Source organism: Chelonia mydas, chromosome 4 (assembly GCF_015237465.2).
Source record: "Chelonia mydas isolate rCheMyd1 chromosome 4, rCheMyd1.pri.v2, whole genome shotgun sequence".
NCBI classification, from domain to species: Eukaryota; Metazoa; Chordata; order Testudines; family Cheloniidae; genus Chelonia; species Chelonia mydas.
This window is the reverse complement of record NC_057852.1, coordinates 105,787,816-105,931,994: the sequence shown is the minus strand read 5'-3', so window position 1 is coordinate 105,931,994 and position 144,179 is coordinate 105,787,816. Positions and strand designations below refer to the sequence as shown.

General features: G+C 41.5%; 1 protein-coding gene and 1 long non-coding RNA gene across 2 annotated transcripts in view; both read left to right on the top strand.

Moving 5' to 3' along the window:
- The window catches only part of LOC122465371, a 17,222-nt gene extending 4,990 nt beyond the window's left edge, over nucleotides 1-12,232 (top strand). Inside the window, exon 3 of the long non-coding RNA XR_006290165.1 lies at nucleotides 12,041-12,232. This is a non-coding gene — a long non-coding RNA (uncharacterized LOC122465371). The remainder of the gene's footprint in view (nucleotides 1-12,040) is intronic.
- A 75,998-nt stretch (nucleotides 12,233-88,230) lies between these two features.
- On the top strand, nucleotides 88,231-143,347 carry RBPJ (recombination signal binding protein for immunoglobulin kappa J region). The gene is given in 12 exon segments (XM_043544561.1): nucleotides 88,231-88,335; nucleotides 105,981-106,019; nucleotides 110,097-110,192; nucleotides 119,317-119,365; nucleotides 119,367-119,483; nucleotides 120,145-120,319; nucleotides 123,778-123,915; nucleotides 124,123-124,235; nucleotides 127,685-127,825; nucleotides 137,170-137,325; nucleotides 138,351-138,454; nucleotides 138,638-143,347. Coding segments are annotated over 12 exon segments (1,494 nt in total). The 5' UTR covers nucleotides 88,231-88,285; the 3' UTR covers nucleotides 138,954-143,347.
- Nucleotides 143,348-144,179: the final 832 nt, after the last annotated feature.

The following is a 144,179-nucleotide window of genomic DNA, read 5'->3' as shown; positions in this document are numbered from 1 at the left end:
CCTCCACCCTAGCCAGTAGAGTCAGCTGTCTATCCATGTCCTTACATGGCCTTCATTTGTGAGCTCTTTGACTAGGTATCAAGTGGAGCTCACGGTGTCACGTCTAAAGGGATGGTATGACAGATGAACTCCTCAGGAGTTTCAAGGTGCTACATTTCTCCCAGAATTCCCCATACTGGCTGGGCCTCACAACTGGGCCCTTGGTGTGTTCATTCTCATCTTTCACTTTGGCAAAAGGTTCATTTTTTAATATCTATGCTTAAAAAAATTCATTGAGGGTCTCTTCTCTGCACACTGAAATCTAACTCCCATTAACATGAATGACTTTAGAAGGTATTTTCATGATGAGACTTCCTCTATCCCCCACTAAAATGTATATTTTTTGTTTTTTCAGTGGTATCTGAATGAGCTGTATTTTCTATATGCATCAAACATAATAGTAATTTCTATCAAAGGAGAAAAACTTTGTATATGACAGGAGTATCCTGCGCATACTGGATCCATCTGTACCAAGTTTTGCAGGTTTTATATATATTTAATGTGCATCACTAGCACATTTCATTTGACAGTTCTTTGAGACAGAATAGAATTCCCATGATATACCGACTGGCCCTCTGCTTAATAGAATGGACAAAATTCATCTCTGGTGTAAGCCATAGACTTTAGTACTCAGGGATGCATTTGGCCCAATACATCTTGCAGGTGAACCAGATTAATCTATTTTATGCTATTTAGGCTATAAGACTTTTACTGGAAAGCAACACTCCCACTGAATAATATAAGCTCCTCAAGACAGGCATAATGTCTACATATGATTTTGTACAGAGTGTAGCACAATGTGGCCTGGATCCTGACTGAGGCCTCTGGATGCTACTATAATATATTTAATTTTCACCAGCGTTAATACATAGGAACGGCACACAAATCTGGCCAAATAAAATTTCTAGCTAGATACTTATATGGCCCTGTATTTATATGATTGATCCTAATAGTAGCTAAAATATACAGGAGATTTTTTTCAATATTCCAGCACTTACAGATTTGTTTGCATTGGGCATTTGTTAAATAATGTAGAATAGTGAACAAATGTGTAAAAATGAGTCTGTTTATGAACAAATGGCTAAGTTTGTCATATATTTGACTAAAATCCATCTCCCAGCTCTAATCATAATAAGCCCCCTTAAAATGCTCAACCTGTAGCCAGATCAGTGTGGTGCGTACCAAAGTAAAATACTCACAACACTCTTCCACCCCATCCCCTTCCAGGGAGTAAGCATTGCATTCTGCACCAGCTGGTTTCCAGATGCTCATCAAGGCACTAAGTAGATTGTATGGCAATAATCTAGCCTGAAAGCGTCCCAGGCATGTGTATGGTAGGGCCAGTCCTGTACCCTAGAGAAGGCATTCGAGTTGTCTAATGAAATAAAGAATCTTGTCCGTGTGAGAACTGTGAAGCAGTGATGGACTGGGTACAAACTAGAAGGCACACTTAACTTTGGAAGCACTTTGAGTCATCTATTACAGTAGCATTTTCTGTTTTGTCTATTTGTTTTTATTTGATCAAAAAAATTCTAATGGGTTTTATGGACATCCTGGATTAGCAATTGCTCTGAATGAGACTTTATACCAGTACATTGGAGTCACCGGTGCATCAGCCTTGGAGCCATTGATTCACAATTGCTTAAAGCTGTGTTTCCCAAACTTGGGACGCCGCTTGTTCAGGGAAAGGCCCTGGCGGGCCCGGCCAGTTTGTTTACCTGCTGCATCCACAGGTTCGGCTGATCACGGCTCCCACCGGCCATAGTTCGCCGCTGCAGGCCAATGGGGGCTGCAGGAAGCAGCGCGGGCCAACGGACGTACCGGCCGCCACTTCCCACAGCCCCCATTGGCCTGCAGCAGCGAACCGCGGCCGGTGGGAGCTGCGATAGGCCAAATCTGCGGACGCGGCAGGTAAACAAACCGGCCGGGCCCGCCAGGGGCTTTCCCTGAACAAGCGGTGTCCCAAGTTTGGGAAACAGTGGCTTAAAGGACTGTTCCTGTACTCCCAAAATTGAAATACCTTGTTTTCTTGCAGTCTTCGATTTCTTGCAAACTTCAAGATTTTTTTAAAATTAAAAGTGGGTGCGTCTTCAGATTTGTCTCTCCTCGGATCTAACAAAACATTCTGGAGTGGTTATTCTATTGTGTGATTTATTTCAATCTCCCTTCCAGGGAGAGATTTCACAATATTTGGAATAATAATCTATTGCCAGTAATACTCATTCTCGTCCCTGTGGAAAGTTTGTTCCCAGAGTTTGCCACAGGTGACATGGAAATTTGTGAATGATAAATGTTTCTTTTTGTTGCGATTTTCACATTTTCTTTTTGCTGTTGGCATTTAGACAATTTTTTCTGCTGACATTAGGTGACAATTTCTTCTCCGTGTCCAGACATTCCTGGACAAAACATAACTTTTTGTGCTTGCTTTTACATTGATCAGTTCCCAGTTTTCCTAGATGAATTCTTTGTTATTGATCTAATGATCACTAGTTTTAAATTATACTTGGTCAGTCTTTCACTCTTATGTCTTATTTCTGTAGTTCCAGCATTCTTGTGTGAGATGAATGAAATGTCACTTTTTTCGAAGGTCAGCTGTTTTGTTTTAGTAATTTTAATATGTTATTGTCTCAAAGAATCAGAGAAATATAGGGCTGGAAGGGACCTTGATAGGTCATCAAGTCCAGCCCCCTGCGCTGAGGCAGGACCAAGTAAACCTAGACCATCCCTGACAGGTGTTTGTCCAAGCTGTTCTTAAAAACCTCCAGCGATGCAGATTCCACAACCTCCCTTGGAAGCTTTTTCCAGAACTTAACTATCCTTATAATTACAAAGTTTTTCTAATATCTAATCTAAATCTCCCTTCCTATAGATTAAACCCATTACCCCTTGCCCCACCTTTAGTGGACGTGGAGAACAATTGATCATCATCCTCTTTATAACAACCCTTAACATATTTGAAGACTGGTATCATGGCCCCCCTTCAATCTTCTGTTCTCAGGACTAAACATACCCATTTTTTTTAACGTTTCTTTATGAGTCAGATTTTATAAACCTTATATCATTTTTGTTGCTCTCCTCTGGACTTTCTCCAATTTATCAACGTCTTTCCTAAGTGCAGTGCCCAAAATTGGACACAGTACTTCAACTGAGGCCTGACTAGCTGAGGAGAGTGGGACAGTTACCTCCTTGCATACAACACTCCTGTTAATATACCCCAAAATCATATTAGCCTTTTTTTGCAACTACTTCACATTGCTGACTTATATTCACTTTCTGATCCACTATTACCCCCAGATACTGCCTAGCCAATTATTTCCCATTTTGTGGCTTTTGATCTTTTTGTTCCTAAGTGAAGTACTTTGCACTTGTTATTACTGAATTTCATCTTGTGGATTTCAAACCAATTCTCTAATTTGTCAAAGTTGTTTTGAAATTAATTCTGTCCTCCAAAGAATTTGCAATCCCTTCCAAGTTGATGTCATCTGCAACTTGTATAAATGTACTCTGCCTTCTATTGTCAAAGTCATTCATGAAAATATTGGTCCAGGACTGATGCCTGTAGAACCCCACTAGATGTGTCCTCCCAGTTGACACTGAACAATTGGCAACTGCTCTTTGAGTAAGATCTCTCAATCAGTTGTGCACTCCTCTGATAGTAATTTCATCGACACCAATTTCCCTAGTTTTGAGAATGTCACGTGGGCTTGTCAAAAGCCTTAATAAAAACAAGATGTGTCACATATACTGGTTCCTCCCTTTCCATCAGGCCAGTAACCCTGTCAAAAGAGGAAATTAGGTTGGTCTGGCAAGATTTGTCCTAGATAAATACATGCTGGTTATCCCTTATAACCCTATTGTCCTATAGGTGCTTACAAATGGATTGTTTAATCACTTGTTCCAGTATCTTTCCAGGTATCAAAGTCAGGCTGACTGGTCTATCATTCCCTGGGTCCTCTTTGTCCCCTTTTAAAAAAAATCTTTAGTATAATGTAATATGATATTGGTTTAACTGGTTTTTGTTCACTCAGTGTCAGGTTGCTGCTGATTAACAATTTCCTTTTCCCTTTTGGAAATTGAATCTATAATATTTTTCATTCAGGTATGCTTGAAAGTGGATTTGCCCCATGCATTTGTTGCCATTGTTTACATGTTGTTCTGAGACAATAAATTTCATTAACAGATCATTGGTTTTTCTACTTTAGTGATCACTCTAGCTTTTTCTATTCTCCTCAGTTCTGGTTAGGTATCTCTCTTAACATCTCAGTCTGACAGAGTTTGACATCTCCTGTTTGTAGCCCTGACATGCTGAATATCTACAGGTTTGAAGGTGTCTTGCCTTCCATTAAGGCTCTGCCTGAGATAAAGTACAGAAAGCTGAAAGGATGTACAATATGTGGAAGCCACATAGGTAACAGAAGGATTGTGCTGTTGTGGAGGCAGAGGACACCTTCCAAAGGAATTTTGGCGCTCTCTGTGGAAAAAATAAGAGAGCTCGTTCCAAAAAATAGTCATCCAATGGGTCTAATTTTGCTGTCTGTTATGCCTCTGCAGCCCCTGATGAGGTCAATGGCGTTGCACAGGTGTAACTGAGAGCAGAACTGGTACAGTAGGGTTTGTGAAACACAATTTCTATATAAACTTGAAAATATGACACCTTCACATTAGGTAGCAAAGAGTGCTACATGAATAACAGGATGTTTCCTGCTGAGGCAGGAAACTATTTTAAAAAACTGTCAAAGCCCACTGCACAATTGTAATTACAAAATAGTGATGGTTTACTCTTTTTTTTTCTGGTGGTCTGGCATAGCATACTGACTACAGGGACTTCCTGTTTTTGAACTCCAGAGAGCCCAAGACTCAAAGATTCTAAAAATATATGTTTTTTTTTAAAATGCAAGGTGTCAGAAACACAAAGCAGCATTAACAAATACAAGCTTGATGAGAGGGCCAAATGTTAGCTTTGCAGAATCTGATATTTCTAAAACTACACTTGGGCTGCCTGGCATATTCTCAAGCTATAGAGTAATCCCTAACTCAGACAGGTACCAGTGGGAGCGTTCTTTCCTTCTCAACACAATTCTATATTGTTCAGCTATATAAGCACAGGAAGTTTAAGAATCAGGAAGCTGTGGATTTTTATTTTTGATTATAGATTAATAGGGTACTTATTGATGTAGCACTTAATTACACACCTAAAAAGCATATGACTACCCTCCCCCACCCCATGGATAGTATTAAAAATTACTGTGGCTGCCCCCAGAAATGTCTGCAACCATGTCACCATTTTGTCCATGAGAGAGGGCCAGGATCTGAGTGGTTGGAAAGAAAGCTGTGCTCTTTCACAGGAGGTCCTAGTTAAGCAGAAAAGTCTCTGAGTTTCCAGTTTATTTACAAGGTCCTTGTTCAGCTAAACGAACACAAACCAGCAAAGTCTCATGTAACTTAACTATCCGTAAACTTCAAACATTAAAAAAGTGGGAGTCTCTGGAGCGCTATGTTCTGACTTCTGGTCAGCAAACCTCTGTCTCTCATTCTATAAGAGGAACCCTTAGTTACAGCCCAGGGAGATGTCCTCAGCTGGGACTCTGAAACTCCTGTTGGGATTTTACTCAAGACCTATGCCACTCTTTGGCTTGATGGGCCTATTCCTAGGGGCACCACTGGGACAGGCTATATACCGGGACTATGGTGCCCTAGTTTGTACATCCCATCGCAATCAGGAATAAAAACACGCAGCCCGAATCAGACAAATAATACAGCTTACTTCCTGTCTTGAAGCTTACTAGGCTTTGGAATTTGCATCCCTCCATGGCCTTTCAGAGCAGGGAGCTCAACTATGAAAGCCCTGACATCAATCCTACTGACTCTAATCCCAGGAAGTGGAAGCGAAACCTGCCCAGTTGATCTTAATTGTCATTTTAGGGTAGAGATTGAGATGTCGTTGCTCAGATAATCCTGTCCCAGCACATGCAGAGCATTAACGCCAGTACCCTGAGCTGATAAAAAGAGACATGATATGACCAAACTCAGACTGTGCAAGGAGGTGTGAAATCCTGGCCTCACTGAAATCAAAGAGAGTTTTGCCACTGACTTCAGTGAGGACAGGATTTCACCTGAGGTAAAAATATGTTGATTTCAGTGAATAAGTGTCCAAATAAATCAGGACTGAATTTTGACCAAAGAGCTGAGCATCATCTGAATAATGACTAGATTGATCAGTGATACCAGCGAACTAGAGAAGACCTGAAGAAGAGCTCTGCATAAGCTCAAAGTTTATCTCTCAAACAAACAGAAGCTGGTCCAATAAAAGATATTACCTCACCCTCCTTGTTTCTCCAGCAAACTAGGCTGGCATGCAAGAAACATCTCAATTACTAAACTGAGGTAGTTGTACACATTGTGATTACTAAATGTTATAGCACAATAAACATTGTATGTAGGTATTATAATACTAGAACAGACTGGTTCAATTTAACACTATTTATTTATGAGCATTTTTGTAATGCTTATCTCTGTAGTATCTAAGTGCCAGGTCCATCTAGTCCAGTATCCTATCCCTGAAAGAAGTCAAAACCAGATTCTTTGATGGTATTGTCACTAAGTTTATATTGCTATAACATTAGAAGGAATTTTATCCCAACTCCAAAGCTAACAGGTAATCATTCTATTTCTGAAGCACACTGATCTTTTTTGGCTAGTGCAACTGCAGATTCAAATGTAAAGAATTTCAGAATTAAACATCCCTCACTTTAGTGAATCAACTCTGTCCCTTTGGTACTATATATGAATGTGGGGGGAAGAGCATGGGGCTGGCTGTGGAGCAGCAGAAGGGGTGTATGTGTGGAGCAGGGGGGGAGAGTGTGGGCTGGACACAGGTGCAGCATGAGAGAGCTTAAGACTGGGGAGCAGCAGGGGATGAGTTCAGGACAGGTTGTAGGGCAATGTGGGTGGGGAGCATGGGGCTGGGTGTGGGGCAAGGAGACTGCAGGGTTGGGTGCAGTGGGAGAACTCAAAGCTGGGTGCAGAGGCAGTGGGTGGGGTGCAGGCTGGGTGCAAGGCAAGAGTGAAGGAGAGAGAGCTTGGAGCTGGGAGTGGAGGGGAACTTTGGCCCCTTCCTTAGGAAAATTCTGTTTGCGGCCCTGGTGAGAGTCACGTGTGAAATGAAGGTCAGAGATGGCTTTTCTGAGAAATAATTAACTACACTGGTCCCATTTGCCTCCTCTCATAGGGTATGTCTACACTACGAAATTAGGTCAAATTTATAGAAGTCGGTTTTTTAGAAATCGTTTTTATATAGTCGATTGTGTGTGTCCCCACACAAAATGCTTTAAGTGCATTAACTCGGCAGAGTGCTTCCACAGTACCGAGGCTAGTGTCGACTTCTGGAGCGTTGCACTGTGGGTAGCTATCCCACAGTTCCCGCAGTCTCCGCCACCCATTGGAATTCTGGGTTGAGATCCTAATGCCTAGTGGGGCAAAAACATTGTCGCGGGTGGTTCTGGGTACATGTCATCAGGCCCTCCCTTCCTCCCTTTGTGAAAGCAACGGCAGACAATCGTTTCACACCTTTTTTCCTGAGTTACCTGTGCAGACGCCATGCCACGGCAAGCATGGAGCCCGCTCAGCTCACTGTCACTGTACGTCTTCTGGGTGCTGGCAGACGCGGTACTGCATTGCTACACAGCAGCAACCCATTGCCTTGTGGCAGCAGACGGTGCAATATGCCTGATAACCATCGTCATCATGTCCGAGGTGCTCCTGGCTGCCTCAGTAAGGTCGGTCAGGAGCGCCTGGGCAGACATGGGCACAGGGACTAAAATAGGAGTGACTCGACCAGGTCATTCTCTTTAGTCCTGCCGACAGTCCTGTTGTACCGTCTTCTGGAGAGCAGGCAGGAGATGAGGATGGCTAGCAGTCCTACTGCACCGTCTGCTGCCAGCCAAAGATGTAAAAATAGATGGAGTGGATCAAAACAAGAAATACACCAGATTTGCTCCCCCCTCCCTCCCTTCGTGAAATCAACGGCCGACAATCGTTTCGGTGAGGTCTGTCAGGGGCACCTTGAAAAGTTTAATGGAGATTCAGTCCTGCCTGAAATACCAGGGGGAGGGATAGCTCAGTGGGTTGCACACTGGGTTGAGCATTGGCCTGCTAAACCCAGGGTTTTGAGTTCAATCTTTGAGGGGGCCTTTCTGTGTGACAGTTGTTTTTGTTTCTCCTTGATGTAAAGCCACCCCCTTTGTTGATTTTAATTCCCTGTAAGCCAACACTGTAAGCCATGTTGTCAGTCGCCCCTCCCTCCGTCAGGGCAACAGCAGACAATCGTTCCACGCCTTTTTTCTGTGCAGACGCCATACCACGACAAGCATGGAGCCCGCTCAGATCATTTTGGCAATTAGGAGCACATTAAAATCACGCGCATTATCCAGCAGTATATGCAACACCAGAACCTGGCAAAGTGAAACGGAGTGAGTAGGCAACGTCAGCGTGGTGAAGAGAGTGATGAGGACATGGACACAGACTTCTCTCAAAGCATGGGCCCTGGCAATGTGGGCATCATGGTGCTAATGGGGCAGGTTCATGTGGTGGAACACTGATTCTGGGCCCGGGAAACAAGCACAGACTGGTGGGACCGCATAGTGTTACAGGTCTGGGATGATTCCCAGTGGCTGCGAAACTTTCGCATGCGTAAGGGCACTTTCATGGAACTTTATGACTTGCTTTCCCCTGCCCTGAAGCACAAGAATACCAAGATGAGAGCAGCCCTCACAGTTGAGAAGCGAGTGGCAATAGTCCTGTGGAAGCTTGCAATGCCAGAGAGCTACCAGTCAGTTGGGAATCAATTTGGAGTGGGCAAATCTACTGCGGGGGCAAATCTACTGCTGTGATGCAAGTAGCCAACACAATCAAAGATCTGCTGATATCAAGGGTAGTGACCCTGGGAAATGTGCAGGTCATAGTGGATGGCTTTGCTGCAATGGGATTCCCTAACTGTGGTGGGGCCATAGACGGAACCCATATCCCTATCTTGGCACCGGAGCACCAACTGGCGAGTACATAAACCGCAGGGGGTACTTTTCAATAGTGCTGCAAGCACTGGTGGATCACAAGGGACGTTTCACCAACATCAATGTGGGATGGCCGGGAAAGGTTCATGACGCTCACATCTTTAGGAACTCTGGTCTGTTTCAAAAGCTGCAGGAGGGGATTTTATTCCCAGACCAGAAAATAACCGCTGGGGATGTTGAAATGCCTATAGTTATCCTTGGGGACCCAGCCTACCTCTTAATGCCATGGCTCATGAAGCCATACACAGGCAGCCTGGGCAGTAGTCAGGAGCTGTTCAACTACAGGCTGAGCAAGTGCAGAATGGTGTGTGACGGGGCAAGGCCAGATGGCTATGGAAAAGTAGTGGGAGATAGATATATTAGCTCCAGGCTAAACAAATCCCTGGTACCAGGTTAAGTGAAATGGAAGCTGCTCCAGGTCAGTTAAGACACCTGGGGCCAATTAAGAACTTTCCAGAAGGCAGGGAGAATGCTAGGTAGATTGGGACACCTGAAGCCAATCAGGGACTGGCTGAAACTAGTTCAAAGCCTCCCAGTTGGTCAGGTGGGTGTGCATGTCTTGAGCTGTGGAAGGATGTTGTGCTGGTGGAGAGGCTGAATAGTACATACCATATCAGGCACAAGGAAGGAGGCCCTGAGGTAAGGGTGAAGTGGAGCTTGAGGAAGTGAGTGGGGCTGCTGTGGGGGAAGTAGCCCAGGGAATTGTACATGTCATGTTTCTAAAAGGTCATCTACCATTGCTGATGCTATTAGGGTCCCTGGGCTGGAGCCTGGAGTAGAGGGTGGGCCCAGGCTCCCCCCCACACACCTTTGCCCCCTGATTAATCACTGAGACTGGGAGACAACAGAGACTGTGCAAGGAAGGATAACTTCTCCTCACCTCCCTTGCTGGCTTATAATGAAAATGGCTCAGTAGACTGTGACCCTTGTCTCTAGAGAAAGAAGGGTTACATGGAGGGTAACAGTGAGCCTCTGAGGCTAGCGAAATCCACCAGGAAACGTGGGACCCAGGGAGGCAAGGACAGAGCTTTGTCACAGGTGGTAGAATGTGCATTTGGATGTTTAAAAGTGTGCTGGCGCAGTTTACTGACTCGGTGAGACCTCAGCAAAACCAATATTCCCACTGTTATTACTGCTTGCTGTGCACTCCACAGTATCTGTGAGAGTAAGGGGGAGAAGTTTATGGCGGGGTGGGAGGTTGAGGCAAATCGCCTGGCCGCTGGTTACGCACAGCCAGACACCAGGACGGTTAGGAGAGCACAGGAGGGCATGGTGCACATCAGAGAAGCTTTGAAAACCAGTTTCATGACTGGCCAGGCTACGGTGTGAGAGTTCTGTTTGTTTCTCCTTGATGAAACCCCTCGCCCTTGGTTCACTCTACTTCCCTGTAAGCTAACCACCCTCCCCTCCTCCCTTCGATCACTGCTTGCAGAGGCAATAAAGTCATTGTTGCTTCACATTCATGCATTCTTTATTAATTCATCACACAAATAGGGGGATGAGTGCCAAGGTAGCCCGGGAGTGGTGGTAGAGGAGAGAACGACAAGGCCACACAGCACTTTAAAAGTTTAAAACTTATTGAATGCCAGCCTTCTGTTGCTTGGGCAATCCTCTGGGGTGGAGTGGCTGGGTGGCTGGAGGCCCCCCCACCGCGTTCTTGGGCATCTGGGTGAGGAGGCTATGGAACTTGGGGAGGAGGGCGGTTGGTTACACATGGGCTGTAGCAGTGGTCTGTGCTCCTGCTGCCTTTCCTGCACCTCAACCATATGCTGGAGCATATTAGTTTGATCCTCCAGGAGCCTCAGCATTGAATCCTGCCTCCTCTCATCATGCTGCCTCCACCTTTCAACTTCAGCCCTCTCTTCAGCTCGCCACCTCTCCTCCTGGTCATTTTGTGCTTTCCTGCACTCTGATATTTTCTGCCTCCACGCATTTGTCTGTGCTCTGTCAGTGTGGGAGGACAGCATGAGCTCAGAGAACATTTCATCGCGAGTGCGTTTTTTTTCACCTTCTAATCTTCGCTAGTGTCTGGGAAGGAGAAGATCCTGTGATCCTTGAAACACATGCAGCTGGTGGAAGGAAAAAAAAGGGACAGTGGTATTTAAAAAGACACATTTTATAGAAAAATGGGTATACTCTTTCATGGTAAACCTTGCTGTTAACATTACATACGTAGCACATGTGCTTTTGTTACAAGGTCCCGTTTTGCCTCCCCCCACCATGTGGCTAACCCTTCCCCCCTCCCCGTGGCTAAGAGCGGGGAACATTTCTGTTCAGCCACAGGCAAACAGCCCAGCAGGAATGGCCACCTCTGAATGTCCCCTTAAGAAAAGCACCCTATTTCAACCAGGTGACCATGAATGATATCACTGTCCTGAGGATAACACAGAGATAAAGAATGGATGTTTGAACGCCAGCAAACATACACTGCAATGCTTTGTTCTGCAATGATTCCCGACTATGTGCTACTGGCCTGGCGCGGTAAAGTGTCCTACCGTGGTGGACGGAATAAGGCTGCCCTCCCCAGAAACCTTTTGCAAAGGCTTTGGGAGTACATCCAGGAGAGCCTTATGGAGATGTCCCTGGAGGATTTCCACTCCATACCCAGACACGTTAACAGATTTTTCCAGTAGCTGTACTGGCCGCGAATGCCAGGGCAAATTAATCATTAAACACGCTTGCTTTTAAACCATGTATACTATTTAAAAAGGTACACTCACCAGAGGTCTCTTCTCTGCCTGGAGGGTCCGGGAGGCAGTCTTGGGTGGGACTCGGGGGTACTGGCTCCACATCCAGGGTGAGAAACAGCTCCTGGCTGTCGGGAAAACTGGTTTCTCCGCTTGCTTGCTGTGAGCTATCTACAACCTCATCATCATCATCTTCCTCATCCCCAAAACCTGCTTCCGTGTTGACTCCTTCAGTGGAGATGGAAGCAAACAACATGGATGGGGCAGCGGTGGGCTGAACCCCCTAAAGTGGCATGCAGTTAATCATAGAAGCAGCATGTTTTGGGCTCTGACTCGGAGTGGCTGTTTGCCTCTCTGGTTTTCTGGTAGGCTTGCCTCAGCTCCTTAAGTTTCATGTGGCACTGCTTCGGGTCCCTGTTATGGTCTCTGTCCTTCATGCCCTGGGAGATTTTGATAAATGTTTTGGCATTTCAAAAACTGGAACAGAGTTCTGATAGCATGGATTCCTCTCCCCATACAGCAATCAGATCCCATACCTTCCGTTTGGTCCATGCTGGAGCTCTTTTGCGATTCTGGGACTCCATCATGGTCACCTCTGCTGATGAGCTCTGCATGGTCACCTCTGCTGATGAGCTCTGCACTCACCTGCAGCTTGCCACGCTGGCCAAACAGGAAATGAAATTCAAAAGTTCATGGGCCTTTTCCTGTCTACCTGGCCAGTGCATCTGAGTTGAGAGTGCTGTCCAGAGTGGTCACAATGGAGCACTCTGGGATAGCTCCCGGAGGCCAATGCCATCTAATTGCATCCACAATACCCCAAATTTGACTCAGCAAGGCCTATTTCAGCGCTAATCCCCTTGTCGGGGGTGGAGTAAGGAAATCGATTTTAAGAGCCCTTTAAGTCGAAAAAAAGGGCTTCGTCATGTGGACGGGTGCAAGGGTAAATCGATTTAACGCTGCTAAATTCGAACTCAACTCCTAGTGTAGACCAGGGCATAGAAATACCCTGGGAGGAGAGAGAACCTCAGATGTTCCTAATATCTTGCTGTGATAAATGACCAGGTAATGAGGACACCCCTCATCCAGTGTTAGCTCATCTGACACCCCTCATCCAGTGTTAGCTCATCTGACCCCTTACTTATATTCCTGGTTTGTAAACTCTTATGTCTTGGTGTCTCCATGGATCCAGGTGACCTGAATAGGTGCTGCCATCTGCAGCAGCTCAGATTTGATTAAACTTTCCTCTACTGGCAGTTGGGCACACTCTGAATCCATTTATCCAGACACTGTCTCTCATTTCAGATGCTCAGACACAGTATACTCCCTGGGAGCCCCAGATGCCATAACTGCAGGAAAAGCACATTCCGCCATTGTCATGTTCCATACAGTGTAGAATTTCTTTGTCGCTCTGACATCAAGGAAAACAGAATAGAAAAAGCCGGTTTCCCCCTCCCCATCATATTCTGTCTGAGCATCCTTATTCCTTTTGACTTCCCTTTGCAGTCTTTGAATCCCTTCCTTTGATTTTTCTTTGATCGTTCCTCTGTCTGTCGCATGGAATGTCCCTGGCTGTGGTGGCCTCTCTGGCAGCTCCGCCGTTAGGTATTCTCCTGCTTGTTGTCCAGCCTTGACCACTTTTGACAGCTAGTCCCAGCACACCCAAGTCTGCAGGCTCCTAGCCAGAGTTTCTAAATTGACTTCCAATACGATGATGTCCCTTAGTTTCCCTATTGTCCAGAATTTCAGAAGAGCTGGATTTTTAATTTTTAAGTTTGGAAAATGGCCTTTAAAAATTGTGCTTTTGTTTGTTAGTTTTATTGCTTTCTAAGATTATATGGACTCTGTTAAGTAAAGATCCATAATTCTTCTGTCTAAACTTCTGATTCTTGAAACACCAACAAAGTGAATTATCTTAAAAAACGGCTTTTCTTGTGCCCACAATGACAGAAGATAAATCTGTATTTTAGATTTTCATATGGAAACTGACATTGCAACAGAATTCAATGTGAAGTAAATTTGTCATAGCCCCATTTCTACTGTAGCATTACAACTGCTCTATTTGCACTTGCTGATGACTGTTTTGTTTAATGGAATGCTGATATTAATGTCTGTGACTGAGATTTTGCATCTGTTGTACTTTCTGGGACAGAGTTAATGTTGTGGTTGTTCTCAGACTGTCAGTCCTTGTCTCTGAGAATCTTAGATCCCAGTTCAGCAAGATGCTTAAGCACATGCATATTCTGAGACTTGAAGTCAATTTATGTATTCCAAATTGTATGTGTGCTTAAGTAATTTAGTGAGTCAGGGCTTTAGCTCTGTACATAGCTCGATTTCTAGCATTTGAGATTTTATGTAACTCCATCCTTGTACTCAGACCACTGATATGTGTCTGCAACTTCGCCTTAATGATTTGTTTGTGAGTGACAGAATAGATACTGTCTAGTTGATACAGCACAGACTTTACTATAACAGGTCTTGGTCACATGATACAATTTGGGCTGGATCCTGGCCCCTCCTATCACTTTGGCTTCAGTGATGCAAAACAGCCATAATGCTGACTTAATAGGCCAGTGGAGGATAACCCCTGCCAGGGGGAATTCCTGGGTGCTAGAGAACTGCTGTGATGACTCTACATTATCAGCTGTCTTAGTCCCAAAGCAGTGGACCTTACCTGGAAACAAGGGGCATCTCTACACCCCAGCAACACTCAGCTACTGGGAAAGCTCCTTGAGGTCATAGGTGTTACTGGATTAAATACTTAAAATCCTGGTTTCAAAATACTTAAATTCATAATCAGGGGAAAATGGGATGCGTGGGATAAAAACTGAAGAACATTCCTGCAGCCTGATTACAAAAAGGTGTTTCCAACACCATGTTATCTAGCAACCAAAGTACAAAATTCAGAGTCGTGATAAATGTATTCATAAAGGAAGAGATCTTTATTCAAGCTACAGACTCTATGCAAGTCTTAAGAAGCAAACTTTGGTTCCAGAAAAGACTTTTCTATTCAAACCCTAATTCCAGTTGGCCTTCATCACATTTTAAATAGACACTTCCCTTCTTATTTTGGGATTGGCTGCGGCTTGCATCACTAGTCCTCACATGTCATACTTGGTAAAGGGCTATTCCAATGCTGAACTGTCATTATAACCACATACAGTATCATTTACTTTACACTTGTACAAAGAACTCCACTCAGACACACTTCTTATGCCAAGCCACCCCTTCCATTTTCTGTCTGAAAGTGTGTCACAATATATCTCGCTTTGGTTCTAAGTTCAAGAGACATTACATACATTCCGCAGGAATGATTAATAGAGAAAAGTGACAATACCTCTAGCAAAATTGATTTCAACTTTCTAGAGTGTTCATTATGCAATTAAAAACAAAGCCTATTCACTGGAAATGATCATAATGTGACTCCTGCCTCTACCAGATGTCTTGGCTGTTGGGGCAACCTGCTTTTCCTTTCCTGGCTCTTTCTCTGGCAAGGTGTATAAACAATTAGTAGAACACTTCAGAAGGTCTCTCTCGTATGCTTAAGTAGGGCCACCAGCCTAGAGACAGGTACCATTTAGGATCACATGACTCTTTCTGCCTATCATATTGACTTGCATTTGTGTGGTGGTGAAGCTGATTGGCGATACACAGAACTAGTTGTAATAGAGGAGGAAGTAAGGTGCTGAGCACAGAGCTTGATTAAGGCAGTCTGGTGTCCTAGGCACACCATGACATGTGGGGCCATGTGGCTCCATCCTGTGATCCAACCCTCTGACATAGCTCCTTCAGCCTCCTTCCTCATCGTGTGGTTGAGGCAGCAGTGGCAGCAATGGGCCCCCAAAGACTACCTCACCAGCCAGGTTTATCTGGGTGGGCCAGGTCCTTTTCACTCTTCTGCTCTGGCCACATGGACTCCTCTGATGATGGTGTTGGTGGGACCTTCAGAGCAGTGGGACTAGGACTTCACACATCATTGACATGCACTGTACAGTTCACACCTCTCAGAGCTATTGTTTCAAGCTGTCTACTGACTCAGCAGGTATCACTGCTTCAGTTACACTGATCATGCTTCCAAACATCTCTTCACCAAGACTTACTTTTTATTTTTAAATGAAAACTGAGATGTGATGTAATCACATGACTCCAGGAGCCATAGTCTGCCTTAGGAGGTAATGGCTTCCAGTCTTGTGCTCAGTCCCTTAATAGAAGTGATGAGTAAGATGGCATGTTAGCCTCCTCCCCACCCTCCAACCTCCTTTCAGTATCATCCACGTGGTTAGACTCCCTTAGACCTTCTTGCCCTTGCCACTGTACCAATGTGTATAAGGGACCCTAATTTACATCACATCTGAATTTGGCCCAATAAGTAGAGGACAATATGGTCTACAGAGACAAAATAGGCATATGGAGATAGTAGAAACTACTGGTGAAAAACAGAAGAGTGCACAGTAAGAGACAGAAAATCCACTCCTTCTAAAATACCTCATCAACCACAGCACATTGTAACCTAAGGGATACAAGGTAATTACTATGCCTGCTAGTTGGTCAACTGTAAATGTATTAATTATTATTAATTAATTACTATTATTATGATTGTAAAGTATTATGTCCAAATATTTTATAGGCTTTGGACATTGAAAATGTTAATTGACAACAGGGGATGTTATACAATATAGTGTCTACCAGCTTTCTCTTTTCTCCAACAATGTCAGTGATGGAGAAATGTGTCTAATTTGCACATAGCCTGATTACTCACTGCACTGGACCTTGTATAAAGGAGAAGTTAATGCTTCCATTCTCATTTGGTAGAAGTTAATCTTTATCCAGAGAATGTTATCAAATGAGTAAATTAAACAGAAAGAAGTCCCTACTCTGAAATCTGTTGGGGTTTAAACAACATTTGTTTACCGTGTAAGTTGTTTGGAGGGTGGAGTGGATAAATGGCAGAAAGGCAATATTGCTTATCACCTCTGTATCTACAAAGCGCTGTTCAGCCATTCACTAATTCTTACATATTATTCCCTCTCCCTCTCCATATAACAGATGGGGAAGATGGGATATAGAAAGATGGACTGAGGTTTTTAAAACCGCCTAAGGCAGAGGTGGGCAAACTACGGTCCATGGGCCACATCCGGCCCGCGGCACTGTCCTGCCCGGCTCCTGAGTTCCTGGCCAAGGAGGCTAGCTCCAGGCACCTCCCCTTATGTTCCCCCTCCCCTGCAGCCTCAGTGCGACGTGACGCCAGCGCTCTGGCCTGCCGCTCCTGCTGGGCAGCGGGGTGGTGCGGCTGCAAGCTCCTGCTGCTCTGAGTGGCATGGTAAGGGGGCAGGGAGTGGGGGGGTTGGATAAGGGGCAGAGGGTCCCGGAGGGCAGTCAGGAGACAGGGAGCAGGGGGGATTGGATGGGGGTGGTGTCCCGGGGAGCCTGTAAGGGGGCGGTGGTGGGGAAAGGGGTTGGGGTAGTCCGGGGACAGGGAGCAGGGGCAGTTGGATGGGGTGGAGATCCTGGGAGGGGGACAGGGAGCAGAGGGGTTGGATGGGTTGGGGGTTCTGAGGGGGGCAGTCAGGGGGCAGGAAGTGGGAGGGGGTGGATACAGGGCAGAAGCCAGGCTGTTTTGGGAGGCACAGCCTTCCCTACTCGGCCCTCCATACAGTTTTGCAACCCCGATATGGCCCTCGGGCCAAAAAGTTTGCCCACCCCTGACCTAAGGGATATGGGTGTTGTGTTCATATCTTCTAGGCCAGTGGTTCTCAACCAGGGGTACATGTACCCCTGGAGGTACTCAGAGGTCTTCCAGGGGGTACATCAACTCATCTAGATATTTGCCTAGCTTTACAACAGGCTACATAAAAAGCACTAGTGAAGTCATTAAAAACTAAAATTTCATAGACAATTATTTGTTGCTCTGTATACTATACAATGAAAAGTAATTACAATATTTATATTCCAATTGATTTATTTATAATGATATGGTAAAAATGTGAAAGTAAGCGATTTTTCAGTAACAGTGTGCTGTGACCCTTGTGTATTTTTATGTCTGATTTTGTAAGTTTTTAAGTGAGGAGAAACTTGGGGGTACACAAGACAAATCAAACTCTTGAAAGGCTTACAGTAGTCTGGAAAGGTTGAGAGCCACTGTTCTAGGCAGCTTGGAAAAATATTTCATCCAAAGCCACATGGCACATCAGCCATGGACAGTATTTAAGACCTCCTGGCTCTCAGGCCCGGGCACATTCCACAGGTCATGCTGCCCCATGTACGGATGAGATTTTCCCATTTGCTGTCTCTTTACATAACCCTCATCACAAAACCATGCTTTTTACATGTGCACTTTTCACTTATTTTTAAAGCTAGCATGCTATAAGATGTTTCTGTAAAAGCCTTAAAACAGTCTGCTTTATTCCATAAGGTAAGAGTAGAGAAAAGTCAGTAAAGTTAGCCTGTTTTCATTTAATTTCTGCAGACTGACTCATACTCTCCAATCCCTTGCCCTTAGGGAAGATACAAGGAAATGATGTAATTCTTTTTGGATTTTTCATGCCTTGAACTTTTTCTTTTGGCATAAGCAGTACGGGGCCTGTTTTGTAATTAGTCTGTGCTAAACTAAAATTCAGTCCTTTCTCTCCCCCTCTGTACACACACACACACACAATGAAGCACACAATGTTTGTAATTAAAAAGCATTGATTTTAGTGACTTATTGGGTCACCCATTCATTGTATGCCCACTTTACAAATATAACTTTAATAAACTGGCTGAGGCCTACATGTGATATACGGCTATTGTAGGTCTTCCAATTGTGAAATGATTATTGCAGTTAGAAACATTTTACCCTTTTGTGTTTTGACTAGAGAGAAGCACAAATCAAACTACGGATCCAAACACTCACCCGGATTGCAGGTATTCCAAATCTGGATCTGAATTTTGCTAACAGCCCCCTTGTCTTTTATTGGGTTGAAGTGAAACTGCAGATCTGAACTGTGAACCATCTGAAATCCAGATCCAAAGTGTGGCTTGAGGCTGTATCTGGTGTTTGATTCTGGGTGCATGTCAGTGGGTATGAACTTTTCTCAATGTTTTTGGACTAGAAATTGGGCTGGGAATGTCAGAAGAACAGGTTTTGGCAGGGAAAGAAATATTCTTCTCTCCTGATACCTAGGTAATAATAATAGGTCATAAAAGCACATTGGTTCCAATCCTGCTCACAGTGGGGTACGTGGCCAAGCTCTCAGTGTCTTCAATCGGAGCATGTGACTGGGTGCTATCAGCAGCACCCTGATCACTGACATTGCTGCAGCCAGTCAAGGGCAATTATACGCTCTGTTGTGGGGTCTGGGATTGTGAGCATGTGGGTGACAATCACAGGGCTAACAAGGTTGTTGGAGAGAATATAAGGGGAGGAAACAAGAAGTAAGGGGGCTGTTCAAGAGGTGCTCACAGGGTGAGCTGTGAGTGAGGACTGCAGGGAAGCCAATCCTTGCTATAAGCCTGTGTTGTTATGTAAGAGAGAAACAAATGCACATCTTGGTGAAGGATAAACAGTCCAGTGTGCATTTGTGACTGTGAAACCATTTGAACTGGCCAGCAGTGAGGTCACCGAGTAGCGACGGAGGCGCATTGTGACATGTGGGGGCTTGTCCAGGATCAGTAAGTCCCTCAGCAGAAGAGGATACGTGATGGGGGACCTGCAACAATGAATACTGCAGGAATTCATCGAAGGGCAGACCCAGGTACAGCAACAGCTTCTGCAGGGGCTGGTGAATGCCAGTGAGGGGACTGGGAATCGAACAGTGGGCCTGGAACTATGTAAAACTATGTAAAATGTTGCCAGGGGATGACCCTGATGCCTTTTTATTAACTTTTGAGCAGCGGTGACTAGCACCAGATGGCACAAGGGTGCATAGGCACTTTGGCTGGCTCCTTATCTGGCCAGTGAGGCTCAGGCAGCCTATATGGCCCTGAGCAAACATCAGGCGAAAGACTATGATACACCAAAAGCTGCTATTTTGGGCAAGGGAAAGCTGAGAAAGCTGTCAGCTGAGAAATACCGCGAAAAGATCGGGTGGCCAGATGGGATGGCGGGATACGCCCCAGGGCCTCTGTGCAGAAATTGTTGGACTAGGCAACTCAATGGTTTCAGCCAAAAAGAGAGCACATTGAAGCCCTGATGGACTCCATTATTCTGGAGTAGTTTATACAGAGTATTCTGAAGACTACAAGGATCTGGGTTTGGAGGCAGCAGGCAGAATCACTTGGTGTGGCCATGAAATTAATGGAGTACGTGGAGGTGGACTTTCCACGAAAAGAGCTCTGTCCCCTGATGACTAAGTGTGGGGGGAGAGGGGTGAAGAATCGCAGACAGCAAAGCCCAGGAAGGAGATGCAGGGGGCAAAAGAGGGTGCCCCAGCTGCCCAAGTGGTACCAGGCAAAGGACACATAAGGCGGGACTGTCCCTGCCTAGACTGTGAGTTTGTGGAGTTCTGAGGGTGGACAGGTGTAAAAGGGGTGCTAGGGAGAAAAATGATTACGATCTTTAGGGACCCCGACTGGTGGGACTGCGTGAAGGATCCATGAGTACAGACAGAGCAGTATCAAACTCTTTAACTAATCCTTACATCGCCTTTGTGAGAACGTTAAGTATGAGTAGCTATAGGAGCTGAGGAAATATTGCAAAACTACTTTTTGTAAACTTGTTTGAATTTTTAAACAAATTCATTTTGGCTGAGTTTTTGCACCCTTTTTGTGTTTTCTGTGTGCAAACGTGGGCACTCGAGCTTTAAAACCACAAATACTTGTGGAAAGCAAATGTGATGGCCACACCCTTAAGTATTCACTGAAACTGAATTTTAAACTTCTTTCTATGAGCAATTGCACTAGAAACCTGTTTGAGTTATGGTCATCCAGCCAGGGAACTGAAATGGCACTTCCTGACTTGTGTGACCAATCACAATAAAGCCACTCAATTCAAAGAGTAAGCCATCGGGAAGATGAAATTCAGGACAAATTTTTAATAAATTAAAGAAAATCACAATTTATTGAAATACATTCCATGGACGGAAAGAGGCAAAATGAGTTAAATTGTTAATTATTCTCTCCCTTCCTGGAAGCATTAATATTCCTGTTTCTCAGATGTGGGGGACTGAGACATAGAAAATTGAAGTAACTTATGCAAGGCCACACAGCAAGCCATTGGCAAAGTGAGAATTGGCACTTGGGCGATCCTGATTTCTAGACCCATGGTCAATGACTGTACTTTCTCTGCCCTGTGCTGTGCTCTCACAGACTGTCACCTCAGTTTCACTCCTTATCAGCCCCTCTTCTCCCCAGCCCTGCCCTCCTTGCCTCTGCTTTACCCTTTTCTTTCCATTTTAATTAATCCTCTGCTTACTAAACCCAACCTCCCAATACGTAAATACATTTTAAAAAATTGTAGAACTAACATGATGTTTGCTTCCATACTACTGATTGCTCTGCTTCTGTGTTCTACCCTTCCACCCCACCTTGTGCCTGTCCTAGTTACATTGTAAGCTCTTCAGGGCAGTGATTGGCTGCTATTGTGTGTTTGTACAGTGCCTAGTACAATGGGGCCCTGCTTTTGGTTGGGCCTTAGGCACTACCATAATAAACATGTTAAAAAATAATTTTAGTGCACTCTTTCCCAAGCATATGGTACCTGCATTTCTAATAGTACCTGAAATTGCCACTGGTAGAGATGAGTAAAAAACAAATGAAGAGTTAACCACACTTTTTTTCCCCCTGACTTCAAATTCTGATTTTGAATGATGGCTCTGGCTAATTAATATTTTTCTGAACCCTTTTGTTGACACATGACACATTTTACACTGTTTAACTTATGTTCTTCATGATCTTTAGAATACCTCAACTTGCTTTTCAGAATCAAACACCAGGCTAAGCTGGTGTATTACAGGAAACGCCCTGTTTTGTTCAGCTTCTAAAATTTGTTTACATGGTGTTTTCATTACTTAAAACCATAAATAAAACCAGAAGCCTATGATAAAATCTAAGATGTGAAACAGAAACCTTGATCCACGCAACAAAAAGAGAACGCTTCATGCAGCTGAATTTTTAAATGTCAACCTCTTATAAAATCCAAGTATTATCATTTTTAGATCTACTTGTGCAGATTTTTTCTGAAATTGCCCTTAATATAGTATTAGGTGCAGATTTTCAGCTGATGCAAATTGTCATACCTTATTGATTTCAATGGAGTTAACTGTGGATCTCCACATAATCTTTTGCTTCTAAAACTGGCCAAATCAAATTCTATATTTCCCTGAAGAAATAAAGGAAACATCAGACTGAGAGGGGCAAGTGTGTGCTAATTACTTCATTTAACTATCCTTTACTTGAATACTGAAGGTTTTTCATGCAAATTGTTTTCATTAAGTTTTCTGTGACAGGGTCGGGCCAGATGGCTGTAGGAGAGTAATAGAAGGCAGATATATTAGCCCCAGACTAAGTAGGTCCCTTTCCCCTGGTTAAGGTAACAGAACAATCAAGAACCTTCTGGAGACAATTAAAACAGGCTGATTAGAACACCTGCAGCCAATCAAGAAGCTGCTAGAATCAATTAAGGCAGGCTAATCAGGGCACCTGGGTTTTAAAAAGGAGCTCACTTCAGTTTGTGGTGTGCATGTGAGGAGCTGGGAGCAAGAGGCACTAGGAGCTGAGAGTGAGAACGCGGACTGTTGGAGGACTGAGGTGTACAAGCATTATCAGACACCAGGAGGAAGGTCCTATGGTGAGGATAAAGAAGGTGTTGGGAGGAGGCCATGGGGAAGTAGCCCAGGGAGTTGTAACTGTCGCACAGCTGTTCCAGGAGGCACTCTAGACAGCTGCATTCCACAGGGCCCTGGGCTGGAACCCAGAGTAGAGGACGGGCCCGGGTTCCCCCCAAATCCTCCCAACACCTGGTCAGACACAGGAGGAGACGACCTGGACTGTGGGTTCAGGAAAAGGGCCAAGCTGAGGGCTGCCGTGAAGCTCCAAGGCCAGCAACTCCGACAATAAGCACAAGGCCCACCAAGGTAGAGCAGGAACTTTGTCACATTACATAATATTAGATTTTTTCTTCTCCTCTCCCTCTGTCTCTTTGAAATCTTTCTCTGATGAAAGACAGTTATTCACATTTCCTGATTGGCAAACCTTTTTTTTTTTTTTTTTTAATTCCTCAGTCAACACTGCAGTTTCCTCACCAAACAGCTTGATAGGAAAATAGCTTTTTATATTTAATGATATAAGGACCCCACTAGCTACCACTTTATAAAATACAAGCTACTTTTTAAAACTATCCATTAAAGTACATGTTTAGGACCTCCATGACTGTGTGATGATTCAGTGTAGATGGTCTAGTTGGGCCTTGGCAGTCATTAAGTATGAAGAACTTTCCAGAGTTTGCTGGCCGGTAAGGAATAAAAGTCAAAAAAATTCATGAAAAATTATTTTTGCAATTTGGAAAAATCAAGACACAAATGAGGATGACGACTGGGTCAGCACGGGCGGCCGCGAGGGATCATCCCCTGGGGGGGGAGGGAGAGGGTTTCAGGGATGCGTGCCTGCTCCTCTGCCCTGGCCTCTGAGTGCACCACATGCACTGAGTTCAGTGTCACCAGTGCTGTTGGTTGCTGCTCTGAGGTGGCAGCCAAGGAATGGACTGACTGAGACATCGGCATCACAGGCATGCCCGACGAGCTCCAGTAGGGCCATATCACCACAATGGCATTGTGGAATCGACATGGCTTCAGGTGCCCAATTGCCAGTGCTGTCGCAGTGAAGGGCTGAATTCTCTTTCCAAACTGGAGGAAACACCTTCTGGTGACCACGGGGGAGCCGTTGAAGCTTGCGTCTCATGGCTAACCACGGTGCCAGCGATGTAGGATTTCCCGCAGAAGACAGAGACCTGGGGTGTGGAGATGGAGAGTGCTGTCTCGTCTCTGGTGACTGGCATCATTCTCCCACCATCTGGGGGGTCTTTATGGCTGGCTTGCCCTCACCGGGAGCTTTTGCCATGATCTGCGATACACGCATTGCTGGTGGTGCTGGTAGAGGCCTCTGCTTTCTGGGTGCCAGGAGAGCCTGGGAAGGCATTGGCACTGCCACCAGTCTGGGACCCCTACCACTCCCTGGAGTTGGTGACAGATCTCTCGGAGGGCTAGGAGGCCCCCATAGGAGGGGCATCCACATGTGGCTCTGATGTGGGCTGTCTGCTTGAACTGTGTCCTTTGTCATTCTTGCTTGGTGCCGGGGAGTCACTCTTCTTCGGCCTCTTCTTAGGCACCCATGATGGGAAGCAGTGATGGGTGTAGCCCATTGACAGGGATGTGCTGCTTACCAAGGCTGAGGTGCTCAGGCAGAGTCTGGCTGGGAAGGCTTGAACGCCAGGCGGAGAGCAGGCTCCATGAGGAGGGCCCTCAGACAGACGTCTCACTTTTTCTGAGTTCCGGGATGAAAGTTCTTACAGATGCAACACTTCTCCTTGTGATTCCCCCAAGCATTTGAGGCAGCTGCTATGGGGGTCGCTAACAGTGATAGGCCTGTTACAGTCAGAGCAGTGTTTAAAACCCAGAGACAGGGGCATACTTACTGACTAACTACTGTAAACAAACTATTTACAAGACCTTAAGGCTCAAAGACTGAAGTAGAAGAATCGCTAGCCCTTGCAAGGCAAGGGAAAGGTGCTCCAACTAACCACCATGGGTGGTAAGGAGGAACTGAGAGGGTGTTGGGCCGGTGGCAGCTAATATACCGATGCATGCGAGCGGCACTCAAAAGGGCACTACAGCCAACCCTACGGATACCGCTATGGCAAAAAAATCTCCAATGGCCGCACATGCATGTGCGCGCACGCCTAGAATGGAATCAACGTGAACAAGCACTCGAAGAAGAAGAAATATATGCTAAAAATATACTAGTAAAATTTTCAGGTGGCACAAAATGAGGAAAATGGTAAACTGGTAAATAATTAGAACAGGTTAGTTATACAGACCACCCTGGATTGCTTAGTAAAGTGAGCTCATTGAACATGTGTTTTAACACAGCCAAATGCAAGGTCATATATCTAGGAACAAAGTGTCTACATAGAAATCATACTTAGAAGACAGGGGCATACCCTGCAAAGCAGAAAGCAGTTATTCTGAAGAGGACTTGAGGGATCATGGTGGGTAACCAACTGAACATGGACTCCCAGTGTGATGCTACAGCTAAGAGGATGAATGTGATCCTTGGATGTATATGTGGGGCATATCAAATAGGAGTGAGGAGGTGGTATTACCTCTTTATGGGTATGCCTACACTGCAGCTGGGAGCAAGCCTACTAGTGCAGGTAGACAGACTGTCGATAGTGAGGCTTGAGCTAGTGTGCTAAAAATAGCAGCGTGGGCAATATGGCTCAGGCTCTTAAGCCCACTCAACCCCCTGAGTCCGAGCTCTGGTAGCTAGCTTGAGTGTCCACCAGAGCCTAGATGTCCTCACTGCTATTTTCAGTGCCCTAGCTCAAGCCTCACTAATGAGTGTAGACCTGAGGTCCCCAAATTGTGGGGTGCGCTCCCCTAGGGGGGCACGGAGGGCTCGGGCCAGCTCCCAAGGGGGGGCATGGATGGAGCACCGGCCAGCCCCGCCCTGCCCCCAGCTCTGCTCCTGCCCCACCCTCAGCTGCAGCCCTAGCTCCTGGTCCTACACCCGGCCCCAGCCTCGGCGCGGATCCTCACCCGGTCATGGGCCCAGCTGCCAGCCCCCCAGCCCTGGCTGCAGCTCCATTCCCGAGCCCAGACCCACCCCCAGCTGTGGCCCAAGCCTCAGCCCCCTTACTCTGGCCATGTTCCCCGCTCTCCCTGGAGCTGCAGCCCCAGTTCCAGGGTGGGGTGCAGGGGCACAGACAGGGGTAAGGGGGGTGCAAACCTCAAAAGACTGTGGACCACTGGTGTAGACCCTCCCAGCTGCAGTGTAGACATATCCTATATGGCCCTACTGAGACAATTTCTTGAATATTGATTCCAGTTGTAGTAGCCATACTTCATGGCAAAAAATTGGAGAGGGTTCAGGAAAGAATTACAAGCCTGATTTGAGGTCTGGAATATGTGCCATACAGTAAAGAAGCTCAATCTGTTTAATCTATCTGATAGAAGGCTAAGGGCCGACTTGATCACTATCTGCAAGTATCTTCATGGTGAAAAGATTTTTGATAGTAGGTGGCTCTTTAATCTAGCAGAAAAAGGCATAACAAGATCGATTGGCTGAAGTTAGATAAATTCAGGCTAAAAATAAGGTGAAAATTTTTTACAGTGAAGGTAATTATCCATTGAAACAACTTACATAGGGATATGGTGGAGTCACCATCACTTGAAATCTTTAAATCAAGCTGGATATCTTCTTAAAAGATACATAGTTTAAACAGAAGTTGTGGGCTTTATGCAGAAATTATTAGGTGATGTTCTTCATCCTGTGTTATGTAGGAGGTCAGATTAGATGATCGGAATGGCCCCTGTGATTGTAAAGTCTATGAAGTCTTACACTTGTATGTAACATAACACCCACCAGAAGAACACTGCATCTACAGGTTTCACTGCTGATCGGAACCAGACCCAAACTGATATTTAATTTACAGGTTTACATAGCTCTCAATAGCATTTTATTGGAGTGCCTCAGAATTAATTTTAATCTCCTTGGGAATTAGGGAAGTATTATCCCCAATATACAGATGAACAGAGACAACTGTAAAACTTGCTCAAAGAAACCTATAGCAGAGCCAGGAATTGAACATAAATGTCCTGAATACCCATCCATTGCCTTAACCCTTTCTCCAAGTGGTTCCCTGCTTCACCAGGCCATTTCTTTATTTGCTATATTATCATGGTAGGAGCATGTGGCAGAATATACCCCTGTGTTCACACCCTGCACACTATTGTAGTAATTTTTGTATAAGGCATGTCTTGTAAGGTATCATTTGAAAACTCATAATTTTCAGGTCCATATTGTCCTGATAAAATGTGTGGGAACATTGTATGTAATGTTATAGGATTTCCCTGAATCATATTAACACATGTTCAAACCCCACAGTGCTGCCCAAACAGAATTTGGAAAACAGGTCTGTCCTAAACAAAGGAATGTGTGCTTGCCATAATTTGTATTTAAACAGCAAATAGTCATGAAGCAGGGAGGGAAACAAAGACAGCTCAAACAGGTGAGGAAAAAGGCAGGAGGGAACAGCCTTCCATGTAGAATCTTTGTCCCCTCATACCGTGCTAGAAATGTTTTTCACGAGGGAGACTGAAACTATAAAAAGGAGGGACAAACACCCCAAGGCACACACCTCCCCTCTCGGCCTCTAGCATTCACTACATCTGAAGAGACACAGGAAGTAAGTGTTGGACTGTGAGGGAGGGGTCCTGACCTGAGAGTTTGGTAAACTGCTGGGGTACACAGTAAGAAACTTTGGTGGAATCTAACATAGTTTGTTAGGTATTAGTAAATATCTCATCTTTATTTTTCTTGTAACTGTTTTCTGACTTTTATACCTCATTACTTGTACTCACTTTAAAATCTAACTCGCTGTAGTTAAACTTCTTTTACTATTTTATCTAATCCAGTGTCTTTTAAACTGGTGTGTCTGAATAACTATTTGAGATAATAAACTGGCATATTATTCCCTTAAAGGAATAATGGACTTTAAATATCTGAACTGTCCACAGGAGGGCTGGGCAACACAGGACATACATTTCTGGGGGGAAATCTAAGACTGGGGGTGTGTTGGGGTCGTCCTTCAGTATAACCAAGGCTGGTGAGAGCCAGAGTGTAACCCAAGTGTGGCTGGCAGGTTGCAGTAACACACAGACACTCAGGGCTCGACTACACTTACATTTTATAGCGCTCTAACTTGCTGGCTCAGGGGTGTGAAAAATCACCCCCCTGAGTGCAGCAAGTCAGAGCGCTTTAAAGCACTAGTGTAAACAGGCTCTGAGCACTGGGAGCCAGGCTCCCAGTGCTCGGAGATAATCCCCTTGTGGAGGTGGATTACCAGGAGTGCTGGGAGAGCTCTCTTCCAGTGCTCGCACACGACCACACTTGCACTTCAAAGTGTTGCCGCGGGAGCTCTCCTGTGACAGTGCTTTGATGTTTCCAGTGTAGCAATGCCCTCAGAGTGTGGCTTGCATGCTGGAAGGTTGTTCATGAGTAGTCCACATGGGAGCTCCTTCTGCAAGGCATCATGAGGCACCCAAGGTTGCAGGGCAGGGATGACACAGTCCCCCACTGGTCTGCACTGTAACCTGGTATGTCACAAAGGGTGGGTCTATTTTGAATGCCTCAAAGCTGTTTGCGATGCTTTGGGGTTCAACCCAGACCAGTAAGGGGTTATCACCACCTGCCTTTCAACTCTGGGTGCCTTAATTGGTATGCTGTGGCTCACAGCCCTGACACCAACAGCCAGCCTACAAGGATGGAGGTCATACCTTAACTTCCACCTCCCAGTTGCTTTTTGCAGGGTGACCCTGACACCCTCCCAGTCCTCCACAAAACTATCCCTACAGCATCTAGCCCCCTTACTGCACACTTCTAGAAATTGTAAACTTTGTTGATCCTTTAAATAGATGATACACTGAGCCTTAAATGGAATTAACACACACTTTCCTTTAGTTAGTGCACTGAACTGGCTTACAGTAAAAGTGAAACAAGTTTATTTAACAAAAGGACATAGGATTAAGTGATACCAAGGATAAGGAATAAAGATAGAAAGGGTTACAAGCAAACAAAAGTAAAAATACACTTCTAAAACCAAAACCTGATTTTAACAAATTAGACACTCTTGTTCACCAAGTCTCCTTTACAGTATGGCTGACCAAACTCTCTGGCCATGACCCTTCATAGATCTCAAAGTGCTTGGTTCCTTTGTCTCTTTAGGTGAAGGATGCCAAAATGCCTTTTTCTCTCTGATTACATCTTCCCAAAGTTCATAGACCCTGCTTGAAGAGGCAGCAAGGCCTCCTGGGGTTGCAGTCTCCATCCCCAATTGAGATTAGGTGGTCACTTTCCCCCCTTGCTCTTCTGATGGCTTTATTTACCTCACATGTAAATGTGCTTTTCTTTGTCTTTGGGTGAGACCTTGCTTAACATACAGTGGAGACGGCAGACAGCTGCATTAATTGCTGTCTGGGAGAGAACCTGTTTCTCCCTTTGTTTGGTCACAGACTTTAAAGCATAATATCAGTGAATATCCATAATGTCTCCTGTAATATTAATATATACATTTCACAGTGATATTAATCACCAGTATGTCATCAGTTTTCAAATGATATATTACATGCCACCTTTTAGATACAGATAATGACAACAGTGTGTTAGGTGTAGTGAGTAAGTCAAGCCTGACAAGAGTTGCAGACACAGAGTTGTGAATAACCAATGGGCTTCTGTGTCATAGAAGCAGACTCCATTTTGTCTTAATAGCCAATAGTTCTTAATAGCTTAATAGTTCTCCTCTCAACTGCACCCGTGCAGCCCCATTGATTTTAAAGGAGCTTTACTAATGTAACTCAGAGGAGAATTTGGCCTTTATCATACGTGGAAAAATAATCCAACTAAACAGCTGAAACTTGTGGAAAACTTGGCATGCCAATTGTTATGATTATAATTTAAAATTCTCAACCGTGTGCTCTGGCATTATACAGCAGCAGTCTCTGGGGAGTGATGGGAGGTGGAAAGTTTGCTTCTACATATTCAGCCAATTCAGACTTGGATAGGTATGCTCAGCTCCCATTGAAGTAAATGGTGCATTTCTACTTCTATCTGTTTCTGATTTTTGTTGCATCTCTTGACCCCTCCAAGAAGTGTTGAAGGACCCTGTAAAAACTGTAGAAATACCACAATGTATCAAGCAGTATTAGCTCCTCTGTGTGCTCTGATCCCATCTTAAAAGGCTCACAGAGCACCCAGTGGCAATATAGATACTTATCTAGCCATGCTGCTGTAGTTGGTAGAGGAGATGGAGTCCCTCTGGATGGCTTTGCAATGTTGGGGCTTGGTCCATTCTTGGTTCCCTGGTCTCTCCTGCTTTTGCTCACCCTGTTGACATCCTGGTCTCCCTTCCTATTGATCCCATGACTGGGGAGGGAAGGCGAGAACGAGCCAATTCCATGGCTTTGTTTTCTGTTAGTTCATCTCTGCACATTTCTATGCAGATGGGGCATATATTGGTCTTTACGTTTCTTAGATATCTTCAATTATTTTTGCTTCTCTCTGGAACTAGACATTGTGCGCAGCATGCGGCTAGAAGCTGGGAATTCCTACATTCTATTCCTAGCTCTGTCACTGACTCACTGTGTGGCCTGGGGTAAGTCACTTCATTGCTTTGTGTTCCTTTTCCCCATGTGTAAAATGGTGATTATAATACATACTCGCCTATGTCGCAGAGGTGCAGTGAGGATGACCGTCTGTAAAGCATTGCATAAAAGGTGAACTTCCTTATTATTATTATTTAATTTTATTAAGTTTAGGGCAATTCTTTTTCTTCTGACTGTGCTCTTTTACTTTGTTTGCTCCCACACTCCGATTTCATCTTCCCCCTCTATTCTTTCCTCTGCCTCTCTCTGGTCTCTTTCATTGTCACATTCTGCTCCCTCAAATTCAGCACACACTTTGTCAACGGTGCTTCTGTCATGGCTTGAAACTAACAAGACAATGAACTGCTGCTTCCCTGGCAATAAGACGCCAGCTTTTTTTTGTCAGTTTTCAGCTGCTCTGGAGACAGTGTCCGTTAGTTTCTCTCTGCTACAGAAAAGACTGGCAAATGGTGGGTAACAAATTCAGCATGTCTTCTGGTCTGTTATCAGAGCAGAGACTGGGAGCAATTTAATGCTGTCTCCTCGGCCAACCCCTGTATTATTTATTGCAGTGACAGTCTCTCTCTCTACCTTTCCACCTCCTTTTCTTTCCTGTCTCTCCATTTCTCTCCTATAACATCTCTTCCCTCTCACTAGATTGTCGCCCCTTCCATCACTGCTACTCCAGAATAGCCACTGTTTTTGTAGGACTTTACAAACAATATTGTCTTTTCTTATGCTCCTGCAACAGAATTTAAACAGATGATGAGCAAACCCTATTCCAGAGCTTTCTGTGTTCATATTAACAGCAGTTAATGTAGTGTATCAATAAGGAAGTAAACAAACTAGTTTTGGCTTCTGTCAGGGTTCCTTCCCCACTCTGACCTCTAGGGTACAGATGTGGGGATCCGCATGAAAGACCCCCTAAGCTTATTCTTACCAGCGTAGGTTAAAAACTTCCCCAAGGTACAAACTTTGCTTTGTCCTTGAACAGTACGCTGCCACCACCAAGCGTTTTAAACAAGGAACAGGGAAAGAGACCACTTGGAGATGTCTTCCCCCCAACCCCAACACACCCCCTTTCCTGGGGAGGCTTGAGAATAATATCCTAACCAATTGGTTACAAAATCATCAAAGACCCAAACCCCTGGATCTTGGAACAATGGAAAAATGAGTCAGGTTATTAAAAGAAGGGTTTTATTAAAAAAAAGAAAGGTAAAAATCATCTCTGTAAAATCAGGATGGAAAATACTTTACAGGGTATTCAGATTCAAAACACAGAGGATCCCCCTCTGGACAAAACCTTAAAGTCACAGAAAGCAGGAAAGCACAGGGAAAATTCACATAAAACAAAAGATAAACTAATCCGCCTTGCCTGGCTTACCTATACTGGTTGCAATATTGGAGACTTGGATTAGGATGGGTTGGAGAAGATGGATTTCTGTCTGGCCTCTCTCAGTTCCAAGAGAGAACAACCACGTAAGCAAAGAGCACAAACAAAAGCCTCTCCCCCCAGATTTGAAAGTATCTTGTCCCCTTATTGGTCCTTGGGGTCAGGTGCCAGCCAGGTTAGCTGATCTTCTTAACCCTTTACAGGTAACAGGATGTTGCCTCTGGCCAGGAGGGATTTTATAGCACTGTATACAGAAAGGTGATTACCCTTCCCTTTATATTTATGACAGCTTCTTTTCCATTTTTACATAAAGGGAAAAAGCAAATGTTACAAAACTGATCAAAACAAAACAGCTGGAGTTTTTTCCCAAAAGGAATCTACAAACAATGAATAAAAAATATGGAAAATAAGAGAATAAAGCTATTTCAAGGTGTTGACTAAGGACTGGCTGTTTAATATATTTAATACTCTGCAACCTTTTTTTCCTCCCAGAGTTTATATAGGTATATCTAAAAAATGAGTTTTCATGTAACCCCACGGTTAATTATGTTTTCCACATGATTTTCCTTGTTAAGAAGCTGAGTGGAAGTCACTGGCAGATCAAGAAAGACAAGCTTTGCTGGTTCTCTTAAGCCACTTGTAGTAACTTAGGAAATGAACAAAAGTATATATGAACTTCTGATCTGCCTGCAACAGCTTGTGAAGATTTATCCAGGAAAAAAATTCTGCATAAATATAACCCCCAGGGCTTTGGTGGCAAGTTCTAAAGCTGCCTATTTATTTATTTTTATTTTTAGTATCCTGAAACCCCAGTCACAATGGGGGACTCTTTCGGCCAAGGGCTGTGCAGACACACAAAATAGGAGGCGGTACCTGTCCTGAAAAGCTTTTCATTTAATTAATACAAGATGCAACAAGTGGGTGTAATACTCAGTGGAAAGAACAAGCGATAGTAGCACGTGATTACATATTATACACAAAGTGTGCTCTTAGCTGGTTTTGAATCATTCAGAATTGTCTGTTTTTAAAATTACAAGATATCCATTTGACTTTTGTTTTGTTATTTCAGTATTCCTTATTGGCCATTTATCAAGCCATTACCAGATAGCATTCTTCTGTAGGCATTGTGGTAGAAGTGGGTCTTGACAAGGGATTTGAAGGACAGGGTAGTGACATTTTGAATTAGTTCAAGGCGGGTGAAGAAGTATTGGCATAAGAGTGTCAGAAGGTGGTTGGCGAGAGAATGTGTGACCAAGGCCGATGCTGGCAAAAACAATGAGGCAATACAAATATTTATTCTGTGCCAGATTTTCAAAAATGCATGACATGCACACTTTATGCTGGATTTTTTTTAAACAGCTCAGCTCCCATTTAGGTGCCCAAATGAATTGTTTTCAATGGGACTCCTGGGAACTGAGCTCTTTTGAAAATCTGGCCACTTCATTTAGGTGCCTATGTGGGAGCTCTCCTGAAAATCCATCCCTACATTTATAAAATGGAGCCCTATCATATGGTTCATCGTCAACAAGAAACTTTGTAAGTGATTTTTATTTAGATTAGTTTTAAGAGCAGACAAAGATGGAAGAGAACTTCACTGAAAACCTCATAAAAGAAAAATATAGCACAGTTTAGCAGCAGTGCACACAAACATCCCCCCACACATCTGTGCATAAGTGCGCACACATACTTTGTTTACTGTTTGGAGACAACTGAATTTTTATATGTAAAATTATTTTATGAAGCCAGAATGCATTCTTGCTTTAGCTTGTTTTGTTAGTTAATTTAGCACTCATGAAATAGTCCTGGATTGTTAAGTCCTACATTAATCTGAAGAACAGGTAACAGTAGTCCTTGTTTCCCACAACATTGTCTGTCTGACAAATGTGCCGGAACTCTGTTCAGGAGGCACCACTTACGGGGGTGAGAATGTGATCTGTTCTCCACTCTCATTCAGTCCTTGGCCTCTCTGCTGAGGCTGCCAATAAGAGTGAAAGTGAGTGCCAAATGGGATGACTTCCATGATGTGGACACCTGTCCTCTAGGAACTAGACTGAGAGAACAACAAATAATGTCTCATAGGCTGCTGGACAGTTATCAGATGGTCATGACTTTCAGTCTCTCACACTTTCGACCAGATTAGATCACTGACCTAGAGGTGAAAGGCTCTTCCTCCCTTTATCCCATTAGTAGTCCCCTGAAACATCCAGTCTGTCAGCTTTTTTGTTTGTTTGTTTTAATTTAAGGGGCCCGCAAATTATTTACACTTTAAATGTTCAGCACTATCATATACAATCTATAAATGAACTACTGTTCTGACTCCACATAGCTTTTCTTTTTAAAATCAGTCCTTATAACATTGAATTTTTTTTTAAACAAATCCTGTCTTTAGCTCTGGCTACTCACGTAAAAGTTATCTGAATAGAACATGAACTTTGTAGAACCCAATTCAGGACTGAGATATGCAGGTGCTTCATCGGTGCATCTCCTGAGCTAGTGCTAATGTGCACTGCTTCCAGTGAAATTTTTGCAGAGTGGAGTAAATGCTTCTCCACATTCAGCAAAAGGCTGCAGAACCAGCTTCAGAGCTCCTGCACAATCTGGTGCGTACTGCTGCATGTTAGGCCAAGTGGGTGGAGTTTGGCAGGAAAGTAGGTGCAGCCAGCCTGAAGGTCTACTGCTACTTATTATGTACCAGGCAAAAACAGTGCATCGTGGAAGCAGCAGGTACCAGCCTTATAGCTGTTGCATAGGTGTAACAGATATATACGGACTTACCTCTGCCAGGGCTCAGGCAGGTGTTAGTAAGGACATGCTAGAGCAGCTAAGGAGGACTCCATCAGTACCTGGCCTGCATGGGTCCAGGCTAACGATTTGCTAACAAGACCATGCAGCTCAGATGAAATGTCAAGGTGGGAGGTGAAAAACACTGTGTAGCAACATAAGACAAGACTACAACCATTCCCATGGGCACGGCGGTATATTCTCAAGGGCTGGCTATGTGGGTGTTATCATTTTTGTGCAGGAGCACTGGAAAGCCCTGTGTGTATGTTTTGCAACAATCTCCACTATGCTATCAAGTGAGCCACGTTACCACTTTTGCATCAGAGAGATTTTTTTAAGTGAGAGTCAGTTTCTCACTGTTTGCCTTTGGGGCTGAAGAAGGGCTTAGGCTATGGCTACATTAGAGAGCTTATAGCGACACAGCTGCTCGGATGCAGGTGCACTGCTGTAAGCTCTTTAATGTAGCCATTTTAAGCCAAAGGGGGAGAACTCTCCTGTCGGCTTAATTACTTCAGCCCCCATGAGCGGCAGTAGCTATGTCGGCGGGTGAAGCTGTCCTGCTATGTTGGTGCTTAAATCAGCATAAGATATGTCTCTCGGGGGGTGGCTAACTTATGTCAACTTAAGCTATCGTGTAGCCTTAGCCTTAGATCCCTCAGAAGTACCCTGATTGAAAAGCCTGACATGAAAAGCAGAGACACCTGGCCAGACTGAGGTGCCTCACTCTAACACAAGAGAAGAAGTTATTTGTTTTCCCCTTCAGCCATCTCTGCTTTATGAGACATTTATTACACTCCCTACTGGAAACTTAACTAAACTCAGCGTAGAAAGCTAGGTGAAAGAAAATTGTTAATGAGAGCTAAACTCTGAGTTCACTCTGCGCAAAGCAGATTGTAAATTAGGAAGCTCAAAGGATCCTCCAGAGAACATGCATTGCCACACAAAAATGCTTTTACTCCATTGGTTACTGGAGCTTGTTAAAGTGTGAAATTATCAAAGATCCATCTAGTTAGAGACTCTTTGTGCACTTAAAGAAGGACAGAGTCATAGATTGAACTATACATACATACATGCCGATCGATGCACAGAAAGATACAGAGATCCATGAAAAGGTCTCATTCTTTGTTTCAATTATGGAGAGCTTGCTGCCCGAGGCATCTTTTTCAAGTTCTCATGTCTCTGAATCCGTTACTATGTCTGACACAAATACAGGGCTACAATCATTATTTTTTCAGCTGACTGGTGACAGTTTCACCCCACCCCCATTTGTGTTAGCAGCCTGAAATTACAAAGATGAGATCCCCAGTACGTCTTTTGTGATGCATATCAACTTTTGTTGTGTTCCTTTGTTTGGAATGTGACAGAGTATTGTGTTGCCTGTGTCTAGGGAGCAGGTTTGCTTTATTGTTCTTGTAAATATGTACTGCCGGGTGCAACTCAGTGGTAAGCATTCAGTTTGTGCATGACTGACGCCGACCCGGACAACTGCTCTGACCCCAAGCAGATGGTGGTGCAGGGACTCCAGTGATCTGGAACTAATAGCATGTGCCATTTCTTTTTGTTTTGAGCAGACAGCCAGGCCTTACATTTCCCTCCCCTATGCAGCAACAGCTGTATATACAGTACAAGCTGGCAAAACCCTAACTGTCTCTTCAGCGCTCCTCCTCTGTCATTAATCATAGGTCCTAGGGTGATGAGACTTCATCAAAATGAACACTGCATGTACACAGCATGGCTCTTTCCACCATTAATAAAAATGATGTGGGCTAGAGGATAATTCAGACCTCTAGCTGCCCAATTCAATTGAAATTTTCCTGGAAAAGGAAGTAAAATGGGTAATAAATACAAAAATCCTCCATAGGAAGTAACACTTTGGTATATATCCTTAAAAGGACAGAGAAGTGGGTCAGGATTAATTATACTATTTATTTTTCCAGCATGCAAACAAGAGACACTATGATTTCATTAATTTTTCATCTCCATTTATTGTTGTTTTTGTCAATGGGTCAAAATGAAGGACTGTTTTGAAAATGATACATAGAACTGATGAAAGTTACCAAACTGAAGTTTCTTTCCAGGGCCACAGAGGATTTATTTCTTCCAAATGACAGCAAAGCTGTGGTGTCTATTTTTATAAATGAGGAGCTGCATTTTATATAAACTAGTGTCATTCATAGTGTGCGGGGCATCTTGTAGGCATGCAAACAACCTCCCTTCCTCTCCTTCCCCATCCCTGACAGGTTTATAGCTCATTCAAGGCTTGATTGACAGGGTCCAATTTATGTTTGCCCTATGGTGTAAAGGGGCAATAGTTCTGGTGTAACAGGACACCAGGGAATTCCTCTGGTGTGGGAGGACTCCTGCCTCAGTGTAGGGGTCTGGGCTAGATGACCTCTCAAGGTCCCTTCCATCCCTACATTTCTATAATTCTATGACTACCTGGATCATAGAAAGACAGAGTAACCGCTCCCTGCTACTCCCCTTCTAGCTCCAATGTAAGCAAGTATTTCAGAGAAAGGGTTTATGGCTGAAGTGCAGCTGCACTCTAAATATTCCTGGCTGCCGCAATGTCTCCCTGGGATGCTTGACAGCCAGGCAGAGGTAAAGCAGATCCTCAAGCTGCTCTAATTTTGCTAGGGGTCTATATAAATATTGTCTAGACCCAGAATTTGGGAGATGCAAAGGTGATGTAAAGTTACCTTTACACCCCCTCACATTGGAGCCAGCCTCAGTTCAGGCAATACTGATGAACTGGGCCCTATGGATGACAAAATTAAAAATAAAGAAACCTGTTTCATACTCATAAACAGGGGAAGAAGGTAGCACAGCTGAAAAGCAGGCTAAAGTTAAATTCAAATGATAATGCCCATTTGTGAGGAACTGTAGGCCTGATCCTTAAAGACGCTGAGCACGTGCAACTCCCATTGGAATTGAAAGAGCTCACCATCAATCAGGATTAGGCCCAAGAGAAATTGTGCAAACGTATCTACACGTGAACGGCAAAGAAAATGATTCTGCTCAGTCTTAACTCCTTCCAGGAAAGGTTTCACAATCTTGACAAAATAAAGGTCGCCAGGGATACCGGACCCAAACCTGCAGACACTTAAGTAGCTTTACCCCTGAGACTAGTCCCATTAGTTTCAATGGGTCTACTCACATGAGTAACATGATGCATGTAACTTAACTGCTAGCAGGATCAGGGCCAGAAATGAGCAGAAAAGCAAATTGACAATTAAGCAATGAGTAATATGGGTGGCAGTCTACAAGTGCTGTAGAAAGGGCTTTAGCTGGCTAGGCCATTTAAAAACTGAAAAGCCAGAGTTAAGTGTAAAGAGCAAATAATGTTAGGTTAATTCTGAAACAAATATTGAGATAAACATTCACTAGAATTTCATTTAAAACTAATCAAAATTAATGACGTTTCCACTCACTTCAGCAATAAATATAAAGTCAGTACCTCAACCATGACTTCTCTGTTCGACCATTCATTTATAAAATGCCCATCACCATTTTATCCAGGCACTAATGGGCTAGACAGCTACGAATCATATTTAAGTCATTCCCCGAAGGGTTATTTTAATCCATGAATATCATATACAGTGCATAAAAGCAGTAAGATATTCCTATTTGTTTTGGAATTTACTTCCACTTTATAGCTATGTCAGAGTCCAGTGGATTACCATTGATACACATTTTGTCAGGATGGGATGTAAGCAAAAGCGATACAGAAAAATAGAAGTTCAAAATGAAAAAGTTATGGCATAATAGAGTAGGCCCTGGAAAGGTCAAATTCGTACAACTATCCCTTTCACTACAAATAAGCCAAAAATGACATTGACTTGGCAATATCACACATTAATTTTCTTCAGGATTAAGTTTCCTCAACAATGTCTTCAATTTATTCCCTTCTGATTTGAAAAAAAAATCTTCATTCGGCATGTATAACTTTCCTATTTATTTTTGTTTGAACTATAGAACCGAACTAATAAAAACTGTCCTCCTAGACTGTGGACAAGGACAGTTTCTCCTATGTCACTGAGCACATCAGGTTAAATTTGCCCCAGTGCAGAGGACCAGCACGATACCTATACATCACATGTGTGGGTCAAAGTAGGATTTAAGTGGGATTAAAGTGATACCTCTGCCTTGTCCTGACTCCCTGCAAAGGGGTGAATGTCCTAGTTCTGCTCTGAAGTCATAGTAAAATTCCTGTGTGCACATGTAACACACACACCTTCTGGGTGTGGTGTTCTGTCCCATCCAGTGGCACCAAGACCACTTAGAGAGAGAGAGAAAATAAGTCTGCTCTACAGCCTTAGCTAAGTGCATGTCTACACTATGAAATTAGGTTGATTTTATAGAAGTCGATCTTTAGTAACCGATTTTATAGTCGATCGTGCATGTCCCCACTAAGTGCATTAGGTCGGCAGAGTGCGTCTTCAATACTGTGGCTAGCATCGACTCACGGAGTGGTGCACTGTGGGTAGCTATCCCATAGTCCCCGCTGCCCATTGGAATTCTGGGTTAAGCTCCCAAAGCCTGATGGGGCAAAAACATTGTCGTGGGTGGTTTTGGCTACATGTCATCAGTCTCCCCTCTCTTCTTCCCTCCTTGAAAGCAATGGCAAACAATCATTTCACACCTTTTTTCCTGGGTTATCCGTGCAGATGCCATAGCACGGCAAGCACGGAGCCCACTCAGCTGCACACTGTTTTTGTGAGCATTGCAAACACCTTGTGCATTATCCTGCACTATGTGCAGAGCCTAGCTAGGCGCCGCCAGCACGAGGAAGATTGTGAGGAGGACATTGACACAGACGTTCCTGAAAGCACAGGATGTGGCAATTGGGACATCATGATGGCAGTGGGGCTGGTTGATACAGTGGAACGCCGATTCTGGTCCCAGCAAACAAGCACAGACTGGTGGGACCGCATAATGTCGCAGGTATGGGATGATTCCCAGTGGCTGTGAAACTTTCGCATGCATAAGGCCACTTTCCTTGAACTTTGTGAGTTGCTTTCCCCCACCCTGAACCACAGGAATACCAAGATGAGACCTGCCCTGATAGTTGAGAAGCGAGTAGCAATAGCCCTGTGGAAGCTTACAACGCCTGACTGCTACCAGTCAGTTGGGGAATCAATTTGGAGTGGGCAAATCTACCGTGGGGACTGCTGTGATCCAAGTAGCCAGGGCAATCAATAGCCTTCTGCTAAGAAGGGTAGTGACTCTGGGAAATGTGTAGGTCATAGTGGATGGCTTTGCTGCAATGGGGTTTCCTAACTGTGATAGGGCGACAGACGGAACGCATATCCCTATCTTGGCACTGGACCACCTTGCCAAAGAGTACATAAACCGCAAGGGGTACTTCTCAATGTTGTTGCAAGCACTGGTGGATCAACATGGGATGGTCGGGAAAGGTGCATGACGCTTGCATCTTTTGGAACACCGGGCTGTTCGGAAAGCTGCAAGAAGGTACTTTCTTTCCAGACCAGAAAATTACCATTGGGGATGTTGAAATGCCAATAGTTATGTTTGGGGGCCCAGTCTACCCCTCGCTCCCATGGCTCGTGAAGCCGTACACAGGCAGCCTGGACAGCAGTAAGGAGTAGTTCAACCATAGGCTGAGCAAGTGAAGAATGGTGGTAGAATGTGCCTTTGGACGTTTAAAAGGGCGCTGGCGCAGTTTGCTGGTAGGTTAGACCTCAGCGAAAGCAATATCCCCATCGTTATTGCTGCTTGCTGTGTGCTCCATAATATCTGTGAGAATAAGGGGAGACGTTTATGGCAGGGTGGGAGGTTAAGGCAGATCACCTGGCGGCCAATTTTGAATAGCCAGACACCAGGGCAATTAGAAGAGCATACTGAGGCATGCTCCACATCAGAGAGGCTTTGAAAAACAGTTTAATGACTGACCAGGCTATGGTGTGACAGTTGTGTGTGTTTGTCCTTGATGCAAAGCCTCCCCCTTTGGTGAATGTACTTCCCTATAAGCCAATCCCCCTCCCGCCTTCGACAACAGCTGGCACAGGAAATAAAGTCCCTATTGTTCTGAATACATTCATTCTTTATTTATTTAAAAAAAACTTCAGATCACTGACAACGCTGACTAGTAAAAGGAAGCCCAGGTGTACAAAGGGTTTGATAATAGGGTGCGGTTGGGGAGGAGGGAAGGACAAGACCACATTGCTTATTGTAGCCACACTACAAATCAAAGCTGTTTGAATGACAGCCTTCTGTTGCTTGGGCCATATCCTGGAGTTAAGAGACAAGGTGCCCGGAGCCTCCCCGCTCCGTGTTCTTGGGTGTCTGGGTAAGGAGGATATGGAACTTGGCGAGGAGGGCAGGCAGTTACACAATGGCTGCAGCGGTGGTCTGTACTCTAGTTGCCTTTCCTGCAGCTCTACCAGATGCCTCATCACGTCCGTTTGCTCCCCCATTAGCCTCAGCATCTCCTCCTGCGTGTTCCAATCATGCTCACTGTATGCTTTCCTGTCCTCTGCCACTGAATGTCTCCATGCATTCAGCTGTACCCTATCAATGTGGGAGGACTGCATGAGCTCTGAACACGTCATTGCAAGTGCATTTTTTTCACCTTCTAATCTGCGATAACCTCAGGGACGGAGTTGATGCTGGGAGCATAGAAGCATTTGCAGCTGCAGGGGGGAAAAAAGGGAGAATAGACTTTTAAGAAGATATATTTCTGAGAACGAAAGGGAGACTCTTTCACAGCGAATCAAGCAATTCACAGCAGCTAGCACACGTGTTTTAAGTACAAAGTCGCATTTTGCCTTTTATATTGAGCGCCTGCTGGTATGGTGACACCTCACACACGGCGGGCCAACAGGAGTGTACGGGGAGATGTCAGCAAACCAGTAAACTGCCTGAAACCACTATGGCTTATTGCTAAAAGCAGCCAAGTCAGCAGGCCGTAAAGTGCCCATGTATCAAACTTAGCTTGACCAAGGCAGGAGAGGAGGGGGTTTTGGGTGCCACAGAAAGGGCAGCTTGACCCCGCGTCCTCCGTAAAGAGAATTGTGTTGAAGTTGCTGATACATGCATTTTGGAAGAGCAGAATGTGCCCCAGGAATGTCTATTGGGGCCTCAAGGCTGCAAACTCTGGAAAAACTCACACCCGGTTAATCAATAATCGGAAGGAACCTCTTGCTTGACTTACTTAAGTTTTCTTTAAGTGACATGTCATTCTATTACTAATGTATAAATAAGGGGGAAAACTTTGAGGTAGTTGAACTCTTTTTGGACTCTCCCTCTGGATATATTTTACAGTCCCCACCAGCAGACGGAAGATTTGGTCACCAGAAGCCTGCCACTGTGTCACTTGAGAGCCACACTCAGCTTTAGTAATTATCAAGGGTTGGGGGTGTTTTACTAACCTGTTGCGGACATGTGTAAGTGCTTGAGACTAAGTAAAGTTTAGCTTCAAGTGAAAGCACTCTTGTGTTGTCCTGTTTGTGCCAGCCATCTATTGGTCAGACGGCCATGTCTCCCTGATTTATTTCCTGACACCACCTCGCAAAGAGTAAAAGTTACCAAGAGCTTTGGGTTGCAAGAACCCCGGGTAACAGGAGGGGCTGTGGTTTTGGGGTGGATGTGCAGCAAACCCCTTTCCCCCCACGTGGCTATTCTCCAGGATGATCACTTTTAACCAAGCGCAACTAGCCCAGCATGCCTGGGGTCTAATAATAGAATATCAGGGTTGGAAGGGACCTCAGGAGGTCATCTAGTCCAACCCCCTGCTCAAAGCAGGACCAATCCCCAATTTTTGGCCCAGATCCCTAAATGACTGAACTCACAACCCTGGGTTTAGCAAGCCAGTGCTCAAACCACTGAGCTATCCTAATGTGTCAGTGATCACCAAACAGAGGGGATTACTGTTCCCTTACAAAACTTCCCCTATTTCAACCAGGTGACCATGAATGATATCACTCTCCAGAGGCTGACACAGAAAGATAAAGACCGAATGTTGCATAAATGCGACCAAAATCCAGGACCATTCACTGCCATACTTTGTGCTGCAATGATTCCAGACCTCTTGCTACTGGTTTGGGATGGTAAAGTGTCCTACCATGGAGGATGAAATAAGGCAACTCTCCCCAGAAACCTTCTGCAAAGGCTTTCAGAGTACCTCCAGGAGAGCTTCATGGAGATGTCCCTGGAGGATTACCGCTCCATCCCCAGACACGATAACAGACCTTTCCTTTAGCTGTACTGGCCGCGAATGCATCCCAATTGTTCAGGGCAAATCAAATATTAAACACAATTGCTTTTAACCCTTGTAGTGTCCTTACAAATGTTCTCTCACCAGAGGTGCCTTCTCTGCCTTCAGGATCCAGGAACAATATGTCCTGGGAGGGTATTGGCTCCAGAGTGAGGAAAAGGTCCTGGCTGCCACGGAGAACAGATTCTCCGCTTGCCTGCTGCGCATTCTCCTCCTCTTCCTCCACAAAATCCTCATCTGTGTTGTGTGAGGCTGCCACCTTGCAGGCATCCACGGAGAGTTTTGGGGTACTGGTAGGGTCCCCCCCTAGAATGGCATGCAGGTGATCATAGAAGTGGCATGTCTGGGACTCTGACCCAGAGTGAACATTTGCCTCCTTTGTCTTTTGGTCGGCTTGCCTGACACCCTTAATTTTCATGCAGCACTGCTGTGCATCCCTGGTGTAGCCTCTCTCCACCATGCCCTGTGCGATTTTAGCATATACATCAGCATTTCTTTTGCTGGATCCGAATTCTGCCTGCACAGATTCTTCTCCCCATACTGCAATCAGATCCAGTGTCTTGTTTGCTCCATGCTGGAGCTCATTTGCGATTCTAGGACTGCATGGTCACCTGTTCTGCTGAGCTCCCCACGCTGACCAAACAGGAAATGAAAAAGTTCCTGGTGCTTTTTCTGTGTACTTGGCTAGTGCAACGGAGTTGAAAGTGCTGTCCAGAGCAGTCACATTGAAGCACTCTGCAATAGCTCCCGGAGACCAATACCATCGAATTGCACAGTGCTGCGTCTACACTACCGCAAATTTGACCCAGGACCGTTGATTTTAGCGCTAATCCCCTCGTCAGGGAGGAGTAGAGAAGTCAATTTTAAGAGCCCTTTAAGTTGGCAGAACAGGGTTGGTTATGTAGACGCATTCATTATAGAATTGACCTAACACAGCTAAATTCAACCTAACCTCATAGTGTAGACCAGGCCTGAGGGGTAATTGGCTTTTAGCTCATGCAACAGAGGCTCCTGCACTAAGCTCCACAGGTCCCTGCTTCAATCCCTCCCGATGAGGACCGGCGTCTCTCAGCATTACACGCATACAGTGGTACTGGTTTGTAGAATTGCAGGTTAAGGATTTCTGTTGGTATTTTATCACATTCTACATAGTTGTGGTTGGGGCCCAGACTTTGCTACTATATAGTAAAATGGGTTAAATTATGTCAAAGAGTTTCAGCAGTTTTATCAAGGGATTGTATGTGTCTAGTGACATTTTTATGGGGTAGGTCTGCTGACGTCTTCATGGTAATATTTTTATATCTAGTTTGAAACTCCCTCATGCACTAACTATGAGACCAAAGTATGCACAGTCAAGGGTGTGGTCTGCTTTTGCATCTGTAAAAATCAAATTTGAGTTTTGGTTATTTCAGGGCTTTTCCTAGAAAATCATGATTTTGATATTTTCCATATTGGCCTGCAGAGTTCATGTGCTGAAATATGGAAACATGCATTATTTCAAAGGATGTCTTTAATAGCAAGCATGTAAACTCACTTATTTAGTGACAGTCCTGGATGTGAGATTTGCACCAGCATGCAGGTAGGTCACTATTGTACATGATGAAAAGATTAGAGCTGAGGCAGCACCTCTGGTTAACTACTTTTTCCTGCAGGAAGGTATCTGTTTTAAGTGTAGTTTATTTTTACCTTATAGGTGATAGATTGGTACATAGATTTAATTGTCATCTATTTTCACATCAGTTCCAAATTGTGGCTGTCACAGATCAATCCAGAGTGCAATTTTAATTATAGATAAACAGGCAAATGTCTTTTCTCTGACATGTATTTTTCAATACTTATTATTAAGCATCCATAAAGATGTAATTCCATTACAAATAAAATAAAAATGGACCAGTTTAATTCCTGTTGTAACTCTGTTGATTTCAGTAAGGTTTAATCAAAAATGAATTTGCTCCTATTAAGCTATTCTTATCATCTCAGAAGCAATCCTATATGTAGAATAAAGAATGGCAAAGAGGGACATATCTTCTCACTTTTCTCTTTTCGCATATTTTGAAAGACTGGGGGAGATGCTTACGGAATAAAATTCCAGAGGATATTCGTTATTTCTCTTTTTAGTAAATTATTTTGTAATCATATCTAGTGTTTGCTTAATACCAGAACAGGTTTGGTGTGTATTACGCATTTACCACTGCACGAAGCAAGTACTCTAGGAGCCACAGCCCCAATAGCTCTCTTAACGCACACTAACACCAGGGCAGGGTCCGGTGCAAAATCTTAAGAGCCCTGAAAATGTCAGCAGTTCCGAACTTTGACTGTTGGGTGTGTGAGAGAGGTAATGGGCACCCCATAGTTGCACCTTCACAGTATTGGAATTCAGTGAATATGTCTACACTGCAATTAAACGCTTGTAGCTAGGTGGTGGTGTGTAGGGGACAAATGGTAATACTGTATGAGGGATTGTGGTTTGATAGGGAATTTTTAAAATGATGCTAAAAAAATTAAATGATTCAGAGCCATCAGGCTGTGCACACTGTTAACCTACATAACCACGATATTAATACTGTTAACCTCATCCTCCCTCCCCCTCTTCCTTCCTATTGTTTGTTATGCTCACTTGTTGCACTTTGTCTTTAGATTATAAACTCTTTGGGCTGGGACTATCAACCTGGGTTATTTTTGCAGTGTGTAGCACAATGCAGCCCCAACCTGACTCTAACTTTTGGGAGCTACCATAATAATAGTAAAATAATACATAGTAAGATATAACCTATTAGCATTAAGATTTAGACAGATTAGAGTTTTTCTTTTTTTTTTTGTCCCAGTGGCCTACTTGCGAATACAACACACAAGTGTAAACTGTTTAATTTCAAAATCATACCTTTTTGAGATTGCTAGTAATAACTATTCTTATTGATCAAAAGGAGATACTGTAATATTGCCTTCTTTTCTTTCAGCTATGCCGAATAAGAACTTCCATTTTAAACAGCAAAGTCACTTCTGAGATCTAGCTCTTATTCAGTTAGCAGTTTAAGCGATAACTTTTGTTGGTGTATACACACAAGCTTAGATGTAAGATATACTCTGTGGGCAACTGTATTTTCTTTCCTAGAAATGTGGTTAAACCATATTGCACATCCTGTGCTTATAAAATTCCAGAAAGGTTATATCATAATAAGTACTAGTAGTTTATGTGATTTACATCCAGAAATGTAAACTGAAACATCGTGAGATGAAATGTATTATTTATAATGAACTAAGATATAGATAGTCTGCGAGGTACTGGCATATATGTTGCTTATTAGTGTCAGTATCTTTTATAAAGCAGCTAGGGGTTAAAAATACAATTATTAACTACTCTTACGTTTATTAAAGCGGTGCCTAAGGATCAACCAAGAATGGGGCCCCATTGTACTAGGCACTGTACAAACTGTAGTAGTAGCAGACAGTAGTTGCCACAAAGAGTTTATAAACTAGGTTAAAAAACAGTACTTCCTTAGTCACTTCTGAAAATTTTAATCCTACTGTTTTCAGATGCCCAAACTGACACCTTGAAAGGGGACTAAATTTTAAAGGACAGGTGCTCAGCACTTTCTGAAATCAGTCCCCTTTGTGTTTCCAGTTGGGCTCCCAAAATCGCTAGTCACTTTTGAAAATGTAGTCCCTAATACCTGATTTAGAACTCTTTCCATTGAGTTCAATAGGGGCTGGGTTAGATACAAGACTGTATACTGGATTGGCACAGACTGCCTTGTATAACAAATAAATCCAAAGTCCTTACTGCCCTATACTGTATCTAAAGTTGTTCTTATTCCTCAGATCTGGTACTGTCTTCCATTAAGGATCAGATGTTAGGGCCCTGTCTCATGAGGTGCTGGGTGCTCTCAACTCCCATTGAAATCATTAGGAATTAAATACTCAGCACTTTGTGAAATAACAAAAAAACAGTCAGTACTAGCAATACTTTAAAAGAGTCCATCCAAAAATTTAAATTTGCCTGAAGTTTATTTTCTTTCCAGATTTCAGAGTAGCAGCTGTGTTAGTTTGTATCTGGAAAAAGAACAGGAGTACTTGTGGCACCTTAGAGACTAACAAATTTATTAGAGCATAAGCTTTCGTGGGCTACAGCCCACTTCATCGGATGCATAGAATGGAACATATAGTAAGAAGATATATATCTACATACAGAGAAGGTGGAAGTTGCCATACAAACTGTAAGAGGCTATCAGCAGGAGAAAAAAACTTTTGTAGTGATAATCAAGATGGTCCATTTAGACAGTTGACAAGAAGGTGTGAGGATACTTAACATGGGGAAATAGATTCAATATGTGTAATGACCCAGCCACTCCCAGTCTCTATTCAAACCCAAGTTAATGGTATCTAGTTTGCATATTAATTCAAGCTCAGCAGTTTCTCCCTGGAGTCTGTTTTTGAAGCTTTTCTGTTGCAAAATTGCCACCCTTAACTCTTTTACTGAGTGGCCAGAGAGGTTGAAGTGTTCTCCTACCGGTTTTTAAATGTTATGATTCCTGATGTCAGATTTGTGTCCATTTATTCTTTTGAGTAGAGACTGTCCGGTTTGGCCAATGTACATGGCAGAGAGGCATTGCTGGCATATATATATACACATGATGGCATATATCACATTGGTAGCCTTGTCTCTGATTTTATGACTTTTGTGTTCCTGATTTTAATTCTGGACTGTGAGGGTGAGTGACCTTTTAGGCTACTACAGAATACTTATAATTTTTTAAAAATAGTTTAATATGTATCCTGGGGTTTTTAAAAATGCATCTGAATCAGTGATAGAAAGCACTTTTCTCAAATTATTAATGATTAATCCTTGGAAACAATATACCTTCCTAGGATCCAATTTTTTAAATCAAAATATGTCCTCTTTGGAAAATATTAAAGTCTTGACATATGGTACACAAGAATATTTTTAGATTTTCCAGTTTGATTCAAAACACACACAAAAAGAAGAGGCCCCACAAAATGACCATTTACAGACAAACTAGGGCAAAAATCCAGAAACCATTCTTACTGCAATGGAACTAGCATGAACTGAGATCATTCATCAGTCTTGGAAAAAAAGATGTTTTCAGGAAGAGCTTTTTAAAGGGGGATTGTGAGTTACTGCTCCACAAACAATACAGAGGATTTGCAGTACGCATTGTGCTTCAGATGAGGAGTGTGCCTGTAAGGAACCAATCAAAATCCTTTTGCAACTAATGAGGAGGGAGAAATCATGGTGGGAAAAGAGTATTCGTAATGATAACTAACACTAGTTGTTTGTACAACTACAGCAAACTCTGTGGCAAAGCAGTCTTTTAAAATGCACAAATTTACTGTAGTTTGTCTAGGAAGCTGTTCTCCATTGCACTATATTAGCAGTAGAGAATAAGCTGAAGAAGCAGACCAAAAATCATATAGGTGACAGAGCCAGACCTGCCAAAGTAGAGTGATAAGAATGAAGTAAACTTTAGAATCTCATTCTCATATTGCATTTTTTTTATTAATATGGAGGATCTGAGTGTTAAGCTAGATGGTTTCTGATACTACAGAAGCAGCAAGAGGAAGCTGAAGGGGTGAAGGAAAAGCTAGTAGTGATCTTGCACATCAGTAGTCTACTTTTCAAGTGTAGTCCACATCTGATATACGTTCAGGGTCTGAACTAGAAAGTCCTAGTGCACATTTAGTTATGCAAATAACCTTTTAGGCTCCTAAATGCCAATTTTAGGGCCCCAAATCAGGATTTCCCACTTCCTCTTAAATCCCTACTGCCAAGACTATATTAGACTATAAGGTGGATAGAAAGCTGGCTAGATTGTTGGGCTCAACTGGTAGTGATCAACGGCTCGATGTCTAGTTAGCAGCCGGTATCAAGGGGAGTGCCCCAGGGATCGGTCCTGGGGCCGGTTTTGTTCAACATCTTTATTAATGATCTGGATGATGGGATTAATTGCACCCTCAGCAAGTTCGAAGATGACACTAAGCTGGGGGGAGAGGTAGATATGACGGAGGATAGGGATAAGGTCCAGAGTGACTTAGACAAATTGGAGGATTGGGCCAAAAGAAATCTGATGAGGTTCAACAAGGACAAGTGCAGAGTTCTGCACTTAGGAAGGAAGAATCCCATGCACTGCTACAGGCTGGGGACCAACTAGCTAAACAGCAGTTCTGCAGAAAAGGACCCGGGGATTACAGTGGAAGAGAAGCTGGATATGAGTCAGCAGTGTGCCCTTGTTGCCAAGAAAGCCAACAGCATATTGGGCTGTATTAGTAGGAGCATTGCCAGCAGACCGAGGGAAGTGACCATTCTGCTCTGTTCGGCACTGGTGAGGCCACACCTGGAGTACTGCATCCAGTTTAAGTCCCCCTACAGAATGGATGTGGATGAATTGGAGAGAGTCCAGCGGAGGGCAACGAAAATGATTAGGGGGCTGGAGCACATAACTTACAAGGAGAGGCTGAGGGAACTGGGGTTATTTAGTCTGAAGAAGAGTAAGGTGGTGATTTGATAACAGTCTTCAATTACCTGAAAGGAGGTTCCAAAAAGGATGGAGCTCGGCTGTTCTCAGTGGTGGCAGATGACAGAATCAAGAAGCAATGGTCTCAAGTTGCAGTGTGGGAGGTCTAGGCTGGATGTTAGGAACAACTATTTCACTAGGAGGGTGGTGAAGCACCTAGGGAGGTGGTGGAATCTCCACTGTTAAAGGTTTTTAAGGCCCGGCTTCACAAAGCCCTGGCTGGGATGATTTAGTTGGGGATTGGTCCTGCTTTGAGCAGGGGGTTGGACTAGATGACCTGCTGAGGTCCCTTCCAACCCTGCTACTCTACGATTCTAGGAAGTCTGTCCATGTGTAGATCATTTAATAGCCTGGTTACTGACATCGTTTCTCTTGCCTGCTCATTCTCCCCTCTACCTTTCCAGTGCAGCCAAAAGGCAGTTGCCAAGTTAATTGTGTTGAAGAAAGTGAGGCCCATGCTCACCACCACGGCAGTTCTCTGTCTGCAGGGGAAATGGGGATGCACGCAGAGCCCCTGGCCAGTTGGGGTGCCCTGGTAACCTAGCATGGGGGGTGTCCCAGGGAGGCCCGGGTGGGGGTGGGAGAGCGGGGGAGCCTAGTGAGGAAGGGAGAAAGGACGCACCGCCCCTGGAAAAGAGTGGGTTTCAGAGAGTCCCTAAAATAGAGGGGGATAGAGGGCGGCGGGCAGGGGAGACGAATGGGCCGCAAGGAGCTAGAACATCAGCGGTTACCCAGCGTGCAACCTCCTACTGCGGGCGGCTGCCCCAGCCGGGCTGGGCCGTCCCGCCCCGCGGGGAGGGCGGCGCTGGAGCGAAGGCCGGGGCGGCTCCACGCCCCGCAGGAGCGCTGCCAGCCCCGCGGCCGGGCACGTTGCGTGCCGGCAAGAGGCAGAGGCGCGCGAGGGAACCGCTCCGCTCCCTGCCTGTGGGACAGAGCCTGACTGCCCCACGCAAATGGTCCCTACCGCACCTCTCCCCCGAATGGTTTAGTCCGCGCCCGCCGCCGGCTCAGGGAGATTCAGAGAAACAAGGACCACAAACGCCCAGCGCGGCAGCGAGGGAATCCCCCACCCCCCCTCTTCACTTTGTTCTCGCGATACGAGTCTGCCTTAGCGGCGGGCAGGCCGCTGCTGGAGTTCTCGCGAGCCTTGGGCAGGTTCCCACGCCTGCTGCTGCCGCTGTTGTGTCTGAGGGGAGAACCCGGGATGAGGGGGCGGCGCGCCTCCCCACTCTCTCCCTTCCGCGACCGCGTGTCTGTCTCCCGGGCCCGCGCACGCGCGCACTCGGCCCGGGGAGGAGGAGGCAGGTCTCGCGAGAGTAGGAGTTTTGGCGAGAGTTTGTGGAAGATGGCGCCTGTTGTGACAGGGTAAGTGCGGGGGGTTCGCAGCGCCGGGCCGGGAGCGATCCCTTTCCGCGGGCACTGGGGTCCACCCACCGTCGTCCCCTGGCTCTGCTGCTTCCCCGTCCCCGGTCCGGGGAGGCGGGAGCTCCTAGCCGGGCGATCCGGGGGAGGCCACGAGACACAGACCCTTGGGGGCTGGGACCCCCCAGGTGGCTGCACTGGAGAAGGCCCCCGGGTGATAGGCCGGGATCCCCAGGTGGATAGTTTGGGGGCGGGTCCAGGGAGGGCCGAGATCCCCAAATCCCAGGCGGGACGGGGGGAGCGGGCTCGGTGCCGGGCACACTCTTCTCACCCCCACGGTGGGTACCTGTTCATGGGGCTTCCCAGCCCGGGTCCGGGCTGAGGCCCCCTCAGCCACCGGCCCTGGGGCACCAGACAAAGGCTTCTGTCTTGTTGTGGGAAAGCCGCCTGGTGCGTTCCTCCTTTCTAGCAGGGCGCGCTGAGAGGGGGCAGAGCACTCCTTCCCCGCGCGCCGGGCTGCGCTGAATTCACCAGGCTCTAGGTCCCATTCAGTAGGAAGAGTCTCCTCCCAAGCAAGACCCCCTGCTCTCTTGCAGAAGTGGGTGGAAGTTCCCCTTTCCTTGCCTGTTCACCATTCTCTGGGTTACAAGTGAATATTCTTAGCTGCCTCCCTCCCAACAGAAGAATAGCAGCCTTCCTACTCCATCTGCTCCTTATTGACTCAGCATGAAAACTACTTGCCATCCCCATTAAGGCCACTGGGTCATACTGAATAATGGCCTTCCACCTGTAAACTGTGTCATGGTAATCGGCGGCATACTCCTAGTCAGCTGCTGTTAGGTAATAATGGTAGATTCACTGTAGTGGTAGGGTGCATCAGCAGCCGTTTTGCACACCTCTGCCACATCTTGAGTTACACTGCACAAAGCAGGCACCATACCCCCAGTCTTGGGTCACACTGTGTAGTTGCGTCCACTCCACTGAGCACACACTGACTCTTGAGGGATGGGGCTCAAAGTACAATAGCAGGCCTTGTCTGCTCACCACCTGTTTGTTCAAAACAAAATCCTGGGTGGTAAGAATATTGCTGGGTATCTTTACATTGTGGACTTAGTTTGATATTTTCACAATGCATGTCACAAACACACAAAAGTACTCTTTTCCCCATGAGATTACATTATCTCCAGCTATGGCTATGTGGTTAGAGAGGCCAGCAGCCTGTTTGGGGTGGGGTTGGTGGTTGTTGCTTTTGTTCTCTTGGCAAAAGTGGCATTATGGTATTTTTCTTGTTTCATTTTGGCCTCAATGGTTGTTCCATTTTTAATCTTGATTGTTGAAAACAAGATCTAAGCTGCTGCCTGGATGTTGCCTTGTTTCTTTCATGTTCAAATGGAGCTTGCTGCTGTTGCTCATTTTTCCTATTTAATATTCTTTAAGGCAGCAGGTGTTTGTTACAGTTTCTGGATGGCACTATTTAGAGTTCTAAGGGTTGTGGGGAACAAGACAAAAAAGTGCTTTAAAATGTTTGTTTTAAATGTTGCTTTGGGGTTAGTTATGGATGAATTATATTCCAGTTTTTGTTCATTTCGTTTAATTGTCTGATCATTTGACAGTTATTTTCTTTGCTTGTTGATTAGCAAACTGCTGTCAATAATGCTCTCAGGTCTGTATCATCCTGTCTCTTCTTAGGAGATATGTACTACCTTTTGACTAATTCATAATCCTAGAAAATTTCTTATGAATGATAAAACCATGCTAACAGTAGGAGAGAAGAAAATACATTGTGCTTTAACATGAGAACAGAAAAGACTGTGTGTGTTTGAGGATTCTAAAACTGGTTGTATTGATCAAAACCTGTATAAATTTACTAATTCCTATTAAACGAGGGAGTTCATTGTTACTCCCTGACACCCTGAATCATAATACTATACTTATTAAAGGTGGGAGATCATTTGTTACTACCTGAGACCCTGAATCATTTTTTATTATTATTATGGATAATCACTTCAAACATATTTCTATCACACAGGTAGACTTTAAAAGACATGCTAAAATTTATTAACAGGTGTGGCTTTATTGTGTTGAGGAGTGTATGTTAGTATACTGAATGATGGTCTCAGGACCTGCTATCTGGTAGAACCTTGCTAAATGCAGATGACTAAATTTTGACAGGAGTAGTTTAGTTTGCCGTGATTTATAATATTTCATATTATAAAGTGGAATGAGTTGGTGTTTTTTGCGAGAATTATTAGATTTGTGGATTAGCAGTATTAAACTCTAGTTTTGAATTAGCAATGTTATACTAATGTTATGCAATGTTATATCCTGTTTTCATTGTGGATATGTTAAAATTAAAATCTGATGTGTCTTTCAGTAAGTGAAAATTTTTCAGTGGTGGCTTGCAATTTTATTCACACTGAGATTGCTAGACAAAGCATGTAAGTGATTGTTTTCTAGTCAATGCAAGTTGAATGTCTTTCTATAAAAACAATCTTTCTATGAAAACTGTGAATGCTAAAACTTAAATTACAGTAAATAAACCTGCATGCATCTATTCACTTGTGCCAGTAACCTGTTCATGAAATAGCGAGGTTAGCACTTCACCACAGAAGTTGTTTTTCCGGTATGACCAAAACCTACCTGCTTTCTTATCTACACGAAGTTATAGACTATACCCATTTTATTTCAAATACATTTTTATCGGAATAGTGAAGTATACAGTCATTATTATGATTGAACCTAAATTACTCACTTCAGGGGCAGAGAGAGAGATAATGAAAAATGTGTTAAAAATGTAGCAGACAAGTAACTGAAAATGTCTTATTCTCAAAAATATTTTACTAATGGAAATGGATAACTTATGGACAGAATATCATAAGTTTTTCTGCAGAATGTGAATGATTGGGAAAACGTTAATCACTTTAATGCTATGAAGTATTAATGAAAATATCAGCTATTAGAGATGCATAGATTCAATAAGAAACCTTCATTCTGAGCAATTTGTGTTATGGAAGTACCTAAAGGCCCCAATTAGTCAGGAACCCATTGTGATAAGTCTCATACAAATATATGACATAGTGAAAGACAGTTTCTGCACCAAAGATCTTACAGTTTTGTTTAAAACAAGATGGGTGATATAAGCAAACAGAGGTGGATGGGGTAACAATAATATGAGCTTGTTTTTTCGTAGCCTTAGCTGTGTGAATAATGTATGGTTATACAGTTTTTAATTATAGGTGTAATATTATCAGATTTATTATTATTTATTTGTTACTGTAGTGCTTAGGAGCCCTAGTTATGGACCAGGACGCCATTGTACTTGGGTGCTGTACAAACACAGAACAAAGAGACGGTCCATGCTTCAAAGACCTTACATTTTAAGTGTAAGACAAGATGGCTATAAACAGACAGATGGGGGGAGTACAAGGAAACAATGAGACAGTATTGGTCAGCATGATAGGCAGTGGTATTAGTATACCAGCAGCATTTCCACTGTCAAGTTTTTTGTAGGTATCACAAAAAGGATGTGACATAAACACACACACACTATATGTATTTACAGAGGGAGAGTATGCACATGACTGCATGTGAGCAAGACAAGCTTTTAAAAAAACAAACCAATGCCAAAACAGCTAAATGGTCTTGGGCTGGTAAGTGGCCACTGAGTCAGCAGTGTTCACTATGGGAAGACCTCTGGGGAATCCAACACAAAAAGTGCAGCCATCCCGCATGTATGCAGCTTCCTGCACAGCATTAAAGGTGCACAGAGGGCTGTCCTTGATGCCCTAGGCATGGTCTGTCTTGGCATAGCAAACCCTGCCACACCTGGACCTATTAAACTGTCTCCAAAGGTGGCATAGTTGCCCAAAGTCAGGTTGCTGTTCATCCAGCCTGGTGGTGATGTGAGAGTTACAGGCGGTGGGAGAGGTTCTCTCTCAATTCTGATCACCATGGTGAGCTGAGGATGATATCAGTTGGATAGAGTGTGTGCAGCACTGTCCAGATAAGATTTCTGCTGTGCAGTTGGTGATGTGGTACATCCCATATATTCATTTGCTATATCTTGGTGTCTTGATAAAGGTACTTTGCACCCTGATCAGTTTATTCGCTATATTGTGATGCTAGCTGTTAGGTTGAGGATTTTTGGCTAGGATTGGTAAACATACAAGTTTTATTGTCTTGAGGGTGCCTAGTAATAATTCTCATGGTATGATTGAGTTGTTTGTCTGCTAATGTAGCATGTGCAGAGCTTAATCAAACGGACACAACATTCTCCAACTCAGTAGCATATGGTGAGCCCCAAACCACATAGCGCATTGACTCCCCAAGAGGAAACTACTAGTTTGTTCAGAAGACAGTTTCTGCTCTTGATTTTTAGAACTACTTTAGTGAGGTGGCATTTGTGTATAAGTTTGTGATTTAGAGTAACCCCTTGATACACTGGTTTTAGAACATGTGCCAACTTCTGACCATTCAAAAACATATTTAAGCTCAAGTTGGCTCTCCTCATGATGTAAGAGGAAGCATGCTGATGCAGTGTTTCATGTACTTGGTTTGTCTCCATTTCTTGCAGTAGTCACCTTTGGCAGCAATATCACTGTTCAGGTTCTCTTCAGTCTTTTGGAAGTTAGAGTCCCTTGAGGCCAAGCAGGTATCATGGGACTACATGAATCTCCTTGAGATGGTGTATGTCAGTTCGTTGGTGAATGCATAAAATAAATTTGGTTCCAGCATCAAGCCTTTCTGGAGTCTATTCTTCTGGAATCTGCAAGTGCTGGTTTTATGGCCCAGAGCCACTTGCACATGTCTACCTTGGAGCAATAGCACAGTTGCCATGGCAGCCCATCTAGGAAGAATTTTTGACATCTTTACAGCAACCCTGTGTGCCACATGGTGTCATAGGCTGCTGACCAAAAGAGAGTGTAGAGGAGAATGAGTGAGTTTTTGGAGATGTTTACAGGGAGCTCCTCACAAGCATGAGGGACAGCATATGAGGAAGCATCAAAGGTGTTTAAAAAATGTAACAAGTGGGTGATAGTGGCTGGCATCATGGGTTGTTTGGAGGTAGGAGTTGATGTCTCTGTGGCATATATGAGTTAATAGGTAGTGGGGAGACAGACCATGAAGGGCCTTTGTCAAGGTTCCTCCCCCACTCTGAACTCTAGTGTACAGATGTGGGGATCTGCATGAAAACGTCCTTAGCTTACTTTTACCAGCGTAGGTTAAAACTTCCCCAAGGTACAAATTAAGTTTTACCCTTTGCCCTTGGAATTTCCACTGCCACCGCCAAACTTTAACTGGGTTTACTGGGAAATGTAGTTTGGCCATGTCTTTCCCCCCAAAATGCTCCCAACCTTTGCACCCCACTTCCTGGGGAAGGTTTGGTAAAAATCCTCACCAATTTGCATAGGTGACCACAGACCCAAACCCTTGGATCTTAGAACAATGAAAAAGCATTCAGTTTTCTTACAAGAAGACTTTTAATAGAAGTAAAGGAATCACCTCTGTAAAATCAGGATGGTAGATACCTTACAGGGTAATTAGATTCAAAACATAGAGAATCCCTCTAGGCAAAACCTTAAGTTACAAAAAAGACACACAGACAGGAATAGTCATTCTATTCAGCACAGTTCTTTTCTCAGCCTTTTAAAGAAATCATAATCTAACACATACCTAGCTAGATTACTTACTAAAAGTTCTAAGACTCCATGCCTGTTCTGTCCCCGGCAAAAGCAGCATACAGACAGACCCAGACCCTTTGTTTTTCTCCCTCCTCCCAGCTTTTTAAATTATCTTGTCTCCTCATTGGTCATTTTGGTCAGGTGCCAGCGAGGTTACCTTTAGCTTCTTAACCCTTTACAGGTGAGAGGATTTTTCCTTTGGCCAGGAGGGATTTTAAAGGGGTTTACCCTTCCCTTCATATTTATGACAACCTTGAAAGTGAAGACAAGCAGCTAATGTTTGATTCAGTAGAGTAGAAGAGAGCCTATTGAGGAATGAAGAGAGAGGGGTGACATGGTCGAAGTGCCGTGCTAGGAAAATGGTCTTTGTAGCAACATTCTGAATTAATATGAGTGGAGCAAAATTGCATTTTTCAAGGCCAGAGAGTAGGATAATGCGGTAATTGGGATGCTGGGTGAAAGTTTTGGCTCTGTGGATGAATAGAATAGATTATATCTTAGGATCTTATGGAGAAGCACTCAGCAAGATTTAGACATAACCTGGCGGTCCAGCTCAAAGATGGCACTGAGGTTATGAGCCTGAGTGACAGGCAGAATGGTGGTGTTGTCCATAGGAAAGAAGCCAGGAAAGAAGCAGGAAGGACTGTGGTGGGGGAGACTAGAAGCTTTGTTTTAGCCATGTTGAGGATGTGGAGATGTCAGCGAGAGAGTCTGAGATTTTAGTGTAGACAAAAGGCATTTAGAGGAGAAAGAGAGGAATAGAGAAGAAGCTGTGTGAATTGTCAACATAGAGATGGTAGTGAATTTGTGGTTGTGAATGAGATTACCCAGAGAAAAGATGTAGAAGGAAAAGAGAAGGGGGGGACCGAGAACAGAGCTCTGGGGAACTGCCATTGAAAGTTGGAGGGTGGATAAGGATATGCAAAAGGAGCAATTAGAGAAGTAGCAGAGCCAGAAGAGGACAGTCATGGAAACCAAGGGAGAACAATATTTCAATTAAGAGCATGTCAAAGGCAGCTGAAAGGTCAAGGAGTATTGGTTCTGAGCTTAAGCTAGGAAGAGGTCATTAGAGACTTTGGCAAGAGGAATTGCAGTGGAGTGCAAGGCACAGAAGATGGACTGAAGAGGGTCTAGGGTGGAATTGGAGGAAAGCAACTCCAGACAGCAATTGTAAACAGATGTGCAATGAGCTTAGCAATGAAAGGGAGGAGGGAGATGTGCCTATCACTCTAGGTTTAAACTTTATGGTTAAGATTTGAGAATAGTAAAACTATGGATGTTTATACTGTATGCACACACATACATAGTCTAGAAGGTTGTTTTTATAAGATCATTTATGGTCAAATGAATAAAAGTCACACAAGAAGGAAGTATTAACATATGAATCATTAGCAATCATTAGCATTACTGTTCTAAATTTCGCTATTGAGAAACCTTTGGGGAATCCTTGAAAATCTTTGAGATAGCTCTAAACACATTTTTTTTCCATGATTTTATTAAGGATTGTTGTATGAAAATATTTTCTTTGATTTAGTGTGTTTGCATTTGCTGCTTATTCATTACCCTAAATCCTCTATGACAATTATTTAATTGCCACAAAAAGGACTGCAGTGTCCAATGACTGACTTAAAAACTTTTAAGACTGACTTAAAACAAATATCTTGTTTTTATTCAGATTATGGTAGTATGTAGAACTTCACTAATCTGTACATTTTTTATTTGACATGCACCAAATAGACTGAGGGAAGACATCAGATTACGTATTTTTTGTCTTGTTCAGTGCAGAACAATATGGAAAGAAAAACCAAAAGGGAGTAATCATTTGCATGGTTAATCAGTTTTAATAGCTTTAATTGCTACTAGCGTGGAGCTACGGTGGCAACAGAAGGGATGCTACTCTCTTCATGTAAGTTCTTAAGGGGCAGAGTAATCAGACAGATATGGTGTCAAGAAGAGTGCAGTTGTAGAGATCTCAGCAGAACAGGCATGAAACCTTCAGGGGCCATCTCTTTATTTCTTAGCAAAAAAATCTATAATATAATAATGAAGTCTTAGAGATATAAGACTTTTATTTTTACAAAATGTACTATAGTACATTATGAAGTATAATAAATTATTTAAAGAAAATTGCACTTGTCAAAATAAGAGAACAGAGTACTTTTTTCAAATTAGCAATAGAACAATTAATTCATATAGTGTTCTTCGACATTAGTAAAAATTAACAAGATGCTATTGTACTAAAAGAAGAGAAATATGGAAAGAGGGAGAAATGTCTCTAGCTGGAGTGGCTTACAAAGATATTAGGTCTTCATGGTCAGAGTTTTAGTACTAAACTAGATAGTCAATAATAATTAACGTTTACTCTGCTTTGGTGGAGAGCAGTGGTTGAAGGGGGAAGAAAGAAAGAAAAGCTGTGCTTTTAGATGTCCTAAGATGTAAATTATATAAACATCATAAATATTTCGGACTATGAAATACATTCTTATATCTCGTGAAGTGTAATTTACCCAGTACGTAATTTGATTTCATCTTTAGAAGAAAACTGTGCGAAGCAGAACTTTATGTAGGCTTTTATCAGTAAACGTTAGTAAAAGTCAATTTCATTGTACACACACACAAACTGATGAAAAAATATTTCCATTGATGAGAATCAAAATTTACATATAGGCAAAGTAAGAAAAATGCTGCTTGAGAACTTATTAAACTTTGATTTAAGGATATTTTCTCTGTATATTTTGACATGTAATGTTGACAATTTGTTTTTAATGTTTGTAAAGCTTTAGCTTTTTTAATCTGTGTCTACAGTCACTAAATAATTGTCTGCCCTCAAATAATTTCCCACAACTTTGAAAATTTAAATAGATTAAAAATAGAAAAAAATGCTTAAAAATAAACATTGATATTATCTGTCTTAAAAAAAATAATCAACATTTCCAAGCGTAACTCTGTGGTTGCAGTATGCTCTTGCTCTGTTACAGTACTCTTCATCCCAAGTCCTTTGAAATTAATTATAAGCACTTCATTAATTGATCTACATGTTACTATAATATACTAAATTGTTGGCTCCCAAGAAGCATTTTACAGGAAAGGCATAGTTGAACATGCAAGTGGGTTTTTAATTAAAAAAAAATACTTTGATTAAATTAGTTGAAAGGAACAGTTGTAATGTTCATTAACTTAAATATAACCAGTGCTCATCTGTTCCCACTACTTAGGTTAAGAGCAAAAAATGTCACCTACTTCAGGGTGAACGCATAAATCTGTCAACAAATTTTTATGTAAATTTTAAGTGTTTATATTCTAATAAAGCTGTACATTTTTCCAACATAAAATTGATGTCTTACTTGAATTTGCTGAGTGATTGATGTTCCACTGTGGAAGGTCATCATACAATATTAAGAAATTCACAATAAGCTTTCATATGTGTACCAAGACATGGGTAATATTGATTCTTACACATAATTTCAATAAGCAAGTTTATATGATGCAGAGGAATAGGCTATGAAATAGGCAAGCAACAAAAGAGCACCTGTCCAACAGCTGATCCGTTTATTTAAGGAGGAAATTATTGAGAGTAACAGTTCAAAAATCATTATACTGTTATTGAATCTAAGAACAGTAAATTTTCAAACCCGGTTTTGTCAAAAAATAAGCAGAAAGGGATTAAAATACACACAAGATGGCATATTTGTAATGATCATACCATTTCATACAAACACACTTTAAAATGTTTCTTTTACACGTTGTTATCCATCTTGGTAATGCTGTGTCCTGTTTTATATTTTCTTGGGGCTTTTCTTCACTACATAACTTTAGAATATGAAATCTTTACTGCAAAGTTTTACTGGTGTGAAGAATCAAATTAGCTGACGTGAAACCAGCCATGACTGTGGTCAGTGTAGCAAGGATAGATTGTGTTCAACTTCTTGTCAGCTAGTCATCATTTAATCATGATTAGCTGACATAATACTGGACATGATTTGTCCTAGACTACACTGACTGCAGAATTGTGGTCAGCAGCATTTTAGTTAACTTCATTCTTCGATACCTTTATCAAACATTTTTTGAATAACAGTTTTTGTAGCATAGACTCGGATTTAATGTTACTCCCTGTTAACTTAAATATCTGGCTTCTTCAACAATATACAGTTAAATCAAATAAAAACATTTTCTTTGGCCTTTCATGCGGGGAATAACTCCCTTTCCCCTGCTCTCCCTTCCCCTGCCCCACTCTGCAATGTGATGGTATGGGTGGTTTGTAAGAAACCACATTTAAACAGTACCTTCAAACTTGAGAACCCTGGTTAATCAAGATATAAAACACCCACAGAATTATTGTAGCTTTGGAATGTTCAACATAATGCCAATTCACGATGCTACTTTGAAAACTTGTTGCTGGTGGTCTTAAGTTAATCAAAACTAATGTGTAAATAATACTAAGAGTTGGGTGGATAATATTGAGTAGCTCTAGTTAACAAACTCATTTGCTAATATGTATCATTTATTTATTTGTATTATTATAGTATGCAAGAGTTCCAGTCATGAACTAGGACCCTGTTGTGCTAAGTGCTGTACAAACAGAACAAAAAGACAGTCCCTACCCCAAAGAGTTTACAATTGAAGTACAAGACAAGAGACAACAGATGAATATAGATAGATGGAATAGGCAGTGGTGTCAGTACGCTAGCCGCCTAATCACTATCAAGTTTTGTAGAGGCTTCACAGCAGAGTGTTTGGCAAACAGTCATGTTTAAATACACTGCATGAGATGATACATCTGTGTGTTCATTTCATTTTTATATATCTCAGAGGAGGGATTCAGAAGTGTGTGTAGGAGGGGTTTTATGCCAGAGTGTGTTCACTGTTAGTCCAATTATTTATAATTGTTAATAAGTCACCAAAATAAACCCATTTGCAATCTTAACCCTCAGCGGTTCATCTTTTTTCTATGTGCCACCTTTAAAGCAACCCTTTCTGAGAATCCTTTGGATAACCCTGTCTGGTGTATAGAAGATTTTGGCCTCCCTTTCCTCGTCTAAGAGCGTGTCCACTCAGAGACTTAGTGCATGGCAGACCAAGGCGTGCATTAACAGTAAACTGGCTTGCCGCATACTAAGTGCACTAAAAGTTCCATAGTGTACTTTGACCTCCTGCTATTTGGAACGAAAGTTCTACTAAATTTTTAGTGAAAGGCAGTAGGTCAACTTGGTGCACGGAAGGCTAGTGTGATGAACTGTCACAATCTGGCTTGCCTTTTGCTAAGTCTCTCTGTAGACAAGCCCTAACTTTACACCTGTGCCGCAACTCCTGTGTGCAGCAATTTTGCAGACCATGAACCTCAAACTCAGACTGAAATTTGACAAAAGCCTAATCAGTTTCATATACCCACCTTAAGTTCGGGAAAAGGCACTGCATAGAATGGGGATGAGTAACTGGCAACCTGGGGGACACATTTGGCTTGCCAAATCATTTTATTTGATCTGCCCAGGGCAGCTGGTGAAAATATTCTCATGCGTGGGAGTCTGAGCAGGGTTGAGCCCCAGCCTACCCAATTAGCTCCTAGGCCCACCCAATCTGAGCACCAGACACAGTACTTAAAGTGTGGGGTGTGGTGGAGCAGAGCCTAGAACTGGGAGCAGAAGCCCAGGGACTCGGTCGCAATGCCACTCGTTGGCCCAACCACCCTAGTTTCACGCATGCAGGGAAGGGGCTTCTCTCCAAGCCACCTGGCTCTAACTGCGTTCTCACTGGCTCCCAGCTCCCACAGCCAATCTGATTGGGGCCAGCCTATCTCCCCCTACTCTCCAGGCTGTGGATGAGTCGGGGCATATGCCTGCCAGTGGGGAGGCAGTAACCAGAATTGGGTAGTGTAACAGCAAATATCCTTCCCTGTTGGTATGTTGGAGGGGTGTTTGGGCTAGATTTAAATGGTGTGACCTGACACATGGCATTCTGCTTCACTCCGCTGCCCCATGCCACGCAGCTCTGGTTACTTCCTTCCCATTGATGGGTGGATAGGGGAAGTGTGGTTCTCATGTCCTAACAGTCAGCCAGTGGGGCAGTAACTGGAACTGGATGGCATGGGGTAGAGTCGGAGCCTGTGCTGTTGAGGAAGTGAAGCCTAGTGATATGAGACAACAGCAGCTTTTCTAAAAGACTGCGTCCCTTAGCAACCTGGCGCAATCTTTTTGAAAAACGAACAAACAAAAAACTCTATGTGGCTGCTAAAGGGGTTTAGTGGATTTTGTACTCTAGTCTACCTTAATGTTGCTCATCTCTGGCATAGAAAATGGTGTTTTGCTCAGCAAGGCACTGTGTGAAACTTACTAAACATGTTAGTTTCTCTCTGGTGGGCAGCTGCTTCTACTTTTGGGCAGTTCTGATATGTACTAATTTTGTTATCTGCAGGGAACTTTAAAATGGGGGTTGGAGAATGGAGGGGATATTTTCAAGCCCACTGTGAATTTATGCCGTTGTATGTAAGCTCCAATATCTGCACTAACAGAATATGTAATACTTGGAGCTTATTCAGTGATTCTCAGCCATAGATCTGAAAGCACTTTTGATAAATGGGGAAACTGAGGCAGAAAGAAGTTGAAAATTCCCCAAGGTCATGCAGAGTCAATGGGAGAGGTGGGACTGGAGCCCTGATTCTCTGAACTGTGTTCTAGCTGCTGTGCCATGCTCCCTTTCAGGTGTGCTCTTATTGGCAAGTGGAAGCAGTGTTTTTTCTCACCTACCAGAAATGTAGAATCAGAAGACTGAGGGAAGACATCAGAATTATGTAGTTTTTTGTCTTGTTCAGTGCAGAACAACATGGAAAGAAAAACCAAAAGGGAGTAATCATTTGCATGGTTAATCAGTTTTAATAGCTTTAATTGCTACTAGCGTGGGGCTACAGTGGCAACAGAAGGGATGCTACTCTCTTCATGTAAGTTCTTAAGGTGCAGAACAATCAGACAGATATGGTGTCAAGAAGAGTGCAGTTGTCAAGCTCTCAGCAGAACAGGCATGAAACCTTCAGGGGCCATCTCTTTATTTCTCCATACAAGTTAATCTGCATAGATGATTTGGTTTTTCTTTTATGTAACGCCTCTTTCCAGCTTCACAAACAAAAGTAAGACAGAACTGTAGTAAGCTGGAGGAATGAAAATAGGGCAAAATCAGTTATATCGGAGGGACAGATTTTTTCCCCTTCTACTTTTTCATAGTTCAATCAACTAGTCAATTCTTTATATATGTTGTGATGTCTTCCAATGATGAGTTCTGGTACTTCTTCCTCCTTTGACCAAATCTCCTGTGGCCAACTGCTTTCTGAGCCAACATTTTTTTTTTCTTTCCATGTTGTTGAGCACTTCTGCCAACATTTAGTCTTTTTGCATTCAAGATTTTTTCTAACATTCCATGGTTGGTGGAGGTGAACTGGGAATTCTCCAGCTAACTTTTTTGTGTGTGTACTGAAAATAACTTTCCTAATCACAACTCTGCTTTTAAAACCTAATTGTATTTTATCTCAGGACAGTAGAGAGGTAGTAGAGTAGTTAACCGAAATAATTAGTTGGGACCATGACTCCCTGTGTGTGAAATTAATTTACAGATATTTTCCAGCCATTTCATATGAATGATTAAGATATCAACCAGCTATTTCTCTTCCTGCCCTCCCCGTCCCCTCTTCTGGAGTTTCACAGTCACTGCTGATAGCTACCTAGCAAAGCAGATATTGAAGGGTTAGACAGGTACACATTCTTTAGAATACAGATCTTTCTCAGCTTTAAGTTCTAAACACAACTGATGAGGTTTTTTTTGAACACAGAGATTTTCCCAATTACACCAGTTCTTAAACAATTGTAACTTTTTTATAGAATACAAAGGAAATAATTACATCCCCGCCTTGTTTGAGTATTTATGATGTTGACAAGTTCAATATATGTTTAAGACCATGTGTAGTCTATGATTCTGTAGGTGAAAAGTTGCACTGCAGAACTTAATCTTCTAGCCTTTGTGGGGTGGAAGAAAATCATCTAAATATGAATCTGTCCATTGTCTTCCTGATACTACAGGAGCTTGTGACAAGTTTGAGACATGAACTGTCTCAGTTCAGCTCAAGCAATCATATCTGTACATCCCAGTGACTTAACTAATATTTAGCTTTATATAGCACCTCCAGAAATTAAATACACTTTACAAAGGAGGCCATAAATGCCAATATTAACACTATCATTGCTGATTGTTAACAAAAACTTACAGCTTACTATGCTGATCTTACTGGATGCAATGAAAAATATACTTGGGATAGGTGACAGTGGAACAGTTGGTTACTGTAAATTACTCTTGGAGATGGTGTGATCAGGCCCGGGGTCTTCTGCCTAGTGGTTACAGTCTCTGGTGGTTCCCCCGTCCCCAGTGATTACAGTCTATAGCAGTCCCCCCCGCCTAATGGTTACAGTTGAAAGACTAGAGGAACATGGGCCCTCCCGCTCCACCGGGTTCTGACCTATGTCGCCGTGAGGCCTGCCCACCAGCCTTCCCCTAAATTGCCTCTAGTCAGCCTCCCTGGGCCACTTCCTACCTCCATCTTGTCTTCTGCAGTCTGTTCTGGTGGTTGCCTATCCCCACCCTCTGTCCCGCAAGGGCTGCTGCTCTCCAGCATATCTTCACTCAGTTTGTATGTGGCTGCCTTCTGCTCTGGAGCTCCCAGAGTCGATCCTCCTCCCTGCTCTGTCCACCCTTAATTGTGCGTCTCCCTTGTAGATTGCACCTCCAAGCGGAGCATGCTCGGCATGGGTCCTCCTCTGCGCAGATCTGCTCTTTAACTCCTTGCTGTCCAGTGAGGGGTTCATACACCCTGTCACAGATGGGAAGCTAGGAATTTAATTTCAAGTAACCTTTGACCATGCCCCTAAGGATCTTCAAAATGAGAAAATTTAAAAACTCTATAGAATGTTGTAATGTAAAAATATTGTACTGACTAAATTAAATATGTGAGGGACTAATACGATAAAATCTCCATTGGAGACTTGCTGCAGAGACATGTTTGCTGCGCTCTATTTGAGACAGAGAATGGCACTTGATTAACACTGACAACCACTAGGTAAAACAAATGTCAGAATTGCTCTGCAACCCAAGTCTCTTATGTTTTGCCTATTAAACTATGGTGATGAGCAAGTTCTTTGCTGACAGGAGAGTGCTCTTTCGTTGGCATAATTAAACCAGACCCAACGAGTGGCAATAGCTATGTTGGTGGGAGAGCATCTCCAGCAGACGTAGCGCTGTCCACACTGGTGCTTTTGTCAGTGAAACTTATGTCAGTCAGGGGTGTGGGTTTTCTCACACTCCTGACCAAAAAAAGTTTTACTGACAAAAGTGCTAGTGTAGACATAGCCTAAGAAACACCCATTGCAATCTGAAGGAAGAAAACAGTTCTGTATTGTTTTTTGTTCTCTGTATTTAATTATAGCATTGTTGATCAGCTCTCTATTTAATTTAAAATGTTATACTCTTGCCTGTGATTTTGATTATGCGTCCTTTCTTTCTGGCTTCATTGCACACTTTTTCTGCTTTTCTGTCATAGGTCATGGCTAAGGCTACTTATTTTTTGTCATGACTAAAAAAATTTAAAAATGAAGAAAAGGGTTAGTCTCAGAAAAATGCAGAACTCACAAATTTATAGAGAAGTGCAAAAGTAATGGTCCATGTTTTTTAGAAAATTAGCCCTTTTACAATAAGTATTTTAAAATTATTTATTTAATAAATAGCATTTAAACATCCTCATTCTGCTATACTGGGACCTAGAGATACATTTGAAAAAAACAATGGAAGACTGTTGGTGAGTAACAGGTAGACTTGAGTGACAAACACAAGCTTTCTATTGTAACTCGTATGGAAACTGCCTCCACACAAGGTACAATAGGCTGCTGGAAAGTAGAGGATGAATCTTGGGTTATGGCTACACCACACTTAAGTCTATATAAGTTGTCCCTCAGGGGAGTGAATTAGCCCTACATAATTATGGCAACATAAGTGTCATTGTGGACAGTGCTATGTCGGCAGGAAAAGCTTTCCTACCAACATAGCTACCACCACTAATGGGGGCTGGAGTAATTAAATGAACAGGAGAGCTCTCACCCCTTGGCTTACAGCAGCTTACTGCACCGCTGTAAGCTCTCTAATGTAGCCATAGGCTTTGTTTCCTTTTTGTTTTCTTTTTTTGGAAGGGTCATCCTTCTTTGCTGAATAGCTCCAGTGTCTGTCTCTGGTGCCTGTCTCTAGTGCTTTGTGAAGCTACTCACTAAGGCCCAATTCAGGGAAGTATCTGTATTCAGGATAGCACTTCAGCATGTGTGTAAGTGCTCCCATGAATTGTAGCCTGAATTCTTACTAGCAGTAGTGAAATTTAGTAAAGTCTTGTTAATTTCAAACTATAGCAATTTAACAGTTAGGTATAGCAGCAGAGGGGCTATGACCATCAGTCTGCAGACTCAGGAAGATGACACTGTGTCATCAGATTTGAAAGCTTATCTTTTCAGTTGTAATACTTACACTTTTTTAAAAAATTAAAGCTTTCTACAGAAATTGGTAGTTGATACACATGAAGTATCTAAAGAAGGAGACTCTTCCACTCACAAGGGAAAGCTTCCAACTTGCTTCTGGTGTTTGAAATTTTCAAGCACAAAATTTTATTATTCTAAGCCTTTTCTGCACACAGATTACACTACTTGAACAAAATCATATTCCCATCCCATCGCCATTGCTCACACTCCTGTTTTCCCTTTCTTTTCTACTGAACCTCTCACTTTTCTCCCTCTCCTTCACCTCACAATACTACCATGTTTTAGTCTCTTCCATCTTAAAAAACCAACCAAACAAAAAGTGACCCCACTTGTTTCTCTAGCTACTGCCCTATCTCCCTTCTTCCTTTAATTGCTAAACTCATTGAATGCATCATTTATGACTGCTGTCTGGAGTTCCTTTCCTCTAATTCCATCCAGTTCCGCTTCCGCCCTTGCACTCCACTTAAATGGCTCTGAAAGTCTCCAGTAACATCTTGGCCAAAAATTTTAACCAATTATACTCATTCTTCTTGATCCTGCCTTAAACACAGTTGACCATGATCATCTTCTTGAAACCTTGTCCTCCCTTGGATTTTGTAACTTTGTTCTTTCTTTTGTCTCTCTAATTGTTCATTAGGATATGTCTACAAAGCAAAGAAAAACCCATGGCTGGCCCATCCCTGGTTGTGGGGCTTGGACTGCAGGGCTGTTTCATTGTTTTGTAGACTTCTGGGCTGGAGTCTGAGCTCTGGGACCCTGAGAGGAGTGTGGGTCCCAGAGCTTGAGCTCCAGCCCAAGTCCAGAATGAAAACACAGCAATGAAAGAGCCCAAGCCCAGTGAGCCTGAGTCAGCTCATAGTTTTTCTTTGCTGTGTAGACGTACCCTCAGTGTTTCACTTGGAGGAGCCTTCTTATCCCATGTCCAGCTTGCTGTGTGGTTTCCACAAGGCTCTGTCCTCTTCCTCTGTCCTATATATTTTGTCTCTGGACAGTCTAGTTTGCAAATACATGTTCAGCTATCCTCTATGTGGATAGCTCACAGATTTCCTTCCCTACTCCACAGAGCCAATGTGTTAGTCAAGCAACAGCATATTGAAATTCAAGCCCAAATGTGGATCTTTGCTTCTGGGACTAGGAGCTTTGATAAGCCAGTCCACTTGGTCCTTGGAAGAGAGTACATATCAGAAACACTAGAGAAAGCCATTCCTATTGCTCAGCCAAGAAGTGAGTTGCCGTAGTCCACATCATTACGTAGGGCAGGGTGGATTGATTTAAATCTCCAAGTGGAAAGCCTTCATTTAAATCATCAGTTTTAATCAACTCTTTCATTTGTACTTCAGTTATTTTCCAAAGAAAGATGTATTCTCACTGGTAGATGTAAATCAGCATGTTCTAAGGGCTTGTCTACACCTACCGGAGGATTGATGCTGTGGCAATCGATGCATCAGCGGTCGATTTAGCAAGTCTCGTGAAGACTCACTAAATCCACTGCCGATTGCTTTCCCGTCGACTCCTGTATTCCACCTGATGGAGAAGAGTAAGGGAAGTCGACGGGAGAGCGTCTCCCGTCACGTAGTGTGGACCCCGCGGTAAGTAGATTTAAAGTATGTCGATTTGAGTTTTGCCATTCAGCTATGTGTAGCTTAGATCATTTTTCCCTTTAGTGTAGATAAGGCCTAATGATTATGACTAAGTGTAGCCTTTAAATAGATTTAGTACATCTTTTTGCTACTTATGAGGGTACACTAAAACTATACACATTTATTTAAGCAATTATATAGCATAATATTTTTAGCTTCTTATTAATTGTACATTTTTTGTATGTTAGAAAACATAGAATCATAGAATATCAGGGTTGGAAGGGACCTCAGGAGGTCATCTAGTCCAACCACCTGCTCAAAGCAGGACCGATCCCCGACTAAATCATCCCAGCCAGGGCTTTGTCAAGCCTGACCTTAAAAACTTCTAAGGAAGGAGATTCCACCACCTCCCAAGGTAACGCATTCCAGTGTTTCACCACCCTCCTAGTGAAAAAGTTTTTCCTAACATCCAACCTAAATGTCCCCCACTGCAACTTGAGACCATTACTCCTTGTTCTGTCATCTCCTACCACTGAACAGTCTAGAGCCATCCTCTTTGGAACCCCCTTTCAGGTAGTTGAAAGCAGCTATCAAATCCCCCCTCATTCTTCTCTTCTGAAGACTAAACATCCCCAGTTCCCTCAGCCTCTCCTCATAAGTCATGTGTTGCAGTCCCCTAATCATTTTTGTTGCCCTCCGCTGGACTCTTTCCAATTTTTCCACATCCTTCTTGTAGTGTGGGGCCCAAAACTGGACACAGTACTCCAGATGAGGCCTCACCAATGTCGAAGAGAGGGGAACGATCACGTCCCTCAATCTGCTGGCAATGCCCCTACTTATACATCCCAAAATGCCATTGGCCTTCTTGGCAACAAGGGCACACTGTTGACTCATATCCAACTTCTCGTCCACTGTAACCCCTAGGTCCTTTTCTGCAGAACTGCTGCCGAGCCATTCGGTCCCTAGTCTGTAGCCGTGCATGGGATTGTTCTGTCCTGAGTGCAGGACTCTGCACTTGTCCTTGTTGAACCTCATCAGATTTCTTTTGGCCCAATCCTCCAATTTGTCTAGGTCCCTCTGTATCCTATCTCTACCCTCCAGCATATCTACCACTCCTCCCAGTTTAGTGTCATCTGCAAACTAGCTGAGGGTGCAATCCACACCATCCTCCATTTATTTATCATTTAAGAAGATATTGAACAAAACCGGCCCCAGGACCAACCCCTGGGGCACTCCACTTGACACCGGCTGCCAACTAGACATGGAGCCATTGATCACTACCCATTGAGCCCGACAATCTAGCCAGCTTTCTATCCACCTTATAGTCCATTCATCCAGCCCATACTTCTTTAACTTGCTGGCAAGAATACTGTGGGCGACGGTGTCAAAAGCTTTGCTAAAGTCAAGGAACAACACGTCCACTGCTTTCCCTTCATCCACAGAGCCAGTTATCTTGTCATAGAAGGCAATTAGATTAGTCAGGCATGACTTGCCCTTGGTGAATCCATGCTGACTGTTCCTGATCACTTTCCTCTCCTCTAAGTGCTTTGGAATTGATTCCTTGAGGACCTGCTCCATGATTTTTCCAGGGACTGAGGTGAAGCTGACTGGCCTGTAGTTCCCAGGATCCTCCTTCTTCTCTTTTTTAAAGATGGGCACTACATTAGCCTTTTTCCAATCATCTGGGACCTCCCCCGATCGCCATGAGTTTTCAAAGATAATGGCCAATGGCTCTGCAATCACATCCGCCAACTCCTTTAGCACTCTCGGATGCAACGCATCCGGCCCATTGGACTTGTGCTCGTCCAGGTTTTCTAAATAGTCCCGAACCACTTCTTTCTCCACAGAGGGCTGGTCACCTTCTCCCCATGCTGTGCTGCCCAGTGCAGTAGTCTGGGAGCTGACCTTGTTCGTGAAGACAGAGGCAAAAAAAGCATTGAGTACATTAGCTTTTTCCACATCCTCTGTCAGTAGGTTGCCTCCCTCTTTCAGTAAGGGGCCCACAATTTCCTTGACTTTCTTCTTGTTGCTAACATACCTGAAGAAACCCTTCTTGTTACTCTTAACATCTCTTGCTAGCTGCAACTCCAGGTGTGATTTGGCCTTCCTGATTTCACTCCGGCATGCCTGAGCAATATTTTTATACTCGTCCCTGGTCATTTGTCCAATCTTCCACTTCTTGTAAGCTTCTTTTTTGTATTTAAGAGCTGCAAGGATTTCACTGTTAAGCCAAGCTGGTCGCCTGCCATATTTACTATTTTTTCTACACATTGGGATGGTTTGTCCCTGTAACCTCAATAAGGATTCTTTAAAATACAGCCAGCTCTCCTGGACTCCTTTCCTCCTCATGTTATTCTCCCAGTGGATCTTGCCCATCAGTTCCCTGAGGGAGTCAAAGTCTGCTTTTCTGAAGTCCAGGATCTGTATTCTGCTGCTCTCCTTTCTTCCTTGTGTTAGGATCCTGAACTCGACCATTTCATGGTCACTGCCTCCCAGGTTCCCATCCACTTTTGCTTCCCCTACTAATTCTTCCCGGTTTGTGAGCAGCAGGTCAAGAAGAGCTCTTCCCCTAGTTGGTTCCTCCAGCACTTGCACCAGGAAATTGTCCCCTACATTTTCCAAAAACTTCCTGGATTGCCTGTGCACCGCTGTATTGCTCTCCCAGCAGATATTAGGGTGATTGAAGTCTCCCATGAGAACGAGGGCCTGCGATCTAGTAACTTCTGCGAGTTGCCGGAAGAAAGCCTCGTCCACCTCATCCCCCTGGTCTGGTGGTCTATAGTAGACTCCCACCACGACATCACCCTTGTTGCTCACACTTCTAAACTTAATCCAGAGACTCAGTGAATGATATATTGCTTATTTACTAGATAATTAACCTTTTATTCATGATTTATGTCAAGCTGCTTTAGGATGGTAACTGGAATTTAAATAAGCACAGGCAGTCTGTAAAATTTATTTTTATTAAACAAAACAACCTTAAATGTTTTGGGTACATAAACTTTTCTTATCAAAATGTTTCACATTTACAACTAAATGATTTATTAAACAGAAGGATTAACTGTAGTCAGTGGATTAAGCTGATTATTTCAGATCAGACTGGGAAAAATATGCCTAAATGAAAGTGACTGGAGCTTAATTCCCGACTTGCCTAAATCCCTTGAAAATGAGACACGAGTTTCCTCGGGGTATGTGTACACTGCCGTTAAAAACCTGAGGTTCGTCTGTGCCAGCTGACTTGGGCTCACAGGGCTCGGGCTGTGAGGCTGTGTAATTGCAGATTGTGTAATCGGCCTGGAGTCTCAGCTCTGGGATCCTACCATCTTACAGGGTCCTAGAGCCCGGATACCAGCCTGAGCCCAAAAGTCTACACACCAGTTAAACAGCCGTGCAGCCTGAGCCCTGTGAGCCTGAGTCAGCTGGCACAGGGCAGCCATGGGTTTTTAACTGCAGTGTAGACTTACTCTCAGTTACTTAAGCTGTCCTTCAGACTTTTAAAACTAGTTGATCTCATCCCCTCCCTCCTTGTTTTTATTCATAGGCTGGAAAAGAAAGTCAAGTTTTCCTGCTTTTTCAGGTCCCAGTCGATTTCTCAACTTTGAATGATTTAGTCCAAATGAAGTAAATATTCTTTCTGTATCTGCAGAAGAGGCTACTGCTGTCAAAAGCTGATTAGCACTTCAACAAACTCTGGTTGCAGGTGCTTAGCCAGTGACTTCTACTGGTTCAGTGATGTGACTTTTTCTAAAACATCAGCAAACATGTACTGCTTGAATGGTTCGCCTCCAGCTGTGAAATTTATTATGGTTGGCACAATTTATGGGTGACTATTAGTTGCCCATGTGATAGCAGCATCTTCTGAAGCAGTTAGCCATCTAGCCTGGTACTTTGGGGTGAGAATATTGCCAAGAAAATGAGGTGGAGTCAGTGCTTGATCCATCTACCTGCAATTTAACTTTGTTGTTGGCTACTTCTTTCTTCAGTGTCTCTTGGTGTTCTTTCCAAATTTCAACAGCATTAGCAATACAGCTGCAATATTCTGCAGTTTGTCCGAGACTATGGAAATAGGCTTCAGTTTATTCAGCATATCTTCTACATTTGTTTAGTCTGATGTTGACTACTTTGGCAGTGAAAGTTCCATCTCTTTTGTCTTTAGCTAAAAGATGCTCCAATGAGCGCTGCACCCATATGTTACAAGTTAGAGTTTCCCTTCATTATCTTCTTCTAGATTTTTTTTTCATCTTTGCTCCATTGTCTGTGACATAGCTATGCACGTAACGCTTGAATTTCTGTTCAGAGTTTGTAATAGCTTTTATTGCTGCTACTTTTAAGTATTTTGCTGTATGGGCATTTTCTGATGTCTGTTTTTGCAGAAACAATTGATACAACCCCATCTTTTGCTGTCACACAAGCACATATTACTGGATTATTGTGTCCTTTACTCCATCCATATCTTGCCAATGTTTTTTGCACACTGTTGAGTTTGCTCTTCATATACTCCATCCTGCAACTTTCTAGTGATGTCTGTTCTGCTGTGTGGAGGATAGCCTGATCATAATGATTGAACCGTGTCATTGAAATGTTTGTTCTGAACGACGTGAAAGGGAGAATTTTGTTTCATAAATGAAATGAGCAATCTTTTTATCTTGCTGGAATTTACTGGTCCTGATTGTGAACTCAGACGTGGCTTTATTGGATGATGAAAGTTCTTTTTTGATACAGGTAATTCACTATTTAAAGTATGTATGTTTAATTGCAGAATTGGTGGTATCAGTAAGCGACTGAAGTTGTAGATGCCGTAGATGATGGACATTCATAACCCTTTATGTCTAAAGTGTCAAATTAATAGGCAGCAGGCTTAAAAGAAACAAAAGGAAGAATATCTTCACACAATGCACAGTCAACCTGTGGAACTCTTTGCCAGAGGATGTTGTGAAGGCCAAGACTGTAACAGGGTTCAAAGAACTAGATAAATTCATGGAAGATAGGTCCATAAATGAATGTTAACCAGGATGGGGAAGGATGGTGTCCCTCGTCTGTTTGCCAGACTCTGGGAATGGGTGACGGGACGGATCACTTGATGATTACCTATTCTGTTCATTCCCTCTGGGACACCTGGCATTGGCCACTGTTGGAAGACAGGATACTGGGCTCGATAGACCTTTGGTCTGACCCAGTATGGCCATTCTTATGTTCTAAACCCAGTTTCATAAGGAAAATAATAAACCATATGGTTATCTAAATTAGTTTAAATCATGATCTCTAGGAACATACCAAAAATTTTGGGGTAGAAATTAAATGTTAAAATGAATAATGCCTAATAAAATTTTACTTTTTAAACAGGAAATCCTCACCTAGTCTGATTGTATTGGGCAATAAAAAAAAATCATTTCAGAAGTCCAGTGGTAACAGTAAAATGTAATTGATAAATACTCCAACAACAAACTAAGAAAGCAATTAAATTATGAACACACACATTTTGAAATTCATAAGTAATCCACATAGTAGGTAGTCTGTAAGAATGGTGCAAAAAAAAAAAATTATTAACTGGTTGATCCAGATTGTTCAGGCATGTGTCCACATCATCTTCCAAGACATTGACTTCTGAGGAAGATTTTTCATAGTGTTTCATTTTGACAACCAGGTTTTGCATCTTTGTTGCCCTGTTTACATTGGGATGTGTTCCTTTTTTACCTAAGGTACAGAAATTTCTTGAAAATCCTCCCAAAGAGAGTCTGTTTTGTAACCTGCAGCCACAGTAGGATTTTTTCCTCCAGTTCCCAAGTGTTAAAGTCAACAGTGGAGACTGTTCTCTGAAGAATGTTGTCCCTTCTTCCAAGTGTCTTGCTTTGACACCAGAGTTGCTTCTTTCTGGTTGCACACTCTGCTCCTTCTCCCTTGTAACATAACTCCATTGCCACACCCCACTCCCACCACTACCCCCAGAAAAACAAAAACTAACAGAATTAGATAAGTTTAATTGCATGTGTAACCCACATGCCTTTTGCACTGTAATATATTTTTTTTTTTTTGAGACAGAAGGAGGAGGTTGAGAAATTAATGGATTTCTGTTTGTTTGTATCTCTATGTACATATGCAAGAAAAATAGAGCAAGACCATTTACTTGAAGTGCCCAGGACCATCCAGAAACGGGCTGGTAGTTACTCGGCAGATAAGTGTTTTCCTGTGAGCTGCAGAGTATGTTTGTATGGTGGGTGGAGTCATAAATAGTCATTATTTGACAACTGAGCCAATTGGAGCTCAGGTATTGACAAGCTGTAAAATAGGAGTAAAATACCCCCAGGAGGTCTTAATGAATGATCCTGATGAGATAAGTAATGGTGTCTCTTGGAGTCAGGGACCTTGTTCCAACATTTGTGATGACTGTTAGCCTTTTGCACCCAGTAGCAGAACCCCTGGATTCCCCACAGTATCAAACCCTCAATACAGTACATGACCTACTGTGCCATATTTATAAAGCTTGACCTCAAAAGTTAGATCTTTCTCCCCAATTGTTTCTTTATATAGAAAAGTAGCCTTTAACTCAGTTTTTGATAGAGACGCATGGATTCAGCATATTTATTTTTTATTTAAGTGTTTTAAGACAGTGGTTCTCAACCTTTCTAGACTACTGTACCACTTTCAGGAGGCTGATTTGTCTTGCGTACCCCCAAGTTTCACCTCACTTAAAAACTACTAGCTTACAAAATCAGACCTAAAAATACAAAAGTTTCACAGCACATTGTTACTGAAAAATTGCTTACTTTCTCATTTTTACCATATAATTATAAAATAAATCATGACCCTCAGGTTGAGAAACACTGATATAGTATATAGAGCTATATAAAGAAGTCATTGTATGAACTTTTAGTTTGTACTGAAACTGGTTAGTTCACTAGTGCTTTTCATGTAAACTGTTGTAAAACTAGGGAAATATCTAGGTGAGTTGATGTACCACCTGGAAGACCTCTTCATAACCCAGCGGTATGCGTACCCCTGGTTGAGAACCACAGCTTTAAGAGATTATTATAAGGTTAGGCCAATAACATATTTTGTATTCAAGTCAGATTTCATTGTAAACAGGTTTCATTTTTAAAAGAAGATCTTGTTGTTAAAATAAAATCAAAGATCTATTTAAATGCAAAAAAAAATAAATCCAATTTAAATGACAACATTCTGATTCCCCTCCCCCATCCCTCCCCAAATCATTGACTTTTATCTATTCTGGTTTAGGGTAAGTCAGATTAGAGTGGTGGGAGAGTCCAAATACCCCTTGGGGGGAAAAAAGTGAAGATGAGACTGAAATAAAGAGAAGGGAATGAAAGAAAGCTAAAAATTCAGGGTGTAGCTAGTTGAGGGAAGGCAAATGGGCTGGAGAGGAACAGAGGGCTAGAGCTTCATTGTTGGGGAATTTTTCTTTATTAGTTTCTTTTTGCTTTCTCTCTCCCCTCAAACTTTGCTGTTCTTTCATAGTTTTAGGAGTGTGTGGGAAGCTATGTCTGTCTTCTCTTCCTCCTTCTACCCCAAGAGAGACAACTGAAATTGAACTTGTGAATGAGCAGAAGAGAGGTATTTCTGATACCTGCTAGGAATAGTTCTTATAAACATAATAGGGGAGCATTTCACAGGCACAAACGAAACCATTAGGCACCCGACTCTCAATGGCTTTTAATGAGTTGAGTGCTTAACTGTCATTTGTGACTTTGAAACACCCCCCACACTGATACCTTGTTTGTTTTTAGTCCACTGAGTTTGTGAACCAGCTAGGAAGAACTTATTTTCACTTTTTAAAATGTATGTAAAATAGAATTCTTTACAGTATATAAATAAGTGTAGTGTGACTGACTGGTACCATAAACTATTTTAAAACAATGTATTTTCACTAAATTTTCTACTCTGCAGGATACTAACTACTAGGTTAGGACACAGTTGCATAGCTGTTGTAGGTCTTCTGTTGCGCAAGCATTCACAGTAAATGCTTGTGGTTTTATAGAGACCCTATTAGAATAAAGACTGTAAAAAAACAGCAGGACATCTTCTTAAACTTTTATGATAGTGCTACGTTTACAAGGCAATGAAACTTTTCTGGAGGAGGGAGGATTAAGATAGTGTTTTGACCTGCTGAAAATAAAAAAACCATCATTTCTAAATGTTGAAATTTACAGCTAATTAGTGCCTAAAATAAAATACCTGACTTAAATTTTAAAATCATTTACTATGCAGAAAGAGTTTTCTTGTGACTGTATCTGTGGTTAGGACAGCACTGAAAACCTGCTACGTAAAACCGTAATGGTTCTTTTGTGTCTAGTGGAAATATTGCATTCTTGTTACATTGTCTTTTTGAACACCTGCTGTTCCAGCCACAATATGAAAAAATATTGCATTCTTGTTACATTAACTTTTGGAACATAAGCTATTCTAGCCACAGTATGAAAGAATTAATCTGTTGGCAGTGCTTTGATATGATATCTTCTCTTTTTGATAGAATCCACTTCCATTATTGTAAGTGTCATACATTTGTCATGTATGACACTTATTTCTAAAGGATAACTCCAGGGAGATATTCCTATAAGAGTGTGAAACAATAGTGTTACTTCCCCCTTGATTTAAATTAGGAAAATTCACCTTCTGTGGTATACAAAAATCCAAAACAAACAATAGCTCCAAAAAGAAGCAGTCTTTGTCCTCTTTGGGTCATAATGGTTTTTCAAGGGTCTGACCAATCTTACTCACACCCAGTATTGGAAGCCCAGATCCTGGGCCCTGTAAAAGAAAGCTAGCACTTAGTTTACATCACCAGTTCTTTGTGCTTCCTTTGTCCATAGCCTTTTTCTTTACTCTGTTAGTCTCAATTTTGCTCCTGGGACTTGGGTGCTTTTGGCTATTTAGTTAAAAATCATTTCTGTCCTCCCCAGTTCCCCTACCTTCCCCTCCTCCCCCCACCCACCCCCTCCCATTCCCAAGGTCTGTAACAGAGTCCATAGAACTTTCTTCTCCCTGGGGTTCCTTACTCTTTTGTCCAACTGCCTCCTAGACTAGCTTCCCAGACCTGTCATCTCCTTAGCCCTTCTAGGTTTTCTCCACAGGAGAACCTCTTCCCTCAGGTGTCTCCAAAGAACATGAGGACGACCATACTGGGTCAGACCAGTAGTCCATCTAGACCAGGATCTTATCTCTGACAGAGACCAGTGCCAGAAACATCAGAGGGAATGAATAGAAGAGGTCAGTTTTGAGTGATCCATCCTCTGTCATCCAGGCCCAGCTTCTGGCAGTTGGAAGTTTAGGGACACGTGGAGCATGGGATTGCGTTCTTGACCATCTCAGCTAATAGTTATTTATGGACCTGTGTTCCACTGACTTATCTAATTCTTTTTTGAACCCAGTTATATTTTTGACTTTCACACAATCCTCTGGCAACAAGTTCCACAGGTCGACTTTACATTGTGTGAAGTACTTCTTTTTGTTGGTTTTAAACTTGGTGCCTATTAATTTCAGCGGTGACCTCCAGTTCTCATGTTATGTGAAGGGGTAAATAACATTTCCTTATTACTTTCTCCATATCATTCATGATTTTATAGAGCTCTATCATACCCTTCCCTTCGTAGTCTCTTTTTTGTAAGCTGAACAGTCCCAGTCAGTTAAATCTCTTCTCATGTGGAAGCTATTCCATCCCCCAGTTATTTTCATGGCCATTCTCTGTGCCTTTTTCAATTCTAATGTATCTTTTTTGAGACGGGATGACCAGAACTTAAGGCAGTTCAAGGTGTGGGTGTACCATGGATTTATACAATGGCACTGTTATTTTCTGTCTTATCTATCCCTTTTCTAATGGTTCCCAACATTCTGTCATTGCACATTGAGTGGATGTTTTCAGAGAACTATCCATGATGACTCCAAGATCTTTCTTGACTGGTAACAGCTAAAATTTAGATGCCATCATTTTGAATGTACAGGTGGGATTATTCTTTCCAATGTGCCTTACTTTGCACTTACCAGCATTGAATTTCATCTGCCATTTTGTCACCCAATTTATTGAGATCCCTTTATAACTCTTCTCAGTCAGGTTTGGACTTAACTATCTGAATTAAGTAATTTTATATGCAAATTATGTCTTTTCACTCCCTTTACCAGAGCATTAATAAATGTTGAACAGCGCCGGTTCTAGTACAGCTCCTTGGGGTACCCCTCTATTTACCTGTCTCCATTGGGAAAACTGACCATTTATTTCTAATGCTTTGTTTCCTTTCTTTTAACCAGTTACTGATCCATTAGAGGACCTCTTACTGGTTCCTATCTCCTTTCCCAGCATGCAGTGCTGCCCAGCCAATAGTTCCCGGTATCCATCTGGAAACTCCTCGTTTCTGAGGGTGAAAGTTGGAACAGGCAGAGATGTTCCTGTAGCCTACCTTACAGGGCCAGCTCACCCTGTTGCACAAACTGAAGGTGTTTAGCTGCCATTGTTTTCAGTGGTGGATAGCAGGCTTTGTTGGTACTCTAATTTTTATTTAGTTCCTGTTTGAAAAACAAAGCCAAAGCCAGTGTAGCTCCATTATGTTTTCCTTTTTGGTTACTAGAGGCAATTAAGGCTGGTGCTTCATCATTATAGGTACTACAGAATTGGCAGGTGGCCAGGTGTAGAAACCTGGAAAATTTTTAACTCTCTTCTTTATTTAAATTCTCATTTTTACGTTTGCATTGGGAAGTTGGTCTTCCCTCCCACAGAGGGAATTTCCTGTGTACATGAAAAAGTACAAAACAGAAGTGAAAAGTACCTCAAGCTTCCGAACCTGTCCCCCACCCCTCACTTCCCCCATCACAGACAGTCTTGCAGTTCTTTCTACACCCCCAGACAGTGACATCATCTACTCAAAGAGTAGTACCTATAAATTAATAACAGCATCCTGAACATCACTAGGGAAAGACAAAATTAAATCACACAGGGAAATATTTTGTGTATCTTTAAATTGCCAGTTTTCTATTAGACATTCTCCAGACTAGTGTGCAGTTGGTCCCTGCTCTAAGAAACTTTAAGATAAAGTTAGTATTCATCCCATAATTTTTTCCCTTCAATTTGTATGAATCCATTTAAGTCAGGGACTCTAGAATTATGTGTAATTTTAGAATTAAGTTGTGATATATACTTAATAACTTAGAATTCTGGAAAACCCTCTGTTTATAACCCTACAGTTGGACAAGGAATTGCCCTTAGTTAGGCTTGGGTGAGCAGCATATCTTCATATTATGGGAGGGATACCATGTGTATCATGGCAAACTGAAAAGCCATGTAAGATGAAGCCTTGATGTTATATCCAACTACATATCCTTGTTTTCCTACAAAAGGGGTTTAAAATTACCAAGATTCACCTAAATAAAGAAAATCAGAGGGATAAATACGAGAGAAAGAGAGAGAGATATTTAAATTCAGCACCAGTGTGGACACAAGAACAAGTGTCTATAAACTGGCCATCAATAAGCGTAGACCAGTGAAATTAGGTAGAGGTTTCTAACCATCAGAGAAGTAAATTTCTGGAACAGACTTCCAAGAGGACTAGTGGGGCTAAAAAACCTAACGGGCTGAGCTTGATAAGTTTATGGAAGGGATGGTATGATGAGATCGCCTACATAAATCTCCAGCTGCTGGACACAGGAAACTAGATGGGGAGGTCTCTGAGTTACTACAGAGAATCTTTCCCAGGTATCACCCTGGTGGGTCTTGCCCACATGCTCAGGGTATAACTGATCATAAAAATGGCCCTACTGGGTCAGACCAAAGGTCCATCTAGCCCAGTATCCTGTCTTCCAACAGTGGCCAGTGCCAGGTGCCCCAGAGGGAATGAACAGAACAGGTAATTATCAAGTGATCCATCCCCTGTTGCTCATTCCCAGCTTCTGGCAAACAGAGGCTAGGGACACCATTCTTGCCCATCCTGACTAATAGCCATTGATGGAGCTATCCTCCATGAATTTATCTAGTTCTTTTTTGAACCCTGTTATGGTCTTGGCCTTCATAACATCCTCTGGCAAGGAGTCCCACAGGTTGACTGTGCATTGTGTGAAGAAATACTTCCTTTTATTTGATCTCCATATTTGGGGTCAGGAAGGAATTTTCCCCAGGGACAGATTGGCAGAGATCCTGGCGGGGTTTTGCCTTCCTTTGTAGCATGGGACACGAGTCACTTGCAGGTTTAAACTAGTGTAAATGGTGAATTCTTTGTAACTTTCAGAGTAGCAGCCGTGTTAGTCTGTACTCGCAAAAAGAGAAGGAGTACTTGTGGCACCTTAGAGACTAACCAATTTATTTGAGCATAAGCTTTCGTGAGCTACAGCATCCGATGAAGTGAGCTGTAGGTCACAAAAGCTTATGCTCAAAAAATTTGTTAGTCTCTAGGGTGCCACAAGTACTCCTTTTCTTTTTTCTTGTAACTTGACGTCCTTAAATCATTATTTGTTTTGAGGTTAGGGGTCTGTTTCAGGAGTGGATGAGGTTCTGTGGCCGGCAATCTGCAGGAGGCCAGACTAGATCACAGTGATCCCTTCTGACCTTAAAGTGTATGAGTCTAATTAAAACAGTTCAAATGAGACATTCTGAATTTTTTTCATCATCAATCTAGAAAGTAATTTGTCAGCATTACTTGTTGACTACAGAGGGTTTCCCTTGTGATTTAGGTAAGACAGTCTTTTCTTGGTGTAACCTTGGCCCTTCTTCATGCCATTGTCACAGTGTAATGCTGACAGACCCTGGTCGTCAGTGGATGGGATCGAACCTGGGACCTCTGGAGTTCAGTGCATGAGCTAAAAGTCAGCTAGCTCTTAGCTAATGCTGTAGAGCAGACTCATTCTGTTTCTCTCTCTAAGTGGACTTGGTGCCACTAGATGGGACAGAACACCACACACAGAAGGTGTGTGGGTTACATACTTCCCCTAGCTGAGGAAGCGCGTCCCAAGCTTCAGAGCCTTCCCAGTTGATATCCCAGATGAGCCCCCACTTGTAACGCTGACAGACCCCGGACATCGGTGGGCGGAATTGAACCTGGAACCTGTGGAGTTTAGTGCATGAGCCTCTACCACATGAGGTAAAATTTCATTTTTTTTATTTTTATTTTTAAAGAGGTGTTTTCATAGAATCATAGAATATCAGGGTTGGAAGGGACCCCAGAAGGTCATCTAGTCCAACCCCCTGCTTGAAGCAGGACCAATTCCCAGTTAAATCATCGCAGCCAGGGCTTTGTCAAGCCTGACCTTAAAAACCTCTAAGGAAGGAGATTCTACCACCTCCCTAGGTAACGCATTCCAGTGTTTCACCACCCTCTTAGTGAAAAAGTTTTTCCTAATATCCAATCTAAACCTCCCCCACTGCAACTTGAGACCATTACTCCTTGTTCTGTCATCTGCTACCACGGAGAACAGTCTAGATCCATCCTCTTTGGAACCCCCTTTCAGGTAGTTGAAAGCAGCTATCAAATCCCCCCTCATTCTTCTCTTCTGCAGACTAAACAATCCCAGCTCCCTCAGCCTCTCCTCATAAGTCATGTGCTCTAGACCCCTAATCATTTTTGTTGCCCTTCGCTGGACTCTCTCCAATTTATCCACATCCTTCTTGTAGTGTGGGGCCCAAAACTGGACACAGTACTCCAGATGAGGCCTCACCAGTGTCGAATAGAGGGGAACAATCACGTCCCTCGATCTGCTCGCTATGCCCCTACTTATACATCCCAAAATGCCATTGGCCTTCTTGGCAACAAGGGCACACTGCTGACTCATATCCAGCTTCTCGTCCACTGTCACCCCTAGGTCCTTTTCCGCAGAACTGCTGCCTAGCCATTCGGTCCCTAGTCTGTAGCGGTGCATTGGATTCTTCCATCCTAAGTGCAGGACCCTGCACTTATCCTTATTGAACCTCATCAGATTTCTTTTGGCCCAATCCTCCAATTTGTCTAGGTCCTTCTGTATCCTATCCCTCCCCTCCAGCGTATCTACCACTCCTCCCAGTTTAGTATCATCCGCAAATTTGCTGAGAGTGCAATCCACACCATCCTCCAGATCATTTATGAAGATATTAAACAAAACCGGCCCCAGGACCGACCCCTGGGGCACTCCACTTGACACCGGCTGCCAACTAGACATGGAGCCATTGATCGCTACCCGTTGAGCCCGACAATCTAGCCAGCTTTCTACCCACCTTATAGTGCATTCATCCAGCCCATACTTCCTTAACTTGCTGACAAGAATACTGTGGGAGACCGTGTCAAAAGCTTTGCTAAAGTCAAGAAACAATACATCCACTGCTTTCCCTTCATCCACAGAACCAGTAATTTCATCATAAAAGGCGATTAGATTAGTCAGGCATGACCTTCCCTTGGTGAATCCATGCTGACTGTTCCTGATCACTTTCCTCTCATGCAAGTGCTTCAGGATTGATTCTTTGAGGACCTGCTCCATGATTTTTCCAGGGACTGAGGTGAGGCTGACTGGCCTGTAGTTCCCAGGATCCTCCTTCTTCCCTTTTTTAAAGATTGGCACTACATTAGCCTTTTTCCAGTCATCCGGGACTTCCCCCGTTCGCCACGAGTTTTCAAAGATAATGGCTAAGGGCTCTGCAATCACAGCCGCCAATTCCTTCCGCACTCTCGGATGCAACTCGTCCGGCCCCATGGACTTGTGCACGTCCAGCTTTTCTAAATAGTCCCTAACCACCTCTATCTCCACAGAGGGCTGGCCATCTCTTCCCCATTTTGTGATGCCCAGCGCAGCAGTCTGGGAGCTGACCTTGTTAGTGAAAACAGAGGCAAAAAAAGCATTGAGTACATTAGCTTTTTCCACATCCTCTGTCACTAGGTTGCCTCCCTCATTCATAAGGGGCCCACACTTTCCTTGGCTTTCTTCTTGTTGCCAACATACCTGAAGAAACCCTTCTTGTTACTCTTGACATCTCTTGCTAGCTGCAGCTCCAGGTGCGATTTGGCCCTCCTGATATCTTTCCTACATGCCCGAGCAATATTTTTATACTCTTCCCTGGTCATATGTCCAACCTTCCACTTCTTGTAAGCTTCTTTTTTATGTTTAAGACCCGCTAGGATTTCACCATTAAGCCAAGCTGGTCGCCTGCCATATTTACTGTTCTTTCGACTCATCGGGATGGTTTGTCCCTGTAACCTCAACAGGGATTCCTTGAAATACAGCCAGCTCTCCTGGACTCCCTTCCCCTTCATGTTAGTCCCCCAGGGGATCCTGGCCATCTGTTCCCTGAGGGAGTCGAAGTCTGCTTTCCTGAAGTCCAGGGTCCGTATCCTGCTGCTTACCTTTCTTCCCTGCGTCAGGATCCTGAACTCAACCAACTCATGGTCACTGCCTCCCAGATTCCCATCCACTTTTGCTTCCCCCACTAATTCTACCCGGTTTGTGAGCAGCAGGTCAAGAAAAGCGCCCCCCCTAGTTGGCTCCCCTAGCACTTGCGCCAGGAAATTGTCCCCTACGCTTTCCAAAAACTTCCTGGATTGTCTATGCACCGCTGTATTGCTCTCCCAGCAGATATCAGGAAAATTAAAGTCACCCATGAGAATCAGGGCATGCGATCTAGTAGCTTCCGTGAGTTGCCGGAAGAAAGCCTCATCCACCTGAAGCTAGTTTTGGTCCTAGCTATTTGGATTTATTATTATTATTATTTATTTATTAAATGGTTCTACTTTTGAAGAATTCTAGGTAGGAAGAATGTTATGTCTCTCTTGCTTTCACTTGCAGAGGGTTTGGTGTCCTTTCACATATGGTTATAGTCAACAGAGTGACAGTGTATGAAAATGACACCTTCATACTCAACAGTTCTGTTCTCTCAGTGTAGTCAGTCTCACTATCTCCCTTACCTTAGTTTCAGATATTTTTGTCACCGTTTCCCACACCTTTAAGCACTGCAGAAACACATCTATAGGAGAATGATCTAGATTCTGCTTTGGCTCATGCATCATAAACAGAATTAAATTAATTAAATTCCAGCTGCAAGATCTTTATTAGACTTAATGATGGATGAGCCAGAAGGAACACAGCTTGTCTTTGAAATTTCAGTTTGAGTTTGCAGTACTGGCTTTTGCAAGGGGTTGGGGAGGAACTCTCTCAGGAAGTTACTATACAAAATAGAGTTGTATTTCCACCTTGATAGTTTAATTTTACCTCCATCACAGAGAGAATTTAAGACTTCGCTATACTTGCAAGGGTAATCAGTTATGTAATATTTTCACACATTCTCACGTTTTCTAGATATTATACCTGGGATGCCGCTGCCCTTTTTTGAGGTCATCTTTAGTAGACTAGTCCTGCCTTCATTAAAGTGCAGAACTTTGTTATTGTTTTAGTATTTTAATACAAATGCAAGACAAATTATAGCTTAGAGCTAAAGTATCCTCAAACAATATAAAGTTTTTACACTATGTGTAAATATCACAAGGGTTAACACATTTCACTGCCATATAGCTTTGTGTGCTGTAATCCCCATATATTTTAAATGTCTGTCTGTCTGTCCAAATTTGGGAGGAAGGCAGCAAAACAGAGTCTAGTCAGGCGAGTCACCAACACACTGAAACAATACAGCTAAAGTACTCCTAACTTGTAGCAGAATAAAACTTTATTATCCAGATTTTACTCCTACAAGACACTTGCTTCAAAAGCTGCAGATTCATTGTCCTTGTTTATCTTAGGCCTGGTCTACACTTACTGTTTGCGTGACCATAGCTACAGCACTCAAATGTGAAAAATTCACATGTTCAGCTGACCTAACTCCTGATGTGTTCTTCCATTGACCTAGTTACTGCCTCATGGGGAGGTTCATTACCTAAATCTGTGGAAAACCCCCTTCCATTGCTGTAACAAGTATCTGCACTACAGTGCTACAGCAACATAGCTGTAGTGCCATAGCTGTGCTGCTGAAGCACCCATAGAAATGGCCTAACATTTAGCCATTGATTTTTTGTTTGTTTGCAACACCAGTCTAAGATTTATAGCAAACTTGTAGCTACAATCATTTCTTCTTGGAAAGCTCTCCCTCAGCTTCTCCAGCTCTGTTGTTAGAGACTGTGAGGAAATCTTGAACAATTTCTTTGTTTCCTTCAAATATTAAGTCTCTCTTTTGAGATGCTGCTAAGATTCTCTGTCTTCTCCTTCTTTTGAAATTGTAGCAATAACTGTATTTTATTTTGTTTGCTGTAACTGATCCGTTGGTAGGGAAGTAGTGGTTCCAGTGGTGGTGATGAAATTCCCTGTTGTGGGGCATAGGTAAGCATAAGAGCACAAAAGAATGATCACCTTTTCCTACTTAGTTGAGCAGTGGGTAGAAGTCGCTCAAAAGTGGGTTGTGAGCATCCTGATCCACAGCCTAAAAGATTGTTTAAGAAGGTCAGAAATGCTCAGGGAAGAAAAAAATCCTTTTAAGGTTAGCAAGATTGGTTTAGTTTGGTAAGAGCCTTCCTCCTTGGTAATGACACTATTGCAAGCTCAATTTAGTCCTTTACCACTTCCTTGTTGGGTCATTCATAGTTTCTCTTTATAGTGTGTACTACTGGCATTGCATGGAATGATGGCAGTTAAAAGAAATTCATTATGGCTCCGGGTTTTATGTGATTCGTACGAGACCCCTTCCATGTGAGTATAAGATTAAAGTTTATTACTGTCTTCCACTTCAGGGATGGAAGGTGTAGTTAAGAACAGGAACCTCTGTTCTTTGAAAACTGGAGAGGTTCGGACATTGAAAACAAGATAGAACAAAACCTCATATTACACTGTAGAGAACAATCAATCCCACACTGGCATGAAAGTTGCCTAAATAGTCTAATAGTAGGTCTCTTTCATTTCTGACTTCTGTCAGTTAGACTCTTAAGTAGTCTAGCAACAAAAACAAACACATAATATATTGAGAAGGTTTATGTAATTTAAATTAACTCCTACTGCAGTTTAGAAATTGCTGCTACAGTCTGAACTCCACTATGCAGTTATGGTCAGAAAACGACTGTAAAAAGTGGTCATTCTGACTCATTCGCTCTGCTTCTTCTTTATATTCACAGTTTCATCAGCTGACAAATAAGTTTTTACTCCAACTTGCACTATAGAGCTAGTACAGCTTTGGGAGGGTGAGGATTATTTTCTGAGAAATAACTAAAATCAGTTGCAAAATCTCTTACTGATTGTGGTATGTGGATCAGGCCACATCTACATTATAGGTGCTACAGCGGCACTGCTATGCCACTGTAGCTATGCCACTTAGAAGCTGTAGTGCAGAGCAGTGGTTCTCAAAGCCAGTCCGCCTCTTGTTCAGGGAAAGCCCCTGGTGCACCGGACCGGTTTGTTTACCTGTCGCGTCTGCAGGTTCGGCCGATCGCGGCTTCCACTGGACACGGTTCGCCGCTCCAGGTCAGTGGGGGCTTCGGGAAGCGGCGCGGGCCAAGGGAGGTGCTGGCCGCCCTTCCTGCAGCCCCCATTGGCCTGCAGCAGCGAACCGCGGCCAGTGGGAGTGGACATGGCAGGGAAGCAAGCCATCCCGGCCCACTAGGGGCTTTCCCTGAACAAGCAGCTGACCGGCTTTGAGAACCACTGTGTAGACTGTTCCTACAGTGATGGAAGGGGTTTTTCGACCTCTCCAAGTAGCTAGGTTGATGGAAGCATTCTTCCATTGATCTGTCTGCATCTACACTGGTGATTAGGTCGGCATAGCTATAACGTTCAGGAGTGTAAATTTTTCACACCCCTGAGTACTGTTACTATGTCAACCTAACTTTTAAATGTTGACCAGGCCTCAAGAGAGAACAGCACTTGACTTTGGGTTTAGAGGGCTGGCAGTTAGAAGAAACATCAACTTGTAAGTTGAGCAAATTAGGTAGCATTGAGATGCATTAAATATGTAATACTATGATATCACTCCAGAGTATGACCACCTGTTAAATTCACTGATCATTTCAGTGGCTAATTTTCTGAACTACTTGTGTACATTTTACATCTTGCTATCTCTATTTCTTACCTTTTTTGGTGGATAAAGATATTTCAGACTAGAGCCTTACATTGAACATTCCCAATGTAATCACAATAGCTGAGCCAAATTATATTGTGTTTTAGGGACTGAGATTCTGTTGGCATGCTGATTTTTTCAAGCTGATATCTCTTTCAGTTGCTGAGGTAAGTGTCTGAAAGTCTGCAGTTTGCGCTGAGCTTTTCAGTCAGCCTTATTCATTCATGAGGGGTTAATACAAAATGTAGTAGCATATCTGATAAAAGGTATCTTTAAAAATTACTCCTTTTATAGTGTGTTAGAATAAACATGTTAAATTCTGGTTTTCACTGCAAGTGCCACTTTCTGTATTTCTATTAATTGTATATTAACCTTTCATAGATTTGAAAGATCATTGGAATAATGCAGCCTGTAACAGCAGATAACTATGGTAACATTTGAATACATGAAAAGTATCTTCAGATTTATGGTCAGGCACATTGTTGGCCTTAGACAAGGTATCATACTGGCTTTCTTGGTTTATTTATTTATCCTTGTGGCAGAATTGCATGAGTTTTAGTTGGATTAAAATGCGAACCACTTTAGGTTGGACTGTATCTTGTGTTCCTTGGAATTAGGTAGCGAGGTTGTGATAACTTACTAGCTGAGTTTTTCTTCCAAATGCAAAATGACGCTTTTGTAGAAGTGAGCTTGTTTACTCTTGTAAACTGTTTAAAAGTTAACCTACTTATTAAAACAGAACAACGACGCAGCATTGCAACTGTGGCTGCCTCTGTTTTCTTTCTTTGGGGATTGGAAAAGAGAGAAGACAGTGATGAAAGAACTGTGGGAGGATGAAAGAGGGTAAGAAAAGGGAGAGGGAGTTTCTAATTGAACAAGTGATTTCAGTGAGAGGGCGTGACTAAGAGAACCAGCGCTCTTCTCCTGTATTTCTGTGAGCTTTATTTGGTATAGTGCCAAAAGTGTGTATAGTGCTGTACAATTGGAGACTTGTTTCAAACAAGTAGCACGTTCTCTGTTTTGGAGGACTTGCTGTCTGTGAACGTAGTCTGGTGTAGTACAGGACCATGCCGTACAAATGCATGGTGCATGGTCAGTGGAATTCATCATGGAACAGGTGGGTTTTTAAGAAAGTTTTGAATGACAGTTAAGGAATTTTCTGTGTATTGACTGGGGGTGGCGGGGGGAGAGACTGGTGTTATTCTTTCACTTCTGGACTCCCCAAAGAACAATGGTGGAGTTAGGCCATATAGCACTCCCCCTCCAAATGGGGAAGAGCAGCTGAAGTGACATTGGAGCTCATGAGTAGGAGAAGTCATGCCTTTATTCACTTTCGGTTACGCAGATACCATTAGGTTGGTGCAGTTTTTTAATTCTTGTATCTGTTTCTGTAGCTTGGGCAGCAAAGAGTGCATATTGGGTCAGTAGCGATGAAGCAAGCTAACTGCAGTGTGAGCATGGGTGCAGATGTTGCAGCTTATTTTAAATGTGGCTGAGGCTAACTAATGACATACCTTTGACATTGTCTGTATTTGTGTATTGTTTGTCTTGACTGTTTATAAATGTGTTTATATGACTACTAGAGCAGTGGGGCCCCAATCCAGATCGCAGTCTCTAAGTGCTTGTAGCATATAAATAATAAATGTCTGCAATGTCATGGTGGCTGAAAGCGATTTTATCAGTGTATACACATACCTTGCATGGGCTAAGGCATGAGGGGTAACCTTGTGAACTCTTAGATTTGTGTTGACTGACAGACCCTAAAGCAGGGGTGCGCAAACTTTTTGGCCCGAGGGCCACATCAGGGTTGCGAAACCGTATGGAGGGCCAGGTAGGGAAGGCTGTGCCTCCCCAAACAGCCTGGCCCCTGCCCCCTATCCTCCCCCTCCCACTTCCTGCCCCCTGACTGCCCCCCTCAGAGCCCCCAACCCATCCAACTCCCCCCGTTCCTTGTCCCCTGATCCCCAGGACCTCACCCTCTATCCAACCACTCCCTGTCCCCCTCCTAGGATCTCGGCCCCATCCAACTGCCCCCTGCTTCCTGTCCCCTGGCTGCCCCGACCCCTATCCACACCCCTGCCCCCTTACAGGCCGCCTGGGACCCACCCCCTATCCAACCCTCCCTGTCCCCTGACTGACCCCCGGGACCCCCTGCCCTCTATCCAACCCCCCCATTCACCATGCCACTCAGAGCAGCAGGAGCTTGCAGCCATGCCGCCGCGCTGCCCAGGAGCGGCGGACCAGAGCACTGGCAGCGCGACGCGGCGTGCTCAGAGTGCAAGGGAAGGGGAACATCAGGGGAGGTGCCCAGGGCTAGCCTCCCCGGCCGGGAACTCAGGGGCTGGGCAGGACGGTCCCACAGGTTGGATGTGGCCTGTGGGCCGTAGTTTGCCCACCTCTGCCCTAAAGGCTGTCCTTATTATAGAATTGTACTGGCCGGGGCGGGGGCAGCAAGCTCATTTTTTCCAAGAACAGTGCCTATTTCTTCAGATGCAAAGTACCTTTGCAACACCGTTTATTTTATCAGGCTGTCAGCATAACCAGGCATTTTGTAAAAAGAAAACTTTTCATGTTGCAGAGACTCTACCGAGTATTTTAAACAAATGAGCCCTTTTTAAAATGTTCATTACTGTGGTACAGTGGATCTGCATAACTTTCTGTGGTTTCTGCATAGAACTGAGCTGCTGCTCCAGAGCATTTTTATTAAGGAAATGACAGAGACAACTTTCATGGCCATATTTAAGTGAGAGGAAGCAGCAAAGGGCATCTAAAATGTTTAGGATGTGAGCAAGCTGAGGAATTTTAAGATTCCTTTCCCTCAGAGGTTACCCGGACTAATCATCAGGAGTTGGAACCTTTCACAGCTTGTATTAACTTAGACTGCAGTGGCCCCTAATGTTCTGATAATCAGTAAAAGTTAACTTAAGAGGGAAGGTTGGGGATGAGAACAGCTAGTGCACTTAAAAATTCTGAAGAATTTATTTATGGAATCATAGAAATTAGAGAGAAAAGACCCATCAAATCATCTAGTCTATCTCTTTCTCAGTGCAGGATTGTTCCCTGCAGTAATACATGTTTCTGGTATTTTGTCCAGTTTAGTATCGGATGTCCCTACTGATGTAGCTTCCACCATACCCCTTAGGGAAGCTACTCTACAGTATAATGATATTAACATTTTCCTGGTTATTCAACCTACATTTTCCTTTTTAGAAACTAGGATTTTTCTGTTGAAGGTGCCTTTCGTCTCTGAATTTTAGAAAATTCTAACAGATCGTAATACCAATGAACATTTAATTGAGTGTCAAGGCACTTGATTGTCAATTATCCTTTTGCTCCATGCCTCATACAACATTTGGAAGAATAAAGTATGAAATGCCTTAATATTTCAATAAAAAAAATCAAAATATGTATATTGAGGTATATGGCATCTTAATAGGTTTTGTTTATTTGCATCTTAAGTGATAACAAATATCAAATGGCTCCCGAGTTCCTGGGCAGCCTCTAAAAAATAACCTGCTTCCATTTTTTTAACTGGTTTGGGGGCAGGGTTTGTTTGTTTGTTTTTAAGCCTGAAGAGCATGGCTTTTGGGTGTTACCGATTTTTAGCTTTGGGAAGACACAGAACGCCACCTGCTCAAATACAGATCTCAAATCAGGGTCTCAACAGCACATTGCATGTTATTTAACATTTCCTGTGTCAGCTGTCAGAAAACCAAAAATCTTGGTTAAGGTTGTTTAGTACAAATCAAATACCCAATTCAATCAACAACATCTGACAATCAAATATTGAAAACTGTGAATCAACAACTAAGGTTAAATACACAATTGTGACACTGAGTTTAATAGAAGTTATTATTGTATTGTTATACAAGAGGTCAGACTTGATAATCACAGTGGTTCCTCTGGCTTTAAATCCATGAAAGTCATTCATGAATATGCACCCACAAAATGGAAAAAAATCATATGAATGGATAAGGTTGTCTCTTAGGAGATTTTGTTTTTGTTTCTTAAGACATCACTACATGGGGGGATTACCGTTGTTTTGGTGATGTGCAGACAGCAATCTTATCAGTGTTTATGGTCACTTCGATCTTCACAGCCATAAACAACATAGGAAAATACATATTTTACAAATTATTAATTAAATTACAGCATAGAGAAATTCCAGATGCTTAAGATTCATGTATCTATCTTTGGTTCCTGTCACCAGGATTCCCTAGCACCGAAGTCACTGATGTGTTAAGTATATGCACATCTGTAAATACAGAACTAGTGGGTCTGTAGATATTAAGCTTCTAAGTCTGGATCATACTCCATATTTAAGGTTTTAACATACTGTTTACAAGTTCTTATGAAAAGTATAACCACGGGAACATAGGAGGATGGCAGTGTTATGGTCATTACACCACACATTGGCATTCACAAATTTAAGATGTCGACAACTATATATGCAAACTTCTTAGAGCCCTTGAAGCCCTTGATCCAAAATGAAACAACTTAGGGGGCCTCATCTTGCATACCATTAACCATGCAAACTTCTGCAGTATCAGGCCCTAATTGTGAACTGTAGTAAAAAAGGAAAGATGTTGAGGCTGATGTCTCTATAGGGTTAGAGTTAAGGTTATTTTAGTTTTGCAGACAGTTTTTCACTCAGGATATATGTAATGTTTGATTTAATTAAATGTCTTGTTAAGCAGAAATTGGTTTTTAATTTTGCTTTTTCAATGATGCATGTTGAGTGGTGTTTGGTGTGGAATTGCACACACAAAAACTTGACTACAAGTTAAACTACTTCTGCATGATACCATCTGTCTGTCCCCACTAGTGTTTGCAACTCCTCCCAGTTTTGTAACACTATGAATTTAATGAGTATACTCCTATTTTCAAAAGTATTAATATTTTAATAACTAGCTGAATTCTGATGGCAAAAGATAGTCCCTTCTCTAACACCTCTACAGTTTGATTCATTGCGCTTTATTATTAGCCAATTTTAATTCCATATGATGTTGTCACAGCCAGACTAATTTGAATACATTTTCAGGATTTCATGGGACTGTATCCTTTATTAAAATCCATATATATTACATCTGTTGCATTCCCATATTCAGTAATTCTAATTATATATTTTTATAAAAAAAACCTGGCACACCTATTACCAAGTGATGATTAAATTTTACCTGAGAGAGATCAGAAAAAAGACAAAATATGTACAGGAGAAGTAGAGTCTCAATATGTTTGAAAAATAAAGATTCCATCAGATGCAGCTTTTGCTCAAGCCAATTAATTGCTGAAAAAAATATTAGTTCCCATACAAGTTTCATAAATATATTACTGACTAGGCAACAGTGAATTTCATTCTCCGCATTTCTTTTTAATTGAACCTTGTGCCAGTAGCAATACCTTAAGCAAAATTTATAAAAATACTATTCGTAAAGTGAATTCTACTATTGCAAATGTGAATATGTAGGGTACAAGGGTCATCAGTAGACAAGACTAGGACTCAGAACAACATAGCAACACACTATATACTTTAAAAAAAATGTTTTGTTTATATTGTGGTAATGCTGGTAGGTCCAAGTCAGGATCAAGGCCTCATTGTGCTAGGTGCTGTACAAACATATGAGAAGACATGATGCCTGTACAAAGATCTTGCAATCTAAAAAAACCCATAAGTGACTTACAAAGAGTTGTGGGGAGAGAGAAAACATGAAAGTACAGTAGTCAGAATGATTTTGTTAGTTCCTTTAAAAAAGTAATAGAAACTTTCCTTTAACTGCTCCTCAACCAAGCTAAAGTTATTATTTTTTCCCTTTTTCAAATTTAACTGTTACTGTGACAATGTTTGTGTCATATGGTTACTTGTATATGTGTTTATAAAATAATCACATCTGCCAGCTGAGAAACTTGGTTTTTAAATGAAGGATTAAAAGTCCTCTTGTATGCTAAAGCACTAACCATAACATCACCCAAAGTTCATTGGAATGCCAGTTCCCATAGTTTCGCTTTAAGGACCCTCAGTGTACTACCCATTTACAGAAAAGAGCAAAAAATGCTCTATTGTCATGCTCCCAAGTCTGCAAAGTTTCCTTCCTGCTTACTCTTGCTGCTCTGGAGAAGCCAGAAATTCTCTTAATTCCTTCTTGTTGATCCCCACAGAGTGTATCAAAACTCCTCCACCGATTTTATGAAAATCTGGAGTCCCATTCAAGGTTCTCTGTCTTTCAAGCGTTACTCTCCTCTAGCAGTTAAAACCAAAACCTTCTTTATCCCTATGTCCTCCATGTACGGTCTAGTTCTTTTAGCTGCCTTGCTCCAGTAATGAGCACACACTTCACAAGGCTCACCTTCCGTAACTCCTGAGTAGAGTGGAATCAGTCTCCTACTTCGCGCACTAGATTGACATCTAAAAGAGTGAGAATCCTCACTTGATAAACAGATGATTGTCATATTGGATCATCTAAGTCTAGTATCTTATTTCTGACAGTCGCCAGTGCCAAAAGCTTCAGAAGAAGGTACAAGAAACCTTGCACTAGGAAACAGGATAACCTTTCTCAAGGGAAGTTTCCTCCTAACCCCAAATCTGGAGGTTAATGCCATCTCTAAGCATCCATCTGAAATATTGCAAAAATCTCTCTTCTGGCTCATGAAAAGTTGTTTGAACCCTCTAAAGATGTTCCGTAGTATAGACAATCTCTCCCTGCAATACTAGCCACATTTTAATGTGTCGGTGGTTTGAGATTTTTACAATTAAAACAAGATTCAGTTCATTTCACTATTTAGTGGCTTTTATAATAAAGTGAAACATGCTTTTGATTGACCTAATTTGTCCCTAATTTGACCTGATTTGTTCCTGAAGTTTAATTGCTTGTGCAAAATATTCTGCTGTTCAATTTTGTGGGTGAAAATTTTGTGGGCAGAAATTGTACCAGTCATATTCTGTGCCTTTTTGAACATCTGCTTCATGCTTTCTGTGTAGAGCTGATTGCACACTTTTCATCAGCATGTTTTTTCTTACAAAAAATGCCATTTTTGCGAAACTGAAATTTTCCATGAGAAAATTTAAATTTTGCCAAAAATTTCTTTTTTTTTCTCATTGGGGAAAATCAGAATTACTGCCTGCCTGCCTGGAAGGCTCTTGTCAATTTCACATTCTGCAAGTGAAATTGATAAAAGCTGTACCTGAGGGCTCCTATAGCACACCCTTGTGCTCTGCCTCCACCCATGAAATTGATGAGAGCACACACACACCCTTGTTAAGACAGTTGAATTTTCCAGGCGGGTGGCCAAAAACATTAGTTTTGGTTCTCCCAGAATGGAGTTTAAAAAAAACCATTTCCATGGAGTAATTCTTCTTTTTTGACATTTTGTACTAGTTTTGGGCAATTTTTTTCTTTCAAAAAATCCAAATTTTTCATGGGAAGGGATTTTCATGTTTTGGCCAGCTCTCCCTCTGGGAAGGAAGCAGGGCTTTTTCCTTTTGAATTCTCTTCACAAGGATATTCAGAGATTTTTATGGCCAGAAGAAAATATTTGCATAATCCGGTCTGATCTCTTTTATAACACAGGCCAAAGAAGTTAGTAACGTGCATCAAGACCTTAACTTTGTTTGACCTACAGCATATCTTTTAGAAAGAGGTCTAGATATTTGCTGTAATATGTTTCTGGCTCCTTTGAGGGAAGACTGAAGACATTTTGTTCTTATTTTACTTCAGTGTTTCTGCATTGTTATATTTTGTGTTTATTTTCAGTAAGATGGGCTGTTTTCTGATTTTTAACTGTGCCTGTATCAGACATTTATGGGGGCTTATTAGCTTAGTAGGCTGCATGTGTGAATTTTGTTTTGTGGTTTACGACCTCCCATATATTATAATATTTTAAAATATAAAGTGACAGTATATTTCAGCCCCTGTTCATCAGCCAGGAAACTTTATGGGAGTAATTCTTGCTGTCTTGAACTGGGAAGACATAGCCAGTTGTTTGTTCAAAATTTGTCTTAGTCTCTCAGGAAGTCTTACTGTATCTACGTATCGGAGAACTTGAACTTGTACATGTGAGGGTGTGACGGTGCTGCCTGTGGGAGGGAGCCAGCTAAAGTCACTCAGTCAGGGTGAACTGCAAACAGAACGGGGCAAACAAACCCCAAATGCTGGTGGATATTCCAAAACTTAGATTTACCAAGCCAGCACAAAACAGCTTCTATAGTACCTCACTGGTTACTCAGAAGTCCAAATAATGCAGTTCCCTTAAAGTACCCAGCCTCAGGCCTCCATCCAGACACACGTCAAACATATGATGATAAATTCTGAAAATCTTATTTCATCATATAAAAGAAAAGGTTCTCCTGACCCCAAAGGACCAAGCCCCAGACCCAGGTCAAATAATAACTTCGATCTTACCCCAAAATACACGCTATAGTCAATTCTTGTTAACTAAACTAAAATTTATTAAAAAAGAAAAAAGAGAGCGTGTTGGTTAAAAGATCAATATACATACAGACTTGAGTTGAATTCTTGAGGTTCAGTTACATAGCAGAGATGAGCTTGTAGTTGCCAAAAGTCCTTTTAGAAATAGTCCATAGGTTATAGTCCAATGTCCATATTCAGGGTGACTCCAGGCAGCGACTGGGGATCTCAATCCTTATGGCTTAAGATTTCCCCCTCTTGAAACCCAAAGCAGATCTGAGATGAAGAAGGATCATATCCCAAGGTTTTTATACATTTCCTGCAGCCTTTTGGCCTGGGAAAACAATAGGCTTAACTTTCCTTCTTCCAAGCATCATGGCAATTAGCACAGGATAATTTATCCATTAAACAGTTCAGATACAGGTTATTACAACCTTCAAAGAGACATAGACAATAGTACTATTTCACTCAAGTATCTTCCTAAATGTTAATTTTCCTTTTTTGATCTTTGAATCAAAGCTATAGCCATAGACAAGACTTGTTTGCTTACATCACAAGACCTGAGCAAACATTTACTCTTCTATCTGTAACAATAGAGGCTTGCACTTCAAAGCTCTTTTCATTTACATATCTTCCTAACCAGTCTCTAAAGTTCGGCCATGGGTCAGGTCAGTCTGTGAGTTAATTAACTCTTTCTGGCCCTGTCACCTTTCAATGAGATATTATATTAGACTCATAATGTCACAGAGGGTCCAGGGAATTCTGGATATGCTAAAACAAGTGAAAATAGACGTTGGTAATGGTATCTCATCGCTGGGGTACTGTTCCAGCTCTGTGACATGAAAGTGAGTATAAACCATAAAGAATAGCAAGAATGGGAGCAAAAAAAGCAGTTGAGCATTGGTGTTCACGTTTTTGTTACATCCATGCCCTCGATAAGCTACTAATTTGTGGTACCATTATAATTAGGAATCTTGTTGGAATTCATACATGTGGCAAAATTTATTTTCTTTAGTATATCAAAGTTACATGGGGAAATGTAATCACAACATACCCATTTAATTTTTTACATATTTTAATCCTTAAACCTGGAGCAGTATAAATGAATAAATTAAATATTGATTTAAGGACAATTAATATTGCACTTTGAAGAAGATAAGATGTTTACAGTAACATTTCAAATCCCTGAAATCCTCATTTTAGTATAGTTTAAGGAAAAGTGTAAATATACTGGGGTTATTTCACTACTGAGCGAGCTTTCATAGCAGAGTAGATTGGATATCCTACACTGGGATCTACACAATTTAGAATGAAATAGCTGCTGAAATTAATGTAAATTATGGATTCCATGAAGGGACTTATCTGATACCATTGAAATCAGGACACTTAATGAAATCTTAAAATTCATTTTTTATTTTAGCAGTCAATATAGAGATATAGCAGGAACTAATATAAAAATTGTTCATTTTTACTTAAAATAACTTTCTCAAGGTTTTAGTTCATTTATAACTAAATATGGGGGCGTATGCGTTTGTGTTGGTTGCTCTAAACAATTGTTGATGTCTTACAAACTGTTTCTCATCTTCTGAAGGGAGCTATTCTGCTCCTACAATTTCCGCTTGATATTGCTACAATAACATTGTACAGTCAGATCATCTTGGTATCTGATTATCTTCTCTTTTCTTCTATTGGGACTCTCAAATGGTAGTTTAAAAACCCAGACTGACAGGCTTTAGCTAGTATGAAACAAAATTTAAAAATAGTTTTGAAAACCATGCCTTATGGTAAACCTCCTTGCCCAACACTAGTGTAGGGAAAGCTCAGGCATTTGTTATCCCCATCATCTAACGCTGTTCAGAAGGTAATATGACGTGTAAGTAAAAAAATGTTTGGGCCTTGTCTATTCTAGTGTTTCCACAAATGATAGCACTGAAGGAGTGCTACTTGGTGGTAATAACAAGGAAGTTTGTACAGCAAGCACGAACTCATAGTGGCTATTTCCTGTCCATCAAGCAGGTTTTTTTCTCCCTTTATTTACTTCACCTGAGCCATGCAGATACATGGTAACTTTTTAACCTTCTTTTCTTATCTTCAGTTACCTGACCTAGAAGTCAGGCTAAGAATCCATCTGCTCTATCTACTTATCATCTGCTCTAGCTACTTATTACCATACTCATCACCATTATGTCTGAGGATGTCACTGAATTACGCACTTCTTCGCCCAGTTTTCTGTTTAGGAATCAAGTGCAAGTGTCTGCTCTTGAGCTGTTTAGGACCTGTTTTCTCTTTGACACAAACACTGTTGCACTCATTCATACATGGCACCTCAGTGGAACTTAATCTTTCTGTATTTCATGGTGGTTAAAAGATTGGTCCTGAGGAATCCCACTAATATATTGGATGCCCAAATTGAGACCCTTGGGACCTGATTTTTCAGCATACTTAGCATTATATGTGGGCTTGGAAGAGTTCGGTTTTTTATCAGTAAATGTTTATTTCACCATACACATGCAAACTGAAGAAATATTTTTCTCAATAATGATCAAAAATTACAAATAGACAAAGTAAGAAAAATGCTGCTTGAGAACTTTAGTCAAAATTCAGTGATACAGACTTTTGAATTAGGCTTGTTATGAATGGAGTAGTGAATGAATAGTAAAAACAGTTATGATTTGTTGATTTAAGGATTTTGCACAGTCAGTCTTAATTCTGGCATTTCCTAATTTTGGAATACTTGACATTGCAACCTTAATGTGTTTTACATAGTTCTTGTGTGTAATTTCCTAGGTTTTTTTAAATGCAAACTGAAAAAATAGACATTCAGTCACATGGCATCATATTGATACCCACATGGGTCCTGAGCATGGTTGGAACCTTTAGATCCAACACACAGACCTCTATCCTTTGTGCTAACAGAGTAACTGATGCAGAAGAAGGTTGTCATCCTCTCTGGCTAGAGCAGTCGTCTCCAAACTGTGAGGCACAGCCCCCTAGGGGGGTGCAGAGGAATGTCCAGGGGACATGGCTGGGCATGGGCCAGAGCGCCACCCAGCCCCACTCTGCTGCCTGCTCCTCTCCGGCCACAGCTGCGCCCCGGCTCTGCTCCTGGCCCCTGGCTGCAGCTTGGCTCAGCTGCTGGCTCCACCCCTGGCTGCGGCCCCCAGCCCAGCTGTGACTCAGCTCCCGGCCTGGGGTGTGTGTGTGTGTGTGTGGACACATGCCATTACTGGTCACGAGGCTGGGGTGGGCATGGGGGGAATATTTGGGGTACCGCTGGTCTAAAGGGGGTGGGGCACTTTGCCAGTAGGTTTCACAGATAGTTGTGGAAAGCAGAGGGGGGAAAGGTGAGAATCAAGAATCTTGGGGTTCCATTCCAGGCTCTGGAGACAAGTGTATTTCAGTGTGCATGGTCTTTTCTGCCCATTCCCCCCAAGCATTACCCCATCTGTCGTGTCCCCTTCAACCTGACCCTATCCCAGTTCTGCCTTCTCCTAGTTCCATTCATGTTCTCCTCACCTAGCCAGTCCTGGTCATCACTCCTCAGGCTTCTGATCCCAGACTTAGTGTCCTTGTTCAGCAGTCCTAGTTTTACCCCTCCAGATTCCCAGTCCCAGTTTTCTTGCCCACCAATCCCAGTCTTACCCTTCAACCACCCAGTTCCTTCTTCCTCCCCCTCACTCACAGGTTCCTCATCCCTAGTGGCTCTCAGTCCCAATCTCCCTCCATGGATGGCTTGTCCAATCTCAGTGTCTTGCCTCTCCCCACTTCTTCGCTAAAATTGGGCATTTTTCACGTGGATGGTGAAAGACACATCCTTGACACAAATGTTAACCCCTGCCAAATTTCAGGTCCCTGTTCTAAAACATTGGGGTGCGAGAGCTGTTAAAAGAAAGGGTTGCCAGAATTTAACAGGAGCAAAACATTTTTTTTTCTAGGCTTGTTCTCAGAAATAGCTGGATCATTTTGGCTGAAGTTTTCCCAAAAAAGACAGCCTGAGTCCGACACCCAGCATGGAGAATTTTTTGTGTTCACAAGAACACAATTTTTTGTGTTCACAGTGAATTACCTAAACAGCACATTGTCCTACCTTGCTGCCATAAAAGCAGGAGCCAGCATATGATACAACAGCTGTCCTGCCTTGTCAAGACCACCCTTGCCCAACATTGAAGGTGTATGCCCTAGGGAGAGAATGTGGTATGCAGGGGTTTTGAAAATGAGCCACTTGCACTGGGCAGAACTCTATCCCACCAAGGATGCAAAGTATGCAGTGGAGGTGCAGAAACTGCGGAGGAAGGGTTGTGGCAGCCAAGGGCCAAAGCTGATGAACTGCTACTGTTGGTTGGAGCTCTGTCTGGCCAAGGTAGAGGTGTGGCAGCAGCTGGGGACCATAAAGGGTGGAGCTTTACCCAGCTACCATATACTGTCTCCAGAAGTTGAGTGTTGTTTGTATAGGGATTCTCAACATTCAGCCTTACTGGGAAACTTTTGCCCTTATCTAGAGATCCCATAGAAGATGTTACTTCACATCAACTACACATTATGTTAATTTTCTGGTTTTTCATAATTAATATTGCAGTGCATTTATGGGTTACCTGCTGTGGAATTTGGGTCCATTGTGCTGTTGAGTGTGTGGAGCCCTTTGTTGTTCACTGAACACCAACAGTCTGCTAAGCACCTTATGTAAAAGAGACTTCTGTCCTTGCTACCAGTTAGATACAAACAATATCTATTCACATTGCTTTCCATGCATAAGGCATCCCAAAAGACGTTACAAACAGTGAATTATATATTTAATATTGCTGTGACTGTGGCCATTTGTGCATACAAAGCTTTGGACTTTAGAACCTGTTTGCAGTGAGAAAAGAAATGCCGAAAACATAGAGGGTAGCATCCTCTTTTTCATTTGAAAAATGCCATGATATGACATTCACCTGTCCATGGACTTCAGCTTAAGGGGACTGAGATAATTCAGCTGTAGAAAAGGCAGCTTGATTTAATAGAGGCAGTCACAATTTGGGCTTACAGTAAACAAACATGGACCTACAACCCCCAAAAGTATTTGTATTTTAAAAAAATAGCAGTTTAGAGAGTTAATAGTTTTGTTTTCTCAGGCTTGATTTTAGCTTTATGTGCTTAGAAAAAGTTCCTTTAAGTAGAAGCAGTACCTATCCAAGATCACACATCCGTTTCAACAAAATCTGTAACTTTCATCTGTAAGTGTACAAAGTGAGGATGGTTTTGGAATTTACTCGGGATATCGGGGTTCAATTCCTGGCTCTACCACAGACCTGTGTGGCCTTGGGCAACTCACTTAATCTCTCTGTGCTTCAGTTCTCTATCTGTAAAATGTGAATGATAATACTTTTTGTCTTGTCTAATTAGGCCCTATCTAGACAAGAAAATGGTACCAATTTAAATAGGTTGAGAAACTTAGTTAAATCAGGGGAACTACCTGGTGTGGACACTCCAATATAAGGTGTGTCGTGGAAAGTTTTTCCCCATATTATTATATCATCTATGTACACTTGTGTGCCATATATATATTTTCAAAAATCTTTTGTATTGCTTTGTGAAATACCTCTGGAGCGGAAAATAATCCAAAAGGTGATCTTTTAAAACAATAACATCCAAAAGATGTATTACATGTGCATAGCAATTGACTTTCTTACTCCAGTACTATTAGCCTAAATCTATTCAAAGCATCTAAAGAAGAGAAGTATTTTGTTCCTGATATTTGTCCAAATATTTCTTCCCTGGTAGATATCTTAAAATGTTCCCTTTTAACATACTCACTGGGATCTAAACATAACCATAAGAATCCATCTTTGTTTTCTACTGTTACTAATGAATTCACCCACTCAGCTGGCTCTCACACTCTTTTAATTATATTTAAATTAACTAACCTTTCCAATTCCTTGTGTACCCTATTTCTTAAAGCTAAGGGTATTTTTCTAGTTGCATGTATTATTGGTTTCTTTGTTTCATTTAACTCTATTTTATGCATTGTATCTAATTTACCAATTCTAGTGAATAACTCTCTGTAAATTGATATTATATTTCCAGTGTTTCAGAATCCTGAATAGTTTGAATTCTACCAATTAGATTTAGTGCTAAACATGTTTATAAACCTAAAATAAAAATTAATAGTCCCTTAACTACTACAAAAACGTACGTTTTCTAAATTATCTTTAACTATGACTTGTAATTCACAAATACCCATAACAGGATTTTTTTCACCATTGTAAGTTTGCAAATTAATTTGTTCTCTTAATACAGGTTTTTACTTTTAGATATTTTATAATTTCTTCTGAAGTTATAGTAGCTTGTGCACCTGTATCTATTACATATGAAATAAATGTTCCATTAGTAGATAGTGTACCGTCCAATCCTTCTTGTAGTTCACAGAATGACTGTTTCACAATACCCAGAAACAAATTGTTTTCATGTGTACTAAAAGCTCTGTATTCCTTATTCAGCATCTTCTCTGAGACTTTTTTTTGAATTTTGAACTAAGTGTATATTTCTAATTTTACTTGACTTTTACGTTTTCAAAGTTTTGCAAAATAATTTTGTTTCTTGCAGATATGACAGGTTTGCCCATATGCTGGATGTTGTTTAGGTTGGTGTCTTCTTCCATATCTAGAACATTCTATCATATGCTCATATTTTTCAACTTTCATATTTTCACTGTTTTCCTCAATAGACTTTTTCTTATTAAGTGTATATTCACATCAGTTTGTTTTCTTTCTAAAATATGAAATCATTGTTGATTTAGTTCAGCAGTTTGGCAAATTCTCACTGCTTTTTCCAGATTTAGATCTGGTTCTTCTAACAATCTTTTTCTTACACTGATATCTGTTAGACCCATCACAGTTTGACTGCTTATCATTTACTCAGATAGATTCTTGGAAATTACATTTCTGATTTCTTATCTTTAGATCTGTTAAGACTGATGCAGAAGTCTCTTCCTACTTTTGATTTCTTGAGTGAAATTTGAAATCTTTCGAATGTTTCATTTTTTTGGTAAACAGTATTCCTAACGTTTTTTTAAGACAAACTCATAGTGCACTCGTTCTCTAACAGTAAGCTCAAATAAATTATATAATGAAATTCCTTCAGTACCTGCAATATTCAAAAAGATGACAGTCTTTTTTTCATCTTCTTTATGATTAGATCCCAGTGTCCTCAAAAATCAATCAAATATTTGTTGAAACCTTTTCCAGTTTTCCACAGCATTTCTCGACATTTTTAGAAATGTGGGAATTCTTAATTGATCCATCTTAGTTTGATCAAACTTTTTTCACTTCTCAGTAACTTTTACTATAGGTGGTTTTTTAACTTCTTTCACTGCCAGCACCTTAACTAGACTCTTTATTAGCTACATAGTTAACATATATACAGAGCATCTTAACTCAGGTCCATCTATCAGTCTAACCTAAAACCAACTTCTTCCTCCCACTGTCTGCTCCAACACGCTGGAGATTCTCTTAAAGCCACAGTAACACCACATAAGACTCTCTTAAACTGAAATAAGAGAGTCTCTGCAAGGGAGTTGCACTGATTTAACTCAAAAAACCGCGCGTGTGTGTGTAGAGAAGGCCTTAGATTGTGATTAGTTAGGGGCAGGCACTTTTCCTTTCTTTGAATAATTCAGCTGCTTGTAGAATAAGATCCTAATCTACATTGTGGCCTGCAAGTGCTACCATAATATAAATAAGTAAATGAAAGTTTAATAACTGATCTAGTCAGAATATAAATAAATATAAAAAATCGAAATCCACTTTTCTCGCAGAGCATTGGACCCTAATCAGGTGATCTTAGTGAGCTGCACTATATAGGTAGCACTGCAACAGAGAATGCACTTCTCCACAAAGTCATACTGCTTACTCAACTTTCAGGTTCTGCTTCTGTTGGTCAGATGGCATTGGTTAGAGATAGTTCACTGCCTGATCAGTGAGAGTCTCAGGAAGGTAAATCTACAGGTCTTTTTTCACCCTATTTATTCCTTAAATATAACTATTGTCGTAAGTCTCCAAAGGAGAACAGTGACTAAATAGATGTTAGTGCAGCATATATTCTTGTTTAAAATCTCACACACACAGACACACACACTTACTTTTACATTCCAGATAGAAGCATATAAGTTCTTATAACGTTCAAAGGCCAAACAGTTCAGCATTGCACTAACACACAAGAAATAAAATGAAAGCAGCTATATACTGATCATAAAAATAAGTTTCAGAGTAACAGCTGTGTTAGTCTGTATTCGCAAAAAGAAAAGGAGTACTTGTGGCACCTTAGAGACTAACCAATTTATGCTCAAATAAATTGGTTAGTCTCTAAGGTGCCAGAAGTACATAAAAATAAGTGAAATTGAGCAATCTGCATTCATTATTCAAGCTGAGACTAATGTAAAAAAGAAACAAAGCATAAATAATAAGTAAAATCAATTTTTATACACTTTTTAGGTTTAGGTCAACACTCAGAAAAATGACTAGTGATGTTGGGTACTTCAATTTTGGGGTGCCCAAATTGAGATACTTTAAAGAGACCTGATTTTCAGAGAGTGGATGGTTGTCATCTGCTCAGAGCTAAATGCAAAATCCTTCACTCAAGCTTGCAGATTCATTAAAACAGAGATGTCTTCCAAAACACTCCGGTCTGGTCTACACAGAAAGTTGAACTGGTTTAATATTTCAGGTGTGTTTTTAAATTGATTTAATCACCTTAAATTAATGCTGCTGCCTGTCCCCTATAGTTTTTCTCTTTTGGTGGTCTCCTAAGCAGGATGGTATTCCTCTGTTACAATGCAAATTAAATTATATGCATTAATTGTATATTTTCACTTTGTGGTGCATTTCTGGAATTACTTAAATAAAATTTAAGTGTATTGAATAATTGCATAATCAGTTAACATTACTGTGTTGTACTTGCTTTGCTACAAAGTTCAGTGCAGATCTGCTCCATAAATTAGGGGATCTCTTGTCATGTAATAGGGAGCCTCAAATGTTGTAGAGTGCTATTATAGATGGATTTGTTTCATTGTTCATGAAGCATAAAGGGAAAGATATATCTGTTTATGATATACTGAACCAAGAACATTGCCATTCTGGTGTATTTACCAGTAATGGCTGCGTATTCGTTGCATGGTTGACTTCCTTGTCTCATATCATTTATTTTTAGGTAGAAGGGTGTTGAGCTAGCTGCTACATGTTTCTTGTTCTCATTTTAGCTTGTGATTGTACTTCCTTTAAGAGATTGAACATAGTAACAGACGTGTTTTGAGGCAGGGGAGCAATATTCTTACCTTCCTTTTCTCAAATCTTCTTGACAATTCTGACTTAATCTTTTTGGTTTGCTTTGTATTCCTGAAGAGAATGTTTTCATACAACTCATGTATGCATCTTCTTACATACTTTAATATTTTTAGGAAGATTTAGCTTAAAGTTTGTGGTGAGGGTAGTATAACCTCACAATGCTACTGGATTATTAGATGTTTTTGAATCACCCTATCTATACCTATGTGTTAGCGGAGAACCTAACTTTTCTTGAGTCTCTAAACCATTGTATATAATAAACTTTGTCAACCCTACTGTAAAAACTTACTGGGCGGGGGAAACCCAGTTTCTTAGAAAAGTGATTCTAATGTGAAGTATTTATAGTGCAGTGTATTTGCCAGCTCAGAATCAGACAACTGATGATCACAATATTAGTAATGTTGTTGTCATTGTGTTGATTAGTAACAGTTCTTACTGGCACTTCTAGTAGGTGGTAATAGCAGATATCTGATTTTTGTTGTAGTTAAGAAACTTGGACTTTTAAAGTAAACTTCAGAAAAATGAGGCAAATGTAACTTTTTGCAGAAGGCATAGTAAACAAGGACATTAGTAGGAATTGTACTACATTTCCCCCTCTCCCCCGCCCCCAACTGGACAATAATAGCTGATTTCATTTGCCAGGCCTTTTGGTGCATTAAGAACAATTTCACAGTGAGGGGCTTTTTTTTCATTTTAGTTAAAATGTGAATAACATATAATTTTTCTGATTTATTTGAATAAGAAATGTCTTCAGTATTACAGAAAAACTCTGTAAAGAGGCTGGTTTGCTTTAAACAAAAATAGAAACGGAACATACTCAATTTAAAACATTCTGAATCATAAACGAGTTATCAGTACTTGTACTGTGTTTTTAAATATATCAGTGTGTGTGTGTATATACTTTATTATGTCAGCATAAAAAAATAAAGAAAAATAATCAAGGAAATAAGAAGATACAGGAATATAGCAAATTCTAATATTTAAGTGTAAAAATCTATCACAGAATGTTTGTTTTAAATTACTGGCTTCTTGTTTGTTTACAGGAAATTTGGTGAGCGACCTCAACCTAAACGTCTTACCAGGTGAGCATAGAATAGTTTATCATTTTATCTAAACTTATTTTTTCCTTTCAAAGATATATAACAAATTTTAGCTTGTCAGCCTTTAATTTCAGTGCTGAAGGATAATCATTCGGCAGAGAATCAGAGTACATTTCAAAATGTTGGTTTAAAATCTTTCCCCCAAGATGGAAAGCTTTAACAAACAAATTATCAACCAGAAATAGTACTCTGAACATTGATTGCCTTCCTTTCATTTCTCTGTTTAATCTGAAATTCAAAATTCTTTGCAGAAATCACTTGGCTTTTATGTAGTCAAACGTTTATTATTTGTGGAGCATTGTAGTAGGTATTAATCTGCTCAGGTCTAAGTTTCCAGAGATGACTTCAAACCTCTCCTCATTGACAAGTATATATACATTCTATATTCTATATTCATTGATAAGTGTGGCTAATGAAATCACATCAAATGCCAAAGCTCTCTTACTGGCAGAATTTAAATATTATATTTGATGGCTTTTGCGCAGCAATGTACATCACAATCAAGAATGCTGTCAGGGAACGATCTTAACCTAAAAGTTTTGTGAAGTGTGACCAGTGATAAGTAGTACCACATTCTCAAGGGAAGCTGTTCATGAAAGGCTGTGAGAAGGGCTGTGAAGTATTCTATCTGATTTATTCCTGTTCTGTCTAGGAATAACTTACTGTAGAAGCCATAAAATAGTCACCATTTTCCAGTTGTTACCAAACAGTTACCATAAATACTGATTAATCTGTGGAGAGGGGAAAACTATAGTAATCTTGGCTACTACTGTGTGGCAACTGTAGGTAAATGTTTACTTAATGCTGGCGACTGCGTTTGCCTGATTTGCACAAAACCTGCACTTTTGTTTATAGCTCTGTGTGTGAACAATAGTGTTTGGGGGCATAACACACCCACTGTACCCTGGCCTACTTCCTTTTATGTGAGGTAGCAGGATGCCTTATGCAAAACAAGAAGAAACATGTTTTGTGTCATGTCAGGTTTGGGGTACATTTCATCAGGAATGCATTTCCAGATACACTCTAGCTTTGTGCTCAACTTGCTTCATATTTAGGCTGTAAGTACTTATAACTCAAACCAGAGTTTATCCCATAATAGTTTTAAATAAGATCAACAGGTGATTTTCTCTTTTCCCATATGAGTTATACAGTTATCTTTACCTATTTGTGGATTTTTTTAAACAGGTTAGGTTTAAAATCATGAAGTATTTTCTCCCCTTGAAGGTTAATCACTTTTGGAATTTTCTGCTTCCAAAGTTGTTGGTAGAATCCACCTTCCTGGGATTAATTAAAAATGGAAAATTGAATGAACATCCTGTAGTATATCAGGGCATAAATTGTATTGTATGCTTAACTTTGATGAATCTAGGGTTCAGCTACTTGGTTAGTAAAGTATCTTCAACCCGGGAACCATTTCCCATGTGAGAGTGGGTGGTTCTAATTTTTTTTACATACCAAGACCCCATGTTCTGAAAATGTAGTAAAATGTTGAGGAACTTCCATCCTATAAAATCTGAACAAAGAAGTGCCCTCTCCTATCCTCTACTAAGACCTCCCAATGTCTCTTGTGGTCTTGACCTCTTCGTTGAGAATCCGTGCTTAAAGAATTGAGTAGAGAACATCTTTTAGGATCTGGGTAGACGTGTCCCAGAAGATAGATTTCTTGTGAGTACAAGAGGGCAAAGAAGGTGGAAACTGGTGAATTGGAGTCCTTTCTTGTATCTCTTTTTCCTTTGAATTAGCAATCCTATACTTAATACATAATAGAAAATGTAAGTAAGAATATGATACATTTAGATAGTCTGAAGAATATACCATTATGTTAAAATTCAAATGCTCTTTTAACTGAATTATTTTCTATTTATCAAAAGCCCTATATGCTAATAGAATATGTTGCACCTGCGTGCCATCTCCAGTTGGAAAATAACTTTTTTTTCTGATACATGTTCTTCAGCAATTCTGAAACATTCTTTTTCTCTTCATTGCTTAAGTTCCTTGAAGGAATAAAAAGATCTCTAAGCAACTTCTGTTCTATTGTGCTATTTGCTTTTGCAGTCATATATAAAATGATATATTTAGTAATGATGAGTAATGGTGCTTACCTCCTTAAAGTGCTTTGAGATCTACTGATGAAAATAGCTATGTAAGAGGTAGGTATTCTTGTTCTTATTGAACATTTTCTTGATAAGCGGTAGAGAAAGGAGGATAGTCTTTCCATTCTTAGGGGGTTAGGTCTATATGGCAACAGTGATTTTATGAATACAGCTTTTAGAGCAGAAGAAAGGGGTAGAGATAATTTGATCCCAACACAATGCTTAATATACACTAGAATTGACAGCACGTGGGCATTCTTTACTATATTTGTTTCAGTTTCTTTGAACAGTTGTTTAACATGAGTACTGTAGATATTCATGGATATTGCATAATGCACTCTGCAATTTGAACATATGTTTATGATTAAGTTAAATGAAGCTAAAATGGAGAATTTTGTGTCAGTACTGAAATATGTAAATATAATTCATTGAGAAGATATTAATCTTTGGTTTCGTAGTTACAAAGTACTGAACATCTGAATACCTATGTAAATAGTCTCAGATAGTATATGTAAATATACTTGAGAGAAACAGTTTTTTACTGTCTATACTTTATGGCTGTGTGCAGCATAGTATCGATGTTACTAGTTATTAGCCAAATTTCGCGAGATCAGGGTAATCCACATTTAAAATTGTGATTTGGCCCATATTTCTGTATTGATGAATCATCCACTTATATACATATTTCTGGTGCACCAGTTACCATGGTATCTATGTGCCAAGTACAAGAATTTAAGCTGAAATGTCATCCCAGTTGGATTACGTTCTGTCCCCCACTGTCTTGGGTGAGTTTGTATTCCATAGGTTTCAGAGTAACAGCCGTGTTAGTCTGTATTCGCAAAAAGAAAAGGAGTACTTGTGGCACCTTAGAGACTAACCAGTTTATTTGAGCATAAGCTTTCGTGAGCTACAGCTCACTTCAGTAGCTCACTGAAAGCTTATGCTCAAATAAACTGGTTAGTCTCTAAGGTGCCACAAGTACTCCTTTTCTTTTTGTATTCCATAGGCTCTCTTTATCTGAGGGGTCTTTCTAGTGGAAACAGATCTTGTCAACTAAGAATATTGTTTCCTTGGTTGAGTAAAGTTCTCGGTCAACAAATGTTTTGGTGCCATTAAAGAACTATCCAAACATTGGTTGAGTTTGATCTCCTGCGTGGCTGCCTTTAGGTGGATGCCCTTCACCAAAAATGCCCTGAAACCCCTTCCACGGAGTTTTATCTCTACTTCTGTCAGTTTCAGTAGGTAACTTCAGTATTTGCACTTACCTAGTTAAGGGCTTTGAAGGTAAGGACCAGGGGACCTTGAATTGGTTATAGTGCTTAATGGAGGGTTGGTGTAATATGCAGAAGACTAGTAAAATGTCATCATCTACCTATTCAACTGAAGAGATGGTTGTCTTTGTTTTTAAGCCGAACAGCTTCTGTCTGGCTTCTGTTGTCATTGTATGGACGAATGTTAGAAAACCAATATGGACCATGTATGTCATGTAGGCACATCAGCGCACATCAGATAAAACTAACGAAGGAGACCTTGGATTAACTCAATGTTTTTGAACAAATATGCGTAGCAAGTTATTGTAAATGGTAACAACAAGACCTCAAAACATCCCTGTAGGTGTGAATGAACGTATTGAAATAAACACTGTCCTTCTACAGCACCCCAAGGTTTCCCTGTAGTGGAAAACTTTGTGATGATAGTAGATGTTGAAAACCCACTGAAAAGTATTGCAGTATAACTTACAGTTGTGAGGTGCAAATTGAATACTGTTTTTTTTGTCCCCAAACTTATCTTTTAAAACGTCTGGTTTAAACCCAACTCTGTATTGTTAGTGTGCTGCATATCCTCCCTGTTTTGCTTCTTTCCACCTCAGCTGCATTTTTTTCTTAAAGTTCTATTTGAATTATTATAACTACAAAACTAAAAAAAAACTTCCAAAACTTATTTTCACTTTAAATTTAATTTTTAGGGAAGCTATGCGGAATTATCTAAAAGAGCGGGGTGATCAAACAGTACTAATCCTCCATGCAAAAGTTGCACAGAAGTCCTATGGAAATGAAAAAAGGTAAGGAAGAGTCAGTCTCTCTCTCTCTCCCTCTCCCCCTCTCCCCCATCGAGTCAAAAAAATTAATTATCTGGCGTGTCATTAATTTTAGCATAGTACCTAACAAAATTACCTTAAATTAAAAACACCTTAATCTGATTCTAAATAAATGTATTAATGAAATATATCAAGTGTATTGCCAAAATCTAGACAGGTGTTTGTATAGTGAATGTTGGAAAACTGCTGCTTTTAGTACATAGACGTTTGTGTCTGTTTCTGCTGGCAGTCTCAGTCCCCAGGTTCACTTCACCCTGGGATTTCTTTCTTTTATCTAGTTCACATGGTTGGGAGAGCAGTGAGGTTCTGTAGATCCTCATGTCCTTTGCAGGGGTTCTTCCCTGCACAGTTTGATTTCTGTGGGGAGAGGGATATCCTTAGCCTGGGCCTCACTTCTCTTCCTCACCCCAATAACAATGTTGTATCTGTTGCAGGTGCTTCTGTGTCTGTTCATGCCAGCTGAGTTAACTAGTACTCCAGTTACTTGTGGAGCATTCTGAGGTAGACAATATCTCAGTATTTAATTAAAAAAAACAAAAAAACAATAGAATGAGAACCTTTACCAAAATAAAAAGTGACACACACCCTCTTTTTTGGTCACTTTAAAGGGGATCAGCGTATTCAGATTATAGTTAAACTTAGCTCTAGAAAAATGGGAGAAAGTCTTAGTAAGACTTTCCTATTAGTATAAACTATTTTTCCATGGTAAAGTGTCTGTTTAAAGTATTTTGTTTGGAAGAAGTGGTGGGAAGGTTAGCTTTTTTCTTTCAGTAATTTTAAATATATACATGGCCTCAATTCAGGACAGCATTTAAGCACGTGCTGTCCTGAATCAGGCCTGTAATTGCAATAAGACACATTGAGTTGTATCATTAAAATTAGTATAAAGTATGTCTTGTTATAACAACTTCTTGCCAAATATAGGTCAATATATAAGTAGTAAGATGCTGTCTATCTGAGTCTATTTGTGTAGATTTTTATACTGCAGCTGTCAACAACATATCTGATCACTGCATTTCCAGGCAATTGTAGTACGCTTCAGGTAGTTTTTAAGGCAAGAGGCTGCAGAAGAAGCATTTTGGGAAGGCTTGTTAGTGAATGTGTTTTATGAATAAGTTGTGTGCAGACTCTTCGGCACTGTTCTACTGGTGCACTTAAATTCTGACTTGGAGCATCAATCAGAAAAAGCTCCCTTATGTCTAGATTTCTAATTATCTTATAATGCACAATGACTGTTACTGTAAGATGTCCATAACAAATTTCAAAAGTTAAATTGCTGAGCTAAAAATATTGGACTAGAGCAGATGAGGTTTCAGACACAGATGTTATCTATGTGCAATAGCCACAAAACAGCCACACGTGTTGCATGTACTGTTACCTTTGATGCTTAATCTTTCTTTCTCCACCTTGGTCCACATCCTGTTGTATCATATTGCTTGTAAAATTTCCTGAGTTTTGAGATATTAAACATCTCAATGTACAAAAACAATTGAAAATCAGAATCCATCAGAAAATTGCCTGCAGAGTACTGAGATGTAATACCACTAGTACAAATGGATTCATTTCCTACTGTTGGGCCTCTGTTGTTCATGAAAAGGCCACTGTTGGCTGTTCTTCACACTTCTGTGCCTAGTTACTGGTACATCAGTGCATTTCCACTCTCCTGATAAGACCTTCACAGCTTGCAGTCTTCACTAAGCTTCTCTTCTAGGCAGTTTCCAGGTTCAGCAGTTCCATTTAATTGTTAAGGATTTTTTAGATCTCTTTAGAGCCTTGCATTTCATCTTGAGAATCAAATAGGAAACTCAATGAGGGGGAAAAAAAGGACACAAGTGAACACGTGCACCGTGTGTATGTGGTGCGACTACGCAGCCCTCTGTTGCTGACTGCAGTGTTTTGGGGCACATAGCAAGGGAGTTACAATTCAAGGCAGAGTAGCAGTAAGCAGTACCTGCTGCTTCACAAAGGAGGATTTTACAGCCATCAAGATTCATGATGACTGAACAGAAGGAATACATGGTTAACTTCCCAGATTGCATCCTATTCCAGAATAGCATGGTTAAGGAGTACAGCATACTGAATTCTTTTAACCCCTGAAAAAGCTTTGTACGCTTCCATCAATAGGAAAACGCTTTTCTAAAGAGCTTTCCTCTGTCAGACAGAAATCTGTTCCTTCTCTTGGGCCCAAAGTACTTCAGGAGCAGGAATCGTCCACCATCCAACCCTTTTAGAGATAGATTTACTCTTTTCCTGTTTGGATTGCAGTAAAGGAAGTGGGGGGAGGGCTCATTTTATTTGAAGTTTAAAACTCACCATTTGTGTTAGGAAAATGTGTAAAGTCCCCATCCCTCTCCTTCTCCAAAATGACTCTTAAGAAATATGAGGTGATACTTTCAAGGTGGGTCTTTGTTCCTAGCAATTTCTAAATATTCCCATGTGCCTTTGACAGGTAATATTTCCCTAAACAATTCCATGGATAAAATACAGAGTAGAGCTTCAGGCATTCTTGATGCGGATTGCTGATTATCATAAGTATATATTGTTAATGTTAGTAAAACCACTATGGCATGCATACAAGTATGCTTTCCCAACTCCTGAGAATTGCTGTCCTCATGCCAACTAGTAATCACAAGATGCAATCAGAACGACATTAATATTACATAAATACAAAATGTCAAATGTTAAAACACCAAAGCTCTTCTGAGGGGGAACTGTTTTGTAGTGTTTGATACTGGGTCCTCATGATCTGGTATGAAAAATTTTACATCACTTTTCAGGGGTGTCATGGCCACCATTAGTGGCTCAGAAACTGAACTGTAATCACATATTGATTAAAATAGATACATAAAATATTTTTGCATAGCATGTTCCTCCACCACTCTGTAGACATTGTGGAGGTAGGTCCATCCACTATTTAGTATAGCTGGAGTTTTTATTCACACCAGGTATTTTGAATTCTTTTCCTAGTAATAGACTTACCAAATGGGTATAGATTTCTTTTTAGACCTTCAGAGTTTCAGGAAGAGAGAGCTCCACGGTGACAGTGGCTAAGGAGTTCAGTATAAGATTATAGCATCATTGCCAAACTGATTTAATACTGATTTAAAGTTATTAAAAGAAAAATTGGAATATTTAGAACTATACATTTTGTTTAAATATTAAACATTCTAATTTTTATTCTCCTTCTCAAACCGGTGTTTAAACCAGTTAAGAAAATACCTTAGAGTATTACACTAGGCTCCCAAACTTCTGGCATCACAAATGATGTCTCATTATTAACTAAATTGCCGGTATCAACAGAAGGCTCAGAAGTGCCAGTTGTAATTAAATCTTTGGATTCACTTCTGCCTCCAGATACTTTGTGCAAATGAGTGCAGATTTAGGTCCTTGATTTTCAAATTCATTTTACTTTACTCATAGCGAGACATGCCTTATTCCTTTCTTATTGCTGGGCTAAACAAAATTAGCAAAGGTTTTAAGGACATTTTATTCTAATGATTAACCATGTTCATGGAACATTAGTTTTATCCATTTTTTTCCTTGCATTTCCAAAGAGAGAGGTTGTTAATTGAACCATTACTGATTGTGCCTACGGTTACATTGTATTTTAAGCTTCATGGAAGGATCTCTCCATGTTTTTTGGTCCTGGACTTTAATGTGATAAGGAAGTATCTTGGCTCACTTTAGATGTGTAGAGAATAATCCATCTTTACTTGACAGGCTTCTAAATTTTCAGAAGTTGGGGCTCCTTTTGTAATTCCAGTTTCCAGTCATAGAGATAGTGTAATCACGAGGCTATAGAAACTCCTCATTTCTGTTCCAGCGCTGCATTTGGTTTGCTATGAGGCCTTGGAAAAACCTTTTAACCTTTCTGTGCGCAGTTTATCTATCTGTAAATGAGGGTAATAACTACCTTGCAGGTGTTTTGATGAGGCTTAATCAATAGTATGACATTTTTGGTGGAAAGGAACCATATGATGTGCAAATGTTGTGTAGTGTGATTTTGTTTAAAAACCTTAGGAAGAGGTACTTCCAGACTTAGTCCCCAAGTTCCTGGCAACTTCTTTACTTGTCTGTTCATTGCCTAGCACACTGATCTTTGATTAGGGTTCCTAGATGTTAATGTAATAGAAATAATAATAGGTTCTTCACTCTTCTAAGATGAGAGCATATATCTCTTTAGTAATAATAGCCTTTGGAATGGCAAGGGTGATAGAAATTTAACAGAAGAAATTTGCAGGTGAACCATATGGCAATGACATGTGTACATTAGTTATTGTTTATGTTCTCAGATATTACATTCAGCATAGTTGTCTGGATTCCTTCTGGGGACTTTGATTCTAGATTAGAATTGTGCTAGTTATGTTTCTGTAAAGATACCATCCACCATTTCACTCCTGGTTCTCAGCTTCCTGGCATGCGACAGTTCCCCAAGCTATTGAAGTTTTTACGGTCTCAAAAGGCAGTCACTAATGGGACTTTGAGCCAGCCCTTCTACCAGTGGTCACATACTACTGTCTGAGTTTGTTTAGTACGCTTGGAATATTCTAGTTAGCAATTTCTTGACAGCTGTTAGTGAAAGAACTCCTTGCAGAAGCTGCACCTTGTAGTTATTGTTCAGTTTTTCTCTGCAATGCATTGTTGAGTATGCTTTACCGTGTGCCTACCTTCCAGTTAGGTCCTGGTTGTTATTGCTAAGATTGTTTTGTCATTGAGTGCTTTGCCTTGTTCAAGGCTTGCCATGTGGCTCCGATGCCTATTTTTAGCACTCTGGCACCTAATTATTTTTCATGTTTTTTTTTTTCTTGTTGCATTGTATTCTTCAGTGGATGTTGTCAGTTTCTTCAGCCCCTAAGAAGGAAAGAAGACTGCTGAGTGGTTTCATGCTCAGAACAATGTGGGTAATTGACAAACATATCTTCTGCCTTGACTGTCTCCAAGTCGACCACCAGGTACAAGGGGAAATATTGTCATGCAAATGTCACCTCGAACGGTGGTGTATTTCTCCAACCCCACATCAAGGGAACCTATGAAGACTACTTTGAGACCAGCACAGGGCTAGGCCAGAGTGTTTCAAAAGGTAAATCCTTGAAGCAGAAGCCAGAGTTGAACAAGAGTGCTGAGTGCCAGGACTCAGTAGCGTTGGCATAAACCCATTGTTCCCTGGTAAGCCTAGTTAGGGTAGTTTCACCACTGAAGCACCATGTTTTCCCAAATTCATGGCTTTAGTGGTGCCATACCTAGAGGGGCTGGGAGTGCACATGTACCCTTACTTGGGGAATTGGCTGGTCAAGAACACCACTATGGAGGGAGTCAAAAGAGCAGTCTGTTCACTTTTCCATGTCATCACGAGGGTTTTGGAGTCAGTAGGATTCAAAGTCTCTACTTTTCCCCAGCAGACATTTGGAGTACATGTGAGCTATGCTAGGCATGTATCTGCTTGGTCTTCCTGCTGCAGAACAGGATTCAACACATGACCAATCTGATGGAGAGGATTTGTCAGATCAGATGGATGATAGCATGGGCCATACTATGAATGCATTTGAGTTTTGGTGGCCTCAACTGAATTAGGAGTACCTTGGCTTTTCTTCTCATGAGACCAACTCAGTGGATCTTGAGATCACAGTGGAAGCAAGCATTATAGGGGGACTCGCATCTCTTCTGGATGATGGACAGCCTCTGGGCTTTTCTGGCTAAGTGCCAGTCCCAAAGATGAGCTTCAATGAGGGATTTAGTTCAAACTCCAGCCATTCAAATTGTAGTGACCACAAATTCGTCCAACATGACATGAGGAACATACAAAGAAAGTGCCCCCCACCCCACTCAAGGAATTTAGTCTTTCTATAGGAGCAACAACAGAACATTTTATGTACAGCAGATAAGTGGTTCTGAATACATGAAGTACCTTCAGAGACCTGATATGCCAAAAGGTGTCCCTGGTTCAGACATACAGTACGGTCACTGTGCTTTACATCAAGAAGCAGGAAGGGACCAAATTTTGCATCTTACGTCGCAAAGCTTGGCAGATGTGGGAATGAGCTTTTTCCCAGAAGACACTTCTGATCACCATATATTTAGCAGGGAAGAAGAACATAACAGAAAGAGCTGATCCATGACAGATCTTCACAAGTGGTCTCTGGAGCAAGTAGTGGCCTACCTACTTCACAGAGGAACAGTGGAGGTAAATTTCTCCATCCCTTACTTGAAAAAGAAGCTACCAATCTTCTGCTCATGGCATGGCAGAAAAAAATTAACAAGGGAATACCTTATCTATCCAATGGATAAGGGGACTCCTGTATGCCTTTTTACTAGTACCTCTTGTAGTCAGGGTTCTGGCAAAGGTTTGGAGAATCAGAGGCAATAGGTTTTTAATCATTTTCTTTTTTTTGTTGGTCAGATTACTTCTTTGGGAACTTCCACCTCCCACTCAAGTAGAAGCTTATGGTCTTGTGGTTAATGTAGAGGACTAGAAGTTAGAAGTCCCTATAAATTGAAGATGAAAGGGAAAGCAGTTTTCTTTGTTCCATAACACCTAGTCCCACTCTGTTTCTAATTCTGAACTCTGGAAATTGTTTCAAACTAAAAATAGTTGAAGGAATTTTTTTTCTCTTTCCTCTCTTCATATGTAGTTGAAAATCAGCCGATGACCAAAACTTAGATATTCTCATTTATTATCTTAACCCATTTCTTCCCAATCCTTTTTCTCCAAGTTATTTTAAACTAATCAAAGACTGAGGCTTCTTTTGTCCCATGTTAAATGAGAAATAACTGCATCAGTGCTGTACATGCACACGTTACTGTACATACAATAGAACCTCAGAGTTACAAACACCAGAGTTACAAACGGACCAGTCAACCACACACCTCATTTGGAACTGGAAGCATGCAATCAGGCAGCAGCAGAGACCTAAAAAAGCCAACAACCCCAAATACAGTACAGTGCTGTGTTAAACGTAAACTACTAAAAAAATAGAGGGAAAGCAGCGTTTTTCTTCTACATAGTAAAGTGTCAAAGCTGTATTAAGTCAATGTTCAGTTGTAAACTTTTGCAAGAACAGCCATAACGTTTTGTTCAGAGTTACGAACAACCTCTATTCCCGAGGTGTTCATAACTCTGAAGTTATACTGTATTTTACACAATATAATTGAACTCTTCTTTACAGGAGATACTAGGATTCTCTGTATAAAGTTAGAAATTGAAAAACCAATACTTGCCTCCATCTGGAGGTAGAGTAAGAGAGATAACCCTTAAGGCTAGACCAATAAGGGAACCAATCAAGCAGGTCTAATAATTATGACTTTCTCTTTTACTTGTTTGCAGTGTTGTAGCCTTGTTGGTCCCATGAAATGAGAGAGACAAGGTGGGTCAGGTAATAGGTATTGCCGTTTATTGGACCAACTTCTTTTTGTGGGAATTGACACGCTTTTGAGCTTCACAGAGCTCGCACCTGAGAATAACTCTGTAAAGCTCAAAAGCTTCTCTCTTTCACCAACAAAAGTTGGTCCAGTAAAAGATGTTACTTCACCCACCTTGTCTCTCTCTCTCTTTGATTTGGCAGTTTGAAATCAGTTTTTTAAAACTTAGTAAGCCAAGAGTCTGTATATGATTTTGTTTTGCAATATAATTCAGTATTTTTGATGCCCTTATTGTAAGTTTTAGTTTAAAAGAAAGTTGAATTGTTGCAGCCAGTTCGTTCTTAAAATGGGTTATAACTTGTTTTCTGGTGGTCTTTATCGCCTCCTAGTGTCCTTTGGCAAAAGTTTTTCTGTACAACATAAACTGAAAATACTTGCATTTGGCAATATGTAAACACCCGCATTTGCTCAGTTGTAAAGACTGAAAATAATATAGATATGTAATACAATACATGACATTGTAACATATTTTCAAAGCTTGAATTGACCTCAAAAGTTAAAGATGCTTTCCCCCTTTTTCTGTAGATAATTTAGAAAGCAGTACTCTTTTAAGTCATTACAGTTTGAGGGCTCACTGGAGCAGCATATTATTTGTATTTATTTAAATTATTTTAATAGAATATAGTAAGTTCTATCCTTACCATAGTTTTGTCATAATTTCAAATTTAATTTTACACAGGTTTATTTTAAAAAAGAAAGTATTTAATTTAGATTTTAAAAAATCTGATTTAAAAATATTTTTAAAGAAAATCAGAGTTTTATCCACATTGTCAGAAAACAAGTCTTGTCTTCATTTGTCATTGATGAAAGGATGTAAGTATAACAATAAATACTAAGTGAATATTTTAGAGTGGTTTTTCTGAAAGGCTTATGTTTTTATTATTTTATCTGTCAATCAAAGCTCTTAATGTCTCTACACCAACTTTACGGTCCTTAGAGTAGTAGTGGGCAACCTGCAGCCAAAATGCAGCCCATCAGGGTAATCTGAGTGCGGTCTGCGAGACATTTTGCTGACTTTCACTATCTGCAGACACGGCCCCCCGCAGCTCCTGGTGACCGCGGTTCGCCATTCCCAGGAAGCTACACACGCAAAGATGAGAGTTCCCAGAATAAATTGCATAAAGGAATCACGTTTGTTTAATTTTAATTCATAAACTAATTAATAGATTCACTTGAGAAAATCCTCAAAATTCAGTTTAGTCACAGATTATATGCTGTAAATTTGGAGGAAGAAACAATATACTTTTTATGCAAAACAGAATTTGCATCCTGGCTTAAAGTGAAACTCTCAGCCCAACCGTAATTGAGGGGTTGCAATTGTGTGTGTGTATATATGTGTGTGTGTGTATATATTTATATGTAATATATGTAACCTACAAATACCCACTCAGTGTCATTTTAAGACCCAATACTTACCAGGGCTCTATTTAAAAGCTCTGAATATCTCCCTTCCAAGAGTATAAAGCTCCTGATTTTGCTCTGTACAGTTGCAAGATGCCATATCTTTAATCTGTCTCCCCCTTTATGCTGTGATGGAGGGCTTTTGTTCAAGTATCAAATGCTAATTTGGCTAGGAATGTTTTGTATTTGCCGGGATAAGACTCAATTTTGTCGCTTGTATGCAAAGATTTTTATAAAAGCTGTATGTAATCTGTAAATTGTTCATCTTCAGGTTTTTTTGCCCCCCACCATGTGTGTACCTTATGGGCAGTGGATGGAAGAAAAAAAAAAGAACAAATGGAACGGGATGGTTGCTCTGAACAAGAGTCACAACCATGTGCTTTCATTGGAATAGGAAACAGCGACCAAGAAATGCAACAGCTGAATTTGGAAGGAAAGGTAGAGTCCGTATAATAATTACTCCTGCAAATTACAGCATGGGACATTCTAACCACTACTGTCTCTTTCAGCAAATGCTTTCATGTTGTGTTTATTTTCTGATCACTAACTAGTTATTGTGGCCCATAAGACATTAGGGTGGGGAAGGTTTGTCAATTGGTAAAGAGAATGAAATTGTTAAGTTTTCTAAGCACGTATAACAAATATTTAAAAGGGAGGGAATAAAAATACTTTTAAAAGAATTGATATAGTATTTTGCTAAATGAAGAGAGATGTTTTACAATAATACAAATTACTATGGGATCTTTTCTTGTGCCATCAATGAACTAAGATAGCTAGAATAAAACTGACTGTGCATAGGTTTATGTTGTTTGTAGGTGTTGCAAGCACTATTTCAGTTACCTTGTATTTGCAATGTAGTTCCTTCACTGATGCTGTAAATGTCTATTTTACAGTGCTCTTCATGATGTACGCTTTAAATAATTGGAGCAGGATTTTGTGATTTCAGGGAATGTGGTAAAGAAAAACATTTGGGTAGGCGTTTTTAAAGATGAATTCCGCCCATGTCATATTTTCTGATTATTTAGTGTGGTAAGTGTTTCTGCTATCTTGAACTAAAAGTTTATCTGAAAAAGAAACAGTAGTTTATTCTAATCTACAGAACTATTGCACAGCCAAAACATTATACATCTCTGACTCAGACAAGAGAAAGCACTTCATGTTATCAGTAAAAATGTTCTATGGCAATAGTGACGACATCGGTGTGTTCCTCAGTAAACGGATCAAAGTCATCTCCAAACCTTCTAAAAAGAAGCAGTCACTGAAAAATGCAGACTGTAAGTATTTAGTGTGGAGGTCTTTACTTTATGTGGTGATATGTTTGACCTCACATGACTTTCTTCTTGTATGTTTGAGGCTTGATTGGAACTAAAAATAAATACAGTGGAATTTTCCAGATTTACTGTAATGTATTTAAGACCTCTGTACACTGATGTATTTTACAATATTCCCCTTTATTTACCTGGCTGTGCTGTAAATGAATTGAATATGGCTAACATTCGCAATATAGATTAATAGTCTTAAAAAAATTCCTTCAGCAGATTTCCAATCATGGATCTGAATACCTATACACAGGCTTGTCAAGAACTTCCTTATCTCTAAGTTCTAAGCTGTTGATTCGAGCAGGTCAGGACCCTTCCTGCTGAGGTACTTAAGCTACCTCCAGTAGTCAACAGCAAAGACGTTGCTTTAGGAACATTAGTGATTAGCTCCATATCACCCCAATCAACTCTGCACTTCTCTGGATCACTCTCAGTCTCTCACTATCTTTCCTCTCATTGATGTCAATTTTATTTATAAATGTATTTTGTGTGATTATCTTCAAGGTATTGACTTTTATTGGCATTTGGGACTCTTCATGTTGACTTTAAACCCAATTTTCTTGCTCATTCTGGAACGCCTGTTCTTTGTTTTGTAGCTCTAGAATTCTTGGGTACAGATGCATAAATGAAGCACTCCAAGCTTTAATCTCCCTTGCTTTTTTCCCCTCAGAGTTTCCTTGTCCACAATTGATGCATATCAGACATTGTGTATTCCCTTTTTCTTGATTCGTCAGATTCTCTCGTATTCAAATATTGTCGTCTAATCTTCTCCAATCTCAGAATCCTGCATTGGGATTTCCAGACTAGTTCATTGGGGTGCAAGGCTCAGGAGAGGGAATCGGTGTAAGTGGGGAAAGCTGAAAGACGCCAGTCCCCCGAACCAACTTGTAAATGTGCAGTTAAAATAGCAGATGACTTCTTGAAAACTCCCTACCTTCCCTCTTGCCTGTCTTTGTGGCCGAATGTGGTTGGAGGAGCAGTTCTTAAGTAGAGATCTGCAGATGAAAGGCTGGCAGACAACTGCCAAGTGTCTCTTCTCTGCTCATGTGGAACTCATCTTAGCCTGAGATGCACCGGTGGACATCCTTCAATACTAAAAGCATCCACTTTTCTGATAAGTGGGGGAATATGGAGAAGGTTAATTGTGCTGCCAGAAAGGAAAACAAAAGAGGGTGCTGGATGAGAGGAAAAGTGCAAAAAACATACAGAAGAACAAAAAAAAGGAATGAGAGAGGGGAGGGGAAAAGAACAAAATATATAGAAAAGGGAAAGGAAGGAAAAGAAATGAAGAGAAGTAAGGGGAAAGGGAGAAATCGTAGAAACTCTGTCAGAGCGTTGTGGAAAGGAGCACGCAGATGGAAGGTGCCCACTGCTCCCAACAACACAAATGGGTCTACAACAACCAAAATGACTGGAAATCACGACTATAACCTTTTCTCAGCACATAAGTCAACACATGAGGTTGCACTGTGTTTTTCTTTTTTCCCTTCCCTTGTTTGCTCAAACATGCTCTGAAATGCAATTTGATTGCTCCACTAATGGGGAGGCACAGCTACTGTTTTGTGCCTTGGAAGGGCTGTGATTTATGCCTCCAGAGACCATCACAAGCCGTGAGGTACCAGAATGTTTACCTTAAAGCCCTCCTGATCCTTTCCAACAGTTCTGTTGTGAAACTGGGCTAGGAAGCCTTAAAGGGTATGTCTACCCTGCAGTTAAAAACCTGCAGCTGGCCCATGCCATTTGCCTTGGGCTTGTGGGGCTTGGGCTAAGGGGCTGTTTAATTGTGGGGCAGATGTTTGGGCTTGGGTGGGAGCCAGGCTCTAGGACCCTGCAAGGTGGGTCTACCCTGCAATTAAACATCCCTAGAGCCCAAGCCCAAGTCAGCAGGCACGGGACAACTGCAGGTGTCTAATTGCAGTGTAGACATACCCAAAGACTTCAGCCCCAAGAGCCAGGGTTAACACCAGTCTTGGCTCAAGGCCCTATAGTTCAACCTGCACTCACTCTAACAAAACATTCGTCTAGATCAGCTGTGTTGTTCTGGTGCCCGTTACACTGTTGAGTTGGGACCCATGGTCCAGAGCTGCAAGTGCAACTAGAAATAGTCTTGTTGCTGTGTGAGTCTCACCAGTGGGCCAACATTATGCATTGTTGACTTATGTTCTTATAGCCAGTCTTGCAATTCTGGAGGTTTGTATTGAGCTTTCTTTGAAGGCAAATACCATGTAGAACAGGGGTGGGCAAACTATGGCCTGTGGGCCAAGCTGTTTTAAGCCAGTCGACGAACTGCACCATGTGGCTCAGGCCCACTCTGGCCGGGGTGCTGGGTTGGGGGCCACACCACATGGCTCGGCCCTGCTCCTGCTGGGGTGGAGGGTCGGGGCCTCACCACGCAGCTTCTGGAAGCTGCAGCATGGCCCCGCTCCAGTTCCAGTGCGCTCCAATGCCACTGCTTCCGGGAGCTGCTCGAGGTAAGTGCCAGTCGGAGCCTGCACACCCTGAGCCTCTCCCCATGCCCCAACCCCCTGCCCCAGCCCTGATCCCCCTCCCACTCTCCAAACCCCTTGATCCCAGCCCGAAACACCCTCTTGCACCCCAAACCTCTCATCCCCAGCCCCACCCCAGAGCCTGCACCCCCAGCCAGAAACTGCACCCCTTCCTGCACCACTGCCGCAGCCCTGATCCCCCTCCCGCCCTCCGAACCCCTCGGCCCCACCTCAGAGAACCCCAACCCCAATTTTGTGAGCATTCATGGCCTGCCATACAATTTCTATTCCCTGATATGGCCCTCGGGCCAAAAAGTTTGCCCACCCCTGGTGTAGAAGAAAGATTGCACTTAGGTGGACTCTGTCCTCAAAGAAATCTGAAGCATTCAGTAAGCAGGTTTGTGAGGGATTATACTCTGCCAGACTCGCTGAACCTTTTGTACTTTCAAGAGAGAGAGATCTGAGCAAATCAGAGAGTTGAAGTTTCTGTAATTTTGTACAGTTTTCTTTTTCTTCCTTTATTTAACTGGTCATCATCATTTTCCTTATTCTTGAAAGGAGCTGGGCACTCAGAATAGCCTAAGTATTTCAGTAGGTGGGGCAATGCAGCCTCTGAGTCCAGTGGTTTAGAACTATGAGCTAAGGGGCTTCCCACAGTGACAGATGCACTGGTCCAAGAGTGGCAAACTACCAAGAATTTATAGTATCCTCAAAGAACAGCAATTATAGATAAACAATTAACTTTTGTAATTGTGACTGTTTTCCAGGGTGTCACAAATGTGTTCAATTTACAAAAAAGTAATTACAGATTGGTGAGGGAATTACTGTCTGAACCAGTCTATTATGCATTTGTTTGTTGTTTTTATTAGTGTTGCATTATTAAAAACATTTTTACAATATTAAGTAAGTCTTTATTTTTTCTTGCAGTATGTATTGCGTCAGGAACAAAAGTGGCACTATTTAATAGACTTCGATCCCAAACAGTTAGCACCAGATACTTGCACGTAGAAGGAGGTAATTTCCATGCCAGTTCACAACAGTGGGGAGCATTTTACATTCATCTCTGTAAGTAAAAAATAGCAAACAAACAAAAAACACCCCCCAAAATACAAACCTCCAGTTTTATTCCCTTTTAATCAATTTTCAAAGTAAAGATTCAGTCTTTGTGTGTGTGTATATATGTGTGTGTAATATAGTAACGTTTTATGCCCTTGACATCAAGAGAGAAATGAGTTAAACCATTTAACATAGAACTTTGTCTGTTTTATGCAGTGGATGATGATGAATCTGAGGGAGAGGAATTCACAGTGCGAGATGGCTACATTCATTATGGACAGACTGTCAAACTTGTGTGTTCAGTTACTGGCATGGCACTCCCAAGACTGGTACAGTTTAACTTCTCCAATGCAATAGCTAATTTGTAATATACTAATTAGAGTACCTAGATGCAAGTTCATGTGTTGATTAGCACATATTTATTTTCAGAAGAACTGCCAAATTGGCTTTGACTTTTAAAAGCTCTTTTTTGCTATTGTTTTATTTTAAAAATGTTCATTTTAATATGATATTTTATCTTTATTTCTGTTTTGCTGTAGAATTATTCTCTTAGTTAAGGATAAGGTGTAAAAGCATAAACTAAACAGAAGGCATGATAGACAGATCAATCAAAATGCTAAATGTAGGTTACCCTGTGAGCTTTTCAAAAAGATAGATCTAGCTTTGCAATGACAACAAAGGTGCCAGGGAATTAAAGCAAGTAAGCTTGTGATTAACTTTAAGCATGTGAGTAGTCTCATTCAAGCCAATGGCACTTCTCTTGTGCTTAAAGCTGAGTGGTTTATGTGCTTTACTAGATTCAGATCTAAAATCACTCTGTATATTTATGTGCCCTGTTACAGGCAAGTAGAATATCATAGAATCATAGAATATCAGGGTTGGAAGGGACCTCAGGAGGTCATCTAGTCCAACCCCCTGCTCAAAGCAGGACCAATCCCCAATTAAATCATCCCAGCCAGGGCTTTGTCAAGCCTGACCTTAAAAACTTCTAAGGAAGGAGATTCCACCACCTCCCGAGGTAGCACATTCCAGTGTTTCACCACCCTCCTAGTGAAAAAGTTTTTCCCAATATCCAACCTAAATCTCCCCCACTGCAACTTGAGACCATTACTCCTTGTTCTGTCATCTGCTACCACTGAGAACAGTCTAGAGCCATCCTCTTTGGAACCCCCTTTCAGGTAGTTGAAAGCAGCTATCAAATCCCCCCTCATTCTTCTCTTCTGAAGACTAAACATCCCCAGTTCCCTCAGCCTCTCCTCATAAGTCATGTGTTGCAGTCCCTAATCATTTTTGTTGCCCTCCGCTGGACTCTTTCCAATTTATCCACATCCTTCTTGTAGTGTGGGGCCCAAAACTGGACACAGTACTCCAGATGAGGCCTCACCAGTGTTGAATAGAGGGGAACGATCACGTCCCTCGATCTGCTGGCAATGCCCCTACTTATACATCCCAAAATGTCATTGGCCTTCTTGGCAACAAGGGCACACTGTTGACTCATATCCAGCTTCTCGTCCACTGTAACCCCTAGGTCCTTTTCTGCAGAACTGCTGCCAAGCCATTCAGTCCCTAGTCTGTAGCGGTGCATGGGATTCTTCCATCCTAAGTGCAGGCCTCTGCACTTGTCCTTGTTGAACCTCATCAGATTTCTTTTGGCCCAATCCTCCAATTTGTCTAGGGCCCTCTGTATCCTATCCCTACCCTCCAGCGTATCTACCTCTCCTCCCAGTTTAGTGTCATCTGCAGACTTGCTGAGGGTGCAGTCCACACCATCCTTCAGATCATTTATGAAGATATTGAACAAAACCAGCCCCAGGACCGACCCTTGGGGCATTCCACTTGATACTGGCTGCCAACTAGACATGGAGCCGTTGATCACTACCCGTTGAGCCCGACAATCTAGCGAGCTTTCTATCCACCTTATATCAGTATACTATGCAAAGTCATTTTGGATGATTACTGGCACTGAACTTATTTAACCATATATAACAATAAGAATACATGTATTAAAAAATTTCACATCACCATTACTTTGTGCCTATGAGCAAAAGAAAAATTGTGTTTTGGTTCTGTAAGCTTAAATGATAGTAATCAATTCTGCCTCAGGGATTGAGAAAGGGCTGTTTAGGGCTTTTTTAACAGGCTAATTATAGATATAGGTGCACTGAATGCCCCCAAATAGCCAGCCTGGGAGGCATTAGTACATAACTGATTATAAACCTTCCCTTTATTTAAGTTTCCTAAAACCATTGATCATTAGCCCATTAGGGACTTCACTATTACCAGTCTTTTTAATGTGTAATCTATTCAGATATGATGATGGTGACAGAATAAAACTCTGACAGATTTAGTTCCAGCTCTATAAGATATCCCAGCATGAATATGTTGAGAATTTGTCTCTACAACCAAATTCAGTTGGAGAATGGAAATGGTCTGCTGAGGGCAAAACTTTTGTTTGTTTTATCTACTGAAATGGTATAAAATAATAAAACCTCACTTTGTTAAGCTGTTATAGCAATAGAAAATTCCATCATTTACCCAGTTTCTAGTTTGATTCAGTATACATGACAATCAGGGAAAGATTCCCTTTGACCGTAATAGGTTCCATATTGCGATATGACATCATGATTAGCGTGATTGCTGGGCCAGCCACCAGTTGGAAAGGCGCCATCATCTGCAATTCCAGAGACCTCTAATGGGGAAGGGGAAGTAAATTTGCATTTACCATGACATTTTACTTTTTACCCTTGCAGTTGGGAACATTCAGCACACACCCTTACAATTCTTTTTATAAAGTATGTTTGCAGGTCACCTTTAATTTTGTTATATTGGCTATAGGGTTTTAGGCGAGAAACTAAATTTTTTTCATAAAATTTCTGAAGAAAAATGTAAACCTTGAAAATAATGTTGCTAATAATTCCATTTATCATCGTTAGAAATCCCAGAGGACATGGTTGGCTTTCTGGTTCGCGGCTTAGAAATCTTCAAGCACTATGGCTGCTGCTTCTGCTGCTGATGCATAAAATGAAGTACTAAACTTTTTTTCTAGAAGTTGAGTTAAAATTCCAAGCTTCAGATTCCATCGTCTGTAAGGGAATAATTACATTTTAAAATCAAATACTATAACTTTTTAGAATTACAACAGTAGGTATTTTTATGCTGGATTGTCAAATGTAGGAAACAGCCATCCTTTACAGGTGTACTGTACAGTCATGTCTTAACTAATATTTATCATGACCAGCTGTCAAGAGATACACTATTATAGTGTTGCATTTGCAAAACTATAGATAATGATGTGTTAATACTTTTACCATAAAATCCCTATTTTGAAAGGTTTAAATTCAATAAGTGGCCCGTTATGCTGCAGTTGGCTATATCAGTTGTCAATCCTGGAGGCATTTGCTTCTGTAAAATTGTGTATTGATATTTGACCAGCTGCTCTTCTGCATCAGGAGACCAAACAAAAGAAATCAGATTTTGCTGATTTCTGATGCTTTTTTCCCTCTCTTCTAGCAAAAAAGTTGAAATATATGCATGCAGCACAAACTCACTTAGGACTCTGAAAAGCAGAGAAGCCTTCATATCTGTCCTTGTTTTAGAAATTGCAGGGAGTTTTTGATCAAATGTTTAAAATTAAACTTGCAAATGTATGTGTTAAAATGTCTCTTGTTACCGTACCATTGATGTAAAATTGCCAGACGTAAATGTATAATCTCTGATGTAAATAAAACATAGATTGCATGGTTCTAACTGTATTTCTTTGTGCATTTTTTACCAACAGATCATTCGAAAAGTGGATAAACAGACAGCGTTACTGGATGCAGATGATCCAGTATCGCAGCTCCATAAATGTGCATTCTACCTTAAAGATACTGAAAGAATGTACTTGTGCCTTTCCCAGGAGAGAATAATCCAGTTTCAAGTGAGTTATTTAAACAGATTGTGCTAAATGAGAAATGTAATCAAGTTTGTTTCAAAAATATCTGGGAACAACATTTTTTGTCTCAGCAGTCTTTGTTTTTAAAAGAAATTGGTATAGGAAGTACCAAACTTTATTCTTCTTGTTAAATCTGTTAAATTTTCTTTTCTTTTTCCAGTCTTCTGTATCAGACTAGACTCTTGAGTTTTATAGTTCCTCCCAGTCAATAAATGGAAACACAACATTAAAGCTGTAGATTATGTCATACTCTCACATATAAGTGTCTTCAGTTATTCTGTTCTCCAGTAGGTGGAGAAAATTTTTCCTAGCAAGCTGCTGCATCCCGAGTGAAAAAGCAGACATTGGAGGCCTAACAGGAGCCTTGTTACGTAGGATGTCTGCAGCTGATCAGGCAGCACAAATGACACACTGACATGATCCCTCAATCTCATCTGATATGGTGAACCACTCTTAGTAGGCGTTTAGTGTGGCTGTCCCCTTCAAGGGAACAAGATTAGGGCCAAATTTCAACTCAGCTGAGCAAGGCCTGCCTCTACCATGCCTTGGACAAAAACTTCCTTCCAGTATAAGGAGGGAGCAAGAAGACTCAGTCCTGGCTTTGCCTCAGAAGGCTTGATCCTTGCCCTGAAGAGAGACAGCGGTCCCAGGAAAGAATCTTAAGTAGCTGGGAGAAGCCCCCTCGAGTGTCTGGAAGCATCCCCAGCACGAACTATGGCTCAACCTTAAAGTGTGTCTTCTAGGCAGGAACAGTTGTAACATCAGATCTTATCCATTAGGAAAACACATCCTCCATCAGGGAACAGAAAGCCAAGAAACACCAGGAATGCTTAGAATCAGCTCCCTGATTATACCTCCCCTCACAGAGCAGCCTGGGGAGTCAAGAGAAAAAGCAGCTCCTACTGCTCTGGAAAGTTGCTTTAGAGTGCAGTACATTCAGCCTCCCTGAAAAATGCTTGTGGGCACTCAGAGACACCCTACCACTATAACTGTTCTTGCGGCACTCATCAAGCTCAGTCAGATCAGAGCCAGCTCTTCTCAGGGGTAGGAACAAGATTAAAAAACAAAACCATCAACTCTTCTAATTTCTCTCTTGAGAATGGAGGGGGAGAACAAAGGAAAGGCTGCCATCTGCTTCCCCTCTCCACTGATTAAACCCTGCTCAGGCTGCACATGGGCCTCTTCCCACTTTCATAAGAACATAAAGGCTGTCATACTGGGTCAAACCATGGTCCAATTTGCCCAGTATCCTGTCTTTGACAGTGGCCTGTACCAGAGCTTCAGGGGGAATGTACAGAACAGGGCAGTTATGGAGTGTTCCTCCCTTGTCTTTCACTCCCAGCTTCTGATGGTCAGAGGTATGGGGTTGTGTCCCTGCCAGTTATACTTGTGGCCATCACAACATATGGTGGCAATGAGTTCTGCAGGTGTTAGGTGTGTGGAAAAAGTACATTCACTTGTTTATATTAAGCCTGCTGCCTGTTAATTTCATTAAGTCACCCCTGGTTTTTGTACTATCTGAAAGGGTCAATAGCATTTATCTATTTACTTTCGCCACACTATTCGTGATTTTGCAGACCTCTATCAGATCCCCCTTCTCCCCCGCCCTTAGTCATCTCTTTTCTAATCTGAACAGCCCTAATCTTTTTAGTCTCTCCTCATATGGAAGCCATTCCATACCCTTGGTCATCTTTGTTGCCTTTCTCTTAATCTTTTCCAGTTCCACTATATCCCTTCTGAGATGCGACCAGAACTGGACTCAGTATTCATGGTGTGGGCACACCATATCTTTATATGGTGGTACTATGATACAGTACAGACCCGTTTACGCGCGAATTCGCTTAACGTGTGGTAGCGCCATGCCTCCCAGTGCTATCTATTGAACTCGCAAGAGTCGTTAACACGCAGTGCAGGAACTTGCTATGTAGCGCTACAGATTTGCTCACTAACTCACTGACGTAGAAATCGACAAAGTGCGGAGCGGAAACGTGTTGTACGTCTTTACCGATATTGGTAAAGACGTATCACGCACGCTTAGTCATTGTCACTCTAGAGAGATATATAATCTATAGTAGTTATATAGTAATTACATTAGAAAATTTTAACCATAGGCCTAATATAATCGCAGAGGGCAAGCATCAGCGTTCCTACACCGTAGAAGAAAAGCTAGCTCAAATAAATCGAGTAAATAGCAGAGAAACCCAGGCCAAAGTTTCAAAAGATATTGGGATTGCCAAATCTACTCTCCGAGGATGGCTAAAAAAACTAATCTAAACTGAATGGCTTTGTACAAAATATCAATTCTGTCGCAGGGCTTAAGCGAAAACGTGTGCGCTATTCAGCAAAACCCACAGTAGACAAAGCCATGCGCACATGGTTTGCTCAGGAAAGGTGGAAAGGAATGCCACTAAGTGGGCCAATTCTTCAAGCCCAAGTGACAAAATTTGGAAATTTAATGGGAGATGAATCATTCCAAGCCAGCAAGGGGGTTATAAGTAGTTTTAAAAAGCATCATGGCATAGCACAGGTATCGATTTCTGGAGAAAACTAATCAGCCGCGAACGTGTTTACCACCGAGTTAAAATCAGTTTTACAAAACGAAGAGTACCACGAGCAACAACTTTATAATTGTGATGAAACAGCTTTATTTGCAGGTTTCAGAGTAACAGCCGTGTTAGTCTGTATTCGCAAAAAGAAAAGGAGTACTTGTGGCACCTTAGAGACTAACCAATTTATTTGAGCATAAGCTTTCGTGAGCTACAGAGCACTTCATCGGATGAAGTGAGCTGTAGCTCACGAAAGCTTTTGCTCAAATAAATTGGTTAGTCTCTAAGGTGCCACAAGTACTCCTTTTCTTTTAGCTTTATTTGCAAAACTGCTACCTGATAAGACTTTAGCCTTTAATTACGAGACGCAGAAAACAGCTGGATTTAAAAAGATAAAAGATCATGTGACTCATAGATTCATAGATATTTAGGTCAGAAGGGACCATTATGATCATCTAGTCTGACCTCCTGCAGAACGCAGGCCACAGAATTTCACCCACCCACTCCTGCAATAAACCTCTCACCTATATCTGTGCTATTGAAGCCCTCAAATTGTAGTTTAAAGACTTCAAGGAGCAGAGAATCCTCCAGCAAATGACCCGTGCCCCATGCTACAGAGGAAGGCGAAAAACCTCCAGGGCCTCTTCCAATCTGCCCTGGAGGAAAATTCCTTCCCGACCCCAAATATGGCGATCAGCTAAACTCTGAGCATATGGACACGATTCATCAGCCAGATACTACAGAAAATTCTTTCCTGGGTAACTCAGATCCCCACCCCATCTGATATCCCATCACAGGCCATTGGGCCTATTTACCATGAATATTTAATTACCAAAACCATGTTATCCCATCATACCATCTCCTCCATAAACTTATCGAGTTTAATCTTAAAGCCAGATAGATCTTTTGCCCCCACTGCTTCCTTTGGAAGGCTATTCCAAAACTTCACTCCTCTGATGGTTAGAAACCTTCATCTAATTTCTAGTCTAAATTTCCTGGTGGCCAGTTTATATCCATTTGTTCTTGTGTCCACATTGGTACTGAGCTTAAATAATTCCTCTCCCTCTCTGATATTTATCCCTCTGATATATTTATAGAGAGCAATCATATATTACTTTTTTGTAGTAATAAGTAGTAATAAGATGGGCAGCCATAAGCTTGCCCCTCTTCTCGTTGGCTGCTTTCATAACCCTCACTGCTCTAATCACCTCAGTAGAGCCAAACTGCCAGTAATATACACTAACAGCAAAAATGCTTGGATGACGAGACACATTTTCGATGACTGGTTGCACAACAGCTTTGTTCCAGCTCTTCGTAAGCATCTGCGGTCCAAGAAACTCAAAGCCAAAGCACTTTTGCTAATTGACAGTTGTACAACCCGTCCTCCAGCCGAATCACTGGTATCGAGCGATGGAGAAATTCAGGTGCTACACCTACCATTCAACACAACATCAAAAATTCAACCTTTAGACCAGGGCATTGTTCAGATTTTTAAAAACAGTTATCGACGGGAGCTTATTTCGGCGATCGTGTCTTGTATGTCTTCAGGCATTTCCGAATTCCTGAAACAGTTAAACATGAAGGAAATTATTTATTTAGTTAAAAAAGCTTGGGACGGAGTAAAACAAAAGTCCATTGAAAGCTGCTGGATGAAGGCTCTCAGTGATGCCTTTTCTGTCAAAGACGGCTCAGACTCGGAAAACTCCAGCAGTGGCACTGATTCAGAGTCAGACTTTGAAGGATTTTTGGAAGAAGACGTCCTACAAATATGCACGCAGACAAAAGAGGATAAAGGTAAACTTCTCTTTCAAATGATAAAGGATTTTAGTTTGGATACATCGCTGGAAATCATTACCGAGTGGCTGGAGATGGATGAAGATTGCCCGACTTCAGAATTTCTGTCCAACAAAGAAATATTAATGGGCTGCGAGGCTACGTCGGACCACGAAAGTGATGGCGAGAATGTCGTTGAAAAGGTCAAAATTTCGCCCACAGAAGCCCTTAGTGCTGTAGAAACTGTTGTAAGATTTATGGAGGAGCAAAATGCAGAAAATATTGAAATCATTCGTCTGCAGCAAATGACAGACTTCATAAGAGAGAAAAAATGCGAGCCAGAAAGAGCAGAAAATAACTGCGTTTTTTTCCTAAGTGAATCATAGACACTTTTTTCAGCATGGCCCTCTTAACCCGCGGTCCATTAACACACGGTCCTGACTGCTTGACTCCCGACATCCGTGCGTAAATGGATCTGTACTGTACTTTCTGTCTTATTTTCTATCCCTTGCCTAATAGTTCTTAACATACCGTAAGACATTTTGACTGCTGCTGTGAATTGAGTGGAAGTTTTCAGAGAACTATCTACAGTCACTCTCAGATCTCTTTCCTAGGTGGTAACAGCTAATTTAGAACCCATCATCTGACATTTTGTTGTTTAGTCACCCAATTTAGTGAGATCCCTTGATTACTCTTTGCAGTCTGCTCTGGGCTTAACTATCTTGAATAATTTTGTATCATCTGCAAACTTTGTCACTTCACTTGCCCATCCCCTTTTCCAGATTATTTGTGGAACAGCACACTCTCTTCTTGCGGGCAAAGGCTCTGTGGAAAAGAAGCCTCTACATTTATTGCTAGAGGCAGAGTCTCATCTTCACCTGCTTCTTCCTACCCAATCAAACGTGAGCACCAGGCTGCTTATTCCAGAACTACAGCCCAGATTCTATGGAGTCTTTGGAACTCTACCTTCTACAGTTTAAGAACAAGCAGAAATGAAGGGAGCATCTTAGCCAGCTCCTTCTACCTGCCCATTACAGAGGGGAAATCACTGAGCATGTGCTATTGAATACCACTTAGTAGACACAGTGGAGTGGAGTGAAAATAGCCAGGGAGAGAGAGAGAGGACAAAGGAAAGGAGACTGGAAAATCAGCAGGTCCGTCTGGATCCCTAAGATCAAGAGAAGGGTGAACTTTGCATATTTAAGCAGGATCTGCCAATGCTCTTTATGAGGATGGCACATATTTTGGAGCTGCAGGAACTGTTGGCCAGAACCTGTGCCAGGGAGCTTTCCTAATCTGATCGGACCCTGCAGCTGCTGACCATCCACTCCTATGTCAGAAAGAAGACTGACCATCAGCAGACCCTAAGCATGATGTTAAAGGCTCTCTGTCCTCTCAGAGTGTCAGATGTGGAGATGATCATTGAGAACCAAAAGGGCAGACAGTGCCAAATGGGGGGTAGCAAAGAGGACAATAATTCCTGTGGAAGAAGGATTAGCTATTAGGGCTCTCCGTGACAGAAGTAAGGCATCCCTTAAAAAAGATCTTGTCAGATCTCAGGCCTGTCAGTGCAAGCTCCAGTTTATGCAGCGTGTCTCTCCCAGGGAAGGGCAAGGTGGCTACAGAGGTAAAGCAGGTATACAGAGGCCAAAGATGAGGATGCTGAACTGATCTTGACCTTCCCATTTCTGGACCTCATACTCTCATTCATGTGTGAAACCAGATATGACAGTCTATTCATCTTCTAGAGCCGTGGCCACGTTAGTGGCAGGCAGAAGAATTCTGTGACTCAAACCATGGGTAATGGGCTCTTCCTCTAATGTCAGACTACCACCTGTGCACTTCAAAGGCAAATTTCTTTTCAAGGAGAAAAGAGAAGATGTAACAGTCCTTTGCTGCTTCAAAGTAGTGAGTCCTTCCCCAGCTGAGGCCCTATGGCAGGGGTTCTCAAACTTCATTGCACCATGACCCCCTTCTGACAACAAAAACTACTGCACGACCCCAGAAGAGGGCACCGAAGCCTGAGCCCGCCCAAGCCCCGCCACCGGGGGGGCAAAACCAAAGCCCCACCTCCCCAGGCAGGGGGCCTGTAACCTGAGCCCTGCGGCCCGGGGCTGAAGCCCTTGGGCTTGGGACCCAGCAAGTCTAAGGCAGCCCTGGTGATCCCATTAAAATGGGGTCGCAACCCACTTTGGGGTCCTGACCTACAGTTTGAGACCATTGCCCTATGGGCTCTAGGATTACAGTCCAACAGGAACAAATTCAGCACAACTAATACCTATAATTAGGGCCCTACCAAATTCATGGTCCATTTTGGTCAATTTCACAGTCCTAGGATTTTAAAAATTGTAAATGTCATGATTTCAGCTATTTAAATCTGAAATGTCACAGTGTGGTAATTGTAGGCGTCTTGACTCAAAAAGGAGTTGGCGGGGGAGGGGTTGTGGTACTGCTATCCTTACTTCTGCGCTTCTGCTGATGGTGGCGCTGTCTTCAGAGCTGGGCTCCTGGTCAGCAGCTGCCGCTCTCCAGCTGCCCAGCTCTGAAGTAAGGATGGCATGGTATAGTATTGCCACCCTTACTTTTACCCTGCTGCCTGCAGAGCTGGGCCCTCAGTCAGCAGCCGTCACTCTCTCGCCATCCAGCACTGAAGGCAACAGCGCAGAAGTAGGGGTGGCATGGTCTGGTACTTCTGTGCTGCTGCTGGCATGGCGCTGCCTTCAGAATTGGGTGCCCAGCCAACAGCCATCGCTCTCAGGCCGCCCCACTCTAAAAGCAGTGCAGAAGTAAGGGTGGCAATACCACAATCCCCCTAAAATAATCTTGTGACCCTTCTGCGACTCCCTTTTGGGTCAGGACCCCCGATTTGAGAAACACTGGTCTCGCCTGTGAAAACTGAGTAGTATAGGGTAAAAGCATACAAAACACCAGATTTCAAGGTGGGAGACCAGATTTCACAGTCCGTGACGTGTTTTTCATAGCCGTGAATTTGGTAGGGCCCTTCCTGTAATTCAGGAAAAGGGAGGCAGAATCACGTTAAAAAGATAGGCTTGAACCAGAGAAGAGGTAACAAACATCAAGGATAGGCCCTTCAGGTTTTGAACAGTCAGGCTGAAGGTGCAAGTACCAGGCAAGAATCCCAGGGGAGAAAGCTGAGAAACTACTTCTATGCCTGGGACCAACCAATGTTTCTAGGTTCTTGAAGGCAGCAGATAAAGTGAGATTAGCCTCGTGGTTCTTAGCTAAGACTTGAAACTGGTGCTAACTCACCATTTTGAACCTTCTGAGGAGTATTTTGATGAGACTTCTGTTTTCAAGTCCTGTTCCTGATAAAAGCATGGTTATATCATACCTTGCACAATGGAGTTCTGATCTGGTTAAAACTCTGGACGCTAACCTTATTAATAATAATAGGAGCAAGAGGAGTTGTGGAGTTCCAGGCCTCTTCTGAAAGCAGTCATATGATTTTTCACCTGGTTGTGGTCATGCTGCCAACTCTGCCTGAATTCAGGCTCAAGACATCATCAGTCTTTCACCTGAACTGGGAAATCACTCTAACCACATTTGGCCCTAGAATCATAAAGGGGGAAGGCTACATTGCCTGGGCTCTATGAACTCAATAGAAAGAATAACAAAATTTAAGCAGTCTTAAAAGTATTTCATCCCACCCTAAAATGTAAAGGTTGTCATGTGCCTCTGAACTCCTCATCAGATGATGGATTAGGGAATTAGTCAGAGTGTCTTTATGTTGCAGCAGGAAAAAAAAACACTAGAATCTTTTAAAGCTCTCTTTATCTGGTCAGTAGGATCTTCATGGGCAGAAAGAGCGGAAGCCTCTTTAATAGAGATTTGCAAGACTGCCTCAGGGCTTCTGCCCACATCTTTGCGAAAACATTGGAGAATAAGATTGCATTCACAGCCCTTGTAGAAGGTTGTTGCTGGCACTAGTAGTTTAATGGTAGTCCCATCCATACTAAAATGTTGAACTGCTTTGGAAAGTTCCAAGCACCTGGACTGGTACAGAAGATCATAGAAGGGGAAATTTTATTATCTTTTTGGAATCTTCTAGGTCAGTTCACCCCCCACCTCCCTTGCTTGGCCATCTACCTCATTACTGAGAGTTTTAATGCCATTATTGAGTCAATCCCATGTTAAGATTACTTCCTTTACTTACTGAACTTATTTGTTAATGATTATTGAATAGCATCAATCCAATTTTTTTGTTTGGTACTGATTTCAATGAATTCAACAGAAGGTTGACAAACTGCCAAATCTTTGTATGTCACGGGTGTGATATCAAAAGTCTTAATGTTCTGTCTCCATCTGTTGGGTGGGAGGAACTATAACCCACGGATCTAAAGTGGGTCAAATAAAGTAAATGTACAGATAAGTAAAATTTCTCTTTTTGTCACATCTTTTGGATGTCTGACACTGAACCTGGACGTTGCAGTGCAGCCACCTTCCCCCCACTCCCCTTCCAAATTAACAAAGCATTAACACAGAACCATTTAAGCATATGAACTGACTTTTTCAGCTCTGTATTTCATTCAGTAATTGTACTTGTTCTAGTGCAATGGTTATCAACCTTTTCCATGCCATGACCCCATCTCATAACAGGAAAAAAAAATCAAGATTTTCCCTCCTATTCAATCATTAAAAATAGTGAAGGGTGTTTCTCCTGGACCTGTTCACATTTCCCAAGTAGAACCCATCTTTCAGTGTGAATATTTTTGTTGCTTATTTTGTGTCTTGTATGCTTTGTAAGGCTCTTGATGACTATTTTAGCACAGGAGGATGTGTTGCAAACTGCAATGCATTCCGCATTGTACAAGGGGTTGTTCTTTGACTACATTCTGTTATAGGAAGAGACACAGGGAAACTAAGTTGCATAACTTTAAAATGAGACATTGTGACCCACTTCCTCTTACCAATTCAGATTACTCATTATTAGTTCTGGTGTGAATATCAAACCAATATACAGACCAAACTTCTAACTATTCTTTCTTAAAGGCCACTCCATGCCCCAAAGAACCAAATAAAGAGATGATTAATGATGGAGCTTCTTGGACAATCATTAGTACAGATAAGGCAGAATATACATTTTATGAGGGGATGGGACCAGTCCATGCTCCAGTAACACCTGTGCCTGTTGTAGAAAGTCTTCAAGTAAGTCAGTTGTTTACTTTTTCTGCTCTTGTTAATAAACTTTGCACTTACTATAGGGCTTCTCATCTGAGCATCTTTAAATACTTCACAGTCTTTAATTAAACTTGATGGTGCTCCTGTGAGATGCTGTAGGTAAGTATTATGTAACCAGTTTTATAGATGGGTAAACTGAGTCAAAGAGAACTTTAATAATTTGCCCAAGGTCACTTGTGAGTCAGTGGCAGAGTTGGGAGTAAAAGCAAAGAGTTCAGATTCCCAGTCTCTCCCTCTCTAATCACTAGACTGCATTTTCACACTTAGAAAGCGTCTTACAAACTCTCTTAAGCAGAACAATTCTGAACTAGTCCTACATTATATATCTGCATCCACAAGAGGGTGTTTTGTAATGTTAAGTAAAAATACTGTTTATAGTTCCATCAAATTTTAGCTATGTTTTTTCAACTCTGTTATGCAAGACAAGAACACATGCTTGATAAAGAGAACATCAACTTTGTCTATTTCTTAAGAATTGCTGAACTTCTTAAAATTGTCCTCTTTAATAAATCCTCGAAGATCTTTATTTTTGTTTATTTAAAAATTTATGTTGACTCCTTATCAATAACAACTAATTACCAATTAACACAATATGACTGAACCCTTCCTTGTTAACAACAAACCTCGTTCTGTTTGAGAGAGGACTCAAAAGGTCAGCTACACAAAAGGTCATATCCTGTGTCCTGAAGTTCTTCCTACTTGGGCTTTGATGAACTACCAGGTGGTGAAGACGGTGCAGGCTCTTGACTCATAGATGCTTGCTGGCTATTTATATTTTGTGATTGAAATGGTCTTCCTTCGAGCGTTGCCATTCACTTCAGAACACCAAACCATTTGGAGCTATCTATCATGTGATTTCTCTTAATTGAGTTGAATTTGTTTGCTGCTTTTCTTAATTGGAAAAGAAGGAATAAACCAATGTTTATGGTACTCATATGTACTACAAGAGTAATTCCTTCTGATTTTGTATGTCTGGTTTATTTTCTCTCTAGTTAAATGGTGGTGGAGATGTAGCAATGCTGGAACTTACAGGTCAGAATTTCACTCCAAATTTACGTGTCTGGTTTGGGGACGTGGAAGCTGAAACCATGTACAGGTGCAGTATTATTTTCTACTACTATTTTTGGTGGGTGGAGTTCTGATTACAGTCGGTGTTGAAGTTCCGGCGAGTGTATATTGATTTTTGTTGTTTGCTCCATATCTCTTCATTTTCTGAGCCACTACCTTTTTTACTGAATACCTGCGTGGCAGCTAATATGTTGTCTTTTTCTCTTGTCAGATGTGCAGAAAGTATGCTGTGTGTTGTTCCAGACATTTCTGCATTCCGAGAGGGTTGGAGGTGGGTCCGTCAGCCAGTCCAGGTTCCAGTAACTTTGGTCCGTAACGATGGCATAATCTACTCCACTAGCCTTACCTTTACATATACACCGGAGCCAGGCCCACGACCACACTGCAGCGCTGCTGGAGCAATTCTCAGAGCCAACTCAAGCCTCATGGCTTCCAGTGAAACAAATACAAACAGCGAGGGAAGTTACACAAATGTCAGCACAAATCCAACCAATGTCACATCATCTACAGCAACAGTAGTTTCCTAACTACAGTGTTTGCTTGGACTTTAACAGACTTTCAAGTGCTACAGACAAGACAACTGAACAATTTTGTGGTTTCATGGGAAAACACCTTTCCATTCTGAGTGATATTATTTGAACTTTGTTACCTGCAAGTGCTGATCTGAAAAATAGAAGCCACAATAAAAAAAAAAAATCTGAAATGTATAAACTTTATTAAAATCTATTTTTCAGCTGTTTTTTTTTTTAAATGGGCAAGAAATTGAAATGTGGCTGGGATACAAGTTAAACAAACTAGAAAACATGAACATGACATAATTTTTACGGACCAAGGAACTTGTATAAGCTTTAGTATAAAAGGTACATTTTCACCATACCTTTTTTGTATCACAACATATAGTACACTTTTGTTACCAAATAGTTTATATTTTTTTTTCCTCTGAGCTTTTGCTCTGAAGTATATTCAGGTTCCAAGCCTGACCATGCTTGTATAATCTAATTACCATACTCTTCCAGTTTTAAAAAATAGATATATTTTTGGTCTGTGGCTGGAACTGTTCCTTTTTTTAAACTGAAGTCTTGTGACTTTTTATGAACTGAAATGGTTTTTATTTCAGCAAGTGGAACCTTGGAAAGGCCAGCATATTTTTTTTTAAGATTATATGAAGTCTGTGCAAAAGCTTTAAAATAAAATGCCTCTGCCTTGCCTGCAATACATGCAATGTATGTTAACGTTAGTGCTCTGGTTTCAGTCGTTAATCGTTATTTCTGTGTTTTCCTTTTTTTAAAATATGTATTTATAGTGCTAATTCATGAGGGTCTAACGTTACAGGAGTTCAAAATATGTGACATCTCAAACAGTCATGTTTATGATCGGTCACGTCACAGGAATACGTTGGTGTTTTGAAGGGTGGTTTTTGCCCCCTTCCCTCCTAAAAGTCAGAAATGTATCATAAAGTGTGTTAGGATCCATTCAGGTTTTTTCTAATCTTGTACATAATTTGTATGAAGTGTAACTTAAACATTTTATTTCAAAAGTGGAATGTTCCCAATGACTTCATTTGGCAGCATGTCTTCTGTCTTGTTGGCATGTGACTAATATCATGAGAAGTATTTGCTACAAATGGGATTGGTAGGTGATGCCCTTCATCATTATACAATGAGAGAAATCACAAAAAGCATGGTTTTTCTTCCTACTGTTCAGTAAATTTGGCCAAACGTTGGTGTAATCCTTGTATTGACATGTGCTTTCATTGTGAAGTGATCATACCATAATAGTTAGAAATAAATTTTAGTACTTAGAAATGGGCAATTATAAGATTACAAAAGCACTGTCGTGAAGTCAACTCCCATCTCTATTTCCAGGGGGTTTTCTCTTTCCCTGCGAACAATTAGTGCAATGTTCGAGCCTTCTCTCCACCATAAATTTAAGGCTCAGTTTGACTCAGTTGATTTGTGTTACTCTGATTCTGAATTTGCCTTTTTTTATCCCTCTCTATGTACTTGATCGCTTCAACTATATTTGAAAATATATCCCAGTGGCTCATTTGCAATCCCAGAACCAGGCATAAGCTTATAGGATGTAGTGTAACCTTTCCCTTCCAGGACAAGAATATAAACTCTGTGAATTGCTCAACCTTTACCATCCCATGAAACAAGAGCCACAACTACTGTGTACATGTGAACCTGTGGTTTACTACAGAGCATGGCCTGCAGGCTTACCCATTGACTATTTGAATAGATTTCCATTGACCACTTTAAGAGTTTCCAATTTCAGCACCAGCACCATTTTAAAGCACTGCTTCTCTGCAATATGTTTGTCTTCTCTGATGCTCTGTTCTACGTGTTTGCCTCAGCTGCTCGATGAACGTGTTGGTTTTGCATTCATTGAAAACTGAAGACAATGTGGTTAAGGGAAGAAATCCGTTGTAAAACATATTCAGTTAGTTGTTAAATCAGTGCCACTGTCCTTCTAAAATGTGCTTGTATTCTACCACAGGCCTTCTTATTTGCCATTTTATACTATGTAACCTTCCCTTGAACATTGTTACAAACACTGCCTCATCTCTATTTCAGTGGCCATGGGCAGACTTCATTGTGGCCTTATCTCTGTTTTAAGCTGTTTACTGGCATTTATTTGCAAATCTGTTTACTTGTCTGTGTGCTATTTAATTTTATCTTGGTTGTGTTGACAGAAATCATTTCACAAGTTTTTGCTAGAAGTATGTTTGTTTTATACAGTACTGTTTAACTTATGGGCCTCAGGTTTTCTTCACTTATTAGCTTGAGGATTAAAGGAAGTGGTTAGTAATGAATTTACTATAATATTAAAGAACAAACCATTACATACACAGCAGATAAAACCATAACAAGCTTTTTAACTTTCAAGGAATATTTTTAAATAGCTATTCAAACCATAAGAGGCACCTGCTTTTATATTACATTATTTTAAAATGTTTTTACATGTAAATGCAATAGACTTTTGTATTCAGTTTCTTTCCTTGCAATAAGTTTGCCCAATGGAGTATACACAATCTTCCTGGACTTTTAAAGAATCTAACAAACATGATGCATTTGGCCTAATTTCTGCCACTCTACATACCACAGGCTAGTGGGTGGAAAAGTACATTAAGTTCCATTTCAGCAGTATCTGCTTATGTATAATTTTTAAAGCTCTTTTTGTTGGCTTTTTCCTGGACTTGTGGCTCCATTGTTTTTAGTAGCTAGTTAGTAACACAGGAATTGTCTTCCAGATCCACACTGTCACTAAGAAAGATGCTCAGTTGTAATTTAAGTTCAAATAACTTATTTTCTTGAACTCTTTCCTGTGAGTGGCTTTGTTACTTTTAATGGCATCAAGAGCTGTTGATCATCTTTCATGATACTCACAATATTCCAAGAATGCTAAAAATTTCTGTTAAACTACTTATAGAATGTTTCAATATGAAACTATAGAACTGTTCTACTGTAGCTGTTAAGTCTTGTCTTGTCTTATTATTTCTAAAAGTATACATAGAAATTGAGTCTGTTCAGAATGTTTTTATAGTTCCAACTTATCGGATGAGAAAGCAAGTTAAATGCTCAAAGCTACCTATGTTCTGTTTTTGTTTAGAACTGCACTTCAGAATTCAACACTAGTATGATATAACCTGCTGCTGACAGTTTTCCTAATTTTATCTGAAGGCTCCCCGCATCTGTCTTTTTGTTAATTCTGATATACACTATTTCACTTCTGTCTTCATTGCACAGACTTATAAGTTACGTGAAAAGACATGAACCTAAAGAAATAAAACCATAAATACCCCTAATACAAATCTGACAAAAATGAAACAAGTGAGTTACCCACTTCAGACCAAATAACTGTAGAGGTGTCAATTTTGGAACAAAATGCTCTGTAATTATTAACCATGTTATTTACTTTTTACTTTCAAAAGCAGCTGTGTGTATGACAAGTACTGAAAAAATATGTGTACTTTCCTGTGCCAGGCGGTTGACTTTGTTTTCAAGCACTGTACTGTGGGGTTGAGTGGCAGCTTTGTTAGAAACAGTAATATATTGGGGTTTCTACCTAACCCTTTTAGGACTGAACTGTTTCCTCCCTTCATAAAGTGACAAAATGGATGAACAGTTCCAATTTTGTACACATTTGCCTACAGTCCATACTGCATTTGTCCAGCTGTAGGCGCTATGCTTAGTTTTAGTTTGTTTCTTGAACCTTGCAGCAAGTGTATGCATTCAGTCCTTTAAGGGTTATATTTTACAAACTGTGCACCTGTAAAATTTCTTAGCAATAAGATAGAAAATTGAGCAAGTTTTTACCATAATTTTGTAGAAAATTTGAATTGCTCAGTTCCATATTTCATCAAAACAATCTGCAATACGGGCAGTTTCAAGGAATAAATAAAAGTGAAATGTAAACTACGTGTTTTGTCCAGTGTGTGTAAGCGCATATAATATTTTATTTCAATTTTTTTCTATAAGGTTTCAGTCACGATGAAATGTCATGTTACTGCTCCTGTGACAAACTTATTTTAACAGCTGTATGATGTTACTATATAGGGAGTAATATAATATGATCACATTTGTTGAAAGTTGCTACATTTTTGCTGACATAATGTTAAACAAGAAATCAGGTTTTTTTTTTTTGGCTTGTGAACAGTGAGGTCATCTGTGGAACCAGAGCAGCAGAAGACCAAGCCCAGGAGAGGAAAAGTCATCAATAGATGTGAGGGCAGGCACCCTGGCTCCACATAAACTGGATACGGAATGTCCACATAAAAAACTGGTTTCAAATCTAAACCTGTTTCTCTACAGCTTGTATAATTGCTGAAGTTAGACAAGTGACTGTTGTTTTTCCAGTAATGTAAAAAAAGAACCGGTTCACTTTTTTGATATTATTTATTAAATAAGAAAAAAATGAACTGTGTTTAATTATTTAAATGTAGCAGCCTTACTACTACAATTACTTAACCTGTTTTATTTTTCATCCTAGTCTGTAGTTGCGTTCTGTTTGGATGAGCATTTTTCAGATGTTGGGTAATAGCTAGGCTCATCCTTGAATATGTAACAAAGCTAGTTTGTGCCTTGGTTTTAGGGAGAGCATGAACCAGCAAGTCCAAATGCTACAGCTGATTGAGGTTATCTCCTGTTTGGGCTGCAGACACACAGGATTAAGTCCATTATATACATAAAGATACAAAACTCTTGAAAGGAGATGGGGAATAGATGTGGCATATGCACCAGAAAAAGGTTAGGAATGGCAGGAGCAGCAGACACTGCACTCGTTAACCGTGATGAGATTGTGGGAGGGACAGGAAAGAGGAGGCTATTGCTAGATAAGCAAAGCACTGCTAGGACAAAGACATAAGCTGGAGTAAATTGATAGAGGATTTTAACCATAGGAAATATTTTGACCTTTGGGATAGGTACAATTGAGTATTATCCATGTGAAAGTGCTAGTTCAAAGTATAAGGTGAACAAACTGGAGAAAGTAGATACAAAGACTTGAACTTTGCTGGTCCTTACAGGTAATGGGCCCACCACTTGGAACAGGGTTTCCCTTATTAAGGTAGAAGAAGACTCATGATGTGAAGGAATCATGTCTGCATAAATTGAGGAATGATTCCTGGTGTATTGCAGCTGCACAGAGATGAAGGAGAAGGAAGAGAGAGGGGGAGAATGTGGCCTTAAGAATAGTCAAAGTAAGTGGCCCTCTTAAGGCACCACATCTCATGGAGTGTGGTTGGAACTACA